The 144,179-nt window shown below is 38.7% G+C and overlaps 1 protein-coding gene across 2 annotated transcripts; it reads right to left on the reverse strand.

Annotated features, from left to right (window-relative positions):
• Window positions 1-1,260: 1,260 nt before the first annotated feature.
• Window positions 1,261-64,816, reverse strand: TNKS2 (tankyrase 2). 2 transcript variants are annotated; one of them, XM_082854953.1, is made up of 27 exons: window positions 64,343-64,816; window positions 51,503-51,727; window positions 49,046-49,141; window positions 46,903-46,939; window positions 46,645-46,720; window positions 46,177-46,271; window positions 44,113-44,179; window positions 41,368-41,554; window positions 40,170-40,291; window positions 37,738-37,829; window positions 37,572-37,650; window positions 34,206-34,377; window positions 31,859-31,938; window positions 27,729-27,874; window positions 26,549-26,714; window positions 25,571-25,790; window positions 22,501-22,610; window positions 21,622-21,810; window positions 19,493-19,745; window positions 18,403-18,485; window positions 17,207-17,327; window positions 14,125-14,222; window positions 13,198-13,272; window positions 10,258-10,363; window positions 8,014-8,200; window positions 4,701-4,857; window positions 1,261-3,880 (listed from the first exon to the last, which is right to left on the reverse strand). In XM_082854953.1, exons 1-27 carry the CDS (start codon window positions 64,539-64,541, stop codon window positions 3,818-3,820), a joined length of 3,501 nt encoding a protein of 1,166 aa, XP_082711079.1. In that variant the 5' UTR covers window positions 64,542-64,816; the 3' UTR covers window positions 1,261-3,817. The 2 variants fall into 2 exon arrangements, with proteins under 2 accessions (XP_082711079.1, XP_082711078.1); XM_082854952.1 differs by lacking the exon at window positions 1,261-3,880 and having other exon boundaries at window positions 3,902-4,857.
• Between the last annotated feature and the right edge of the window lie 79,363 nt (window positions 64,817-144,179).

The following is a 144,179-nucleotide window of genomic DNA, read 5'->3' on the forward strand; positions in this document are numbered from 1 at the left end:
CTTTCAAATTATCTGTGCGGGACTACTGTTTCTGTTTTCCTCTTAATTTCCAATTTGTTACAGACCAATATTTTAGTTAAAGAAATTTAAGAGGACTTCCCTGCCAGGCCGGTGGTTAAAACTCCATGCTCCCAATGCAGGGGGCATGGGTTTGATCCCTGGTTGGGGAACTAAGATCCCACATGCTGCACGGCACGGCCTTAAAAAAAGAAGAAAAAAGAAATTTAAAACATTGCATCAATGTCAAACTGCTATAAAAGTTTCCTCTCAATTTTTGTTTTCATCTCTCCACGGGCTGGTAACAAATAGGTTGCAGACCAGCCCCACCTGCAGGCCACTTTTGCGTAGCACCGCTCCACAGTGTATTGGCAGACCATCTGAGGGGCTTTGTGCAGATTTTTGTGATGATGATGACAACTGTGGGTGAATAACAAAGTGGAGAAGACACTTCTGACAATGGTGGCTTGTATATGGAGAGCAAGAACCTTCTAAGAAGGTATCATTAAGTATTTTATGTCAGTCTTCCTCAGCTAGTAAGCATGAAAAGGAGGAGGCGGATAGAGATTCAGCAGATAGCGAAAAGGCCACATTACAGTCTAACTCTACACAAATCTGGCAGTTCTCCTGGTGAAGAATGTATATGACCACTTGCTTCCTCTGTTACTCTAGTCCTCTGATAGGACAGGACAGTAGGTAAAGGGCCAGTCAGGAATACTAATCACAAAAGCTTAGGGAAATTTATTTGCAAGTTTTCTCTCCTCATCACCCTGCAAACAACTGGATCACATCATACAATGGCATGCATGCTTAGGAACTAGCAAGCGAACACTTTAATATTATACCGAATCAAGCAGTAAGATAAAGCTGCTGAAAAATATTTCAAAGCCAAATGACTTATGGATTATTTGCACCATCATTCTCCTATTATGGTAAGCAGGGACCTGATCACACACACAGACACTTAGCATACTGAAACCTAAAATACATTTATCTTACTATACTTTCTTTTAAGAATACTAAATACTACTAACTTTAAGATTTGTAAAGTTATAAAGAAATTTTCTATGACACGGAATATAAAAATATATTCTTATTCCTCTTTATAAGTTAAGATAGATTTCCCAGGGGAATTCCCTGGCGGTCCAGCGGTCAGGACTCCAAGCTCTCATTGCCGAGGGCCCGGGTTTGATCCCTGGTCGGGGAACTAAAACCCTGCAAACTGTGTGGTGTGGCCAAAAAAAAAAAGATAGATTTCCCAGGAAACAGCTTTAAGGTTTGCCAAAACTTGTGTAGGACAGACTAAATGTCTAAAAGTGTCTGACAGCTACTTTCATCTTAAAGCATCTGAGCAGGTATGGTCACGACATTCAGTATTTCAGATTTTAAACTGCAGTCTTTATCACTATTAGACTCAGAACTACATTATTTTCCTGAAATTGTGGTTTATTGTAATCTTAATCCATTTTCTCAAAGACCATTCAACAACACATTTATGCTATTCCAGTAATTACCATGCTACCCAGAAAAACAAGTGAACAGTTTATTAAGAATTAAATGAGGGTATGGAATGTGATACAAGTAAGACACTCAAGATGGATATAATAGTACTACTCACACAAAAATTTAAATCTCTTAAAAAAAATCACAAGACAAAAGAAAAAGCAATTCCATCATCAATAAAGTAAGGTATTCCATGCAAAAACGTCAAAGAAATCCCCAGTCACCCCCAACCACCCCCCAAGCTCCTAACAAAAAGCTATCTGAAATATTGCCATGCTAACATATTAACCACAATATAATCATTCATAGAAAAGCAACACACTAATTAAGCAATGGATTAGATGAAACAACACAGGCTGCAATATCGTAAACTCATAGACCATGATGATTTTACATGATAAGCAATTCCAGAGTCACTCAAAGGGTGAGCAATATGGGCTAAATGTTGAGAGATAAGGTATGTAAATATAAACTCCATTAACTCATCTCATTATCTTCTAATTATAAAACCTAGCTTCCAGAACCTGAAAAATTACATAAAATTTGGCATACTCCATTTGTGTTCCAAGAATGACGTTAGGATATCTGCCATTATTAGAGAGCTGTATAAAGCACTTCATGGTCAGGAATTGACCTCTTAAATGATCACAATTTACATCATAGAAACACAACTCCAGATATGCAATACATTTACTGTGATTAACTCTTACTCAAGACAAGAAACATGATTTTCTAGCACTTTATGTACAAGTTACTGCAAAAGCCCAGTTAATTTAGAGACCGAATAAAATGTAAAACAAATGTGAACTGGTACAGAGAGTGAAGGGGAACAGCCTCATTAACAAAGATTTAATAGGTAACAATCTTGCCTTGACTTCTGAGAGAACTACAGTCAACAAACAGACTGCCAAGCTGTAACTCATGTCTCTGTACCAAGATGCTTTAGCATATTTCATGGAAAAGATAGTTTTATGTTAAAAAATAGGAATGGCATTTTATGGGATAGCATTCCCCTCCACAGCTGCCCAACGAGCCTGGCCACCAGGTGGTGCATAAACAAAGCGTTATTTCCAAGTGGGTGTACCACGTCATGATGAGGCAACCCAGGAGCGGAAGCACCCATTTCACTGCACCTGCCTATTCAGGAGGCCAGGAGAGAACTGGGACACCTACATTTCATGGTTTTGGGTTGAGCTTACCTATGGTGTACAGACTGGCTATAAGTAAAACAGTAAGGCCAAAGAAAAAGAACAGGAGAAAAATAACTTCAGAGAAAAAACTACCCACTCCCATCTGCTATTTTTTTCCCTTTAGATTTAAGCTAATTAGAACAGGCTGGAAAACTTTCAGGATTACCCTTCCCACATCTGAAAATTCAACTTCCTATTTACATTCCATGAAAAGAACACTATAATTGTTCAGTGGCAGGATTTAGCCTCTCTAAAAAATAGAAGCTCTTGCTCTAATTTTCACAAAATGACATGAGAAAATTTTCCAATGTGAAACCCAGAGTTTGAGGCTAGTAAAGAAGTGTCTTTAATAATCAGGACCATCATAGTTAGAGCTCTTTGGAATGTGTGTTATACATACAAAGTTATCACAAATTAAACTCCCAGAGTATTTATGAAACAAGCTCTTAAATGGGAAAGACTTCTAATGAGACATAAATGCTTCCATCAGCAAATTAAATCTGATGAATCAATCCTTCCCAAGTGACAAGGTCTCTGCTAACGACTCAACATAGCCTCTGGAATCAAAGGTAAAAGATCATTCAATCATGATGATGCAAGATGAAGTACAGATGAGCAGTACATATGAAAAAAATCTGTAAACCGCTGCAGTTCTAAAACAGTAGATTTATATTACAAAGCAATGTAAATAAATATGGGGCTAGTACAAAAGCTCTTATTTACAGTTTTACAAATGAAACTGTATTCAGTGTAAATGCTGTGTTTTAAAGAACACAGTACTATATTAGTAAAATGAGTTCTGTTGAGGGGAATTACAGTTTCTGTTAGAATCAATGTATAACGTATAAAAGATTCAAGTTAACTCTGTTTATAATTTAGTACAGACAAACCCAGTTTAACCTGGAATGGCATCTGTTAAAGTGCTGAAAAACAGGAAATATTTAGAAAACACTGTACATTATTAAAGCTTTATCAAGTCAGAATGTTAAAATCCTTTCACATTTTTAACCTTTTGCCACAGGCTTGTGGACAAGATGATTTTTCTCAGCAAAGGAGTAAAACTTACGAGGCCACCAGCTGCTTAGATGATTTTAGGTTCAGTGTTGCTAGTTTCCTAAAACAACTATTTATCCATCAACCATACCTTCAGGCCTTACAATCTGGTAAGTAATTAAATATTCAGGATAAGCCTAGAAGAGAAAGATTAATTCAAATATTGGTAAACAAATTTTTTGAAAGGAGACTTATTATAAGGATTCCTAGGGAAGAGGTTCTAAATTAGTGCTGTGGATCAGAATCATCAAAGGGCATTTTCCCAAAACAGCCTTACCTTGACTCCAATCCCTTAGACTCTCAATCAGCAGGTCTAGGATGAGTATTAAGCATGCGTTTGTTTTTAATAACTGAGGTGATCCTGATACGTATCCCCAGTACACAACGCTCTAGAGATGCTTTTGACTGGATCTATGTCACTAAGAGCAAGAGGGAATGATACATTTCTTTGCTACAGAGAGGTTATCTATTAAATATAGGATGCTAATTATATTTTACAGAAGCTAAAAAAAAAAGTATGGTTGACAAAATCTGAATAAGGTCTGTAGGTTAGATATATTACATTAATGATATTTTCCTGATTTTGACAATTTTAAGGGAATGTCCTTGTTTTTAGGAAATACACACTGAAGAATTTAAGGGTAAAGAAAGATGCCTATTACCTACTTCCAAGCAGCTCAGAAAAAAAAAAGTATACACACATACAGTAGGGAGAGCATGATAAAGGAGAAAGAGAGAATGCTAAAATGTTAACATTTGGAAGATCTGGGTAAAGGTTATAAGGGAATTCTCTTTATTATTTTTGCAATTTTTCTTTAAGTCTGAAATAATTTCCAAATATGAGTTAAAAAGAAATCCAGCTCTTAGGCAATATGCCTTGTCAATTTAAAGGATTAGTAAGAGGTTAAAGTATGGCTCTAAAGCATTTTTGAAGATGAGCAAATAAAACTGAATTACCTGTTCTCCTCTGTAAATTACATATTCAGCTAATGCTAGTCCATTTACACTGGGTCGACCAGTGACTGAGTGATGTCCTGGAGGAGAATGTGCCATTTTCATTGCACTGAACTGCAGGAAAGACTTTCCCAAGGTTACCCGGCAAAAGAGCAGCTGCCTATAACATGTGAAAAGGAAAAGATCTCCCTGAAGACAAGTCGTACGTGACAATTTTACTTATGTACACTACATAGCTTTTTAATGCATTTATACATGAACACTTATGATTGTTTCTATCATTTTACCCTTTAAAGAACTTTGTAAGAATGTCTTCTACTACTCTCACTAATGAAAGAATCTGTCACTTTAATTAATCCTTATTTTAACTATAAAATGATATCTTATAGCGATTGTAATAATCTTAAAGTGATATAGACTCTGCCATCCTGTTTGTATCCCAGCAAAAGCACAAATCATAGCCCAAGTGGGAAGGAGGAGGAGGTTTTAAGGGGCTTCCATGAAGTGCCTTACAAAGTTGAACATTTACCCAGGTAAGTCCCGTGGATTCCACTTTCAAAATGTATTGAAATCCATTCTCTTTTCTTAACTCTACTGTCACTATTGAGTCCAAATCACCAAAATTTTCACCTGGACTGTAACAATGGCCTTTGAATTTTCACCTGGACTGTAACAATGGCCTTTGAATTTTCACCTGGACTGTAACAATGGCCTTTGAACTAGTCTTTCTGTTTCTACTGTAATTCTTTTTTTTTTTGCGGTTCGCGGGCCTCTCACTGTTGTGGCCTCTCCCATTGCGGAGCACAGGCTCTGGATGCGCAGGCCCAGCGGCCACGGCTCACGGGCCCAGCCACTCTGTGGCACGTGGGATCTTCCCGGACCGGGGAACGAACCCGCGTCCCCTGCATCGGCAGGTGGACTCTCAACCACTGCGCCACCAGGGAAGCCCTCTAATTCTTGTCTAAATTATTTTCCATCCAAGCAATCAGTGATTTAGGGAAAAAAACCCAACAAACAACAAAAACCATAAATCAGATCGCATCGCTTTTCTGCTTAAAACCTTTTAGAGGCTACTCACTGTGCCTAGAAGAAAATCCAAATTCCTTTTAGTGGCTCTAAATTCTTGAATTTTACTCTGTGTTCATTATGCCCAGGAGCATTAGTTTTTCTTCCCACAGGCCAAACTTTCTTGCCCTATGGCCATCAGACATGCTGTCTCCTCTATCATCTAGAATGATATGTATTCTACCACTCTTCTACTGTCTAATATTCATTTTTCAAGTTTCAGCTGAAATGTCACATCTTCAAATAGGTCTTCCCTCACCAGAAGTTTTAAGTATTACTTTCCCACTCCCCACAGGCATATGATTGGCCTTCCTTAGATCCAATGAACTTTTTATTACTTCGTTGTTTCTCTAATTTCCTTTTTTCTATATAGGAGAAGAGGAGATTTGGTGGACTAATTGATGATTCTGTCTCCAAAGAAGACGGGGTATGTACTTTTTATTCTAAATATGCCCTATGGAAACCTTCTTAGCGTTTCTTTCTTTCTTTCTATATATATATTTATGGCTGCTTTGGGTCTTCATTGCTGCACATGGGCTTTATTTTTAGTTGCAGAGAGCGGGGGTTACTCTTTGTTGCGGTGCGCAGGCCTCTCGTTAAGGTGGCTTCTCTTGTTGTGGAGCACAGGCTCTAGGTGCATGGGCTTCGGTAGTTGTGGCTTGTGGGCTCTAGAGAGCAGGCTCAGTAGTTGTGGTGCATGGGCTTAGATGCTCCGTGGCATGTGGGATCTTCCCGGACCAGGGCTCAAACCCGTGTCCTCTGCATTGGCAGGCGGATTCTTAACCACTGTGCCACCAGGGAAGCCCTGCTTAGCGTTTCTAATAGATTTTCTATTATAGTCACAATCAGTCCCATGATAATCCAGCATACAGAAATCTTAAGTTAATAAATAAACTTATTTCCAGACATACAAGCATTCTACTCCAAAGACAGCTGAGAAGAGGTACTCGAACAATGCTTACTACTAATACTAATAATCAGAACTATTTAGCCTCCAGATAATATATGACAAGTAAAAGTAGCAATGTTCAATTTACAGAATCTCAAGAAATTACAAGCCTCCTAACCATTCCAACTTATGATCTAAAATAGAAATGGGTGGGAGGTCATACCCAAGAGGACTGACTGTAGATACCTATGTGAGTCTAAATTTAGGGGGCAAACAACAAGAACAAAACATAAACAGTCTTTGTTTCCCTTCAGGACTACAGTCCTTTACCCTTGGTAACCTTTCAATGTCAGCTGGGAAGGTTTTAAAAATCCCATGCACAGACCAGACCCCAGACCAATTAAGTGAGAATCTCTTGAGGGTGGGACACAGGCGTTAGTTTTTAAAGCCCCTTAGGTAACTCCAATGTGCTGCCAAAGCTGAGAACTACTGCTCCAGGGTTTCTACATCAGTGATCAGAAGCTTCAGCATCAGCTAGGAACTTGGTAGAAACTGGCAGAAATTCAAGTTCTAGGGCTCCACCTACTAAATCAACAACTCAGGACGCATGGCACCGGAATCTTTGTTTTTACTAGCTGTCCAGGTGATGCTGAGCTTGCTCATGTTTGATAGTTACTGTTCTAGGTCTTTATAAGCAGTGTCCTAACTATAGAATAAACCTCAGTAATTAATCTTACTTGATTTTTCAAATGGTGAAAGATAATTTATTTATCTATAAGGATTTTATCAATTAGACCCAAGTCATTTGAATGATTTTAACAACTGAGTTAGACCAGGGTAACTGAAAGTAGGAAAGAAGTACAAAGTAGTTCTTTGATAATGTGCTTTCTAAAGGGGCTGATGTATTTTATTGTAACTTTTTGAGTAGTAACATCACAGATTGAGGATTAAGATCACTATCACACTGGAAGAGAGACTCCCTCACACATTGCCATGAAATGATTAGGTGTAACAAGTAATGCCATTTTAGCCTTTGAATACTAGATTTTTAAATAGTCCACAATAAAATCTCTTTCATGCCCAGTGATATCTTCTATTCCATATTCTAAAAGCACCATATGCTCTAATGATCAAATGAGTTGAATAGGTCAAGTGTGTAGAACTGTGCTTGGCCCATACAGATCATTTAATAAATATTAACCATTACTAGAACTGGTGAGAGGACCAAAAGCAACCTGAAATATGACTAGTTTGGATTCCTAAAGTTGTCCGAGATAATGTTGTGCCCCCCAAATTTCTCAAATTTGAAACTAGTTCTTATCTGATTCTTATCAAAATAAACGAGAACAAGTGATCTCTTACCTGTGGCAAATGTAACAAGATCTGTCTTTGTGTACTGGACACCCAGTACCTCCTCCGATTCCATACACATACTGATTGCTTTTGGAAGAGTTTTCAGCAAAATAGATCCCAGCTCCAAACATGCCACCTATGTAGGCATGCCTTTCGTCAAAGCCTTTATGAATAATTGCATTAACAAAGGGAGACCCTAAAATACATACAAATACATAACATTTTAAAATTATCTTAGAAGAAAAAGAACAAAAGCTAAAGCCTCTTAGAAGTTAAATTCTTAAACATATATACACCACCACCACAATAAAGCAAATTCAAAACACAAGGGTTAACAAGTTAACTGTCAGCTAGCTCACCACTTTAGAATAAATAGTTATTTTAGAAGAATTGCTAATATGAATGAATGTTTCTAATAGGGTGGCGGTTCAGATGCCAAAGTAAGGACACATACAGATTCAACTAGAAAAACAAACAGATCACCTGAAATATCAATGCTAGAGTTATCAAATTCCAGGCCCCAAATTCATACGTATCCAGACCAAGAGTCTCATAATTCACCTCTTACGGCAAGGCTGAATGCAATTAGGTCATGCAATGATGCCCACATCTGTGTACTTTTTCTAGATATCAAAAGTGGCCAAAGTGATCTTTTCATGTTCATTTTCTTCTTTACACCTCTTCTCTCCTATCCTTCCACTTCTCTGCCTTTTATCACTTGCTAGTACCAGATTTCAACTGTAAATGTGGTGTGTTCCTTCTTTCCCTACATATTGACTTCTTTCTCCTCCTTCCTTGCACGTGTGCCAAGAAGGAGCTTAGCCAAAGGAGAGGAGGTACTAAGCATGGGTACCAGGCCAGGGAGTGGAGTGAGGCTGGGGGTTGGGAAAAGCCAGTATAACACAACTAACTGATCCATCAAGATCAGTGTCCCTGTTCATAAAGGGACAGGAAAATACACTGAATTCCACTTTACAGAAATACTGAAGAATACAATAACTTATTTGAATTTGGAAAACCCAAAACCATTTCTATTATAAAACAGAAAAAATTATTCATTACAACCATCAAGTCAATACATAAATAAATATGCTCTGTGCCAAGAAATTATCATGATGATTTTTAGGGTATTGGAATGAGAAGTACCATTTAGATATTATATACCAATTCAGTCTGCTATAGCCATTCTTCCAGGGGACTGTGAAATTTAAATGTTGTGTTTTATAGCACTTTACCAGTCTCTAAAAATTTTCTGCAATCAAAGCCAACTGAAGGAACAGACTGGACTGATCATGGATAATGTGCCTGAAGACTTGATAAACACTACATTAATATCTATATTAATCTTTGCTATAAACACGAAACACCAATCATCAACACCTACCAACTTGCAACATAAACAGGAAATTTCAAGAATGACAAGTAATGGTGCTCGCAATTCAACAAAAGTTCTCAGAAAACTCCATAGGTTCAATGACAGTGGCTCTTTTCGCTGAAGTTACATGTAGCCTTGACACTTAGAATCAGTCAGAACAGGATGCATATATTCTTCTGAGGCAATTTTCAGATCTTATTTTAACTTTAATTCACCCAACCAGTTAAAAGTAAAACACCATTTTTCCGAGTAATCATCACACAAAATCAACTATATTAAAATAAAAGGGAAAATATGAATAGTCAACATTCTCATTTCTACACTTTTTCTGTTATGGTAATCCTATTTATACACGACCCACTGTAAAACATAAAAACTCAAAAAAGACGTTAAAAATACAGGGACTTCCCTGGTGGCCCAGTGGTTAAGAATCCGCCTGCAAATGCAGGGGACACGGGTTAGATCCCTGGTCTGGAAGATCCCACATGCCACAGAGCAACAAAGCCCGTGCGCCACAACTACTGAGGCTGTGCTCTAGAGCCTGTGAGCCACAACTACTGAGCCCATGCGCCACAACTACTGAAGCTCACATGCCTAGAGCCCGTGCTTCTCAACAAGAGAAGCCACTGCAATGAGAAGCCCGCGCACTGCAACGAAGAGTAGACCCTGCTCGCCGCAACTGGAGAAAAGCCCATGCACAGCAACGTAGATCCAACACAGCCAAAAAAAAATCACAAAAAAATATAAATTTAAAGATTTACAGAAATACTATTTATTTTTTAAAAATGACATGAGGAATATACAGATTCATTATTATTTCAAACCTGACAAAAAATGCGGAGGAGGATGGTGGTAGGGTTGGGGGAGAGGAATCTTACCATGAAATAGCATTCTTTCATTTGCATGGTTGTGGTTTTCTTCAGAAACTTCTTTCCTCCTGTGAGTGTATCTTTCCCATAGTTTCTTGTTACAAACTTTCTGAATCTTTAAAAAGAAACCAGAAAAATAAAATCTCTACATCATAATAATTAATCTTATCCAAAAATGGGCCACATAGGGCCAGAAGAAAGGCAAAACTTTTCTCTGAAATATAAATTATGTGTTATTTTTAGTCAACTAAAAAACTTTAACCCAACCATAAAAATGGAAATATAGGTACATTTTGGAAATCAAAAAACTACAAAGGGGAAAAAAGCTATATGTAAAGGTCAAGAGTACTGTTAATTGATTAAAATACTTCCATTCTCATTACTTTAGAATTATTACTAAAACACCTCCAAATCAGACATGCTGAGTTCTGTATGGAAGTATAAGAAAGAGAATACTATCCTTTCCCCCCTGCTTTATCTGGCTCAAAATACCATCTTTATCTGTTTTTAATTAAAAATATTTGAAATACACAAGTCAGAATGGCCATCATCAAAAAATCTACAAACAATAAATGCTGGAGAGGGTGTGGAGAAAAGGGAACCCTCTTGCACTGCTGGTGGGAATGTGAATTGGTACAGCCACTATGGAGAACAGTATGGAGGTCCCTTAAAAAACTAAAAACAGAACTACCATATGACCCAGCAATCCCACTACTGGGCACATACCCTGAGAAAACCATAATGCAGAAAGAGTCATGTACCACAATGTTCACTGCAGCTCTATTTACAATAGTGAGGACGTGGAAGCAACCTAAGTCCATTGACAGAGGAATGGATAAAGAAGATGTGGCACATATATACAATGGAATATTACTCAGCCATAAAAAGAAACGCAATTGAGTTATTTGTAGTGAGGTGGATGGACCTGGAGTCTGTCATACAGAGTGAAGCAAGTCAGAAAGAGAAAAACAAATACCGTATGCTAACACATATATATGGAATTAAAAAAAAAAGGTTATGAAGAACCTAGGGGCAGGACAGGAATAAAGATGCAGACGTAGAGAATGGACTGAGGACACGGGGAGGGGGAAGGGTAAGCTGGGACGAAGTGAGAGAGTGGCATGGATATATATACACTACCAAATGCAAAATAGATAGCTAGTGGGAAGCAGCTGCGTAGCACAGCAAGATCAGCTTGGGGCTTTGTGACCACCTAGAGGGGTGGGATAGGGAGGGTGGGAGGGAGACGCAAGAGGGAGGGGATATGGGGATATTCGTATATGTATAGCTGATTCACTTTGTTATAAAGCAAAAACTAACACACCATTGTAAAGCAATTATACTCCAATAAAGATGTTAAAAAAAAAATTGAAATAGCCACACCAAACACACACACACACACACACACACACACACAAACACATACACCTACCTAGTACTCCCTCTATCCCTCCCTACCCCTCCAATTCCTAAAATTTGTCTGGAGAAGAGTTAAAGATGGATACTGGTTTCATTAGGAGTACTGTCAAAATTTACAATCCTAGTGCTGTTTCTTAGCTGTATTTAAGGGTGCTACAGCCCCCTGCTGGTCCTAGAACACATCTGGGAGCTGGTGGTTTTAGTCTTGGTTCAAATTAACTCAAAATACCATCACAGACATAATCAAGGCACACAACTGGCATAAACAGAGCTCATTAATGTTTAAAAATAAAAGGGAACAAAGTTTTATCAATGAAAAAACTTTTATTAGATATTACATTAAAATACCTTTATAGAGGAAGAAAACAGCATACCTCCCAAATTCAGTAACTTTGGAAATCAAACACATATTCTCTTCCCTGCCTGCACCCTTAACAAACCTCTACACATTCTGTTACTGCTTGCACACAAAAGGGACTTGACTGAAATTTGCCTGTAGTAGGAGTAATTATTTGTCTTATTAAAAATTACTATATATATATCCATGAATAGAAATCTCAAGATGTCACTCAGGTCATACTATGATATGAACTAATAAAATACAGCTCCCAGAAGAATAACCGTTTCACCTGAATAATGTGTTCTTGTTTTATATCATCTTATTTCTAAATAGTATGAACAGAGCAATCTCAATGAATAATTTTAGTATTCACTAATTCTAAAATATGACATCTATTAGTATACTCATAATAGTATATTATTGTGAAACAGTACTACAACACAGCTGAAAGATTTGATACTGTTCACCTTTGAGTTTAAAATTTAGGTATTAGAAAGATACTTGCCACATTTTAATTATAACTCTAACTCTTATAATGATTAAGAATATACCAATGTAGTTAATAGAAAACCACTATGCATCTCAAGTAGAGTATGCAGTTTGGTTGCTATATAGCTTCAACAACAACAATACAAACTAGCAAAGCTGAAAAAGGTCCTGAGAAGAATAACTGATATCAATAACAGTCAGGACTCTCTTTAAAACATTTTTTTAAAGACTATTTTTGGAAATATGGAAGGTATACAAGGAGTACTAATAAAATTACCAAAAATTGGTGTATGTGGGGACTCACAGAAACCTGGAGTAGTCACAGTTAGGACAAACAAACCATGGTGCAATTATAAAGATGGGAGTCCTTCCATGAGTCACAAAAAAATTCAACTTTGTTACAACAGAGTACCTTAATAGTAGTTTACATATTTAAAGTCCTAAACCTGCAGGATTTACCTTTACCCCAAGATAAAGCATAATCCCTAAACTTAAATATGTTCAACAGAGGCTGAACTAGTGTTTAGTACAGAGATTTGGGGATCTTAACCTTCCAAGGACATATTCTTTCCCAAAATATCCCCATATGCCCTGTGAAAGACTTATTGGGCTGGACAGATTACATTCTTGTGAAAGTTAATCATGGCTTCAGGCTTTGAAAACTATGGTCTCAGCAAACTTTATTTCTACTAACTTATTACCTTGAGAATATTGTATCTGTTGAAGATTCCACCTGCATGACCTCCATCTCTGTGCTCTCGGACTGTACTCTGCATCTGATGGAAAAATATTCCAAATATACGTGCATTAGCTTTTGTGTTTTTTTTTTGATTTAGGGAACATGGTTCTTGACTCATATGATTCTATTTTTGAGAATACAAAATGGGTTTTTAACATTTCTGTTGTTTAAGGAATGAATTCTATAAGTTCACACGTACTATTTTTGAGGGATAGCAGATAGGTAATACAATCAATCTAAAAATACATATAGGTGAAAATTATACAATGCAAACTACAGGAAGAAAAAGAAACAAGCAGATGCATAGGTGAGCTAAACATACAAAGCCAACCACTTCACATACCAAAAAAAACCCCAATGATTTATTTGTTCCCATTTGTTTTGCTCTAATAAAGCACAATTTGTATTTCATTGAGAGTTGGAGTTTCCTGAGCTTTAGAACTAAGTCTCACTCAACTTTGTATCTCTGTGCTCAGCTCACACATTTAGGGTATGATGTTCTTCAAAGTGCAAGGCAGTATTCTAAGATTTTGGTGGATCCAAGAGTTTTATGAAGAAAGCTAGAAAAAAATTTCCTAGATAAGTAGCATTCACATGTTCTGGGTCTTGTCTAAGATACTGGGCTTTGCAATTGCCTTCATGAAGGAACAAAGTATTAGCAACCTCTTCTTCAACAGAATTCTGTGTATTAATTGTAGTGCTAAACCAAGTTATTAGAATTAAGGTTTACTGAGATAGTGTACTTTAAATGCTGATTTCAGAAGTTTTCCAGGTGGTAAAGAGTTAGGGACATTAAAAAACCCTGCTACATACATGTTCAAGTAGATCTGGAAACTTCTGGGAAATTTAGCCTACTGAACCAACATTTATTTAAGGTATATGAACATACCTCTTCCTCCACAGACTGAAACTCTTTATCATCAGGAGACAGATCTATGAGAATTGTTCCACTTCCAGAGGTGTTCAGAGTTAAGTATGGGTTAAGACCTATCAAATGAAATTTAAAGGTAAAAAAATATTTGCCAAAAAACCCCCCAATAAACATCAACCCAAAACAACCACCTAATTTATCTGATGCTTACTACCGATTTTAAAAAACTTTTTATTTTAGGATAATTTAGATTTACAGGAAGGCTGAGAGCACTCAGAGTTCCTGTGTGCTCTCACTCCACTTCCTAATATTACCATCAGGAACATTAATGTTTCCTTAATGTTACCATTTTACACAATCATAGTACACCTGTCAAAAATTAAGTTCAGATTTTATTCGGATTTCACCAGTTTTCCCCACTAATGTCCTTTTACTTTACCAGGATCCAAACCAGAATATCACACTGCATTTAGATGACTGTTTTTTTTAATCTTACAAGTCATAAGGGTTTTGTGAGAATAGTTCACAAAATCTTTCTATTCTTTATTTCCTGTTTGTCACATGTTTTCTTCTTCAAATTATTTCCTTTATTAACTAGGCAGCCCTTTCAGCATTTGGTCCCTTTATTTTTTGTAAAATTGAGGAAGAAACTTGCATGGCCTTAGGTAATTTTAAATCATCCAAGAATGAGAAGTCATAAAGTCTACTAACGATGGAATGCTTATTCTAACCCATGATAGATTCTTTAATTCAGCAATGAATTTGTCATATTTTCTGAATGTCAACAGTCAAGATAATCATATATATTTTTGTATCTTTACTCTCACAAAAGCTTTTTAAATGGAATCTTAAAACAGAATTTTCTAATTTCTTTGTTACAACTATAACACAACTCTCCTTTAATCTCTACAAGATCTCCAGAGCTCCACTGTTTTCTGAGTTAGGGCTCAGATGCTTTACTGCTGGGTTAATGCATGACGGTTTGCCTCTGGAGACTAAGAGCACTGTTCTGGTCTGAGTAACAGTACTACCACCAACATGCCAAACTCTAATAAAGATGTATAGATATGGCTGAATTACAATGTCTACAGGAAGTATGGAGACTATACAGAGAAGGTATTTTATAGAAAAAATACTTAATAAAGTCTGTGACAAACACTTGACTAAGCCATCTTCTAATGGCCTCAAGAAGACATTTATCAGTGCTGAAAGATGAGAACAAGTAATCTATTTTTTAAAAAAATAAATTTATTTATTTATTTATTTTTGGCTGCATTGGGTCTTTGTTGCTGCGCGTAGGCTTTTGCTAGTTGCAGCGGGCGGGGGTTGCTCTTTGTTGCGGTGCGTGGGCTTCTCACTGTGGTGGCTTCTCTTGTTGTGGAGCATGGACTCTAGACGCGTGGGCTTCAGCAGTTGCTGCGCACGGGCTCAGTAGCTGTGGGTCACGGGCTCTAGAGTACAGGCTCAGCAGTTGTGGTGCAAGGGTTTAGCTGCTCTGCGGCATGTGGGATCTTCCCGGACCAGGGCTCGAACCTGTGTCCCCTGCATTGGCAGGCGGATTATTAACCACTGCACCACCAGGTAAGTCCCAGAAAAAGTAATCTACTGACTTGATGCACTGAATGCTGGCTAAGGCTGTTAAGTCAGCGAGATGAGAGAGTGTCAGAAGCTTGCCACTGGTTCCATTTTGCAAATTGGGTATAATATAGGTATAGAATCTTGGCTTCAAATGAAAATGAGGAAGGTGGTAACTTTATGTAGGAAAGTGACCCTGATGTGCTAGATCAGACAGAGTCATTCTGTGTCATGATGTTTCTCCTCCATGTAGGAATGAATGTTCCTACTAAATTGTAGCTGGATGTTATCAGAATGACCAGAGGCAGCACGGAGGTACGTACCTGACACTTGAAGGCGGTGTACCTGTTTCCATCGTTTCCTGAGCCTTTCAACAGTCTTAACTGCTATCCTACCAGATCCAGTGTTTTCTAGTAGAGTCATGATGCCAGTCCACAACTGAGGGTTCTAGCTCCTCTTCATACTAACATTCTAGGGAGCCACGAATCTTCCCTCTTCTTTATCTCATAAAATTTTGTCTTCTATACTAGAAATATCCAAGACTATCTCGCATTTTAAATGTTCTGCCCCAGTTCCTATCAGGCAAGTAAAGTGCATCTACCTTTAATCAATTCTATTCCAGAATTCCAGTCTAAAACATTCTTTAGCTTGAATCACCTGATTTTCAAAGCTCTCTTTTTTCTTCTTCAAGAGATGGACCTATCCTGGCTAGCATACATCCTTCCCTAAAAATGCTCTCAGTTTTGCTAATGGGGGTTTGTCTTTAACCACAGTTGTACAGCCAGGTCTTCAATTACAGGATGTTTCTGACCCTGGGGTACATCACTCCCTCAGTTTAACAATGAACTTAAAATGTGGTTCTGACACCTAAAATAATTCATCTTTTATACTCAAGACCTGATATACAGGAAGTGTGAATATCTACTGAACAAATGCAATTTGCATTTTCCTAACATATCAACATTCAAGAGAAATAAAATATTTTTCAACTTTGTTTTGCTAAGTTTCTTTAGTTGCAACATTACTATTCCCCAATATATTTTTTTTTGTTTTTCTTTTGTTCCCCAATATTTTTACTGCAAGTGTTTAGAATTTAACTACAACAAAAGAGATTCACAACATTATTTTATGGGCAGGCCTGAACACCTAGTCATTACCTATTATATTACCATAAGATATTAGATATCCAAGTTTCAGATCTTTTAGAACCATACAATTTTTGAGCTACAATAACTTCAGAAATAAGTGAATGGAAATAACGGAAAAAACTTCAGAGATAAAGCAACACCCACATTTCTCAATGGCCCAGACACTTCACTTAGGTTCACAGAGTTAAAGGTAGCAGCTCAGGAAGCTTAACAGTGGCAGATTTAAGATTCGATCCCAGGTTTCTGGAATCCTACTCAGTACGCTTCTTATTAAGTGGACTCTCTGTTACAGATTTTAAAATTATCATTTACTAAGTTGAGGGCTGCCTTTGTGCAAGCTGTTAAACTGATGATAGCAATGACTTAAAATGAAATACCTTGTTGCCCAGAGATAAGTCTCTCAACTCCTTTAATTAGTTTGTGTCTATGTCCATAAGCATTGATTCCAATCTCCTTCAGCTCCTTGTGCCCCATCTCAACTAATACATCCAAAGTGATCTTACAAAAGAGAATGAAACTGTTTAGAAGACTTGTTTGGAAGACATTCATATATTGGTGTTCTCACAATGTATTAGATTTATCCATTTATTTCAAATTACTCTAAACAGATTAGAAATGAAAGCACACCAGCTGTTAAACTGAAACTGAAAAGATGCAGATAATTAAACAGAAAGTTGAGTCATGAACTACCAAAAATATCATTATTTTCATTTAATATAAGAACCTGAGCAGAACTAAACTGTAAAACAAAAATGCATTTTCAAATTAGCCACATTTAGGCACACTATTTTACCATCACTCTGCATCCAACCTATTTACACAATGTCTTAATGTAATGTTCCTACAGACTCTGGACTATGCTAACTGATAACTTGAGCATCATTGTTCAAACTAAGCCTTTTACCTCAAATATATTATTCCCATTTTGTGAAACTGAAGACATTCTTTAAAATCCTGTATTTTTTTTACAAATCTTCCATGAAGCTTTCCCTGAACAGTCCAGCTTGTAGTAACCCTTTTTTTCTTATAATTTCTATGCCAAAAACTTGACTCTTTATATGTTCTTGGTATAGCTCCCTAACTAGATCGAAAGTTCCTTAGAGGTGCAAGTCTATAATTATATTTTCTGGACTCAAAAAATCAGTGAATGTATTCTGACAGAACACTTTAAATTAGGACTGTTCTAGAAACGCCCAGATATATAGTTTGTGTGTCTATGTGTCTCCCCATAGTGGCTAGCAAAGTGTCAGGCTTAGAGTGGGTAGTGACTGACACAACAGAATTGAACAAACTGAGCTCAAGGATAACTTACTTTTAAGAAATGAATACGCTAAACTTACTCAAGAAAGCTATTTTACTGCTACTACATAAGAAACAATTTTTATGTGCTAATAAACTAAATGGATATTCCAAGAACAAGCCAAATTAGAAGACTGACTGATTTCCAGTCTCTTAAAAAAACATCCTTTTCACCCCTCAACAGGCTGAATGGTTCAGGGCATTTCAAGTATGTTCTATTTTTCCCTTAGGTTCCCCCAAACACCAAACCAAGCAAAACAACTCATGTACTTACCTGTTCTCTCTCAAATATATCCATTAGGTGTTCAAGTCCAAGATTCCTTACAAACTGAGTTATGCTAAAATCTACTCCTGGAACTAGAAAATAAAAAAAATCACAGTACACAAAATTTCATATCAGAATAACGTGTATCAACATTATAACAGCAAAGTTTTGTGACATTATTACATGCATGAAGAATGTAAAGATGAAGCAAAATATTAACAGCTGTTTGGGATATAATATTAAACTTAACATCAAAAATTGCAAGGAGAAAGCTATAAAATTTCAACATTATTAGAAGAGAAGAGTTAACCAATGGGGAACTCTCATGTTACAAAGATATCTTTTATCTTTTCTTTTTAAGAAATTTTATTTTTAATTGTATCTTTCAAATATGTTTCCATACAGCTTAAACTAATAAAATGTTATATGTCAATTATATCTCAATTAAAAAAGCAAAGCCTCCCTATCTTTGAAGAGGTAATAAGCTATTTTACAAAAAAAGTTTACGAAAATAAGTTCCAGTGTTGCATAGGGTGAGATCAATTTTGACAGGTAAAAGGTAAAGAGACTGTAGGTATGTGTCTTTTTTTCTTTTCTTTTTTTTTTTGGCTGTGCCACATGGCTTGTGGGATCTTAGTTACCCAACCAGGGACTGAACCTAGGCCCACAGCAGTGAGAGCGCTGAGTCCTACCCACTGGACCGCCAGGGAATTCCATTTCTTTTCTTTTTAAAAAATGATATTCAAAATTAGGTATTTTGATGTGGGGTTAAAAGTATTTCATAATTCTGTAATAGTACACTGGAAGAGATAAATAAAGGCATAAGTACTCAACCAAAAGGACTTCTATACCTTTCAAAAAGTATGTTTACATCTAAAGAGTAGGTTAGCAGCAGAACACTCATCAAGTCTCATCGCAGAGGGAGAAAGTTTCATTAGGAATTCTAATACTAATGTAAAGAAAACAATAAAAGGCTAAAACTTTTAGGCTATGTTAATCTGATACTAACAGTTGTATCTAAGGTTAAAAAAATGGCTTTTTAGTAATCCAAATGACAATATGTGGCTACAATACCAGTTATTTTGGCTGAATGTCTCACCTTCCTTTTTCTCCAAACTGGAAGCACCCTCTGTTCCACTTGAACTAACTACTGAAGACAGTTCAGAAAAACTGCCGGATAAGTTGTCAAGACTGCTGGCTGCAGAAAGGCTTGATGGGCTGGATGGACCTGAAGACAGAGCATCTGCAGTGGCTCCTGGGCTTCTCACGCCATTGAGCACTTGAGATTTATAACATGAAGGCAGAGCAGAAGGGGGCATGGCTGCTGTCAGGAGAGCACTGACATCATCTGCCTAGGGTATATGTCAGAGAGATGAAATCTGCAATAAGCAAGTTTTAAAATTCTATACTATACCCAACAGAACGCATTAAAAAATATGAAAAAAACCCAGCAGATTTGCACTAGAATTGCTTATTATATAAAAATTATTTTACAAAGTGAACCAAATAAGTAATATTCAGCTAAATAAGTGATATTCAGCTATTGAACATAAAACATTAATACAGAACACATCTTCTGAGACATACAAAATAAAACTGTTAAATGTGGCAAAGCAAGAAAAAAATCCTAAGATACCATGATTGAAAAGCACTGAATTTTAGAAATATAAAATTTAAAAAGATTTAAAATCTTTTAAAGGCATTCTGAAGACGTAATTCAATCTACATAGAACTTTAGCAAACAGAATGAGGTGTGTTTTTTTTTTTTTAAATATCCAGTAATATATTTGTTCCTCAAAACTGAACATTTGGAAGGGTAGGAAAAAAGATAATCATTTTAATCAAATCTGCTAGAATGGAAAAAAAAATCCCAACTTTACTGGTATATTAATTTGTTTAATAAGTAACAAATAACTATTCTTTAACAATGCTCAATTAAGACACTAAGTAATTAACATTCAGCAAGAAGTAAACAGTACCTGTTTTCATGGCTTTTCATTTATACTGCCTTTTCAATCCTCACCCTTTTCTTCCCCTGAATCTGAGGACTCCCATGACACTCATAGTTGGTATCTAACACTTAAAAGTAACATTAGCACAATTTTTGGGGTGCTTTTTATGTACTTGATACCACGCCGAGGACTTTAAATATATCACCTCATTTAATTCTCATATTAACCAGATATATTTTACCTGCATTTGGAGATTAGGTAACTGAGGCTTTGAGGTTAGGCAACTTGCAACACTGTACAACTGTAAATGGTAGAGCTGGAATTCTAAGGCAGGTCTGTTTGACTCTAAAACCCATGCATGTTTAGTGCACCCTGTTTCAATGTCACTTAATTATATCTCGTGGACTAACATGTGCAGACTGAATTAGAAAAGGTCACTTCTAAGGTAGTTTGGAACTGGAAGGATATTTCTCTTAAGAAATAATGTTGCAAATATGGTTGGGTTGTCAGCCTGCTGAGAAAATTCAATTCAACCCCCAATGCAGCTGAACTAAATCAGCTTCTCAATGTAACTTGCAACAGTGGAATCTCAGTAGAAAGCAGTGCGCAGAAGAGACTCCCCTTCCTCTCCACCTCAAGAAGAATTTCTTCCCCGTTTCCCTCCACTGCTCTGGGTCAATGTCTTCAGTGGCAGAGGCAAGAGAAGCACTTGCATCACAGTGGCCAAAGCAGAGGTTGGAGGCCACAATGGAGACACCTACAGGAGTTTCCTTGGGAGAGGAAAGAAAAAAAGACTTCCCATGGAGAACTGGAGGAACAAACTTGTTTCATGAACAGTTTTGGTGGGGTAAGCAATAAAATCTTTGCGATGAGGCAGTGCTGGGAGGGAAGAAAATCTCTATAAAGGCAGGCTTTGCGGCTGCACCCTGAAGGCGATGTTCCCAGCTGGGGAAGTTCATAAAGACCCATGGGCCTGTAGCATCTTGTGCCCTATGCACTGTAACAGCATCCACTGAGGGCCTTGCCTGCTTGTTTCCTAACTAATGTAAGCAGCTATACCTTATACTTCTTTTTCCCATTTCTAAAAGTACTCAGCTTACAGTAACTGATAATTCTATTATTTACTCATTATGTTTTAATACCAAAGAGGTCTAAAATTTAAATTGGGCTAAAAGCCAGATTTTGCCACATTCACCATAAAGACATTTTATATATACCAAGTGAATTTTAAAAAGTCAGGAAAGCACTGAGATTTTTCAAAGAGCCCATCACTTACTGAAACTAAATCTAAAGGTGTTTGTCCTTCCTGATTTTTAAGAGTTGGATCAGCTCCATGGGCCAACAATAAAGCACAAAGCTGTGTTCGTCCCTTTTGGGCTGCTTCGTGCAAAGGTGTGAAAGCCCATTTGTCCGTAGCATTGACACACGCATTATACTTTATTAGTAAAGCTGCTACATCTACATGCTGTAAAAGAAAATACTCCTGTTATAGTCGGAAATATTATTTTATTGTACTTTAGTTCTTAAAAAGAAACCAGCTATATACCTATTTTTCCAGTTTCAAACTTACTCTAGAATGAAAAACTGTGTTTTCCCCCATCATCATAATTTATGGGTAGCTGATTAAAAATTACAGTAGTAGACATTTACCTAACTTGAGAAAATATCTAGAAAATCATTAAGAATTCTACACAGGAACTAAATTAATAGGACTTTAACAGTTTCTAATTTATTTAAGTGTTATAACTGCTAAACATCAATTTATAAACCAGCAGCTTTCCTTAATTAATCAACTGAAGATGGTCAATACTGATTGTTAACATTCAAGGCTATTATAAGTCGGGAACAACGCATCTCATCTCTACAGATTCGTATGAATCCCAATGAAGTTTCTGGGCACCAACAAATAAACAAAATCACCAACATCTCACTGAAAATAAGATGCATGTGCTAAGGAAGGCAATACAACAGAAGACAAAACGTGCTGCACGTCACATGGCAAGCTACAGCAGATTCGGAATTGAAACCTGGAAGTTATTTAACCTCTTTAGTTCTCATATTTACTTCTCTGTAAAATGAATTCCTTTTGAATTGTAATACTGATTTTCACTTTAAAAATTTCAGACATTTTTAAAGGTAACATGAAAGAACTTACCCCATAAGATGCTGCATTGTGTAAAGGAATAAGTCCTCCTTTGTCTTGAGCATTCACATCAGCTCCATGTTGTAGCAGATACTCTGCAACTTCTAAGTTATTATAACCAGCTAATTTAGAAAAAAAGTAAAATTACTTGTTAATATAAAAAATAGCTACATATATGTATATATACAAAGGATAGGATTTTTAAAATAAGAGATTTTTATAGAAATCTGAAATTCTCCAATGGAGTCTATTAAAGATTTATCTTATGAAAAAAAAACTGCCCACCGGCCTCAAGTTGGAAGCTTTCAGTAATGATACCCATTTGTTTTGGAGACTCTAAAGTTCTATTGACTGTTATACTTAAATCTTTCCTTTTAAAACCTTCTTACCAAAGTCCCTGCCTTCATAGTTGTTGTATACACAACTTCCTGAACTCAGGTACATGGTCTCAAGGCTGCAAGCAAAAGACATCCAATCATATAAAAGCCAAGTTAGGAACACAAGTGGCTAGCAGAGCAGAAGACAACACACCAGTGTGGGTCTCAGGGCCCCATTTCCCCATAAGGCCACAAGGACATGCTTTTTGCTAGAGAGAACGTAAGGGTGCATATCTCTACAAGCAGCAGAATCCATTGCTGCTAAAGCCATGAAGTAATAAAACTTAGTATTTTATAAATGTACCATAACCTCCCAGCTGTCATTTTGGGAACTGTCAGCTATCTTAGTAAACGCATGCTCACGGTAAAGTATGTATATTTTATTTGACACATAATCAATAGTTTGAAAGCAAATCTGGAACTTAATTTTGTCAGCATAAAATCAGGTATCACTTGAAACTTTAAAATAGTTCAAAGTATTTAACTCATTCATTTTTACTGTAGTTTTCAGCCTTTTGCTGAAAGAGCTAAAGCAAAACAAACAAAAAAAATTTAGTAAGATCAAGTGAAGAGAAACGAAACTACAAAACTACCATAAGCTAAATACTACACCAAATCCAAAAGTCCTTCCAGATCTCAAGGTATAATACCGCCTAAGTAAGAAACATTTTGTGTATACAATGTATTTGCCACTTACAAAGAACACAGACTTAAATAGTAATATTAAATGTTCTAGGTAAGCTACCATAAAGATACAAAGCTGATATACGCAATTATGCACAGCACAGCATAATTCAAATCAGAGGTCAGGCCACATTTTGTCTTCCACGGACTAGAAACTCCTGATTGCCAGTGGAAGAAGAAAAGCTTTACCTCGCTTTGTTAGCATTTGTGGCTTATCACTTTTAGTGCACTTTTAATGCTCTAAAAGACACATAGATGGAGTAATTCTTTTCCTTTGCCAGTGGGGTTCCAACTTACATGGGGTCATAATTTAAAGGTAAAAACCACATACACTAAAATTATCTCTTAAGGGACTTCCCTGGCAGTACAGTGGTTGCAAGGGGCCCGGGTTCAACACACCTGGTTGGGGAACTAAGATCCTACATGCTGCACAAGGCGTGGCCAAAAAACACAACAAAAAACCCCCCCAAAACAACAAAAACCTAGGAACATAGTTGCTCACACTGTGAGACTGAAAGGAACTGAGAGAAGAGTAAACTTACACCTCCTACATTACACAAAGTGGCAGAAACACCTACATTCTTTTTCTCTTTTCAAACCACGTGTATTTAGATAAAACTTGTATGAGTCAAATGTGCCTATGATGCAACTCCACTAAAGTATTAGTTGTAGCTCAGTGATTTTAATGGCCCATTCCCTAGCATCTTTTTTTTTTAAAGGAATATGCATTTGTAACTACTGTTTTTATTTATTTTTTATTTTTATATTTATTTTTGCGGTACACGGGCCTCTCACTGTTGTGGCCTCTCCCGTTGTGAAGCACAGGCTCCGGATGCGCAGGCTCAGCGGCCATGGCTCACAGACCCAGCTGCTCCGCGGCATGTGGGATATTCCCTGACCAGGGCACGAACCTGTGTCCCCTGCATCGGCAGGCGGACTCTCAACCACTGCGCCACCAGGGAAGCCCTATTGTTTCTATTTAAAAATTTTTTTTTGGCCAAGTGGCATGCAGGGTCTTACTTTCCTGACCAGGGATTGAACCCGTGCCTCCTGCAGTGGAAGCATGGAGTCTTAACCACTGGACCGCCAGGGAAGTGCCCCTAGCATCTTCAATGCAGCTCAAAAAGCTGTGCTGAAATCACAATGCTGCATTACATGCAGTGAAGACAAAGATACACAGCGCCAATTTTATGAGTGAAAACTTCGAACAAATGTTTTGTACTCAACTGTATTCCCCAAATATCCTGTGTTGAAGCCCTAACCACTAGTACTGTAGAATGTGACTGTATTTGGAGATAAGGCCTTTTAAGAGATAATTAAGTTAAAACAAGGCCGTTAGGGTCAACCCTAATTTAATGCGACTGTTGTCCTTTTAAGAGGAGGAGATTAGGACATAGAGACACCAGTGATGCACATACACAGAGAAAAGGCCATGTGAAGCCCCAGAGAGAAGGTGGCCATCTGCAAGCCAAGGAGCGAGGCCTCAGAAGAAACCAATCCTTGCCAACATTTCCAGAACTGAGAAAAAACATTTCTGTTGTTTAAGCCACCTAGTCTGTGGTAATTTGTTAAGGCAGGCCTTACAAACTAATGACAAGTAACAAGAAGTTTATGTAACTTCTGGAAGTCTTTAAAGATTTTTTCCTGCTTATGCTTAACAGCTATCATCAGAAGAATGGAAAGATTTAGCGTTCCATGAGGACGGCCAGCTCAGCAGGCCTACTTTTAAAGTTTCTGTAGCCAAAACACACTCACCAAAGATGATTCAAACAATATGATGACCTGGAATAAAGGTTCCAAAGCACATGGTGACTGGCAGAGCCTCTTTCGATTGTTCTTAATGAATGTAACATGCTAGCGCTAAAGTGAACATGGCCCTGTACAAATACACTAGAGTATAATTGCTGTATTAGAAGATACTTGATTTGAATCTTTCAAATTTACTTACAGGAAATATTTTACTCAGGTAAAACCAATCTTAGATGTCACCAGCCTCAATCTGTGACACTTCATTCACTTACCTGCTAAATGTAAAGGGGTCGAATGTCGGCCTTGGGTATCACGGCAATTCACATTATCTGGTGAAGACAACTTCTTTACTCTGGCTAAACAACCCTTCTTGGCAGCATCCAACAAAGCTGCATCTCCCCTAAGTAGATCTTGAATATCTGTATCTCCATCTTTAACAAGATCCAAGGGAGTATTTCCATCTCTATTTTTCTTTGTAGGGTCTGCACCATGCTGGGCATGTGAAAAACAGAAAAGGAGGAATTACCTTAAGTTTGCCCTTGGTCAATGAGAAAATATTCAATGTAACGATACCAAAGAAAACTTTTTTTTTTAAACATCTTTATTGGAGTATAATTGCTTTACAATGGTGTGTTAGTTTCTGCTTTATAACAAAGTAAATCAGCTGTACATATATCCCCATATCTCCTCCCTCTTGCATCTCCCTCCCACCCTCCCTATCCCACCCCTCTAGGTGGTCACAAAGCACTGAGCTAAAGAAAACTATTTTATACAGAGACTATACCTTAAAGGTTAACATGACTGTTAATAATGCTTAATTTAATAAATAAAAAATTACAATAAAAAATACAGAGGCACTTAAATATTACTGGACTTTAACAATGCAATAATATAGTCAAAATTTTAAACTACATTCAAAACAAGGTAGTATTTCACTAAAAATTACCTTTCACATATGCTATTTTTAGTTTTCACAAACATATTTCAATGTTTGTATAAATTTAACTATACTCTTGTTTTTACTGTAAAATATCTACACTGGTACCAGTATAGATAAACAAGTACTATCAATTTCATTAGTACTAGATAAACCTGGCTTATACTGTTCATGACATTTATTCTGAAATCTAGGCACAGAATTAGATTTTTGCTTCATACCCCCTAACTAGTTTAAGTTTACATTAGAATTATTAGAAATATCATAAACATATTCTACATAATATACCCTGTCCATAAGTACTTAAATATACCTGGAGCAGAAGTTTGCAAATTTCATATTTTCCTTTTGCTGCAGCTTCATGTAAAGGTGTAAATTTCCATAAGTCTGCTACATTAACTACTGCTCCATGCTTAACAAGAAGTTCTGCAACTTCATAATGTCCATAAGAACATGCATTGTGCAAAGGTACAAGGCCTCTGAAAAGTTAAATAAGCAACACAACACAAAGATATATTTAATTTAAATAATTACATACAGCTGATAAATTTCTTGACCTGCATAAGAAATTTTACTGATTTAAATTTATAGAACCTAAATTTATTGAAAGCAGAAATGGAATTACTTTGGGGCGGGGGGGTGGGCAGAGAGGACATTTTAAAAATATTTAAAATTGCAGAGAACACAACAAACATCTATTTTGCAACATCTAGAATTAAGAATATTCTATTCTATTCTATAGCCATGCAGCGCAGCTTATGGGATTTTAGTTCCCTGACCAGGGGTCAAACCTGGGGCCACGGCAGTGAGAGCACTGAGTCCTAACCACTCAACTGCCAGGGAATTCCCAAGAATTATATATATATACTTATTTTTCCTTGTCTTTTTTATTTTACATCTTTATTGGAGTATAATTGCTTCACAATGGTGTGTTAGTTTCTGCTTTATAACAAAGTGAATCAGTAATACATATATATATATCCCCATATCTCTTCCCTCTTGCGTCTCCTTCCCTCCCACCCTCCCTATCCCACCCTTCTAGGTGGTCACAAAGCACGGAGCTGATCTCCCTGTGCTATGCGGCTGCTTCCCACTAGCTATCAGTTTTACATTTGGTAGTGTACATATGTCCATGCCACTCTCTCACTTTGTCCCAAGAATTACATATTTTTAAAGAAAAATAATTTTAAGATAAACTGGAAGAATTCAAGTATCCTCAATGCAAACTGAAAAATTTACCACATTGAAAATCAGCATCACACTATTTTTGTAGTCTCCTTGGCCATTATAAAAGGCATTATGCAACTAAGTCTTTATATAAATGCTACTCATCATAAAATCTCAACTGAAATTAAGAAGTTTTATTTAAGCCAGTTAGGAAGCAGACTTCTCTGAAAATAAAAGAACTACCATCTATCATAAAAATGTTTTCAGATTTTCCTAAAAAGGTCAGATAAAGGAACAGAGAGGCCATGGCAATTGTTGGTACTTGCCCTTTATCTTTAGCGTGCACATCAGCTCCGTGTTGCAGCAGATATTCCACCACAGACACCCGATTATAGCCAGCTGCAAAATGGAGTGGCGTAGACTGACGCCCTTCAATGTCTCTGCAGTTGACACTCTGAACAGTACACAATTTCTATAGGACGCAACACAGTATACACATGATGTTACATATTCCGACTTCTTTTCATTCATTTAGTAGAAATTTCAAATGTCTGATTTATTTTCTTGTCTCATCTTATCAGTATTCTCATACACATGATGCTACATATTCTGACTTGTTTTCATTCATTTAGTAGAAATTTCAAATGTCTGATTTATTTTCTTGTTTCATCATATCAGTATTTTCAGAAACTCTTTGCTATTTATTCTTATTTCATCTTGTCATTTATTGAGAATCCCTCTGGTCCTCTTATCTAAAATCATCTACCTTTGCTAAAGCTAGTAGGTAAATTTTATTATTACCATTACTGCTATATACATAAAGGTAATGCAAGTACCTGAAAGCAATCATAGCTTTCATTTTGTGAAAAATGTATGTAGAGATACACTGGATCATAGAAGCATGATGGCATCACCTGGGAACTTGTTAAAAACTCAGATTCTCAGACTCCCACCTACTGAATCAGAATCTGCACTCTGACACGATCTCTAGGTGATCTGTAAGCACATTAACGTTTGAGAAGTACTGTTCTAGAACAGTAGTTCTTAAATTTTCATGTGCAGTGGGTGCAACCTCCATATTTCCTAATCCAGTATGTCTGAGATGGTGCCTGAGAAGTTGCATTTCTAACAAGCTCACAGGTGATGCTGATGCTGGCAGTTGAGGAATTACACTTAGAGAATTATACTGTACTATATGGAATGAATTAACTAATAGAATGATATTGGTTAGGTACCATCCTTGGGAGAATTAAAAAAAAGTCACTCAAAGAATTTTTTTGTGTTTTGTTGGTTCAGATGAGGACGTCTAGCTGAGAAAGGCTGTCAGAGTAACACTTAAAATACTCAACAGTATTTTGCATGAAAAGTATGAACATTTGGGGAAGGAAAGCAACATAGATAATAAATCATGGTGTTCAAAAAAAGTCAAGAGTATTTTAGTAAAGAATATTAGGAAAAACCCTTCCCTCCCCCCCTTTTTAAAACTACCCTACCCTAAAAGCAGGGATAACTTTAAGCCTAATAAACCAAAGGAGCCAGCTATCAGTGGATTTATCTCAACAGGTTTAGTAACAGGTCTGATAAAGCTCTTCAGTGCTTCCCAAACAAGATGTCCCAAGAAACACTGAGAAACAGTGTTTCATGGGTCTGAAGCCAGGCTCTAGGAATGAGTATTTTTAACACGTGTCAAGTGCTGCTAGGTTTGGTAGTTACCACTGGCCACTCTAACTTCCTAGCTTTCAAGTTTAATTTTGTCCACTCAGACAAGTTTTCTAATAGTAAGCTGTCCAAAAAGTATGTAGCCTGATAGCTCACCAGTAAACAAACACAACCAAGCACATAATTAAGTGTTCATTGGGTAATATGTCCCAGTGATTCATACCAAGCCACCTGTCTAGAGATATACAAGGAACAGAAAGGTTGTTGGAGATAAATTTCCTCTAAGTGACTTTATTATTTTTTAAATTAATTAATTAATTAAATTTATTTATTTGGCTGTGTTGGGTTTTCATTGCTGCGCATGGGCCTTCTCTAGTTGTGGTGAGCAGGGGCTACTCTTCATTGCAGTGCACGGACTTCTTATTGCGGTGGATTCTCTTGCTGCAGAGCATGGGGTCTCGGCACGTGGGCTTCAGTAGTTGTGGTACGCAGGCTTCACTGCTCCGCGGCATGTGGGATCTTCCTGGACCAGGGCTCGAACTTGTGTCCCCTGCATTGGCAGGTGGATTCTTAACCACTGCGCCAGCAGGGAAGTCCCTCCTCTAAGTGACTTTAAAAGCAGAGATAAGGGAAGACAGCCTAATGACTATCACAGGGATAGAGAAAGGTCTTCCTCAATTCAATGGCATTCTGTTATTCTCTAAGTCCAATTCCTGCCCCCAATCTCATCCTCTCTTCATCTATTTCTTCCTCTAGGCTTCTTCTATCTCTATGAGAACAAAGCCTGGTCTTTAATATTAGATGGACTGAATGTAGTTTTATGCTCTTTAACATATGTAAGTAGATGAGCATTACAATTTTTTATCACCACCTCCACCCCACACACAAAAAAATCAGCTAGTTGACTCTAACTCCACCTGCCCAACTTATCACTCCTCCAGGAAAAAACTCAGCTCACTACCCTTAACTCAAGTGATTTGTTTTTCCACAAGTCATTAGTCAGAGAAACAAAATCCCCCATTCAATATCATGTTAACCTTCTAATTATGGGCATGAGAACGTAACTATGAAACAAGTCAAACAATAAAATTGCATAATAGCATTTTTCTTTCAAAAAATGAAATTATTAAAAAAAAACCCTTAAATTATTTGGAGATGACTGTACTACCTACACACATAAAGCAATACGAAAAGATCACATGGACTTTTAAATCAACTTCCAGAAATCTTTTTATTTAAAAGGACAGTGAATAAATGTCCTCAGAGCTCAAGTTCTGATGAGGCCAACGTTCACATTTTGTTCTCAGGAAATGTAAAACTGACTTTGTGGGGTGGGTCTGTTCAGGATTAGCAACACCATATAGAAATATAGTGAAATTGGTTGAAATAGAGACTTCTGCCATGAATCAAATCAATAATTTTAGCTTTTTATAAAATTTCTTATTACCTATCAATGCCCCCTCAAATAGGACCTAGCAGTGTTTTGAAAGTCTGTGGGGGAGGTGTTGGTGGGGAGGGAGGGCACAACCGGGCTTCTCCACCCCCCCCCCCCAGCTTTGGAAATTAAAATTAACATTATTGCATTACTAAAGAATTATCTGGGCTTCCCTGGTGGTGCAGTGATTAAGAATTTGCCTGCCAATGCAGGGGACACGGGTTCGATCCCTGGTCTGGGAAGATCCCACATGCCGCGGAGCAACTAAGCCCGTGTGCCACAACTACCGAGCCTGCGCTCTAGAGCCCGCGAGCCACAACTACTGAGCCTGCGTGCCACAACTACTGAAGCCCGAGCGCCTAGAGCCCGTGCTCTGCAACAAGAGAAGCCAACACGCAATGAGAAGCCCGCGCACCGCAACAAAGAGTAGCCCCCGCTCGCTGCAACTAGAGAAAGTCTGCGCACAGCAATGAAGACCCAATGCAGCCAAAAATAAAAAATAAAATAAAAGATTGTTAAAAAAAAGAAAAAGGAATTATTTAATCATGAAACATGCCGAGTTAATTTTAATTTATATTAGTTGACCTGAAAAGCAGTCTTGCTCTTTCAAAATGTTAATGTTCTGAGTTAGTTAGCTGGATATACAGTTTCTGTAGGTAACAGAAATATCTGGTATAGGCATTGAGACGTTACATGTGATTCTACAGTAAAAGCAAAATTTGAGAAAAGGTTATTCTAGGGAAGACTGTTATAGGAGATGGGGGCCATAGACGGGCTCAAGTTGGCTCTTCTGAGAAAGAAAAAAAATATTTCAGTCCAGATAAATTGAAGATTATTAGGAGACAGTGTCTCTGAAAGGTGGTGACACTATATTATTACTATATTTAAACACTGGGTCCTCACAGAGGTAGAGAGGGCAAAGAAATGAAGAAACCAGAAAAAACATATAGACAGAGGGATACATTTAGTTTTCTTCCTTTCCTGTTTTATGTGTCATATGTAAATAATAATGGACAATAATTTCATATACCTTATTCTTTGAAAGGGACAAATGAATAGGTTCTTTAAACAAAATGCATTCCCATAAACACAGTCACAAATTTAAATTTGTGACTATTTAATTTAAAATAGTCAAATTTAAATTTGTGACTATGATGTATTTATTGAGATGCATGTGAAACTAAAAAGTTTCTTTCATTACCCAATGATCCTCATTTGCAGAGCAGAACTAGATTAGCATTATTTACCTTTTAAAACAATGCACATATAAATAACTAGATTTTTCATTCTTATAGTATAGATTCATTAAACACTGTCAAAATAAAAACACAAAGTTAACAAAACTATAAGATTATGTCTTACTTTTACAGTTTCTACATCTCCAGCCTTTGCAGCCTCCAGCAATTGTCTGTCTGCCTCTGAATTACCTAATGGGATACCCTCTAAAAAGAAAGAGAAGTAAAGAGTGATTAACTCCCATTTGGAAGGTGGGACCAAGTTTTAAGGAAGGCATCTTATCTGAGAGTAAAATTCTTTTTATAGTTTGGTGATAATTATGTAGGGAATCTCCATGGTAGTAGGCGAAAAGCAGTAAAAACTTTTGAAACATTACATATGTCAAATGTATGTAGATGTGAATAATAATTATAAAATGAGATTTAAGCAATATAAAGGAACATAATGTAATGAAAGATGGCTTGCTCCATAACCAAGTCAGTTGACTGGGGGTAAAGTATTAAATTAGGAGAGCAGGGCTTCCCTGGTGGCGCAGTGGTCGAGAGTCCGCCTGCCGATGCAGGGGACACGGGTTCGTGCCCCGGTCCGGGAAGATCTCACATGCCACAGAGTGGCTGAGCCTGTGAGCCATGGCCGCTGAGCCTGCGCGTCCGGAGCCTGTGCTCCACAACGGGAGAGGCCACAACAGTGAGAGGCCCGCGTACCGCAAAAAAAAAAAAAAAAAAAAAAAAAAAATTAGAGGAGAGCAGCAGCTAGATATCTAACCATGGTTCTGCCATCGACTAGCTACCTGAATTGGAGCAAGTCACTTGAACTTTCTGGGCCTCTGATTTTTCCAGTTCTAAAAAGAGAGAAGTTGGACTAGAAACATCTGAAGTTATGTTCAGGTCTGAAACTCTATGATTTATAGCTCATTTAAAATCTCATAGGAAAGGAAGAAAACATGTACCTTGTTCTCAGAGCAAATAAACTTCAGATGGATTAAAGATGCTAAGTATAAAAAAATTAAACCTTAAAAATACTAAAAGAAAATATAGGTGAATATTTTTTGTCTTGGAGCAGAAAAGCATCTTAAAGCAGTATATCAAAGGCAGAAACAAAACTAATTTGGAAAAATATCTGTCAGGCAATAACACAGCATTAAACAAAATCATAGGCAAAGAACAAAATGGAAAAAGTACTGCAACATAAATCTAAGAAATGCAAATTAAAATAATGAAATACTGGGCTTTTTTTTTTCATCCATTAGTGGGCAAAGAGCAAATGGGGAGTTACACTGTCAATATTTCTATAATTTGCATTTTAAAAAGAGTCTATTACTTCTGTAATTTACATACACGCACATAGACACACATTCACCCAAGGAAATGATTAAGAATCATAATACCTGGGGCTGACAAGGAAAACAGGTCCTGTCACATACTACTGGTAGGAATGTAAAATGGTACATAACAGTTTTTCTAGAAATGATTTAACAATTATGTTAACCTTGACTTGGAAATTCCACTTTGATAATTGACTCTAAGAAACTGGTTGGAAAGGTAAGTAATAGCACTTAGTATAAAACTAGGAAGACTGTAAATGTCCATCACTAGGTAACTAAATAGGACTAATGTTATTACCCCCAAAACTGACACTGAAACAAATGCATGGTATACGGGGAAGTAAAGGTAATTTTGAGAGCAGTCTTGTAGTTAGTTCACAATTTTAGAAGTTCACAGGAGATCTTATTGATCTGCCTTCATCTATTCAAGCAGTGTTTTTCTCAAAATGTAGTTTCCAGCAAGGATCATCAAAGGTGACTACAAAAGGTACAAAAGGCTTGATCTGTTACATTTCTTCTCATCTGAGCTTTGAGATGTCAAAGACACTCCATTAAATTCTAGTAAAATACAGAGATATAGGCAAAGACACTAAAATTTATGGGACCAGATTTCTAGGCTGAAATGTTTAACCTATGCCAAATGTGTAGATATCTGATCTAAATTGATTTGATTTTAAAATGTAATAAGCATCAGTCCATTCAACAGTTACATGTAAGTCAAATAGTTGGTTACCTTGTACAAATTCTATATGCTTTATATGAAGGATCTAAAAAAGAGTGAAGAGGCAGGGCCAGTCTTTAGAATACTATTTATCACTATGGTTGCTCTTCTAAGAGACTTCATCTACCCTTTTCAGTTTTCCTTTCTTTAAAAAGAAATAGCAACTGTCGTGTCTCAATTTTAAAAACTTTCTAGATAAAAACTTAAGAGACAGCTATATACTCACAGAAGCTGGGCAGCAAATGCTACTGGAACAAACTCATAAAAGAATTGCAACATTTGGGCATTGAGTACAATGAGTTGATTAAGAAGAAATAACAGCCAACAATTCTGAAAATTTTTCTTTTCACTACCAACTCCTACATGATATGTGAAAAAAACTTCAAGGTTAATTTAAACAATAATAATTTCATGGAAGTATTCAATACCTTGAAGAAGTTGCTGCACGTTTTCATTTCCCATCTGTAAGGCAGTAAAGCCCTGAAGGGATATAATGTTAGGATCACACCCATAGCTGAGGAGCAGGCGACAGGTTTGTAGATGACCACAATGCGCAGCTCTGTGCAGAGAAGTCTGACCGAGATTATCCAGAGCATTAACCTTAACAATCAGAAAAAGGGGAAATTAGCCTGCGGTACAAAATTTAAAATGATCTACTCATGTATCCAGCACTTGTTACTAATTAAAAAATCTCAATTAATCTCTTATGAAGCCCATTATCCAGTGCCAAAGAAAGTATTTTTGCTCAAATCTAGAGTATAAATTCACCAATTCATGAAGGTCCAATTTTTGATTAAAAATATTGAACAACAGTTGTTTAGCATTGAAGTACTCAATAGATTCACCACATTTAGAGTGAGACACTGCCTAAGAAAGTCTAATGCATGTACTTTTATGGATCTCTGAGGTGCAGAAACGTCGAGAGACTAACCCCAAGATAACAGTCGGTAACAAAGCCAGAGACTAAATTAGCATTAAAATACTTATTTCTATTGTCTTAATCTTCTATCTTATTTATCGTGTAAAATATAATCTGTATGGATAAGGACACTATGGTATATTCACACAATGGAATACTTCTCAGCAATAAAAAGAACAAGCTATTGATACATGGTTCAATCTCCAAAACATTATCCTAAGTGGAAAAAGTCTTACATAAAAGAGTATATATTGTACGATCCCATGAAGGCCCAGAACAGGCAAATCTAATCTATGTTAGAAAAAATCAAAATGATTGTTGCCTCTAGGCATGGAGACTGCCTTGGATGGGACACTGCCTCTGCCATGAGATAATGTTCTCTATCTTCAAGACTTTTGGTTACACAGGTGTATGCATTAGGCAAAATTCAGTAAATGTACATTTAAGATTTGTACATTTCATTGCATGTAAATTTCACATCCAAACAGAGACTATAAACAAATATTGACCTCTAGCTGATGCCTATTAAAAGAATTTAGGGAGAAGTGTGTAGTAACTTGTGAATTACTCTGAAGTGTGTCAAAAAATAAGACATTGATGGATAGAGAGAGAAATTGATGGATATGTAAGAAAATAATACGGTGAAATGCTAGCGGTAGAAGTTAGGTGGTAAGTATATGGTTATACTCTGTAAAATTCTTTCAGCTTGGTTGTATTTTTGAAATTTTTCATAATTAAAAAAAAAAAATCACCTGTAAGACCCCTCCTATCTCATCCCCACCCCCCCGCCCAGGAAAATAATTCTTCGAAACCTAACTGAGAAATCAAATTCCTCAGTAATCAATCATGTGACCACTAGTGTTTTGAGACACTGTCCAATTCATATTCATGGAATCGGAGAAGACCTGCAACAGGATTACATAGTAAGACTTTCGCAATGAATCTAAAAGTATCCTATAAAGAGCTAGTCTCCATGCTTACAGAATCAGAAAAATCAACTTAAAATGCCCAGAGCAATTAATCTGTTTATTCATGTACCAAAACTCACTGCAATGTGAACTATATATCCACTTGAAAACTTTATTTGGGTGCCACTCTGTGTTAGGGTTTGGGTGACGAACTCGTCCTGGTTTGCCTGGGACTTTTCCAGTTTTAGCACTAAAAGTCCTGTGTTAAATCCCTTAGTCTTGGGACAAACCTGGATGGTTGGTCACCCTAGACAAGATTGTTTCACTGAGCTTCACAACTCAAATTTAATATGCAACCAGATATTCCTCAAGTAACGCACCACATGTAAAAAAAAGTGCAATCAACGAAAAGTTATAGGACAGACAGACAAATGAGATATGCCAAGCAGTCAAGCAGAAATAAACTTTATTTTTTCAATACTTTACAATAGGAAAGATTGAGATTATACATTATCAAGAATTCCCCCAAATAAAAGAGAAATTAGGACACTGAGAGTCAACATAAAAAGAAACTGTAGAATTCTAAGTGGTTCCTTGAGTGGAAACCCAAGGAAGGACAGATTAGAAAATCATTCTGCAAAGTTCATTTAGAGAAGAGCCTCAGGGGTCCCCAAGGGGTAAAGGGATCTCTATTTCTTTCTTCTCCCTTCATCACAGCAGCTCAATTCTATTATATAATGAATTTCTACCACAGATTTTGTTTGAAGAAAGCAACAATCGATGGCTATAAACTGAAAACTGTTGAATTAGGCGACTGTTATCTCTTCCAATCTGAGATGCTATGTGTATTGCTTACTGAGTAATTTTTTTTAAGTTCCTGGGTAAGAAATAATGACTTTTAGCCTTGATGAAAACCTGATTATTCCATGAATAAAATGCTTTGTTTTCTTTAAATCCACTTGACTTTTTTTTTTTTTTTTTTTTTTGTGGTACGCGGGCCTCTCACTGTTGTGGCCTCTCCCGTTGCGGAGCACAGGCTCCGGACGTGCAGGCTCAGCGGCCATGGCTCACGGGCCCAGCCGCTTCGCGGCATGTGGGATCTTCCCGGACCGGGGCACGAACCCGTGTCCCCTGCATCGGCAGGCGGACTCTCAACCACTGCGCCACCAGGGAAGCCCCACTTGACTTTTTTTTTGAGGTATAGTTGACATATATTATATAAGCTTCAGATGTCCAACATAGTGAAATCACCTTTTAAATCACTTTTTACTTTTAAACTTAAGTATACCGTTTCTACAAATAGGAAACCAATATTCTCCTAATAAAAATTATAACTCTTATAAAAATGTTCATTTGGGATATTCCCTAAAACCATCTTACATGCCACATTTTAGAATACATTTCTCTACTGAATGCTCTGGAATGAAGGACTTTTGTGATTGATTTTAAAAAAATGCTTTGTGTACAAATGCCAACTACAGAACTTCGCAATATGAGGAGCTATGTTTTTATTCAAGTTACTTAATTTATTTCCTTCTGTTCCATGATCTCTGGCTTAGTTATGAAATAACAGAGGGTAAGAGAGACTGTGGTTGGGGTAAATAACAGGAGTTATCATGGTAACCAAGCAACAGAAGATAACAGAAGAGAATCCCAGAAAAGATGATAGGTCATAATAAATATGCCTGGCTGGGGATATTCTTAAGAGTGTATTGTTAGAAAAAGAAGGATAACTTGACCAGTGGGGTGTGGTTAAAAGGAAGGGAGAAGGAAGGATATATAGGAATAATGTTTCTTGAGTAAATCCACAGACTTTCTAGCAGAAAGATATAGAAAAAGTATCTGTAGAACTAATCTGAGGGAAAAATACCTATGAAAGAGTAAATAGCTTGGGAAGTCAGGCATTTCACCTGCTAAATAGAAGACAACTCACTGGATTACCAAAGATTACCAAAAATGAAGTATACCTTTGCTTCATGTTTCACCACTACTTCGACAACATCGTTATGAGCTTTCTCAGATGCAACGTGTAGAGGAGTCAAGAATCTTAAAGAGAAAAAGTCAGCCGGACAATGAATGTATTTTCCAAAAATAAAAGTGTCAATAATTTTTAATTATTAAAAGCAAACTTACTCTTTAGTCTTTTCATTGATGTTTGCTCCTTTTCTTAGCAACAGTTCACATATTTGCTTTCTTTTGGGATATGGAGATGCGGCAGCACAATGCTAGATAATTTAAATTGCAGCATTAATCAAGGACTATACATAACTGATTTTTAAGAACTTTCGTGTTTCCAGTCAAGAACAATTAAGAAGTTATTTCATGTCTTTGTTTCATTTTTGACTTAACTTTGCTCTTCAAAGACTTTCCTTTGGATAGAATGTGCAATGATTACCAAATTCTGACAGGGCCTGAAACCCCTATTTAGCAAGTGATACGTTATTAAATATTTTGATTAAGCTTCACAGTTGTCCTATATCTCTGAAAAAGCTACTACTGCTGTAATGAAAAACTTAAATTGTGACCAACAGTCCTTTCAAAACTGTTCCCAAAGAGCATGGTGTTTATGTTATTTTTTAAAGGTTAATAAAACACCCCAAAGGTTGGGATTTCTTTACATGAAGAAATAACACAGCACTTGTCAGCTCTGGATTCTGCTTAGAAAAACATTGATGGAATAGCCAGCAAACTGGGTGGTATTTATATCTTCCTCAATGAGTTGCTCCAGCAGGATAAGGACTTTGAATTACTTGTTTGGTAAAATCAGTGGTAGAAAATTATATACTCTGAGTTGGAGGCTGCAGGATCTATGTCTATGATGTATCAAGGAGAAAAGGAGATAGGAGATAGGGATTTGCCAGTTATAAACCCAATAAGTATCTCATGGTCATGTCCCAGATCTTCATCTCTCCACCATCCAGGATTATACCCATACACAACAGGTGTTCAATAAATGTCAGAATGAGTGAACGACTAAATTAATGCATGAAAGTTAAGTTAAAACTGAAACCTGAGATTTCATGGAATAAAAGTTCTGGATAACTGTCAAGCTAACTTGCGCACACATCTAAACATAGTACATATGAAATGTGTCTGATTTTAACCTATTGCTAATTATAAAGCTTATCTGATCTTCATGACTTTGCTTCAGATTCATTCTTTGATGTTGTTGCTGTCACCAAAATCATTCCTTTGCCCTCAATAAAATCATTTCTAATTGGTGAACACAGCTCTTTTGGTATGTTTTGAATAATCATCCCAGGACATCTATCAGGATGGCACAAAGAATGGAAAATAGTTTATAACCAAGAATTCTTGAGTTCATTCATTTCAAACTGCACCCTTACTCTTCTGCCCCATCCTGTTACAGACAGGGCCTGTAATCTCTGGAAACCTGGAAGACAATGCCTCTGCAACACAACTATCTACCAACAGTTAATTCCCTGTATTTTAAGGTTAATAAAAAAAATGAGTCGTTTAATGGTAGAATACTCAGAGGAAAATAACATGTAGAATTAACTTTTCAGACTGGAAGATTTTCCAAGTCAGGTTTTCCAAGTTTCCCTGTACCATCTTGATACTGTTATGATTTAAATTTTGCAGTGGTATTTCTTATTAGTCTGCAACTTTGCTATTTTTTTTTAACATGGATTTTTTTTTTAAAGTAGCAAAAAGTTCTACAATGTTTTATAGATAGGTTTCTACATAAAACTTCAGAGTTTATATCATGGCATAAGGAAGAAAATTAACCATAAAAAATATTAGGTAAGTAAGGCTATTACAAGTTAAATCTTCCCCTAAAGACATTAATTTACTTAGTGTCATCTTCCCTCACCGAAAGCACATTCTGCAACTCATACAACTTTGTTCCTTTAAATTTCTACTTCTAAGGTAGCCTCTGATCACAACATTCCCTTTCCTATCTTCCACCACTTACCTCTACTAGCTTCCATTCTTTTCTTACTGCTTTTCAATAGACTGCCCAATTCTCATCTACTTTGTTACAGTACCACAGAGCTGACATTACCTCTATCAGGGAAGCTGCCTCTACTCACACAGATACTTTACTCACACAGTATAAAGGGGATATATACAGACTTTAGATCTAATTCTGAAAAAATAACAATACCAAAAGGAAAATCAAGTGGCTTTTATCTTGATGGCAAGATTATTTTCTTTTTCAGTGGGTTCCAAATTTTCAATCATAAACATTTATGCTCTTTATAATTAAAAAAAGCAAATGATATATACGATTTATGATAATAGAAAAGTCACATATAATACATGCCAGTATGTGAATAAAATTTTTGTCTGGAAGGATGTGCAAATGAACAACAGTACTGCATTCTGAGCAGATGTGGTTGTCTATTTCTCTGTATTGTTTGAAATTTTTTCTTTATATACCTACAGGCATTAATTCTTAAAAAGCACATATTTTTAAAACAATACTATTATTAAAAGTAGGACATTATGTTAGTCATCCGCCATCACCAAAAGAAGACATTATGATTAACTTAGCATGTTTTTGGTTATTTCATTTTAAAAACTTAAATCTGAAACATTACCAATGCTGTTTCATGTGTTTGAGGATGCTTAAAATTCACCATTTCCAGAGAAAGATGTTTTTTGATTCGTGTAACATCAGCTTCCCGTGCAGCTTGAAGCAACGAGTGACCTTTAAATTCATCTAGATAAAGAAAAAGCATTTAAATCTGCATGAGAATTATCAAATTTATGGGGCTTGCCAGACGTGGTATTTTTCTTGAACTTATTTTCAAAATTATCTACCAAGTAGCCAGAATGAAGCTCTAAAGATAGTCTCCAAATATAACCCTTGGAAAGGGAGACAGTGGTATGCCAGCTCCCCTCAGTTATGACCCAATTCATTCCCATGTGTATACAACATGGCCTATTCAAGGTCTATTTTGGTCTGATATAAGGATTATTGCTATATATTCCCAGACCAGAGAGTTCTGAGAATTTTCCAAAGCACAGAACTTTTCTCAGTGAAGAAATAAAAGAAAAGGTGATCATAGTCCCCATATTAACATTACAGCAGCAGCAGATGGTTCTGCTCACACATCAGAGAATTGGGGACTAGACTAGTGGGATATTTCTAAGAGCCACCTACTGATCAACAAATGAAAGAGGGCATTTTCTCAAGATTCCTCGCTATTATTCATCAGACTTGTGAAACCACCCATTATATTTTACTATTCCAGAATAATACAAGCTTAACACAAGTTTCCTATTTATGTATAGTAATACTATATCTGAAATACGTGGCTATTTCTCACCACTACATCTATTTCAGTTATAGACAGAAAAGCACAGAATTGCCCAGATACCAAAGAATATTAGATGGTAAGATCTGGGGACTATGTTTACAAGACAGCAATCCTACAAATAACACTTCAAAACTTCACAGCAGCTAATAAGAAAGTCACATCAAAGATAGGAATAAAACTCAAATTCTTTCTTTCCAAAAGCATACCATCCATAAGAGTAACACACACAAAAAGCATTTAACTTGACTTGAAAAAAGCAAATACAAATATACTTTCTTTTCATAGCATCTTAAAAGCAAAATGAGTAGAAAACATTCAAATGATTAAATATGTTAGTGTGGACAATAATAGATACCCATGGCTAAGGAAAATACCTTATTATTCAAAAATTTCCAAAAAACAAACAAGAAAGAAAAACTGTTAGTTTACTGATATAACAGCTTAGCTGAATGAACATTCATCATTTTATACTTACATGCTAATCTTTCTTTTAACTGTGGCGTTGGAGCCAAGTCTATAGCACTTTTATTGTGACAATTCAGCAGTGTTGGATCTGCGCCGTAACTTAGGAGAAGAGAACACACTTCAACTCTGTTCTTGGAAGCTGCCTCATGAAGAGGAGTGAACTGCCACAAGTCCATTGCATTTACGCAGGCACCATGCTGGGGGTGGGGTAGGGTGGGTAAAGCATATACTTAGCGCTCAATTTTTAAGAGAATTTAGAATTATCAGTGGTGTGTAATTTAACAGCATGCAAGCTTAAAAAGGTTATGTTCCCAAAGGTCACTTTTCAAACCAATTACTTCAGAAAGAGTAATTTTTTTCCCCGCAGAAAAATAGTCAGTGGTTGCCAGGCCTACCCACAAGTGCCTATTGAATTTTATTGTTAAAAATAGTTAAAAATGAAGCTTTACATTTAACCTGCATCTTTTCCAAGAACTATTTTTTCCTTTCGTGAGATACAATGTACATATGGTAAAATGCACAGTTCTTAAGTATACAGTTTGATGAGTTTTGACAAATGTATATACCTGTGAGACCATCACCCAATTCAAGATAGAGGATGCTTTCATCACCCCAGAATGTTCCCTCATGCTCCTTTTATAGACAATTCCTGCCCCCATTCTGACTGTTAGCACTATATATTAGAATTACCTGTTCCTGAATTTCATAAAAGTAGAATAGCACAGCATGTACTTTTGTGTCTAGCTTCTTTCACACAATGTTTCTGAGATTCATTCATTTTGTTGTATCAAGTTTGTTTTTATTGGGGACTTCCCTGGTGGTGCAGCAGTTAAGAATCCGCCTGCTGGGGCTTCCCTGGTGGTGCAGTGGTTAAGAATCCGCCTGCCAATGCAGGGGACACGGGTTTGAGCCCTGGTCCGGGAAGATCCCACATGCTGCGGAGCAACTGAGCCTGTGTGCCACAACTACTGAGCCTGTGCTCTAGAGCCCATGAGCCACAACTACTGAGCCCATGTGCCACAACTACTGAAGCCCGCGCACCTAGAGCCCGTGCTCCGTAACAAGACAAGCCTCCGCAATGAGCAGCCCGCACACCACAATGAAGAGTAGCCCCCGCTGGCCACAACTGGAGAAAGCCCCGCGCAGTAACGAAGACCCAACACAGCCAAAAATAAATAAAAGTAAAAAAAAAAAAAAAAGTTTGTTTTTATTGCTGAGTAGCATTCCACTGTATAGATATACCACAATTCACTTATCCATCATCCTGTTGATGGGCATTTGGACTGTTTCTAGTTTTTGACTATTATGAATAAGTTGTTATGAACATTCACAACAACTATGAATGTTGGATACATGCTGTGATTTCTCTTGGATAAATGCCTAGGGGTGGAATTGTTGGGTCCTGTGGAAGATGTATGTTTACTTTTAGTAGAACTGCCGAACAGTTTTCTAAAGTGGTTGTATTATTTTTGTATTGCCATCAGCAACGTTTTGAGTTCTAGGGCTCCACATCCTTGCTAATATTTGGTACTGTTAGTCTTTTTAATTTTAGACGTTTCCAAGTATTGGATATGGATAAACCACAGAGGTCATTCTAGCTCAACCTCTCATCAAACACAAAATCCCTTCCATAGCATTTCTGCAGAAGGCAAACCAGCTACTTACTCTTTTAATACTTTCAATGATGGGAAACTAATTCTCAACGAACACAGTGTTTTATAACTATTAGATAACTCCTGACTCTCCTGAGCTTGACTGCTCTGGCAACTGCACCCTCATCTCACTTAGCGTCCTCTCTATATATGACCTCCTCCCACTCTTATTTAGTGAACACTAGGTCTTAGGAAAACACCATTCAGTTGCCTGTAAGTCCCAATGCAATCTATCTCATATTTCACTCTCATCCACAATTAACATTCCAAATATTCTGTTAAATTCAAGATTCAGTTTTACGATAAGCAAAAGCATTACTGTTAAATGTGTAATATTATAGTCACCTTATACATTTTAAAAGGCTTATGGGCTACTCAGAGTATCTAATCATTATAGTAAAGTTATTTCTGTGGGAAAATATATTCGGTGGTAGCACATGCCCAAAAGGAAGCAGAGAGGCATTGGAAACAAATGCTCTCTTTCCCTTCTCATGACAGCTGCTGACAGAATGAGGAAGAGTTTCAAGGGCAGAATGGAAGCGGAGTGAGAGAAGTGTAAAGAATGTCAAATACATATGTAGAGACTGGGGGACAAAAAGAAATGGGTGTGGGTAACATCCTTGAATCCACTCTCAAGGAGAATATATAGCTTCTATTCTCATCCAACAGGGAGCAAAACAAGAAGTTTCTTGCCAGTCCCTGGAACCTGCTTGTTAAACAAGAGCTGCCCAGCATAACGGAAGAAGTGAAGCTTACCAAGTAAGCCTGTTCCAACCCAAAGTACAACTGGGCAGGTCTTGAAAATCTAACTGGTGGTTTTAATAACATATGGTCCACTAAAAATTACTTCTGATATTTTCACGAGTTTTGAAACTTCAAAACTTTATTCTGATATTCACAAAATGGGACAGGTACTTTATATAAAAACTCTTACTGTATCTCAAAAATCTCAAAGCAGTCAGATGCTGATCTATCGATCATCCACATTTTTGTAATGATTATAAATACTCTTTCTATATCTACCAAGCACTCAAAACACAAAGAAGACATATATACTATGTATTTCAAGTAATATTTTATAAGAAAAGTATACAAGAACTAACCTTGACCAGAAGTTCAGTTACTTCATAATGACCATAGGAACAGGCATTGTGCAGGGGCACCAGGTCACTACAATACGAGAAGGGGGAAAACCCTGTGTTATTAAAGATTCCCTAGGCTTTAATTTAATTTTAATTAAATTTACACAAATTTAACTAGCAAATAGCTTACGTGACCTTCTAACAAAAGTGTATAAAACTTGATAATATGTATTTGAACCCTAAGTCCTAACAAGTCTAATGCCCAAGTCTCTTTGAAATCAACCCCCCACCCCTGCCCCCACTGTTACTGCCAGCCCCTTAGTTTGGGCCTTGTTTATTTCTCCCTGTACTACTGAAATGGGCCCCGCTTCAATTTATACTCCAAGCTATAGCCAGTTTTCCTAAAAGGTAAATCTGATATGGTTAGTCCTCATTTTCACGTCCTTCACTGCTACTTCCTTGCTTTCAAATGGTGGCTCCAACTGTTTAGCCTGGCATACAATGATCTGACTCTCTAGCCTTACTTACCCTTCCAGAACAGTATGCTAAACCATTTAAAGTTCCCGGAACTCCATAGTATCCCCTGGGTGTAATGGGATAGATTTCCCTTCCTTCTGATTTCTACACATCTTTTACAAACTCAGAGCTCAAACACTGGCTCTTCTTTGAAACTTTTTTTTTTAAAGATTCTGTAAGGTAAACTGCTATATTCCACAATATAAAACCCAACTCCTTCATGACGGCAATGGAGGAAGAACTTTCTATACAGGAAGGTACAGCAGAACCTTAAAATCCTGAATTATATCTATAAGTTGCTCCTCCTTGGGAATCACTCACTAATCACCACAGACATCATCATGATGGCCGCTGCTGAGGGATGGCCACTGCTGAGTGATGGCTACCCATGGCTTAGTCTTTAGTTCTATCAGTCCTCTCTGTAGAGGCTCATGGCTTTCCTCACCATTTTGATTATGATTTCTTACTTACCTGAGCACCAATTTCATTCCCAACTATCTACTAGCTACCTCCACCCAAGTTTCCATCATCATCTCATAAAACCAAGCCTTCTAAAAGTGAACGCAAGGTTTCTCCCCTCCAGGATAATTAATTTTCTCTACTGGATTTCAGTATGTGTATCATTGGGTCTCACTCATTCAGCTTCAGAATATGAAATGGAATAATCTCTACTATTCTCCCTCATCACATCCAGGTATTCGACAAACCTTAACCATTCTTACACTGTAATATCTCTTGCATCTGTGCCTTCTTTTTATTTCCATTTCCTCTGCCACTACTACTGCAGATCTTACTACGCCTGAACCCCTACAATGCTCACTCTCCTAACTGCTCTTTTTTCCTCTAGTCTCCTTCTTCAATCTACCCTACACATTGCTGCCAGATTGTGTTTCCTAAAACTCCTCTTTGCATAAAACTCCTCTTTTAGAAGAAGCATTCCCCTTGCTTAAGATCCTTCAACAGCTATTGTGGCTCACAGAATCAAGCTTGAATTCCTTAGGCTAGAATACCAAGTTCTTTAAAAGCTGGTTCTTACCTACTTCTCCAACCCTAACCTTTACTTCTCCCCTATATTAATCATAGGCTTCAGCCACGTTGGTCTAGTCATTGTTTCTTAAGATATGCTGCAGTATCTGTTTTAGCACCTTCTCTCACATCAGTTCTCTTGCACGGAGTGATGTTTCCTAAACTCTCTGCTTTCTTGAATTAAGTCCAGGTCAAGTATCATCTCCTCCTGAAGGATTTCTCAACTACTACAGCCAACACTAAGCATTCCCTCCTAGGAACTCCTATAAGTGCTATCCCTTTCTATTTATCACCTCACACTTAGTAGAGAACTTATACTGTTAGGTATCTTTTCATGCCTCCTAGAGTACAGTGTAAGACCTATGGGTGGTGGCCTTAAGGTTTTATAATTCCCTGTGCTCTCAGAGCAATCTGCATATTATAAAAGCTCAATAAATGTTTTATGCTGTTTAGTAAAAAATATGATTTTTACAAGATTACAGAGATTATCACAAGTACAGTAACATTTAAGAAATCCTCATTTTTGTTTAAATGCTTATTTACCCTTTATCTTTAGCATGAACATCAGCTCCATGTTGCAACAACAGCTGTACAATCTTTACTCTGTTGTAACCCGCTGCCAAATGCAATGGAGTTGACTGAAATGTTAAACAGACAAATTAATAAAATTCAATAGCTAAGAAATATGCATGAAAAGGTAAAAATCCAAATATAAAACCAGAAATCCAGAAAAACCTTTATAACTTCAGTCTAAATAATAGTAATAATCTGGTTTTATAAAATCCAACATATATACTGAAGGCATAGTATAATAGTTTACAAGTTCACTATTGCAAATAGGAAGCTACCTAAATGTTCATTATTAAAAAAGTTTTACTAAGGTTAAGAATTAATCCAAATTATTGCTTAAAAGAAAATATCAGCATTTTTGTCAAATGTTTTAAGTTAAGAGATAAACACAATTTCATGTTACCAGGAAATGCACACAAACTTAGTTGCAAAAGGAAGTACCTTTCTGCCATCACTTGCATGGCAGTTGACATTTAATGGTGTAAGCAGAGCCATCATTTTTTCCTCATTGCCACTCCTAGCATACAAAAAAATGTATTAGCAATTTTTATTCTTTATCAGATCCTATCTGGAGACATGTATGTGACCATTAAAAAAAATGCATTCTCTTTTAGAGAGTTTGTTTATTGTAAAAAAAAATAAAATTAAAAATTAAATGGTGAAATATTTATGATACATATTTATAACACTAGTACACACCTGGCACTCTCCAAGAGTTCATCTTTCTTATATTCACCTGTGAATTAGGGAAAAAAAAAAAAAAGCAGAAATTAAAACAAAATTAATTACAGAAGTAATGTCAGTTTTATGCATAAAGATGCTCAGTGAACTATATTTAAAGTAGAAAAAATTGGAAATAAATGTCCAATGAATGGAAAATAGTTAATCAACAGAATACTGTGCAGTTTAAAAATATATATATGAAGACAGACAGAATACCTCTGTTATGAAAGTGAAAAAAAGATTCAATGTTATATAATGAAACATTACCGCAACTATATGAAAACAATATGCACAGAAAGAGGAAAGCCGAGAAGGAAATAAATCAAAATTTTAACAAAGTTTGTCTTAGGGGGTAGGTTATGGGTAACCTTTTCCATTTCTTTTTTACGCCTCAAATTTCATAAAACCAATGTTATTTGTTTAACAGACAAAATGCATTCACGACTTCATTCAAAATCAGAACAAAACAAAATCCAATATAAAAATATAACAATATCACAGAAATTACAAAAGATACTCTATAGCATCACCAATGGAACATAATCATTAACATTTTTATGAATCCAGAAGATTTTTCTACACTAAAATTGTTTTATTACAATGCTGCTTTAAATATATACAAATAGGGCTTCCCTGGTAGCGCAGTGCTTAAGAATCTGCCTGCCAATGCAGGGGACACGGGTTCGAGCCCTGGTCCGGGAAGATCCCACATGCCACGGAGCAACTAAGCCTGTGCGTCACAACTACTGAGCTTGCTCTCTAGAGCCTGTGAGCCACAACTACTGAAGCCTGCACGCTTAGAGCCCATGCTCCGCTACAAGAGAAGCCACCGCAATGAGAAGCCCACGTACAGCAACGAAGAGTAGCCACTGCTAGCTGTAACCAAAGAAAAGCCCACGCGCAGCAGTGAAGACCCAACACAGCCAAAAATGAATAAATAAATTTAAAAAAATATATATATACACACACAAAAACAGGACTAAATAAACTTCTTATGCCTATAGCCTTTATATTTACAAATGAATACAAGCAAAAACTTTAAAATCGATACAATTTAAATTAACATAATAAAGTGTTTATTTATTTGCTTCAACGAAATCCTAACTGGTGTCCACAATATGAATTGTATATTGATTGCTGTGCAAGGCTTCTTTTGAGCCCCAAGATTTTTAACAAAGGTGAAAGTAGGGAATAGCATGGAATAGGGAAGGAGGAAATGAACACTGAATTGTTGGTTACAATAGCTCACTTTTCTAGAACTCTTTTAGGGGGCTAGTCTAAATTTGCTCAGTAATACCAGAAGAAATATCACAAAGCCCAAGCACAAAAGCTCACAGCAGAGCCCCTCAAACTCTTGACTATTAGACATAATTCTAATGGTGATCACACAGTAGATAAGAATACAAAAAATAATATGGCAGAGAGTTGCTTCAGAGGAAATACTCTGGTAAGGGAGAAAATATGTGAAGTAGATACTACCACTCAAAAAAGCCTGACAGTCTGAAATAAACCTAAACCTAGGGAACACAGCCTTATATATCTTAATATGTTCCAAGCACATGAATATGTTCTAGTAGAACACAGTAATTCTTACTCTTCATGGTACTGAAATTGATGTGCCCAGAATCCTGTTTAGAAAAGCAAGAGAATGATTACTAACACACAATTATCTACCACGCCTGCCCCCAATAAGGCAGGAATCACAAATTTAAAAGCTAATTAAAAAAAAAAAACACAGGAAACTTTACCTTCCTTGGACAAGAATCAAATGTCAACTGTTCAGATGCAAAAAAGAATAGCAACTGAGGGCTTCCCTGGTGGCGCAGTGGTTGAGAGTCTGCCTGCCGATGCAGGGGACACGGGTTCGTGCCCCGGTCCGGGAAGATCCCACATGCCGCAGAGCGGCTAGGCCCGTGAGCCATGGCCGCTGAGCCTGTGCTCCGCAACAGGAGAGGCCACAACAGTGAGAGGCCCACGTACCGAAAAAAAAAAAAAAATGAATAGCAACTGAACTGATACTATTAAAAAAATCTCATTGAGGTCATTAACTGACTGTCTACCTAGCAAGTTCATTCTTTATATTCTTCCCAGAATACCCAAAGAGAGTATGTAGACTTACCAGTCAGCACTGCTTTGGCAGACGGGTCTGCTAAATCCAATGCTGTCCTTCCATCTGTATTTCGAATGGTTGGCTCAGCTCCATGCTGTAAGAGCACTGCAAAACAGCAACACTACCTTTCAAAATGGTAATTGTGACAATTTGATTTTAATAAATCATTTTCTCAAAAATTCTGGTCCAGGGGCTTCCCTGGTGGCGCAGTGGTTGACAGTCCGCCTGCCGATGCAGGGGACATGGGTTCGTGCCCCGGTCTGGGAAGATCCCACATGCCGCGGAGCGGCTGGGCCCATGAGCCATGGCCGCTGAGCCTGCGCACCCGGAGCCTGTGCTCCACAACGGGAGAGGCCACAACAGTGAGAAGTCTCAAAGTAATTTAAAGACTTTTTATATCCTGATAGTATGGTAAATGTTATATTTTAAAGATAAGAATATATAAAATATTCCATTATTTAATGTATTAGCCACATTTAATTTATCTCCCCTAAGCTCAATGTCAGATTTTCCTTTGCTAAACAAGTGAGTAAGGACAGATAAAGAACTAAAAGGCAAGTTTACTTGAAAGCTTGTTTTCTCACACCAAATGAACACTGTCTAGAAAGATTACTCTATAATAGGAAAAATGAAATTTCTAAAGCTGTGAATAGCCCAGGAATAGGGATCTGCGGGATTAAAAAAAAAAAAAGAAAGAAAGAAAAAGAAAAAAGCACTCTGTAGAGTTAACAAACCCCCAATCAAAACTGCTACATTACAACCCAAAAAGCGTAAAAAGACTTGTGCTATACTCTGTACATATTGCTATTTGGTTATATAAAGATATTCCATCACAATGTATAAATAAGGAGCTGGGGAAAGACAGGCAAATACATGCAAAAAGGGAAGCTCAGCTCCTGTTCCTTTATAGGGTTAATGTTCATTCCACTGTACTCCTATCTCTAACAGTGATGTCCAATAGAAATAAAATGTGAGCCACATATGTAATTTAAAATTTTCTAGCAGCCAGATTATAAAAGTAAAAAGAAACAGGTTAATTTTAACATATTTTATTTAATCCAATATACCCCAAATATTGTCATTTCAATATTTACATTTATATTGTAAGCAATATAAAATTGAGATATTTTGCATTCCTTTTCTTTGTACTAATCTTTGAAATCTGGTATGTATTTTCCCCTTACAGTACATCTCAATTTGAACTAGCCAGATTACAAGTGTTCAACTACCATACTGGACAGTGCAGATCTATAACTATATTTGGAAAACCCTACATTATTAAAGCTAATTATTTATATGCCTGAAACTCAGGTACCAGAAAAGGATTCTGAGCAGAGGGCAGATAACACAAAGGACAAAAACAACCAAAAAAAGATAACACACAGGAAAGGAGAACTGGACAGAGGTTACTAGGTAATCCTTTTCTTATCTTTATAAATTACCTAACCTAATTTAAACTAAGCTCATGACTTCAGTATAAGGTGATTTGGGTTGGTGGAGGGCTGGGAGAGAGAGAAAGAACAATTTAAGTCTAGCATAGAGCCCCTAGACTTTTCCTAGTGCACAGAACTGGTTTTCTATCTGTCTCAAGGATTTCAAGTGTCCCTGTTTTGCATCAGGAAATAGAGGTAAGGTAGCAGTCCAAAATCTCTGACTCTGTTAAGCTCAGAAAAGTCAATACCGGGTTAATGACAATTCTCAAATAAGCAGCCTTCTCGCGTATAATTTTCTGTCAGTGACCAAACTGTTAAGCAAATCCTATTTCATTCATTAAAGTATCCTAAATGACTGACAGTTTTTCCTTCAAATGCTTCTTGACTTATCCTGCCATTTCTACTCTCCTACAACCACCCTAGTTCATGCCTTCATCATTTCTCATCTGCATTATTCTATAGCTTCCTAGCTAGTCTCCCTAATGCCATCCTTTCTACTCAGCCCTCTACCACATCACTCTTTCTAAAATATACTGCTCTCACCACACTGTCCCCTCCTTAAAAGTTATCAACGATTCCAAACTATTTACGTAACAATATCAAGCTCCTTACCCTGGAATCCGAAGCTCCTTATAAAGAAGTCACTACCTACCTTTTTGACCTTTCTCCCCAGTACTTCCTGGGAAGACTCAGGAAGGAGTGACTCAACTCCAGCCCAGTCACTGCACTCATTATCCTCTAACACTCTGTTCACTTCCACCACGCCTTCATCTGGTTCTTTGTGTGTTATTCCCAAGAGAATCCATATTTCTAGAGAAGAGAAATTCTGTACTACTCTATTCTCTAAAATACTTAAGCTCAGTACCACATACAAAAAGACACTTAGTAAACAGTGGTTGGATTAATCACGAAATGTTCTTAAATACTTAAATTCAGCCTGGCAGAATTTGATCACATTAACAAATGAATTCAATTAAGATCGAGAATAGTTACAAACTATTTCAGAAAAATTCTGGAATGTAAACAGTCTTACCAATGCAAACATCAATCTTTCCTTTAATTGCAGCTTCATGGAGAGGAGTATAATTCCAATTATCACGAGCATTTGGGTCTGCACCATGTCGCAAGAGGAGATTGACTACTTCAGCATGACCAAAAGAGCATGCGTTATGAAGAGGAATAAGCCCCCCATCATCACGTGCTTGGACATTTGCACCATTCTGAAGCAAATATTCAACTACATCTTTCCGTCCAAAACCTAGAAGAAAACAAATGATCCACATTTAAATTCTCCAAAGAAAACATATCAAATTAGAATCAATAAGTACAAGCCATGCTAAAATGTTTTTGGATGCAAAACAGTAACAGATTCAAGAATTCATTGATGAAATATATCATGAACTAATCTTAATTAGAAAGTCAAAGGGTCTCTCCAATACATTAGGTAGTACTACTACTAACTTCAGAGGAAGGTTATGAAATTAGTGACTGAAAGCCCAAAGTTCAAACATTTCCCACTCTACAATAGCATTCCTAATTGCAAATGATGAGTTCTGCATATTTTGTGTGCAGACATTTTCAGGTATTCAAAGTATATACTAACCAACTCTTGCTAGAATCCCTTTCCCACATGTATCTCATGAAATGTTTCTATTGAACTGGGGGACTATGAGACAGCAACAAAAATGTTTGTATTTGTCTATGTAGTGAAGATAGAGAGAGGTGATACTAGGCAGAAGTGTGATATGAGGTGTCTTCAAAGGAGCCCTTACTTTGCCACCTGCACAACACAAGCAACTTCTGCCTAGGTAGGAGGCCTTCTTTAGAAACCCATGTCCCACAGTTCTGCTGCAATTGCCCCCGTAAGGAAAAAAACCAAAAAAGACAACTCATTTATACTGGTTAATAGATTTAGTACCAATGAGTTTCAATCTTTTACCATTCCTACGTAACAGCACCTGAAATCTTTTTACACTTGATAGTAAAAAGAAAAGGATTTCAGGCATATGTTAAAGTAGTTGGGGAGACATACCTGTGTATTGGGAGAGAGACAAAAGACCTTTACATTCATCTGAAATTTTATCAGAACATTCTTAAAACCACCAAGCCTGAATATAGTCCTTCTAAGAAGACCAGAGTGGAGTTGAATGAGAAAGCAACAACATACAATGTTTCCAAGGTGTATGTCTGAGGCTGGCCTGGCTGCAACTGAGGGAAGAGTTACATGACTGAAGAGATTAACTGTCTTGTTTTGTTTTGTTTTGTCTAAACATTCTAAGCTCTATGTCACAGAGGTGGGTGTCTTTGATACTCCCTATTCTTGATCTTTGATTCTCCCTACTCTCAAAGAGTTTACAATTTAGGATGTGGAGAAACAGTAATCTCAATATACTATAACTGTCATAAAAGAGGTATATAGAAAATGCTACTAGAACTCAAAGAAGAGAATACCTAATTGGGGGAAAACAGAGAACAGGAAGGACTATCCCAAAGGAGAGTCCAGTGATGACATGTCAGCTGAAGGCTTACAGAAAAATGAAGGGATCATTAGGAAAATGAGAGGAGAGAAGTGAGGTGAGGAGAAAAGAGACAGGGAGTGGGAAAAAGCTAAGCAAGGAAAGAGCACTGCAGTTGAAGCAGAAGAAATAAGATGTACACAGGCATTGAAGTGTGAAAGAGCTAATCATTCATAGTAGCCAGGACACAGAATGCCCAAGTAGGCAGAAGCCAGATGAGGAAGAACCTTACAAGCCACACTAAGGAGGTGCATGGATTTTGTCCTATAGACTAGTGTTTTTCAAGCTGCTTTCAGGCAATAGATTTAATGTAATTTTTTTGCCTTAAAAAAACTGAGATATAATTGACATATAAGGTTATATTAGTTTCAGGTGCACAACATAATGATTTGATACTTGTATATAGTGCAAAATGGACACCACAATAGTCTAGTTAACATTTATCACTAGGCATAGTTAAAAATTTTTTCTTGTGATGAGAACTTTTAAGATCTACTCTCTTAGCAACTTTCAAATATATAATACAGTATTATTAACTATAGTCATCATGCTGTACATTTCATCCCCAGGACTTAATTTCACATAACATAATGCCCTCAAAGTCCATTCATGTTGTTGCAAATGGAAGATTTCATTCTTTTTTTACAGCTGAATTATATTCCATTGTGTATATACACCTCAGTTTCTTTATCCATTCATCCTTGATAGACACTTAAGTTTTTTCCTATGTCTTGGCTATTGTAAATAATGCTGCAGTGGCTCTATTTACAATAGCCAAGACATGGAAGCAACCTAAATGTCCATGGACAGATGAATGGATAAGACAAATATCATATGATATCGCTTATAGGTGGAATCTAAAATATGATACAAATGAACTTATTTATAAAACAGAAATAAACTCACAGACATAGAAAACAAGCTTATGGTTACCAAAGGGGAAACGGAGTGTGTGTGTGTGTGTGTGTGTGTGTGTGTGTGTGAGACAAATTAGGAGTTTGTGATTAGCAGATACAAACTACTACATATAAAACTTAAATAACAAGGTTCTACTGTATAGCACAGAGAACTTTATTCAATATGTTGTAATAAACTATAATGGAAAAGAATATGAAAGAGAATATATATACATATATACACACACACATATATAAAACTGAATCACTTTGCAGTAACCAGAAACTAACACATTATAAATTAACTATACTTCAATTTAAAAAAAAGAAAGAAAAATAATGCTGCAGTGAACATGGGGGCGCACAAGCTTTTTTGAGTTAGCATTTTCTAATGAAATCCTATATAAAATTCCAATATGTGTCTCGTTCACTGCAAAAATACCCAATGCCTGGTACATAGCTGGCACTCATAAGTTGCAAATTAGCTGAATTCAATTTAAAACAATACTATTCAGGTTGAATCTGCTGCCTTCTCCTTCACAAAGACCCAAAGGAAATTACCCCCCTATTCCAGAGGCATCCTGTAGAAACAGTAATGAAAAATACTGCTACATAACACATCAATGGTCACTGAAGGACAAGCAAATACTTACTAATATATTGTATATTTTAAACCCCTGTTTTGCATCTTCCTTAAAAAAAAAAAAACAAAAAACTAATAACATGCTAGAAATCAACTCCTATCAGCACACATTTTATTGACTGCAAGTACCAAAATTTAACAAGTTCCTTTCTCATGAATAGTTAGGTTGTGTCTAATCTTTTGCTACTGCACACAATGTTGCCAGGAGTAACTAAAGACAGAAGAGAAAACTGACAGTATCTGACAACTTCTTTAATTTTGGGAAAAGAGATGACTATCAGATATCTGAGCCACAAAGTAAAACAGGATATTTTGTGAGATAAGATTATTTGTTTCTGGAAATGCTTAGCTTGAGGAACAAATGCCCAGTAAGTAGAAGGTTCTGTGGATTTTGATCTAAGGAAATTAGTATGAGCTAGCAACTGACATTTTGAAGTCCTGACCATAAAGATGGTGTTTGAAGCCATGCAAGAAAATGAATGAAGTTGACTAGAGAGCACTACTAGTTTTCTGTTTTGTTGAAAGAAGTGTATTTTCTATCAAGGATCAATCCCTTCTACACTGTAGCCCTTGCTCACCTTCTCAAGGTCTGCCCACTCACATGAGTCTCTCCCTCTCCACCAGATCATTCCCGGAAGTATGTAAACATGTTCTATATCTTCCATCTTATTAAAAACATTCTCCCTGAATTTACTTTTCCATTTCTCTGCTCCCCTGCATATTCAAACCTCTAAGGATTGTCACCAGTTCTCTCATTTACTCTTCTCCCAAATCCAGTCTGGCCTCTTCCTTACAACTGCTTTCATCAAGGCCACTTACAATCTCCATGTTGCCAAACCCAAAAGACACATGTCTGTCCTCATCTGACTGACCTCTCAGCAACATTCGACAACTGACTACTTCCTTCCTTGTGAAACATCTCTCCGAGTTTCCATGACATCACACACTCCTGGGTTTTCCTTGTTTCATCTGTTCATTTAACAAATGATCAGGCAATATCAACCATGTAATGGACACTTTTCTGGGTGCCTGGGACATACTAGTGTACAAAACAGCCCAAATCTCTGCCTTTGAGGAACTTCTACGGAGGTGGGGCAGATGAACAACAAATGCACAAAATGAGTACGTTAGAAGGTAATTAGAGGGAGACTTCCCTGGTGGTCCAGTGGTTAAGACGTACGCTCTCAATGCAGGGGGCCCAGGTTCGACCCCTGGTCAGGGAACTAGATCCCACATGCATGCTGCAACTAAGAGCCCGCATGCTGCAACCAAAGATACCGTGTGCTGCAATGAAGATCTGGCGTAGCCAAATACATAAATAAATATTTTTTTAAAAAGGTAATTAGACAAAGAGTAGAATAAGAAGTAATCAGGATGTGTGTATGGAGTGGGTCATAAAATGGAACAGGGAGGTCATCATAGGCCTTACTGAGATGGTGACATTTGATGAAAGACCTGAAAGAGAGAGTGTTAGCCCTACTGACCAACTGTTAGAAGGTCAGAGTAAATGGAGCCAAGTAAGAAAGGGGTAGCATAGCAGGAGATGAGGTTAGAAGTAACGAGGACCAGCTAGAGAGGCTTGAGGATCACTGTAAGAACTTTGGCTTTTTTACTCTGAGGAAAAAGGGAGTGTCACTGCAGGGTTTTGAGCTGGTAAATTACATGATATGACTTATATTTGAAAAGTACCCTCTGGCTGTTGTGTTGAGACTAGATTTAAGGGGGTTTAGGATAGAAGTAGATGAGAGATTATGGTGGTTTGGACCATAATGTGGTGGAACTTGTCAGAATATTAAGTAACAGATTCTGGGTACTCTGAAGGCAGAGCCTGCACAGTTTGCTCACATATTGGACGTGGGGTGAGGGTAAGAGTGAGGAGGTTAAGAGAGGTTGGGGCCGAGAGAGGAGTCATGGATGACTCCAAGGTTTTTGGACTAAGAAATGGAGTGGTGGAGTTGGCATCAACTCAGATGGGGAAGGCTACAGCCAAAACAGGTTCATGGCAAAAGATGAGGAATTCAGGTTTTGGACATGTCCGACTTCCCTGGGGGCTTCTTGCTTATTCCACCCCATTTTTAATGCCAGGATTCCTCAAGACTCAGTTCTCTACCCTCTTTTCCCCTCTTAGATGATCTCATGTTCTCCTATGGCTTTAAGCACCACATAGATACACAATCTGCAAATTTACATCTCCAGTCTAGACTTTTCACCTGAATTCCAGGCTGTTTACTGGACATATCTCCACCTGGGTATTTCAAAGGCATCTCAGACTCAACATGCCCTAACTTCTCTTCATTCCACCGACACTGCCCCAACCCACTGTCTCCAGCCTAAACTACTGCAAAAGTCTCCTTAATTGGGCCTCTCATTTCTACTCTGTCCCCAGAGATCTTTTAAAGACAATGATCATACCATACCCCTGTTTAAAATAATTCACTGGCTTCCCACTGCTGCTTAGAATAAAATTCAATCACGCTCCCATGGCCTACAAGGTCTGCTGCATGAACTGGCCATTACCACCTTCTCAAACTTCATTTCATACCACTCTTCCCTTTCTGAGCTGTGATCCAGCTTTCTTTCAGTTCATCAAGTATGCCAACCTTACTTCAGTGGTACATGCTGCCTGTCTGCTTGGACTCCTCCCTTGCTCTTTGCATCCCTCATTTCTAATCACTGTCTAACCTGTTTAAATGTCTCCACCTTAAGAAGGCCATTCCTGAGCATTCTATTTACAGCAGACCATTCGGCACACCCACACATTCAATTCAGTTGGTTTTCCCCTCTCCTTCACTAGAATACAAACTTCAGAAAAAAAACACAGGAGTTTTTGTCTTTGTTGTTCACAGCAGTATCTTCTGGCACTTATTAAAACTTGTAATTACTGTTTAGTACTTATCTCCTGGACTCTCAAGTTCCATAAAAGGGGATCAATGTCTATCTTAGTTCATCATTACTTCCCCAGTGTCCTTCACACTGCATGGCACATAACAATTTGTTGATATTTGCTGAATTAATATATCACGGTATGAGAAAAGGAGACTGAGAAATAAAACTAAGAAAGAATGGTGGGCTTCCCTGGTGGCGCAGTGGTTGAGAATCTGCCTGCCAATGCAGGGGACATAGGTTTGAGCCCTGGTGCGGGAAGATCCCACATGCCGCAGAGCAACTAGGCCCATGAGCCGCAACTACTGAGCCTGCGCGTCTGGAGCCTGTGCTCCGCAACGAGAGGCTGCGATAGTGAGAGGCCCGCGCTTCGCGATGAAGAGTGGCCCCCCGCTTGCCGCAACTAGAGAAAGCCCTCGCACAGAAACGAAGACCCAACACAGCCAAAAATAAATAAAAAAGCAGTTTAAAAAAAAAAAGAAAGAAAGAAAGAAAGAAAGAATGGCAAAGCAGAAGCCACGAGGGAAAATTTCAAGGAGGGAAAGGCCAAATCTGCTGCCACTATGCTCTGACCTGAATCTTCCTTACCACAGCCTGGGTACTGTTGATCACACTGTCCTCCCAAGTGAGCCACCCACAGCTGCCCCAGTCAATGGCTCTGCTATCCCAGCCACGCAGCACCTACCTGGAAGAAAAGCTTTTAAAAAAGACTTAGGTTGGAGAGTAAGAGAAAAGGAATCAAAATAAAGAAAAATTAGTAAAGGTACCTCTTTCTTTGGAAAGTTACTTGATGTGCCCAAGCACTTTGAGAAGGATCACTATTTCTTTGGTGGTGATCGACACATGTGGAGTAGTCAAAATGGTGACTCACAGAGTAACTTCCCAAAAAAGGAGTGTGAGGTGGGCATAGAAATAGGTGTAGTAGAACATCTAGTTGTTACAACAGATAGTGTCAATTAGGAAGATATCTGTTCCAAAGGATCAGTGATCAAGCTGAAGAAAGGTCAAGTGTAGCCTTTTGTTAAAATACCATTGAGAAGAGAAGATGGCTGCCTCAAACCAGAGCCGAAGAGAGAGAATCGATACTGATGTGTCTGACTAAACACTGAAATTGAAGTTTTAGCTAGGGAGGAGACAGGGGGAGAAAGGGTTACGGTGATTTTATCTACATAGTTACCAAAAGTCCAAGACACAGATGACTTCTACTTCAATAACTGTATCAACATGATTTCCTAGCCATTAAGAGGTCTGACACCCATCTGGAGACTGACTGACAGACCAGCATGTTTTCCAAGTCACAGTGTAAGGACTATATATGTGTGCAGAGGTCATGCTGCTATCCTGAGACAGTAGATAAGAGTCTGAGATTTTCAATGTTTGAAGCCACTTCTTGACATGAAAGGAATTATTTAGAGGGGGTCAGCAGGTAGCTAGTTCAAATTTTAAAATCTACTTTTGGAAGTTTGGTGAAACCTTAGCTTTAAATGGCTTCCCAAACTCTGAGGGTTAATTCCTGATAAAATCCCCATTCTTACAGTGTCAAGAATAGTTCAAAGCACTTCTGTTAAGTACTCATTTCTTGAAGAAAAAATAGTTTTGCAAGGTATATTCTGTTCATGCTCTCACTGGCCAGGTAAAACATGAATAGGCATATCCTCAGAGTCAATGCCAATCTTCATATCCTAAGGATCTCTTTATAAAGGAATCAGAAGCCTACAGTTAGCAGTCATGGCTGCTCAGGATACACTGTGGTTTATTTTATAACTATGGAATAGCACTCATCTTCAAACATGAAAATCCTGATGAAATCATATACTGAGTTTGAATCCACTATAAAGCACTGACAAGGAAACAAAACAGGCTTATTTGGAAAGTAAATCTGCTGATCAATAAACTGTGTTACTTAATGGCAGGCATTGTCCCCTGTTCATTTCTGTTTACTGGACAAGGCTAGTATCTGGTATATAGGAGGACTTGACAAACATTTGTTTGGTGCATAGCTAATACTTTGTTGGAACAGTAAGCAAACGACCTCCACAGAAAATATGAAGTTAATGATTTGTGATGACTAAGAAAAGTAGTCTATACAATTTCTCCTTTGTCAAGTTTCGTTACAATCTAGATGCCATCAGTTTCAGCAGTCCCAGGAACTGTCTTGCCAACCATGACTATTGTTAACAGTATCATATTTTGCTGCTCTACTGGAAACATGCTTTCATCTGCATGGCTTCCAGAAAGCTGTGAAGCACTGGAAGTCACTATAGAGAAACCAACTTAGACTCTTAGGAAGTTTCATTGAGAGCCACCACCTCCCCCTTTTTACAGTCCAAAGGTGGAATGGGCCATTGATGATGCAGCTGGTCCAATATGAAATGACAGTGATGTCTTGCCAACCTAAAGGTAGGCTGGTGTCATGTAGGGCTTTGTCAGAAGGAAACATTCAGAAACAGAAAATGTCAACCAATGCCATGAAACAGAGAAGGCTCCTGTGGCCTAGGAGATGGGAATGTATAATCAAGCAGCCTTCAGCTTGACTTACACAGCCAGGACTCGTGTCAGATTTTTTTTAAGGGATATCATTTTATGCTTCTCATTTACTATTAACTTTAGTTTACTAAGATCTAGAAAAAGTACTTCCCACGTATATTTCTTGAGAATGAGGAACACAAGGGACAAGGTTTTGCCTAGCTCAACTTGGGACAAATAATCTGGTCAGAGTGGAAGAAACTTGGAAAAGGATGCCATGGCCTCTGGGGTGATGAAATTCTGACAACCTGAATGCGGAAATACTGTAACAAGTACTCCAGACTGGTTGTTACTGAAGTCAACTGCCTACCTCTAAATCCATCAAGAGCTGAAGAAACAGGTATAACTCAAGTCTTGATAATATACTGGGAGATCTGATAAGTCAAAAAAAATTCTGAATTATTAAATAGACTGGTTTTTATTTGATACTGGGGTTTTCTACTGATGCAGAACTTAATTATTCCCCACAGCAAAAACCAATCCTGGAAACAAAAGTCTATAATTCTAGCCCTAGGTAAGAAATGTGGGTACATTTTGTGCATCTCCCGTAATTATGACAGTGACCTACAGCCAAAAGAAGGAAATGCTTTTGAAACATTACTGGAGGTCTTCAATAGCACCATTTTGGGAAAGGATATCAGTGGCAATCACAAGAGCTATTATATCTTTGGTAGCTGAGTTGTTAAAATCTTCAATTGGAGGAATCATTCCACTTATACCAGTCAGAATCTGACTTACTGGTCCAATTGCCTACCCTATACAGAAATCCTTTCTACAGCATCTCTGAAAGATGCCAATCCAACCACTGTTTGGAGACTTCCAGCCAATCCCACAGTTGAACAGACTGTTAGAGGCAGTCTGACTCCTTGTAACCTTTCACCTACTAGCCCCTAGTTTTGACTGCCAAGGCCAGAGGAGTCATATCCTCTCACTTTTCTACTTGACTATCTTACACATATGTGTAGATAGAAACATTGTTTAACCTTAGCCTTCTTTTATCTCTAGAATAAGTAACTCTAGTTTTCATATCAGTTGCTTGTATAATAAGTTCCAGATGCCCTAGTTCCATTTCCCTCTTCCAGGGGAAAAAAACAAACAAACAAAAAAACCCCTCTTATATGCAATTCACTTAATTGAATATAATAAAGTTAAGTCTGACTAGTTCAATGTATATGGCTGAGTAGCATACTACAAATACAGAACAGTAACAACATGCTACAAATACAAAACAAATGTTACCTTGTTTAACTAGAACTCTAACAATGCAAGTTCTTTTTAAACCTGTCATTCTCTAGCTACATACATATGTGTCACCTCCTTTCCACCATCTCTGTACCTGAATTCCCTGAACCTAATAAATTATTTTACATATTTTCCTACTGAATGATACCTCTCTGCACACTCCAAAGAATGTTTAAGATTCTCAAGCCAGGGAATTCTATTCCTCACAGCCCAGTCCCCCAAGTTCTAAGATTCTTGAGAATACTGTGTACTTCTTTCTTTGGCTATGATGGACAACAGGATGACTTTCTCCCAAAGATTCTGTCCCTCTTCATTTTTCAGAAATGAGCTCAGAGAAGCAATCTCCTTTACTGAGATCTGCTGTTTTCTAGGGGATTATACTGTCAAGAATTTCAGATGCGATTGCTTTTAGCAAAATTAGAGCTGTAGCCTTCCTACCACCAACCTGCCTCTACAAGTTTCATTCATATCCTGTGTGTGTGTGGGGGGGGTGTAGGTAGGGGGCTGGTGGCAGAGCGACTGAAGAGGGAACAATTTTTCTCGTTAAGAAGTGACTTCTTAAAGCATGTTTATCTAAGAAATGTAATCTAGACCAATAATAGGAGAAAAGTTCCTATTTACATTGATTACTCTTTTCATTTGATAGAAGAACTTAACTCCTTTAGGACTGGCAATTGATTATTCCTTTAATCGAACTAAATATTTTAGATGAAAAGACAGACCAAATTTTTTCTAATCTGTTCTATCGTGATTCACTTTATTTTTCGTTCCTGTTCCTTGGAAATCCAAACAAAAGACAAAATCATGTCTACCCTACCCCCCAATAAAACCTTCAAGCTTTGATCGGCTTAAAAAAAATTTTTCCCTCCCATAGCTTACCCTATAATGTACAAACACAAGAAACTGCTTGGTCAGGCAGTTACATAGTCCCACCTACACTGAGCTTCCAATAACCTGCTTACATGCATATTAACATAACGAATAACTCACCACCTACAAAGCGTTTATAAAATATATTCTCCACATATTAAGAAAAATGCAGCTGGATGCACTTATTTAAAAATTAAAAAAAAAATTAAGAAAACAGGTTCTCTCTCATTAATCTAATAATAATTTAGATTGAATTTACTGAGCTAATTAAAAAAAGTTTCTAATATACCTGAGTTTAAATGCAGGGCTTTAAAGCTCTGATTTAATGTAGACTATTAGTAATTTTTATTTTATTAGTTTCTTTTATACCTTGACTTCTTAAGCTTATAACCTGTACCTGAGAATTTGGATAAACTGTGAGAGGTAAGTTGGTTCCTAAAATAAGTTTTCCATTTCAGTCTAAACAAACCACATGAAATCTATGTAAAAAGTACTTTGCAATATTGGGACAGAACTCAGGGTGGGATGGTTGGGAGGAATAAGGTCAATAAGAAGCTAATCCATAATCTTAAGCCTCTAAATATTACTATTTTCAGATATGAACTCACTAATACAACAAATTCTTGAAAGGTAGCAACTAAGATCTTCTTTGGTTATTTTTATCCCACAGATCAAGTGAACAGAATATAAGTAACACTACCCCTTGGATTACATATCGTTGGTTATGACGGTTTGCCAAATCAGTTATTTAAATGCTTACTACACGGACAACCAGGACAATCCAAATTAGCTGAGGACAGGCAGCACTGATCACCAAAATTTTAGGCAAAATGGCCAAACAGAAGATTAGACTTCGGTATTCTTCATCCTTCCCCCCTTTCTGCTGCCCACAGGCTGTTTATAGTTCTCCCACCGACGGTCCCCCAAACCTTCTCCCTTAAAAGGCTCAATGGGGGGCTTCCCTGGTGGCGCAGTGGTTGAGAGTCCGCCTGCCGATGCAGGGGACACGGGTTCGTGCCCCGGTCCGGGAAGATCCCACATGCTGTGGAGCGGCTGTGCCCGTGAGCCATGGCCGCTGAGCCTGCGCGTCCGGAGCCTGTGCTCCGCAACGGGAGAGGCCACAACAGTGAGAGGCCCGCGTACCGCAAAAAAAAAAAAAAAAAAAAAAAAAAAAGGCTCAATGGGAACCCAACAACTTTGTAATTGATGGAGAAAGCATACCTCCCAGTAGTAGTTACATTTTCAAACAGGTACAGGTTAAAACAAACAAATCTCCCATTGGTAGAAAGTGTAAAAGCAATGCCTGTGAACAAGGAAATCTTTCTTATGCTCCTCTGCTCATCATTTCTACTCCAAAAAAAACAGAGCGCTTTAAAACATACTCTTCTGCTTTTTCAAAAAATTATTTTAAACAATCATGTAACGCACCAAGTGAAAAACCAGCATTATCGGAAGTATGAGACTCTATTCCCGCTTTCAACTGTGCATGGCTCACTTGAGGATACAGGTAATCACGATCCTTCCTCAAAGTGAAAAGTATAAATGCTTTATAGAAATAAGATGTAAATCTTAAAAAACGTAATTCAAACGATCTAAATCTCAGAATGAGGCGAGATTAGTCCCAATTTAAATTGTAGATCCAAGCTAGAGTACCTGCACCATCTTTCCTCGCATTCTACTACTTTCCACCCCAACTTGTACGTGTCTGGCAAAGATTACCCGCCCGCACACAACCTAAGTCAGATATCAATTCTCCCAAACTTGACTCTTTCCAGTTCTAGTCTCCAGAAACTTGCTAATGACGGCTACCGAGGTAAACCTATTAACGCTAATGTGTCAATGATCAATTAAGCTGCTGCCCCTAAATCACATCCCTGCATTTTACAAAAGCATTAAGAACGTAACCCAAAGGCTTTTTAAGAGTTATAGTGGAACGTGCAAGAACGATAGATTTTGGAGATAACTGGCCTTTAAATCACAAGGTCTACTACGTCCCAACTCTTTCTAGTATGTAGAGGCCTTTTAGGGTAGTAAGACCGGAAGTTGGTACAGGTATTGTCGACACAAAACAAAGCAAAAAAGCCCAAACAAACAAACGAACAAAAAAACCCACAGCTTCCAGTGAGTGCGGCACACTCGCCCCCTAGTCCCCACTCCACGACATCGAGATGACCAGGACCGGAGCCCCAGGGGGGTAGGGCGGGGGCAGAGGTGCACTGTGTCTGGTTTCGGGCCTGCGAGCCGGGGTGCGCAGGTGGAGTCTGGGGGCGAGGCGAGGCGGCGCTGGCCCCGGTTACCTGCGGCGAAGTGGAGCGGGGTGGACTTCCTCCCCGCCGTGTCGCGGCTGTTCACCTTCTCTGGTGTCACCAGCCTCTTGACTCGCTCCACGTCCCCGTTGCGGCACGCCTCGAACAGCTCCCGGGCGGCCGGTTCCACGGCCTCGGCCGCCGCGCCCGCGCAGGCCGCGCCCCCGCCAGCGCAGCGGCGGCCCGACATGATCCTGGCCGCCGCCGCCGCCGCCAGCAGCAGCGCCAGCAACGGCAGCAGGAGCCCCGGCCCCGCGAGCAGGAGGGCGAGGCCCCCCGGAGGAGACGCGCTCAGGGCCCGGGCCGCTCGGATCCCTGCTGTCACCGGGCTCGGCGCAGTCCCATGGCCGCGCCGCCGCGCGCCCCTCGCTCGGCCTCGCGACCCCGGCTGCCCCGCGGCGGCGGCAGAAGCACCGCGAACCCGCCGTTCGACCTCCGAAGCGACGCGGAGGCGGAAGCTGGCAAGGCCCCTCCTGCCAGCTCCTCAGAGCCCTGGGAGCGCACGTGACGTCGCGCTGCGCGTGCGCACTGGTCGTAGACGGCCGGGCAGGTTTCGGCGAGCTGGGCGGTGCGGAGGGGTTTGTGGGAAATGTGAGGCGAGAGCCTCCGGCTTTGGGAGGAGAGGGGGCTTCGTCCCACCGCCATCTTTGTGGTGGGTTTTGCTGAAGTCGAGCGACTCTGCTTATCGTCTTTTTTAAAGAATGGATTTCGTGATCTGAATTTCATTATTACACTGAAAAGAACTCTTGAAAGTTTTTCCCCGATCTTGCCTATTATTTTGGGCTTCTTTTGTGAAAAATTTCCATTTTTTCAGCTTCCACAATCCCTTTTTCCTGGGGGTTTCTCTTCTGTTTCGCTTGTTTGTTTGTACACGCCCTCCCCCATCCTCACTGTCTCTTCCCTTCCCCCGCAACTGCTAATTTGCTGTTTCTTGTGGGCCACTTCTCGGAAATGAATGAGTTGCTTGATGGGAAGTTTGGATGAGCTGCCCCAAGGTCATTTGAAGAAAATTAGGAAAGCAATGAAAGTTTGTTCCAATTCTAAATTAATAATTGAGAGGCATGGCTTAGATTAATTAGTGTGTCCATAGTTATTAGTTTAGGACTAAATGAGTGACCACTTGTAACTCCATATTATGCTGCTTTGGCTGAGGTGTGGATATACTGGTGACAAAGTTCAATGAGTTGCGATTTATTTATTTTTTTGCTATGAAAACAAGAAAAGCACATAATTCTCACGCTTAAGGTAGTGATCAGCTGGGTTTCTTTAAATAAAGATTTTTTTGGTGTGGACCATTTTTAAAGTCTTTTATTGAACTTGTTACAATATTGCTTCTGTTTTATGTTTTGGGGGTTTTTTGGCCAGAAGGCATGTGGGATCTTAGCTCCCCAACCTGGGATCGAACCCACACCCCCTGCATTGGAAGGTGAAGTCTTTTTTTTAATTAATTAATTTATTTATGTATTTATTTTTGGCTGAGTTGGGTCTTTGTTGTTTCGCCCGGGCTTTCTCTAGTTGCAGAGAGCGGGAGCTACTCTTCATTGCAGTGTGCAGCCTTCTCCTTGTGGAGCATGGGCTTCAGGCGCCTGGGCTTCAGTAGTTGTGCTTGCGGGCTCTAGAGTGCAGGCTCAGTAGTCGTGGCACACGGTCTTAGTTGCTCCACGGCATGTGGGATCTTCTCGGATCAGGGCTCGAACCAGTGTCGCCTGCATTGGCAGGCGGATTCTTAACCACTGCGCCACCAGGGAAGCCCTGGAAGGTGAAGTCTTAACCACTGGACTGCAAGGGAAGTCACTCTAGACAGTCTAATCATCTGTGAATGTGAACGTTGGAAAAAGTTTCTCCTTTTCCCATCCTAGGCCTTAGGCCTTACTGGGTTGGCTAAGACCGCTAATGTAATATTGAGTAAAAGTATTAATATTGGATATGCTTGCCTTGTTCTGATTTTTAAAAGGACATCTAACCTTTTACTGTTAAGAATGATGTTTGGGGGATTTCCCTGGTAGCCCAGTGTTAAGAATCCGCCTTCCAATGCAGGGGACGCTGGTTTGATTCCTGGTTGGGGAACTAAGATCCCACATGCCGTTGGGCAACTAAGCCCACGCACCACAACTACTGAGTTCTCGCGCCTCAACGAAAGAGCCTGTGTGCCGCAAACTACAGAACCCATGCGCTCTGGACCCTGTGCACCACAACTACAGAGCCCACGCGCCCTGGAGTCTGCGTGCTGCAACTAGAGAGAGAAAACCCACACGCCACAACTAGAGAGAAGCCTGCGTGCTGCAACAAAAGATCCTGCACACCTCAACAAAGAACCCACGTGCTGCAACTAAGACCTGATGCAGCCAAAAAATAATAATAAAAAAAAAAGCCACCACTAAAAAAAAAAAAAAATTTTTTTTCACCTAGAAGAGAACATAGGCAAGACATTCTCTGACATAAACCGTAGCAATATTTTCTTAGTCTCCCAAGGCAAAGGAAATAAAAGCAAAAATAAACAAATGGAATCTAATCAAAGTTATAAGCTTTTGCATAGCAAAGGAAACAATAAACAAAATGAAAAGACAACCTACAGACTGGGAGAAAATAATTGTGAATGATACGACTGAAAAGGGCTTAATTTCCAAAATATACAAACAGCTCAGACAATTCAATATCAAAAAAACAACCCAATTAAAAAATGGGCAGAACTAAATAGACATTTCTCCAAAGAAGACATACAGATGGCCAACAGGCACATGAAAAGATGCTCAACTTTGCTAATTATTAGAAAAATGCAAATCAAAACTACAATGAGATGTCATCTCACACCGGTCAGAATGGCCATCATCAAAAAGTCTATAAATAATAAATGTTGGAGAGGATGTGGAGAAAAGGGAACCCTCCCACACTGTTGGTGGGAATAGAAATTGGTGGAGCTACTATGGAAAATAGTACGGAGTTTCCTCAAAAAATGAAAATAGAGTTACAATATGATCCTGCAGTCCCACTTCTGGGCATATATCTGGAAAAGATGAAAACTCTAATTTGAAAAGATACATGCACCTCAATATTCATAGCAGCACTATTTACAACAGCCAAGACATGGAAGCAACCTATGTATCTCTCTACAGATGAATGGATAAAGAGGATGTGGTGTATATATACACACACACACACACACACACACACACACACACACACACACACAAAATGGAATATTACTTAGCCATAAAAAGACTGAAATTTTGCCATTTGCAGCAACATGGATGGACCTAGAGATTATCATACTAAGTGAAGTAAGCCAGACAAAGACAAATATTATATGATATCACTTATATATATGGAATCTAAAAAATAATAAAAATGAACTTATTTACAAAACAGAAACAGACTCACAGACATAGAAAACAAAATTATGGTTACCAAAAGGGAAAGGAGAGGCGGTGACAAATAAGGAGTTTGTGATTAGCAGATACAAACTACTATATATAAAACAGATAAACAAAAAGGATTTACTGTAGTACAAGGAACTATATTCAATATCTTGTAATAACCTATAATGGAAAAGAGTTATAGATATCTGAATCAATGCTGTACACCCGAAAATAATATTGTAAATCAACTATACTTCGATTAAAAAAAAAAGAATGATGTTTTTAAGATGTTGTTTTCCATAGTATTTTGGTAGTTACACTTTTTTCAGGTGAAAGAGGTTTCCTTCTGTTTGCACTTTGCTAATGATTGTTGTCATGAATGGATGTTGAATCTTTATAAAATGCTTCCTTTTTTGTTAAGTTTTTATCATAATTGGATGTTGAATTTTATCAAATGATTTTTTTCCTACACCTATTGAGGTATATTTTCTTCTTTTATCTGTCCATGTAGTTAATCTTATTTATGGATTTTCTAATGTCAAACCAATCAATAATTTAAAATTTTCCCACAAAGTAAACATCAAGTCCAGAGAGTTGTTTAGGCAAATTCTACCGAACTTTCACAGAATAATTCCAGTCTTGTTCAAACTCTTTCCAGATACTAGAGGAAGACAAAATACTCACTAACTCATTCTATGACACTGTTATAACCTTGAAACCAAAACAGGTAAGGACAAGAAAGGAAAATTACAGACCACTTTCAATCATGAACATAGATATAAAACTTCTAAATAGACGATAAGCTAACAGAATCCAAAAAGGTGATGTAGAACCAGCTGGTGCTTGAAAAAAAAATACTCAAAACAAATACAACACACAAAAAATAACTCCAGAGGTGTTTATATGTATAACTAAAGCAACTGTGGGACTGAATCTGACAGTCATTTTCTTAATTGGAGACAAGATACTTTCCCTTACCTATCTTTATTTTTCCCTTCATTAAAAGGGAAGTGATGGACTTCCCTGGTGGCGCAGTGGTTAAGAATCTGCCTGTCAGTGCAGGGAACACGGGTTCGATCCCTGGTCTGGGAAGATCCCACATGCCACAGAGCAACTAAGCCCGTGTGCCATGACTACTGAGCCTCCGCTCTAGAGCCCGCAAGCCACAACTACTGAGCCCACATGCCACAACTACTGAAGCCTGTGCGCCTAGAGCCCGTGCTCCACAACAAGAGAAGCCACCGCAACCAGAAGCCCACGCACCACAACGAAGAGTAGCCCCCGCTCACCGCAACTAGAAAAAGCCCTCATGCAGCAGCAAAGACCCAACACAGCCAAAAATAAATAAATAAATTAGTTAATTTAAAAAAGGGAAGTGAACAGCTTGGACTTAGAGATAGTGAGTTAAAACAGAAATAAGGAGGTACAGAAAAAGACTATACCAGGTTGAATTGTGTCCCCCCCCAAATTCATATCCACCCAGAATCTCAGAAAGTGACCGTGTGAGGATGGAGGCAGAGATTGGTTTGATGCATACACAAGCCAAGGAATGCCAGGGAATTGCAGGCAACCATCAGAAGCTAGAAAAGGCAAGAAAGGATCTTACCCTAGAGAGCCTTCAGAGACAGCACAGCCCTGCTAATTCCTTAATTTCAGACAGCTAGCCTCCAGAATTGTGAGAGAATAAATTTCTATTATTACAAGACACCCAGTTTGAGGTACTTTGTTATCATAGTCCTAGGGAACTAATAACAGATTATGATGCTATAAAGTGGGGTGCTGCTGTGACAAATACCTAAAAATATGGAAGTGGCTTTGGAATTGGATAGTGGGTAGAGGCTGGAAGAATTTTTAAGTGCATAATAGAAAAAAGCCTAGATTGCCTTGAAGAGATGGTTGGTAGAAAAAGAAGTTAAACATAATTCTGGTGAGGGTCTAGAAGGAAGAGAAAACTGTAGAGAAAGCTTCTGTAGTCTGAGGGCATACAAATATCACTAACAGAATGTTACCAGAAATATGAATGATAAAATGCTTCTGACGAGGTGCCAGATAGAAATGAGGAACATATTAATGAACACTATAGGAAAGGTAATCCTTGTTACAAAGCAGCAGCAAACTTGGCTGAATTATGTTCTACTGTTGGGTGAAAATAGAATTTATAAGAGATGAACTTGGATAGATTTCCAAGCAACATGTGGAAGGTGGAGACTGGTTTCTCCTTGTCACTTACAGTAAAATAAGAGAAGAGATAAATTGGGAAATAAACGGTTAAGGAAAATGGAACCTGCAAATGAACTGGAAAATTCTTAGCCTACCCAGATAGCATACTCTGGAAACAGGGCCAAGGGTGTGAGTGGACAACTCTTTGCTATAGAGATCAGGTGTGTGTCATTTATGGCTCCAGTCAACCATCTCAGCAGCAGCCAGCAATAGACAAGTTTACCCAGGAACGCTTGTGTCTGACGGTGTGGTTTCTCTTGACATCCACAGAAGATTGACAAGGTTTTGGAGAATTTTACACCAACAGAAACGCTGCCAGCCCGGATGGAAGGGGACAGAGACAGGATGAAATGAATACCCTTGAGGGCAGAGCCATGAAGGCAGAGGCCAGAGAGGGTGGGGCTTCCACCTAGGAGGGCTGAGAGGATGGAGCATCCAGCCACAAAGGATTAACTCTTAAGCCTTGAAGCCTAATAGAATTTGTCTTTCTGGGTGGTGAACTGTTTTAGAAAGGTAATCTCTTTACTCCTTTTTTTTTTTTTCAGTTTAGGAATGGCAATGTCTATCCCATGGCTGTCCCATCATTGTATTTTGGAAGCAGACAGTTTGTTTTCTAGTTTCACAGGTCTGTGGACAGAGAAGAATTTTGCCCCATGATGAAACATACCCAGAGTTTCACCCATACCTGATTTAGATGACAAGATTTGGAATTTTTTTTAAGTTGACAATACTTTGGAATTAGATTTAATGCTGCAATGGGTTAAGACTTCAGGGGACTTTGGGATGGGGTGAATGTATTTTGCACATGGGATGGATGCGAGTTTTGGGGGAGGCGGATGGCAGACTGTACTGAGTTGATAGTGTCCCCTCTAAAATCATGTCCAGTTTGAACCTCAGAATGTGACCTTATTTGGAAATAGGGTCTTTTCTAATGTAATTAAGTTGAGGTCCTATTGGATTAGGATGGGCTCTAAATACAATCACTGGAGTCCTTACGAGAAAAGACAAAGACACACAGACACAGAAACATATGGAAAAAGGTAATTTGAGGATTACTGGCAACCACTAGTAGCTAGAGGAGGCAAGAAGTATCCTCCAGAGAGTGTTTCAGAGAAAGCATGGCCCTGCCAACACCTTGATTTCAGACTTTCAGCTTGCAACTTTTGAGGGAATAAATTTCTGTTATTATAGGCCACTCAGTTTGCAGTACTCAGTTCAGCAGCCATAGGAAATGAATACACAGGGCCACTGATACTTGTGAGAAATGCTTGTCAAATATAAGTGCTCAAAGAACTGAAAGCTCACAAGAGCATGGCAAAGTGGGCAAATGGACTAAATGTACAACTTGTGAGGGAATGAAAAGGGTTACCAACTGACCTCTGCTCAAGGGTTATGTTGTAGGAGCTTGGGAAGGAGACAGAAACTGCAAAATGATTTAGTGGAAAAGCTTTGCCTTGGTGTTTAACTTGCTGCCTAATGGAAACAGATTATATGCCTATTTACTCTTCACCTTTCATAGCCCTTTGAATTTCCCTAGATAAATAGTGAAAGTATTTTGGCTGTTCAGTTTCTATGGTATTTTCAGCTATTTTATGTTCATGACAGAAAATTTGGCATGTTTTGTTATGACTAAAGCTGACAGAAATGCATTCTCATTTTTTTAAAAAAATTTACTTGTTTTTTCTTTTCACAAAATGTTTGTTGTTGAAAGTTTGAAAAATAGAGGTCAGCAAAAGGAAAAATATGCTAACAAAAGTCAACACACACACACACACACACACATTAACGTTCGTGTCACAGCTTGCGTTCTTTGGGAAGCTGACTCTGAGATGGAGACTAGTGTGCAGGATGTTTATTAAGGAATGGTCTTGGGATCAATACTTGTGGAAGGGAGGAGAAGGAAGCAGGATTGGGTAGAGGGAGAAGTTGAACTGAGATACAGTTCCAATCAACTAACCTGATGACAAACTCTGGATCTCAGATGGCCCTTAAAATTGTCCCAAATTTGGGCATGAGGAACAGACACTTACACCTCCTCCATTGATCAGTCATTGAATAGGAACTACCCTTCCAGGGAGGTATGACCTTGGGCCAGTTTTATTTAGGCAAAGTAATCCCCAAAGAGGGCTGAGAACAGAGGGCTGTCTTCCTGAAGTACTTCCAGTGGCTGGGGGAATGAGTCCACCCATTTCTGGGTGGCACATTGCAGCATCTGCCACATATAGGTATAGAAAACTGAGTTAATCATATTCTGTAATTCATGGCTGCTATGGACTGAATGTTCGTGTTCCCCCTAAATTCGCAGGTTGAAACCCTAATCTCCAGTCTGTTGGAATTTTGGATGTGGGGGCCTTTGGGAGGTAATTAGTTCTTGAGAGTGGAGTCCTCATGATGGGATTAGTGCCCTTAGAAGAGACATAAGAGAGATGATCTCTCTCTCTACCACGTGAGGATACAGCAGCAGGTTCTCCAGAACTGTGAGAAATAAAGTTTGCTGTTAAAGCCACACCTTCTATGGTGTTACAGTAGGTCCAGGCTGACTAAGATGGTGGCACGTTCTCACCATCTGTTTTGGCAGCCATCTCTTTTATTTTATTTTTTTCCCTTTCAACTGATCCCTAGATCCATTCTTCTACCCTGATATGTTTGGTGTATATTCCTTGATTATGAACTATTATTGAAAAATATATAATACTGTTTTGTGTATTTATGTGTTTTAAATTTATATCAGTGGTACTAAGCTGTAGTTCTTTTCAGTTTTCCATCAGTTACATTGATGATACTGTGCTATTGCTGTCTATAGTTGTGCTCCTTGCTGTTTTTCCCAATATTATGTTCTTCAGATTTATATATCTTACTGTATGTTCATCTAGTACATTGCTTCCAGATGCTTCATTTTACCTCCCCATCTTTTTTAGTGATGAAAACCCAAGTTAATTCCAACTCTCACTACCATAAGCAATTTTTGTACGTATTCCCTTTAGGTAAAAAATTTTTTAAAAAAGGTATTTATGGGTTAAGGTGGATTCATATATCAATTAAAATAAAGCTAACTGCTGTCATAGATAAGCCTTAAAATCTCAGTGGCTTTACATAATGGAAATTTCTCAAACATATGAAGTCCAGCTGGTGGTGGGGCATGCCCCATAGAATTATTCAGCGCCTAGACTGGTGGAGGCTCTGCCATCTTTTGCCGTGGTTCTAAATGTTGATAGCCAACCCACATATGCGGAAAGAAAGAGAGAGAGTAGAGGACTCATGGGAGATTTTTACAGGCCAAGCCTGGAAATGGCATATATCACTCTACTCACATTCCACAGGCTTAAGTTCGCACAGTTGTTCCCAACCAAAAGGGAGGCTGGAAAATATGGTATAGTTGAGGGTCCAGGAGAAAAAGGAATTAGGTCTGTTGAGTGGGTGGCCAGTCTCTGCCATAGTTCACTCTTCTGGCAACCGATATCTGCTTCATGCTTCGTCCCACATAGTTTACACCACATCTTAAGAGAGACTACCCAAACTCTCATTCAGTCACTGCATGCAACTCAAGTTCCAGAATTTCCTGGTGATATGCAATTCTTTCCATCATAGGTGGTCAAGGCACCTATGAACTAAAGAGATAAGTTATTTGTACCTCTTCTCATCCCTACTCCCACACACCCAATATATTAATGGGATGGGGCTAGAATAGCTACAATTAAAAATTCTTATTTGGAAAAGGAAAAGATGGGAGACAGCAGTCAGGGGTTCATAGTAATTATGAAATCCTCTGGGACTTGCATTGTGAATACTTCCTGCCCTCAGGTGTGGGGTAATTTTTGATTAGATACTGATCCTGTTCCTGTTGAGGAGTTCCCTTGTCCATTGTTTCTCATGGTCCTTGAGTTAATCCTCCTGGATATTCTTCCTTGTCCATTTTCCTTCCTGGCCACAGCTGAAGAGGTAGTTGAGGAGTAAACCCTTCTTGGGGACTGCAGAGTTTTCTCAGTCTGCTTGCAGCTATGCAGATTTGAAGACCTGAATTTGGAAGACCAGAAGAGTCAATGCTTCTTTAGTAGACTCTGTTTTTGACTGTGTTTTTGGTTTTGGCCAGATAATTCCTTCAAAAACTTATTAGGTTTCTGATCAGTTTGCATCTAGTCAATTCCTGGTGCCTGTAACCACAGTTAAGTTCTTTCACAGACACTATCCTCAATCCTAATTTAATTTTTGCTTCCTTGATGCCATGCTTCTTTCTCTTACTATAATGATAGCTACATTAAGTCCATAAGGCTTGAGAAGGAGGGCCAACCTCTTAATTTATTCTTTGCTACCTGGCTAAGTCTTAATGGTCCTTCATTGCACAAGAGTTTTCTCAATGCTATTTCCTTCTGTTCAGCTTTTGTGACCCTCCTAGGCCCCACATTCTGGATTCTCTTTATTCCCTTTCATTTCTGCTTGAAATTAGCTAATTCTTACCTGAGATTATCTTGTTTTCTAATATCTTGCTAAATACAATCAGTAACAACCATAACACACAGTTAACTTTTTGTTTTCCCAATGTCTTCCCCTAAGCTATGGACCTGGTAAATACCTGGTCTGTCTTTCAAGTTATCTCTGATAACAGTTTACCATATATTTTGCCATTGCATATATGGGTCTCTATATCCATTTCCAACACTATCCCCCCAAATCATAATATTTTCCTCACTGCCTATCCACCATTAAGCCAATGCCACACGATTTAGATTTTCTTTTACAACACTCAACTTCAAGGTTCTAATTTCTGTATTAATTAAGGTAATACAAAACTACCAAAATTTCGGTGGCTTAATACAATAGAAATTTATTTCTTACACCATAAAGTCTATGTGATTGGGCTGTGGGGAGGGAAGGTTTTTTTCCACATGGTCATTCAGGGATCCAGGGTAACAGAAGTTCTGACTTTCCAATGAGTTTCTTCTAAGGTTGCCCTAGCTAGTTCTGTGCCATGAGCCTAAAATACACATACATAAATATATCTCATTAGTATTACGTGTTAAAATGAAAATATTTTGGATATATTAGGTTAAATAACATGTATTATTAAAATTAATTCCCCCTGTTCCTTTTAACTTTTTAAATGTGGTTACTAGAAAATTTAAAACAACAAAGACTTATCACTTTATATCCATCAGAATGACAAAAATAGGAAGTCAGATGTGGGGATGATATGGAGAAATCAGAACCCTCTTGCACTGTTGATAACATATGGGACTTGTTCAGTTTTTACTGGGGCACAGTCATGCCCACTCATTTACGTCTTGTCCATGGTTGCTTTTGTGCTATAACAGCAGAATTGAGTAGTTGCAACAGACAGTCTGGTTCCCAAAGCCTAAAATATTGAGTATCTGGATTTTCACAGGAAAGGCTTGCTGACCACTGGCCTAGTTGATTAAAACCTGTTGTTGTCGACATTACAAATATCTTCTGCAAATGCAATCCCTGGCTGTTTAACTTTCTCTATGGTTTTTTTTTGTTGAAAAAAAAATCCTTTAATTTAACGTAGTCAGATCCTTTAATTTTTACCTTAAGATTTGTGCTTTTTGGGTCTTTTTAAACAAAGTTTTCCATTCTCAAAGATCATAGAGATATACTCCTTCATTCTCTTAGCATTTCACACTTAGGCCTTTGATCCATATCAAATTTACCTTTTTAAAAATTGACGTGGGGGTTTCCCTGGTGGCACAGTGGTTAAGAGTCCGCCTGCCAATGCAGGAGACATGGGTTCGAGCTCTGGTCCGGGAAGATCCCACATGCCACGGAGCAACTAAACCCGTCCACCACAACTACTGAGCCTGTGCTCTAGAGCCCACAAGCCACAGCTACTGAGCCCGCAGGCCACAACTACTGAAGCCCGCATGTCCTGGAGCCTGCGTGCCGCAACAAGAGAAGCCACCACAATGAGAAGCCCACGCGCCTAGAGCCCATGCTCCACAACAAGAGAAGCCACCGCAATGAGAAGTCTGTGCACCGCAATGAAGAGTAGCCCCCACTCGTTGCAACTAGAGAAAGCCTGGACGCAGCAACGAAGACCCAATGCAGCCAAAAAACACCCCCCAAAAATGATGTGAAATTATTATCAAAATTAGTAGGATAAACTATTTTCCTTACAGCATCCATTAAATAATCCATTTTCCCCATTGTATTATGGTATTACCTAGAATTCCTATTTCATTCTATAATCTTGTGCAAGTTCTATGTTTCAGTTGCCTCATCTGTAAAATGATGATAATTACATTACTTACCCCATGAGGTGACTGGGCAGATTAATTGTGTTATTACAATTAAAGTACTTAGGATAGTACCTGGGATAAAAAGTCTACAGTAAGTATTGGCTATTGCTATTTGTATTACCTCTTTCGGTGATATGTGTATCGTGTGTGTGTGTGTGTGTGTGTGTGTGTGTGTGTTGTGTGTGTGTGTGTTTCATGGCAGGTGGCAGATATGCAAGAGAAGACAAGCCACGAAACACATGTAAAGCCTCTGCTCATGTCACATTCACTCACATTCCATTGACCAAAGCAAGTCCTATGGCCAAGCCCCAAAACAGTGGGGTAAGGATATCTGTCCATAGTGAAACTATGGCAGGCGCCAAAAAGAAAGGAAGAATTGTGACAATATTGTCTTCCACATTATTATTGTTGCTGTTCTTATTATTTAAAAAATTCCCATATATCCATGTTCTGTTTTTGAATTTCAATTCTGTTTCAATGGTCTATTTGCCTGTTCCTGCAATAGAAGCATATGTTTTTATTATTATAACTCTGTAATATACTTTCATATCTTGTAGGTTAGCTTTCCTCCTCTTTGCTCTTCTTTTATAAAATTGACTTTTCTATTTGTGGAATTTATTTTTCTACATAAATATTAGAAAAAGTTTGAGTACCTCAAAAATTCTGGAATTCTAATTAGAATTGCTTTTATTGATTAATTGGGGGAAAGACTGACATATTTCCAATGTGAATTAAGATGAGAGACTACCTTATACTCATTAGATCATTAGATAATATTAGGAGAGGGTGGGGAAACTGGGAAACCATTTATGGTTGAATGATATAGTGCTGCCATTCTGGAGAGCAGTCTCTCAATGTTTAATAAAATTTATGTGTACATGCTATGATGTAGCAATTCCTCTCAAGAGTTTTTACCTGATGCACAAGTAGACATGCACAGGATGTTCATTGCAGTTGCTTATGGTAGTCAAGAGTTGGAGACAACTTACATGTCCTTAATAAAGGAATGGATAAGGAAAATATATAAGCATATGATTGAATATGATGCAATGATCAGAAGAAATGAACTGGATTTTCATATACAGCAACATAAATAAGACCTCATAAACAAGATTGTACAAAAATTGAAAAAGAATGCAATTGATAGAATAGTTTCATGTATGTAAATTAAGAAATACACAAAATAATACCACATATTTTCAAGGACAAATACATGTACTGAAAGATAGATTGGAAGGACATACATTATATAATACATAATAAAGAGACCTTATGATGGGATGTAGAAAGAACATGGAATTGGAGACTGGGGACAGAAATAAAGAAAAAAGACAATAAATACTACATTTTTAAAAATGTTAATGGGTCTTAACTTGAATGGATAATGATAGCTTGCCATGAAATTAATATTATCAATTCAATTCTATACACCTGAGGTAAAAAAGAAGGCTCTGCTAATAGTTTACTAAGGTATAACACTTTTTGAAAGGATTCTATTTTTATTTTGTAAATATTTTAGTTTATCTATACCAATATGAAATAAATGAAATAAAGTTAACATTTTGCTTCCATCTTTTAAAATTGCAAATTACTTTATTAGGTTAGTGCAGCATATATTTACTTAATAAGAGCATTTCTATTCCTATGAAAACCTTACCACATTCTCTTTTTGCTTCAATCTTGAACAAAATTTATTTTCAATGTCCTTTATTAATTGCATGTTTGTTTTTATTGTGTATATTTATTTTTCTCATTTGTTTCTTGACAAAATAGTCAAATGGCAAGTTCTCTTAATTAATTTAAATTCACATTTTGTCAAAAGATGCACTAATTACTATACAGTTAGTATTTAGAGATCATCATATACTTGATTAAAAAAAAGAGAGAGAAATTCTCTTATTCAGCAATCTAACTTCCTTAAGCAAAATCAATAGCTTCACTGAAGGGGAAGCTCTAAAACTCTGTGGTTGGGACTTCTACTTTTAGCATGGTAGAGTAACTTATGTCAGAAAAATGCATCCTTTCAGAATAACTAGAGAGAAGTTGGATAAAACAAAAACAAAAACAAATAAAATTTCTTTATGGGTATTGGAAAGCTGATAAACAACTTAGAACTTGAGAGGTCAAGATTCTGGAGAGGAGAAAACCACGGAGAGCTGAACTAACATTCTGCAGACGTTTTTCCAAAGGGTATTTCACAATTCTGGGCTCAAGGAATGTGGCTGAACATGCAATAAAAGTCTTGGGCAAAGGACAGCTGCTGGAAGGCAGAAAAACCATCAGAGCATCTGGTAATCCTGTGGGTCTAAAGCAACACAAATTAGAGCCTGGAGGGGTAGAAAAATGAACTCAACTGGTCAGGTTTTTTTTTTTAAAAGCATTTTGCTGAATTCTGAAGCTGTATAATATAGGAGGCAGAAAGTTTATGAAAAGCAGAGTGGGGTTTCTGGCTGTCCCAGGCTACTTAGCAGTCAAAGATTAGAGTTCAAGACAAGCCATGGGAGAAAGGCTCTGGGGAACTAGTCAGGCTTTTAGTTGGAACTTTGCAGGCTATGCTCTAGGGTGGGAGTGATGAAGAGGTAGAAAAAGCTTTAGTAAAACTGCAGCATAACCTTGAGTTAGCTCAGTCTGTGATTGGATTAAGGTGACCAGCCCTAACTCTACCTACCTAGCAGATGAAATGGTGAATCCTCTCTAGAGATTCCCTCCTCATCCAGAATTTCTACAACTTTTCAACACAATATCTGACTGTCAACTAAAGAGTACTAGGCATGCCAAGAAATAGGACACAATAACCAAAAACATAAGGGAAAAACCAGACAGGTGATTCAGAATTATAGACATCCATAAAATTTTTAATATAATCATGGTAAATAAAGAAAATAGAGAAAATAGAGGAAAAAGAAGAAAGAACTAGATTAAGAAAAAGAGAAGAACTAGATTAAGAAAATAGAGGAAAAAGAAGAAAGAACTAGATTAAGAAAATAGAGAAAAAGAAGGAAGAACTAGATTAAGAAAAAGAGAATTTCACCACTGACAGATAGGACATAGCAAACAGGTCTAACATATACGTAACTGGAGTCCCAGCAGACTAGGAGAAAAAGAGAAAGCAAATGCTCCAAGATAGAAAAAGAAAATGTGGAAAAAAAGTGAAGGGTAGTGAAAAAGCTAAATATATGAATAAATATATAGATAAACATGAATGGATTCTGAGTGTATAAAACAACAGTAATGTTCTTTGCAATTTTAAAATATGTGGAATTAAATCCACGATAACAATAACACAGCAGGCAGGAAATGGTAAATGGAATTAAAGTGTTCTAAAGTCTTAGCGTTGTCAGGGAAGTAATAAAAGTAATAATTAATTTTAGACTGTGTGGTGGGTTAAATTGTGTTCCTCCAAAAAGATATGTGAAATGCTGACCCCAGATACTCAGAATGATCTTACTTGAAAATAGGGTCACTGGAGAATTATTAGTGAAGTAGAGATAAGGTCATACTCCAGTATGGTGTTCTTATAAGAAAACAGCCACGTGACGACACAGAGACATAGGAAGAATGTCATACGAAGATGTAGGCAGAGATTGGAACGATGCATCTACAAACCAAGGAATGCCAAGGATTGCTGGCTATCACCAGAATCTAGAAGAGAGGCATGGAATAGTTCTCCCTCAGAGCCGTCAGAAAGAACCAACGCTTCTCACCTTGAGTTTTGGACTTCTAGCCTCCAGAACTATGACAGAATACATTTCTGTTGTTTTAAGCCATCTAGCTTGTAGTACTTAGTATGGCAGCCTTAGGAAATTAGTACATGTGGTAATAAATTATAGTATTTAGGCTAACCACTAAAAGAATAGCTTAAAAAGTATAAATAAACAATAGATGGAAAATATAGCATTATTTAATAATAATAATGTAGCATTATTTAACTAAACCAAAAGAAGATAAGAAATGAAAGATAAAAACCATCTGGGTGAGCTGTAAAACAAGTAATAAGATAGTAAACATATTATAATATTATGCATTAATCATTACATTACATTAAGTGTACATTTAGTTACATTAAATGTAAATGAACTAAATAGTTCAATGAAAAGATTGTCATATTGGTTAGAAAACAATTCTATTATATGCTGCTTACAAGAAACATACCTTGATATAAGAACACAGAAAATGTGAATCTAAAAGAATTAAAAAGAATTAATGAAATAAAAACGGATGTAGCTATATCAATATTAGACAAGAACACATTACAGCAAGAAATATTACTAGGAGTAAAGAGAAACATTTAATAATTTTAAAGACATGAATCCTTCAGGAAGATATAACAATTTTAGATTTATATACACTCAATAAGACAGCTTCAAAGTACATGAAGCAAAAATTTGACAGAACTAAAAGACGAAATAGGGAAATCCACAGTCACAGTGAAACACTTTAACGTGGATCTCTCAACACCTGTTAGAACAAGCAGACAAAATATCAGTAAGTATAAAGATTTGAACAACATGATTAACAAAACAACTGACCTACATAGAACACTACACACAACAACATAATACACATTCATTTCAAATGCATGTGGAACATTTATCAAAATTGACCATATGCTGGATCATAAAGCATGTGTCATAAAAATTTCAAAGGTTTGCAATAATACAGAATGTGTTCTTTGGCCATAGTGAATTCAGTTAGAAATCAAAAATTGGTAACTAGAAAACCCTCAACTTTAAAGAAATTAAGCAATATAATTTTAAATAAGTCATGGCTCAAAAAATCATGATGGAAACTAGAAAGTATTTTGAATTGACTGATAATGAAAATATAACATATTAATACCCATAGCTGCTACTAATGCTGTGTTTATAGGGAAATATATAGCTTTAAATGCATAATCAGAAAAGAAGGAAGACTGAAAATAAAGAATCTAAATATTTACCTTGATAAATTAGAAAACAGCAGCAAAATATCAATAAATCTACAAAAGTAGAAAGTAAATAAAGATAAGAGCAGAAATAATTAAATATATAACAAATGCACAATAGAGAAAACAAACAGAACAAAAAATTGCATCTTTGAACAGACTAATAAATTTGGCAGACTTATCAAGATAAGTCAAGGAAAAAAGAGAGAAAGCACAAAATTCCAATATCAGGAACAAAAAGAAACTCCTACAGATCTTACAGACATTAAAAATATAATAACTGATATATACAACCCATGTTGTATAGTCTCGTATCTAAATAAGTTGATTCTGTAATTTAAAAAGTTTCCAATAAAGAAATCTTCAGGCCCACATGGCCTTATGGGTGATTCTTCCAAATATTTAAGGAAGAAATATTAATTTTATACATCCCCTCCAGAGAAGGGAAAAAGATGGAACACTTCTAACTTATGTTAAGAGGCTAGCATAACTTTTGGTACTGAAGCTTGAAAAGGACATTTAAGAAATGAAAATCAGAGTCCAATCTCTTTCAAGAACAGATATATAAATATCCTAAACAAAATACTAGCACATCGAACCCATCGATATATAAAAAGGATGATATATCATGACCAAATTGGCTTTGAATGAAAATTAATCAGTGTAAGTCACCATATTAACAGAAAAAAGAGGAAACTCACATGATGGTGTCAGTAGATACAGAAAAAGCATTTGATCATGCAATAATCATTCGTGATTAAAAACTCTTAGCAAATAGTTTCTTTGCTGTGCACCTGAAACTATCACAACATTGTTAATCAGCTATACTCCAATATAAAATAAAAAGTTAAAAAAAAACTCTTAGCAAATAGAATAGAAGAAATTTATTTTATCTGATAAAGAATATCTAAGGGGCTTCCCTGGTGGTCTAGTGGTTAAAACTCCACGCTCCCAATACAGGGGGCCTGGGTTTGATCCCTGGACAGGGAACAAGATCCCACATGCCACAACTAAAGATCCCACATGCAGCAATGAAGATCCTGCATGCTGCAACTAAGACACAGCACAGCCAAATAAGTAAATATTAGAAGAAAAAAAAGAATATCTACAAAAATACCTAGAGAAAACATAATCCTTAAGAGTAAGTATTTAAAAACACCCCCTTGATATGGGCAATGAGACAAGCTTACCTTTTATCACTCAACATTGTACTGGAGGTCTGAGCCAGTCCAAAAGAGTCAAGAAAAGGAAGAAGGAAACACATTAATCTCCGATGATATGGTTATGTGTGTAGAAAATCTAAAAGAGTTCATGAACTATTAAAACAAATAACTGAATTTAAGCAAGGTTGCAGGATGCATGATCAAAATGTAAAAGTCAATTTGTGTTTTTATATACCAGTCACAAACTATAGCAAATAAAATTTTAAGATAAAATCTATAATTGCATAAAAAAACACATCAGATATCTGACAATAAATATAATGAAATATGGGCAAGACCACCATATCAAAAAACTACAAATCATTACTGAAAGAAATTTAAAATGATCAAATTAATAGAAGTCTATATCATGTTCATGAATTGGAAGACCCAATTTGTAAAAATGCTGTATCAATCAGGGATCAACCAGAAAAGCAGAATCACTAAGACAGGATAAATAAATAAATATACACATATTATATATACATATAATATATATACATACCTGTATATATATGTATAATATATATATATATATATATGAGATTTGTGATAAGAATTTGACCTTACACAGTGTGGGAGTTGGTCAAAGAGTCTCTGTAAAGCTGTTGTCTTTGTGTCTCATGCTGGAGCTTGAAATCTGTATGGCAGGCAGCTGAGAAAGGAGGATGGATATAAAGTGGGTAGAGCAAAGAAAAGCTGGAACACATGAGGACACATGAGTGAGCTCAGCTCTCACTGCCTCCAGTCTTGGTGATGTGGGTGTCCTGCAGGAGATACTGGTGCCCACTGTCAAGGAGTCAGAGAAGCTGTAAGAGGATTCAGAGGAAGCTGGAGCAATTATAGGCCTGACTGCTGTTCCTATACCAGCAAAGTGAGCCAAAAGATAAGTGGCACTGTTCATGAGCTCTAACGATGCCTGCTCTGGAATTCTGAACATGAAAATCATGACTGCTGCTTCACTTCTGTCCTCCAAATCTCAGGCAAAAAAAAATCTCCCATGGCTCACTCTAACCAAAAAGCAATCAGGGAAGGGAATTCTGGGACATGTAGTTTTGCTTACCTAAATTTACACATTATAAAGCCACCACAGACATCAATTTTCCGCCAAACTGACTTAATCCAATTCCAATAACAATCCCAGCTGTTGTTTTTATTCTCCCTGTAGAAATTGACAAGTTGATTCTAAGATTTATGTGGAAACGCAAAAGACCAAGAGGAGTTAATAGAACCTTGAAGAACAAGGCTTAGGGACTTACACTACCAGATATCAAGACTTGTTATATTGTTACAGTAATGAACATAATGGGCCCAAGGAGAGAAAAATAGAAAAAGGAAAGAGAATAGAAAGTCCAGAAACAAACATATATATATATATATATATATATTTATATATATATTTATATATATATATTTATATACATATTTACCTCATTTGTGACAAAGATGAAACTATAGTACAGTAGTGAAATGATGTCATCTAAATAAATAGTGCTGGGACAACTTGATATCTGTATGAAAAAATGAGTTTTTGTCCTTGCCTCACACCATACACAAAAAGCAATTGCAGGTGGATTATATCTAAATATAAAGGGTTAAATAATAAATCTCCAAGAAGAAATCATAGAGTAATATATTTATGAATTTGGAACTGGCAAAGAGTTTTAAAAACAAGACTCGGGCTTCCCTGGTGGCGCAGTGGTTAAGAATCTGCCTGCCAATGCAGGGGACACGGGTTCAATCCCTGGGCCGGGAAGATCCCACATGCTGCTGAGCAACAAAGCCTGTGCGCCACAACTACTAAGCCTGTGCTCTAGAGCCCGCGAGCCACAACTACTAAGACTGTGTGCTGCAACTACTGAAGCCCATGTGCCTACAGCCCGTGCTCTGCAACAAGGGAAGCCACCACAATGAGAAGCCCGCACGTCACAACAAATACCCAACGCAGCCAAAGATAAATAAATAAATAAATAAATAAATAAATAAAAATCTTTAAAAAAATGATAAATTGGTTTTCATCAAAGATACCACTATAGAGTAAAAAGTCAAGCCCCAGAGTGGGAAGAGATGGTTACAATATATTTATATCTGACCACCGATTTGACAAACCTCAGATATATAAACAACTCCTACACATTAATTTTAAAAAGGATATAAAAAACTACAGAAAAATGAACAAAAGATTATAATGTTCTTAACCTGTAAGCATATAAACAATTTCAGTAGGAAATGCAATTTAAAACCACAATGAGATATCACGCTTACTTATCAGAATGGCTACAATATAAAAGGACTGACTACCAAATACTGGGGAAGAACTAGAGCATTGGAACTCTTATACCCTGCTGGTGAGAGTGTAGATGGTTACAACCATTTCAGAAAACTGGCAATGTCTACCAAAGCTGAACATATGCAAATCCCATGACCCAGCAATCTCACTTCTAGGTATATCCCCACCCCAAGAAATGCATATGCATTTCGGTTCCAGAACTTCATAGAAGCACTATTCATGATAGTTCCAAACTAGAAAACACATGTGTCCATTAATAATAGAATGAATAAAAAGTTGTATTCCACAGCAGTGAAAACAACACGGATGAGACCCACAAACACAATGGAAAGAAAAAGAATTGAGAAGATTCATATAAGTTTCAAAAACAGGCAAAAGTCTAATAGCATTAGAAGCCACGGTTATGGTCACCATCTTGGGCAAGTAACCAGGGGGGAGAATAATGGGCTTCTGGGTGGCTGTAGTACTCTTAGTACTCTAAGTCTTGATCTAGGCGCTGATTACTTGGGTGTAACCAAACAAATAGAAAATAGAATCTAAAAGGATAAAATCTACAATCGCACAAAAACATTTATATTCATTTCACTTTGTGAAAATTTATCGAGCTGTACGCTTACAATTTGTGCACTTTTCTTTAGTTATGTTATACTTCAATAAGAAGTTTTCTAGGTGCTCAATTTTTCTACTAATCAAATTATCAAATACTAATAAATAACAAAGCATGTGAGGGGGAAGAAACAATCTCATTGATGATCAGAGTAGAAATTGCAGCATATGATAAATTCTACTCAATGGATTATGTTTTAACTTAAAAGTATCTTTATCACCTGGGGAAAAATGCAACACTAATGTCAACTATAAATATCAGTAGCCAATCTTTTCTCCCAAATATCAAACACTTAATTTTTATAATCAACAAGTACTTTTATTTATTTTTTATTTTTTTTTACATCTTTATTGGAGTATAATTGCTTTACAATGGTGTGTTAGCTTCTGCTTTATAACAAAGTGAATCAGTTATACGTATATATATGTTCCCATATCTCTTCCCTCTTGCGTCTCCCTCCCTCCCACCCTCCCAACAAGTACTTTTTGATCTGAGAATATGAACAACAATTACAAAGAGATAATTTTTATATATGTCTTTCAGTCTTTCTTTTGGGTAAAATTCCTTATTTCTTTAAGAAAATTTTCAGATGTTGTTTAACGCGACAAACTTGCAATGAGTAGTAAATAAGTCCTAGAAATTTGTGCATTAGCATAGTCTAGTGAATATAGACAACAATATTGTATTATAATCAACAAACTTGATAAGAGACTAGAACATAATTGATCCAACCACGAAAAAGAAATGATAATTATGTAATGTGATAGAGGTGTTAATTATTGCTACAATGTCAATCATATTACAATATATAAATATAACAAATTAACATGTTGTACACCTTAAATTTATACAATATTATGAGTTCAATTAAAAGGAGAAAAAATTTAACCAGAAACAAAAATAATTTCTCTATTTTTTAAAAGCACATTACGTTTTTAACATTTATTGACTTTTTTCAAAGTGGTGCCTAAAAAAAATGGAATCATAGATAAAATCTTTGTATTAGTAAGTCTACTAAATGGCTGCATATATATATATTTCTCTGTAAAAGGTAGGCTTTAAAATTTGCAAATTGCTACAAGCTGGCATAGCTCTTACAGTTCTTGGTAAAGACAGCCATCTAGTGGAAATGGCTTTACTCATTTTTAGAGACTGGCAAATAGCATGTAGTCAACCCAACTACAAAGTGCAATGTTGGTTTAAGGCTTAAAAAGAAATATAAAAAAAGCGTTCAGTTGCTTCCTTATGTCCAGGTCTGAAAGTGAAGTGGGGGAGGGGAGGCAAGTTGTGGGGTAGGGAGAGAAATTGGTGCTTTGCACATAGTCTGGGGAATAGTGTGCCATTAGAGTAGAGAGAGCTCTGGACTCAAACATGCACTGCTTTGAGCTGCATCGAATGCTCTTTCAAGGAAGTAGGAAGAAGAAAATTTTGCAGGATAGCAGGAAGTTTCGTAATGAAAGCTGAACAACTAGCACCTAGTTGTGATGTCAGAAGTTCGGTTAGTTAGTAGTCATCAACCGAATTAGAGCTCCAGGTGAGTATTCCTTTAAGTTGATGGTTTAAATAACGAAAGCATTGTACTATACCAAATGCACCCTAAAGGCTCCAATTCTGAGAAGGAATGGTGTAAAGCAAAGTCTGAATTAGGGGTGAGGAAACCTGAGTTAGGTCTGCTTCTCGTGTGTACAATCTATATGACTCTGCTCATTTTACTTACCCAAATTACAGTTTTCTTGTTTAAAAAAATAGACAGTACAGTATAGTAATAATACCCATTTCCATGACTCATACCTAGGGAGAGAAAGAGTCTCTCCTTTTGATTCCTGTCTGAAACCTTGGATGCTAGTTGTAAATCAGTGCTACCCAGAGGCACAGGGTAAAACACTCTCTCATCATAGCTTACCATGAAACTGTGTTTTTCTAACTTTTGATGTCCACAGACCATTTAATGGATTTTTAGAGCATATGCAAATCACCAAATTTAGCCTTAAAATCTATTAGCATTAAAAAATAAAGCATAGGGACTTCCCTGGTGGTGCAGTGGTTAAGAATCCGCCTGCCAATGGAGGAGACACGGGTTTGCTCCCTGGTCCGGGAAGATCCCACATGCCATGGAGCAACTAAGCCCGTGTACCACAACTACTGAGCCTGCGCTCTAGAACCCGCTAGCCACAACTACTGAAGCCCATGTGCTTAGAGCCCACGCTCCACAGCAAGAGAACCCACAGCAATGAGAAGTCCGCGCACCGCAAGAGTAGCCCCCGCTCGCCGCCAACTAGAGAAAGCCAGCATGCAGCAATGAAGGCCCAGCGCAACCAAAAATAAATAAATACAATAAATTAATTTAAAAAATAAAGCATATTAAAATTATTAATAATAATCTCTGACCGGTTTGATCATGGATAACTTGAACTGACTACTGAGCCCGTGCTCTAGAGCCCGCGAGCCACAGCTACTGAGTCCTCGTGCCACAACTACTGAAGCCTGTGCACCTAGAGCCTGTGCTTCGCAACAAGAGAAGCCACTGCAATGAGACGCCTGCACACCACAACGAAGAGTAACCAACGAAGACCCAACGCAGCCAAAAAAAAAAAAAAAAAAGGTCATGAGAAACCTAGGGGCAGGACGGGAATAAAGATGCAGACTTACTAGAGAGTGGACTTGAGGATACGGGGAGGGGGAGGGGTAAGCTGGGACAAAGTGAGAGAGTGGCATTGACATATATACACTACCAAATGTAAAATCGATAGCTAGTGGGAAGCAGCCACATAGCACAGGGAAAACAGCTCGGTGCTTTGTGACCACCTAGAGGGCTGGGGCAGGGAGGGTGGGAGGGAGGGAGACGCAAGACGGAAGAGATATGGGGATATATGTATATGTATAGTTGATTCACTTTGTTATAAAGCAGAAATTAACACACCATTGTAAAGCAATTATATTCCAATAAAGATGTTAAAAATAAATAAATGAAATATTTCTTCTCATTGCAAACTTAAAGTATTTATTAGCTGTCCTTAATCATTGGCACAATTCACTATTTTCTTCAATGCTGAGTGAAGACCCAGAGGTATATGTAGATTACCCGCTGAGCTATGGATCTGTGTTTAGACACTGGTTCTTTTATTTGCAAAGCAGCACATCCCTTGCTCTAATATAGCTGGTACTCCATCATTACTAAATCCACCACACCTTTTCCATTTCACATCACAGGTTCACAAAATAATTGTCAATCATAAACTCTCCCCCTGTAGCATGAGGTTTCAGTGTTAAATACATAAAGCCATCATGTGCGTATCTACTGCCTGTATAAAACATATAGAGTTACGAGGTGACTCATAATTTCAGTGCTTTTAAGCAACTGTGAGTGAAGTAGCTTCTAAACTGGGTATGTGATAGTAATTGCCTTCCACAGCTATATTCCAGATATTCAGAATTCAATAGTGTTATTTGATAAATAAATTTTGCTAAATGCTTTCTAAGAGGAAAGTATCAATTTTACTGATATGGCTCTTAGTACAATCATCGTATTAATACCATCACTTATAGCTGTTTTTACTATGAGGAATGAAATTTTGAATGATGTTTCTTTAATTTTGTCCTCTTTTTTGCCTTTAGCAACCCAAATTCCTCAATTTAAAGCTGGGAAGCATTATTTTGTGCATATTTGGCTTACTAGAGGGATCATGGTATTTTAATTAAAAATGACCCTTATGTTTCCATGGCATGAACCGTTTGACAAGTTTCCATAACAGATAATGCTCTGGAGACTAGGACAACAATTCTAATAAGAAAATGTGCAAAGGATATGAACATGAATTTGCCTAACTTACGATGCAGGGAACTCCAATGAGCAAATTAAGAAATGCTTAAATGCATCAATAATCAGAGAAATTCAAATTAAAACGATGAGATATCAGTTTCTATTTCTTAGAAAGCTATATCATGCCAAATTTGGAGTTACAGGAACTCTCAGGGACAGCTGGTACCAGTAGACAGGTGTAATCTAGCAGTACTTGATAAAATTAAAGTTTTATCAAGTATGATATATAAAATTATATATTATATACATTAATATATAACTCTGCTCCCAGATATGTGTGCCAAGGAAATTTCACATAGGTAAATGTGGGAACTCATTTAAGAATTTTAATTTCAGCATTATTTGTAGTGGTAGGTGGTGGGATGTTCCCTTGAGTGTCCATTACTGGGACAGGGGCTAGGTGTGGTGGTTCCACACCATAGAACAAGGCAATAATCAGAAAAAGCTAAGCAGATTTACACATGGCAGTATAGATGAACTTAAAAGCATAGTGTAGAGTGAAAAAAAGAATAAAATATATAGCAAAATACTATTTAAGTAAATTATAATTATCTTTACGCAAAACAATATATTTTGTAAGTACACTGAACAGCCAAAAAGATATCTATTCAACTCATTGGCATGGTTGCCTATGAGGGATGAAGGAGAAAGGCATGAGGAATAGGGGTGAAAGGAAATAAATAAAATAAGGGCGAGGCCGTGCACAGACCAATGATGATAATGGGCCATGAAGTGGAGAATATGATTAAATCAACCCTGTGCACCTGGGGCATCCACCCCACCTTCCCACCTCCACAAAAAAACCCAAAAAAGAGCTATGATTAAAAAAAGTCTGCACCCTTACAATCATGTCTTTGTCTTGCATGTATATCTCATCTCTTCAGATAAAGTTGTTCCAAGCAAGTTTGGGCATACCTGACTTAGAAAATCTTGCTTTTGAATTTGCCTTTGAAAAGGAGCTGTGAAGGCCTAATATTTAACAGATTTTATGCTTTTCCCAAACCACAATAACAAGAATTAAAGAGCTCCTCCAAGCGGAAGCCAAAATAGAAATAGAATAAAACTAGAATGAGATATATAATACTATTTATAGAAATGAAAATTACCTTCACACAAAACAATATATTTTGCAAGAACACTTATAAACAGAAAGATACTCATTCAACTCATTGCTGTTAAGGAATGGAAGGGATGCTCCCATATACATCCCTACTGGCTTGCAATAGTAAGAATGTTTAGAGATGGGGAGAGGTTCGAAGGAAATCACTAGATTCTAGGCACTGAAATAGATATTTCATATAGATTCTCTCATTTAATTCCTACAACAGCCCTGTGAAGTAGGTTATTATCTCTATTTTATAGGAAATAGGAAAACTGAGACTGAAAAGCATTCTAAATATCATGTAGCTCTTGAGTGGTAGAACTGGGACTCAAATCTTGATTAATTCTGAGGAAGAGCATAATAAAAATCATGGATACGCTTGAATCTGTTTGGTTTTGTCCTCACACTAGACAATCATGGTTTAAATGATATAGATACTGGGCTTCCCTGGTGGCGCAGTGGTTGAGAGTCCGCCTGCCGATGCAGGGGACACGGGTTCGTGCCCCAGTCCGGGAAGATCCCACATGCCGCGGAGCGGCTGGGCCCTTGAGCCATGGCCGCTGAGCCTGCGCGTCCGGAGCCTGTGCTCTGCAAAGGGAGAGGCCACAACAGTGAGAGGCCCGCGTACCGCAAAAAAAAAAAAAAAAAATCTATCTATCTATATCTATCTATATAGATAGATACAGATAGATAGATAACTGGTAGAGAGATCCTAAGGAAAAATCAGGCCCAGACCCTTGAGAGTAACTTGACCTGTAATTAGAAGCATTTAGTTTTTCAATTCTCCTAGCTATGTGGTATTTTTCCATGGACTTTTAAAACATGTTTGTTACTCTTTAACTGTGTTAAACGTAGAAAATGCAGTGGTCTGTATTGTACATATCATGCTGCATCAAGCTGACATCTTACCCTCTAGCTAGTTACTCATGAAGTAGAACACATGATAATCAGACATTTGATACTGGAATTGATTGAAGTCGGAGCTCTGGAGTTCCTGTTAGACTCATGTCAATGAATCCAGTAGAAAAGAGTTTATAGTAGTTCATATCTATTGTCATATCATAATGTGATATTGGCATAAAATGAGTATGCAGCCTTCCAAAATAAGTTTCCTGAGAAAAAATTTTACATTTCTCCTTAAAACACTTTATAATGAATACTAAATACATCTGTATTCAGATTTATAAAGAAATAAATGATCTATTGGATCTATTCATATCCAGTTTTAATATACTGACCTTAAAACTTCAACGATAGATTACCCACAGTTCACTTTTTAAAATTTCTGTTGTTCAGGAAGAGGACAGGAAAAACGAGCCAGAGGACAGAAAAGGGAAAGTGGGCAATGTAGTAATGACTGGTGACAAAAAAAAGTTGTTTTTGTTTTGTTTTTGTAAATTGAGAAGAGAAAGAAAATAGGCCAAAAGGAGAAGTAGAAATCTAAATGACTTGCTATTGGTAACGGGACAGAAGGGAGTATGAATTTGACTTGCTTGGTTAAAAAAATATTTGAAAAAATGAAGTGTGTTGGTGGATGTGTGGGTACAAACAGAAACAATTAGAAGTTGGACTTTTTGTTTTGGAAGATTTATTTCCAAGTCTACAGGCTCATCCTGGAAAAGCTTACTTGGTATGTTCACTGCCAACGACATCAGCTAATGACTACAATAAAGGAAATAGGCAGGGTCCACATTCGGAAGAGAATATATAGTCTTCCCTTTACATCATGGACTGGCACCCTTTTATTTATTTATTTTATTTTTGGGCCCTGCAGAGCCGCATGTGGGATCTTAGTTCTCCCACCAGGGATCGAACCCCTGCCACCTGTAGTGGAAGCGTGGAGTACTAACCACTGGACTGCCAGGGAATTCCCACTCCTTCCTTTCTAATTTGGATTCCTTTTATTTCTTTTTCTTGCCTGATTACTCTGAGTAGGACTTCCAGTACTATGTTGAACATGAGTGGTGAGACTGGTGAGTGGGCACCCTTGTCTTGTTCCTGATCTTAGAGGAGAAGCTTTCAATCTGTCACCACTGAGTATGATGTTAGCTGTGGGCTTGTCATATATGGCATTTATTATGTTAATGGATGACCCACATCCATTAAATCAGAATTATTTTAGATTGGGATCAGCCACTGGCTCGGCTCTGCAGATGGGCAGAACTGCTCTGGCACTGCTGCAAGCAGGAACACGGTCTGCCAAGATTGGAGACTGGTTGCTGGAAGCCCTGCTCCCCTTCTCCATCTCTATCTGATCCCCAGTGGTTGAGCCCTGAAGATCCCCCCAGTGGTCCCTGCGAGATGAGAAGTGAGTGAACCTCCTGGGAAGAATCCTGCAGTGCTGGGGGAGCTGGATATCCACCTTGGGCTCTCTTTTCCCACTGGAAAAATTGTAGTCCTAGGGGAGTCCTCTTGGTGCAGTGTTATGCTGGCCTAGGGGAGGGGTGACGTGGTCAGAGTGCCCCCTGACACTTCGAAAGGGGTCCTTCTCAGTCTCTGTGGTCCAGGAGTATGCTTTAGCCTCAACCCCATTTTCTGGGATTTTCACAGTGGTGCCACGTCTATGGATGGTTGCTGATGGTGTTTTGTGAGAAGGACTGAAGTTGGGAATGATTATGTTGCCATCTGGATGGCATCACTTTTAGCCAGGCTTCTGATATAAGAGAAGGTGCATTTAGGTATCAGAGAAGTACATCCTCTGGCATGAACTTAAAAAGCAAATCTTTTATGTTGGTTCTTTGAAGGGAGAGTCGTATTCTTGTATACAACATGCAAGACTCACAGTTGACAAGTTAGGAGCCTGGTCTGAGAGCCTCTTTACTCTGTACTTAGATCAGCTACTGATGAATGATGAAATTTGGGGAAGTATGATTCTTCAAAGGACCTTTTATTTTCATTATTTAAAGAGCAGAGGCTAGAAAATAAGATCTACCAGTGAAGTGACAGGGAGTTGGATCTCACTGGTCAGGTGATCTAAGGCAGAGCCGGAGGTCCTGAGTCAGTTGGTTGCAACCCTGACTGCTCACTTAAATTATCTGGGAAGATTTAAGAAAGTGAGTAAGGGAGAGTGTGCGTGTGTGTGTGTGTGTGTGTATGTGTATGTGTGTGTGTGTGTGTGTGTGTGTGTGTGATCCCACCACCCTAAAATAGTTCTGATTTAATTGCTTTGGGGTAATGCAGACTGGCACCCTTTTAAAAGTAGGGTGTCAAAGTTCCTACTCCCTTCCCTTTGACATTTTGGAGGCGGCTGGCCATGATTTCCAAACAGGGAGGAAGCAGGAGAGCTCACTGACACTGAAGTGGAGGAAGAAGCATGCTGGCTGCCAATTTTTGTCACTGAGGCAGGTAGCAGACTGTCGTAGGCAGCGGGGAGGTAGGCACGTGATGGTAATCAATTTTGGCATAAGTGCTATTCGTTGCCGTTCTATATTCTGATTTAAAGCATATGCATTTTTGATTTGGCGATGGGGATAGCAGTGATGCTGGGTGAAAGGGGAGGAGTGGGACTGGGTGGCGATGGTTAATGTCTGACCTAGTAAGTTCTCGTGTTAGGAAGAAGGAGTTCTTGTGTTATCTTCCCTTGCCTGTTAGGAAAGACTTTGCAAGGAGCGTATGGTTAAAATTGATAGAGTCCTGCAGAACTTCTCAAAGGAGGATTTGGGTCTTCATTTATTGATGCTGATTATAGTATCCTACTTTCTAGTTTAATCCAGGATTTATCTTTGACCCAATAAATTGCTGATAACTCTTGAAACATAAAGAATTTATATTCAAACAGTCATCTGCACCTCGGTCACATAAACTGGTAGGTGAAGGGTCTGTACTCTTCCCATTCAACAAGTATTCATTGCATTCTTGCTGTTCTAGCTGTGATGTGGGAGACTGAAAAAAAGTACAGTGTATTCTAAGGATTTACTTGTGAGTAGGAAACTCTGAGTATAATAAGAGAGGTAAGCTATAACTTAGATCAGTTTGCAGTATAAACAAATATATATTTAAGAGAAAACTTGGATCTAAATACTGCAAAAATTCATCAAAAAAAAGGAGCCAACTGTGGTCTGGAAAGGTTACTTGGAGAAGGTTAGATTTTGACTTGGTTTGAAGGGATGGAGCCAGATTTAGATGGGAGGAGAGAAGATGTGTTCTAAATGGTCAGGGCCTGATTTAACTTTTAGAAGAAAATTTATGATGTGTGTATACCATATGCAATTCAAAATAAAACAATTCTAAAACTGTAAGCACAAAACATGCATGCATGATGAAATTAAACAGTTTATTTTAGTTTTCTGGTTGCAAAATTCTGGATAAATGCATTATAGTTGAATCTCTCTTTCTCTCTCTGCCCTCTGCTTTGCTAGTGTTTTAAATACCTACTTACTTTCTCTATTAGATTATCCAGCAACTTGGAATGGGGAGATCAAGGCTTAGATATAATAAAGAATAAGAGAACAGTAAGGACAGTTTGTTCTTATTTATTTGTTTTTATTTGAGTGGGAAGATTTAGATTAGGAAAGAGTAGGAGATAAATTCAATGGATTGGTGTGCCTGGTTTTAGAATCTTTGAATGCTAACTAGATGAACATTACCTGGTAGATTATGAGAAGTCATTAAAGGTTTTACAGTGTGATGGTATGAAATCACTGTAACAGATTTATCAAAGAAGTGGCTTACTTTATGATCTTTATGTACTAGTGGAAGGTTCAGATAAAGATAGATTGGAGGAAGTTGAGACTAGGTAAGATATTGGAAAAAAAGTATATTTGCTTCTTTATCCTTCCTGTAATTTACTCCACTTCCAGGATTATTTCATCCATAAGTTAGCTGAGTTTGTTTCTCCCTTCCTTCTCTCCCTCTTTCCTTCTCTTTTCTTATCCAGAATGTTCTTCTACATAAAATAAAAACATATTTGTCATCACAAACACATTCATAAATAAAATAATTGAAAGAGCTATGATTTCATTTGGCTGTTAATAAAGGAAAACCTAACTAACAATAGCCTAAACCATAAGAATATCTACTGTTTACTTAATAAGAGCATCGGAAGTGGGCAGTTCCAGGCTTATTCACTGGCTCAATGATGTCATCAGGATAACTAATAAGAACCTACTGTACAGCACAGGGAACTCTACTCAATGTTCTGTAATAACCTATATGGGAAAAGAATCTGAAAAAGAATGGATATATGTATATGCATAACTGAATCACTTAACTGTACACCTGAAACTAACATAACATTATAAATCAACTATACTCCAATATAAAATAAAAATTAAAAAAAGAATATATGTATGTATAATGGAATCACTTCGCTGTACACCTAAAACTAACACAACATTGTAAATCAACTCTTTCAATAAAAAATGCACCGTTTATGATTTTGCATGTATTTCTAATGAAACATTAGTTTGTTAGAGATTCTTTTATATTTGAGCAACTCTTTCTCTGTCATAATATATTACATTTTTCTCCCCACAATTTGCCTTTTCTTTTTTGTTTGTGTTGTTTTCTCTCGTTAGAAAGAAATTTAAGGTTGTGTGGGGTTTTTGCCAGTTTTTATATTTTGACTTCTTTTGATTTGTGCTTAGAATACCGTTTGATTTGATTTGAGACGTTACTGCTATATTTGGGTCTTTTTGGGATTTTATATTCTGTTCCACTGACCTGTCTATGATTGCCCAAATTTCAGCCTAACGTTTATGTTATTGTGGCTTCTTAGCACATTTTGTTAGCTTGTTGGACGGGTTTCCCTGCACTGATATTCTTTCTATATTGTTCTGTGTTTTTTTCTTGCATGCTTATTCTTGCAGATGAAATTTTGAATCATGTCAAATTGGAGGAAAATCCTGTTGGCATTTTTATTTTCATTGTGTTGCCTTGGATTAATTTCTACAGAATTGACATCTTACCACTGAGCCTTCCTAGTCCAGAAACACCTCTTACAGTTTTCCAAGACTACTTCACGCCCCTCAGTAAAGACTTGTAGTTTTCTTTACATTCGATCTGCACATTTGTTTTAAATGTATTTTGAAATACTTTGTGTTGTTTTTATTAAAATATATAAAAACCATTATTTTGGTATGTTTTACAACCAACCACCGACTTATTGGAATTTCTTCCACTAGTCTTTCATTTGATTTATTTTTGTAAATTCTGTTGGAAAACCAGTTCATCTACAAATAATGACATTTCTATCACCTCCTTTTCAATATTTATATTTCTTATTCATTTTACTTATTTAATTCTACTAGCTAGAAATGTCAGATTAATTAAAGAAACAATGAAGGTAGTAATAGTGGGCATTCTTGGCTTTATGGGAACCCATCTAGTATTTTATCATTAATAGCATTTTGGATATCAGCTTGAGAGACTTTTTAAAAATCATTTTATGAAATATTTATGAAATTCTCTTAGAATGAAAAATATCAGGCTTTAAAAATGTTAGCTGAAAATTTAAATTTTAACTAATTAATATAATTTGTCATGTTAATACTTTTTCAATATTATGTAATCTTTGCATTCATTGCATGAAGCTTACATGATTAAAATATTCTAAAATATACTGCTGGGTTAAAATTTTCAATATTTTCTTTAGGATTTTAGAAACAGCTTTTTAAAGGTACAATTGAAATATACTAAACTGCACCTATTTAAAGTTTAAAATCTGATAGGTTTTGACATATGCACACGACTGTGAAACTATCATCACAATCAAGCCCCGAAGTTTCCTCATTCCCATGTGTAATCCTCCCCTCTCTCCCCATCCCCACCCCTTTCCACACTCCTCCCCACACCCTATCCCCAGGCAATTCTGTTCTGCTTTCTGTCACCATAGATTATTTCCATCCTCTAGAATTTTACATAAATTAAATCATACAGTAGGAATTTTATCGGCAGGGGTTGACTTCTTTCACATAGCAAAATTATTTTGAGTTGCACATATTGATACTGTATTCCTTTTTACTGCTTAATAGTAGTCTATTGTGTGGATATACCACCTTTTGTTTATCCATTTACCTTAGTGGACATTTGGGTTGTTTCCAGTTTTTTGTCATTACAAATAAAGTTGCTTTGAATATTTGCGTGTGGGTCTTTGTGTGGACACATACTTTCATTTCTCTTGGGTTGATACCTAGGAGTGGAGTAGGATAGCTGGCTCCTATAGTAGATTTATGTTTTATCTTTTGCTCAGTTTTAGCATTTTGGTTTGAAATATTTTAAACACACAGTGAAGTTGAAAAGACTTTTAAGTGACCACCTTTATACACGCTATAAAATTGTATCATTAACATTTTATGCTCTTTCTTTATCAGATATCTATCAATGCAATGAATTCTCTGTCCACCCATCAATCTACCTTTTTTTGATGCATCACAAAGTAAATTGCAGACATCAGAACAATTCACCCTAAATATTTCAGTAAGCATTCATTAGCTATTCAAATCATTAGTATTCAATACTTGTTTACAGCTTTTTCTTATGAAGTTTACATACAATGAAATGTATACAAAATTGTTCCTTTGCTGAGTTTTTGACAAATAAATGCATGTGTGGAACCCAAACCCATGTAAAGATATAGAACGTTTCTAGCACCCCAGAAAGTTGCTCACGACTGTGCATAGTCAGTCCCCAGCTCTGCTTCACCCAAAACTAGAACGTCTATACAATGCTGGTGAGAATCTAAAATAGTACAAGCACTTTGGGAAAATTTCTGGCCATACCTTATGAAAGGAAACATATGCCTACTTTATGAGCCAGATATTGAATTCCTAGGTATTTACCCAAGAGAAATGAAAGCGTGGTTCACAGAAAGACTTGCATGAGAGCATTCATAGCTTTACTCATAATAGCCCCAAGCTAGAAACAGCTCAGGTGCTCATCCGTAAGAGGCTGGATAAACAAACTATGGATTATTCATACAACTGAGTACTGCTCAGCTCTATAAAAAGGAAAAAACTACTCATATATACAATAATACAGATAAATTTCAAAGGCATTGTGATGAGTGAAAGATTTACACAAAATGGTAAATACTGTGTGATTCCATTTAGTTGAAGTTCAAGGACAAAGCAATCCATGGTGGAAAAACTGAGAACTGAATTTTTTTTTTTTTCAAGAAGCAGCCAATTTTCCAAAATGGTGGTACCACTTAACATTTCCTTCAGCGTTATATGAGAGTTCCAGTTCCTTCACATCGTTGCCAACACTTGGTACAGTCAGACTTTAAAATTTTAGTTATTCTAACAGGTATATAGTGGTTTTAATTTACATTTCCATAATGACTAGTGATATTGAGCATCTTTTTATGTGTTTATTTGCCATCCATGTATCTTTTTTGGTGATATATCTGTTTAAATATTTTTGCCCATTAAAAAAAAATTGGGTTCTTTGTTTTTGTACTCCTGAATTTTGAGAGTTCTTTTTATATTCTGGATATAAATCTTTTATCAGGTACATGCTTTACAAATATTTTCTCCCTGTCTTGGCTTGTCTTTTTCATTTCTTAACAGTGTATTTTGAAGAATAAAAGTTTTTAATTTTGATGAAGTCCAATTTATTAATTTTTTTCTTTTGTGTATTGTGCTTTTATGGCATATTTAAGAAATCTTTGCCCAAACTAAGGTCACAAAGATATTCTCCTATGTTTTCTTCTAAAAGATTTATACTTTTAGGTTTTACATTTAGGTCTATGATTCATTTTGAATTAATCTTTGTATATGGTGCAAGGTATGGATCAGTTGTTTTCACTGTTTTTTACATATAGGTATTCAAGTTTTCCAGCACCATTTGTTGAAAAGACAATTCTTTGAAGATTTTTTTTTCACCCCTTTGTACCTTTGGCAAAAACAGGTTGTTCATGTATTTATTTTTCCCTGGATTCTCTGTTCTGTTCCATAGATCAATTTATCTCTTTTTAAGATAATACCATGCTGTCCACACTGTACCACAATAATAAAGTAGTGCTTTAATAAATCGTAAAGTCAGTTAGTGTTAGTCCTTCAACTTTTTTCTTTTTCAGAGTTGTTTTGCCTTTCTAGGTCCTTTGCATTTCCATGTGAATTTTAGAATTAGCTTGTGAAGTTCTTAAAAAACTGCTGAGATTTTGACTGGGATCGCATTGAATCTATAGATCAATCTCTCCATGTATTTAGTTCTTTGTTAATTTTTTTTCTCATTATTTTTGAACTTTCAATTTTAATTGTTCACTGCTAGTATGTATAAAAATACAATTGCTTTTTATGTATTAATCTTAAGTCTGCAATATTGCTAGGCTTATTTATTATTTCTAACGGCTTTATTTTTTGCAGATTTCATCATATTTTTACATAGACAAACATGCCATCTCTGAATAATACAGTTTTACTTCTTCCTTTCCAATCTGGATGCTTTTTATTTCTTTTTCTTGGCTATTGCACTGGCTAGAATCTCCAGAACAATGGTGACTAGAAGTGGTGAGAGCGGATATTCTCATTTTGTTCCTGATCTTAGGTGGCAAACATTTAGACTTTCACCACTGAGTTTGATATTATTTGCAGATTTTTCATAGACATTTTTTATTATGTTGAGAAAATTTCCTTCTATTCCTAGTTTGCTGAGATTTAGATGTCAAATGCTTTTTCTGTGTGTGTTGAGATGATCACACAGCTTTTACATTTTTAGTTTGTTAACAGGTGAACTACATTAACTGAATTATAAATTAAGATATTCTAAAAATATACTTCTGGATTATAATTTTCAGTATTTTATTTAGGATTTTAAATCTCTATATGTTAGATAACTATTTTTTTGCATATTTTTCAGGTTTAAATATCAAGGTTATATCATCTGGTAAAATGAAATGGGAAACATTCCTTTTTTTTTCTATATTCTTTAGCATATAAATTATGGATTCCTCTTTGTGATTTGTAAGAACTAATCTGTGAAACCACATGGGACTATAACCTGGTATCTTTTGGGGGGATATTTTTAGACATGTTGCAAAGTCTTCCCCTTTGGTTATTATCCTACTAGGTTTATCACCTTTTCATCAAAGATTTTGTCATATATATACATAATATGTATTCAGAAAATAGAGATTAAATAAATTTATTTGTGTTTGTGCCTCCTTTCTCATTCCTTATGGTGTACATTGGTGTTTTTTCTCCTTAACCTTGATAATGATTGCCAGAGCTAAGTTTTCTTAGTCTGTAAAAGTGAACCATTTCTTAAAAATAATTGATACTTTGAACTGATTATGCTGTGAGCTGCTGCATTCTGTCTTTCCTCATATTTTCCTTAAATTTATTTTTTGGTGCTTTTTACAGCTTCTTGACTGAGCTATATTTAAGTTATTTTGATTTTTTTGTTTGTTTAATATAAATGCTTGAGGCTTCATGTTTTCCTCTGAGTACTTTTCTCCACAAGTTTAGATATGTAGTGTTTTCTAAAAACACTAGACTTTCGTCTTTTAGACTTTTCTAAAAAGTCTGTAATTGCAATTTAATATTCTTTTGTGGCCCAAACTATTTAATATAGTGTTTAATAATTCCTAATGGTCTACTTTTTTGTTTGTTTTCCCTTTTATTAATTGCATTGTGGTTAGGAAATGTAGCCTGTACAACTTTTTAGTTTTTGGAATGTATGGAGATTTTCTTGTTGGCTAGGATGTGAAACAATTTAAAACTTATGGGATACAAAGTATGATATATATTAGTAACTCAAGCTGCCATTATATTTCTATACATTAACTGTGTTCGCTTTTAATTAGATCTATTAAGAAGAGAGAGTATGTTAAAGTCTCCTATTATGGTTACAACTTTGGACTTTTCCCTGTGCTTCTAGCAGCTTTGGTTTTATCTATTTTGATGCTATCTTATTTGGTGCATAATCATTCATGACTGTATTCTTGGTTGAATTTTCCCTTTTATACATCTAACATTACCCCTTTTCCTGTTTTAAAAAAATATTTTCCATTGAATTCTATTTTGTCTAAATTTAGTGTGTGAGCTTCAAATTTGTTTCAGACATTTTTTAAAAAAATAAATTTATTCATTTATTTATTTTTGGCTGTGTTGGGTCTTAATTGCTGTGCACCGGCTTTCTCTAGCTGCGGTGAGCGGGGGGCTACTCTTCCTTGCGGTGTGCGGGATTCTCATTGTGGTGGCTTCTCTTATTGTGGAGCATGGGCTCTAGGTGCGTGGGCTTCAGTAGATGCAGCACGCCAGCTTAGTAGTTGTGGCTCATGGGCTCTAGAGCACAGGCTCATTAGTTGTGGCGCACAGGCTTAGTTGCTCTGCGGCATGTGGGATCTTCCCATACCAGGGCTCGAACCCATGTCTCATGGACTGGCAGGCGGATTCTTAACCACTGTGCCACTGGGGAAGCACCTGTTTCAGACGTTTTTAGATGAGTCTACCAGTCAGTGAGATCAAGCATCTCTTCTGCCACAATGCCTTCTGATATGTGGATGGCATCCTTCTCTGATTCCCAACAGTAATACAAAGTATTTTCTTTGGTACTTGCTTCATTATTCCAATGGAAATTGGTAAGTGAGTGGTGTTCTGATTACCACCTTGAACTTGAAGGCTCTGCCTCCAGGTTTGACTTCTTTTTGTACACTCCATCCTCCACGTGGATCCTCAGACATCTTTCTAAAATGCAAATCTGATTCTGGTTCTCCCCAAAGACTTTAATCATTTGATGTCCTTATTTGTGTACAGTATACTACTCCTGACCACCACACCTCATTGGCACTCCAGCCATCGTAAAAAAAGAGCCCTTTTTTGATGCTTCACTTTTGCACAGGTTCTTCTCTCCCTCTGGAGTGCCTTTTGACATTTTCTTCACCTTAAAAAAGTCCTCCTAACTCTCATTCAGTTTTGATCCAGCTTAAATGTATTTCTGGGATGAAGCCTCCTCACTTCCTTCAGACACAGTAAGCTTCTTCTTTTCTGTGTTCTCATAGTATGTAGTTTATGTCTCTGTAGTAGTGGTTAGGACAGAGTTCTCAGGAATTAGACTCTTTTTAAACTAGCCATATGACCTTTAGGGAGTTAATCTTGCTAAAACCTCACTGCCTAGAGTTGTTGTGAGAATTAAATAACTCATGTAAAGAGTTATACAGTGTTTGGCACATAGGAGACACCCGGTAAATGTTAGCTTCACTATTACTCTGAACTTTAATCTATCTGCTTAAATTTCTATGTCCTTCACTGTCCTGTGAGTCCCTCCAAGGTAGAGGCTCTGTCTTTTTCACCTTTCTATCCTCCAATGCTTAGCACAGTTCCTTAACAATCATTAGTTAAATGAATGATTACTTCCTTACATACTACAATTCTGTGTGCGGGGAAGCAGTCTTTAATAATGTAAAACTCCCACTTTCCCCCACTTACATATCAGTGAATGTTAAAGTTTTGAATAAGAAAGAGTTGACATCGGTTTTTAAAAATTATAGCTTACTTAAAAGATCTGTAGTTCTTCCAGAATTCAGCAGTTTGAATTTAGATTTGCTGTCCTCAAAACAGCTGGAACTGTTTATTTTCCATTTTAAACATGTAATTTATGGTAAAATTCACAATTAAATGCTTGGAAAAATGCAACATGGCTTATTTAATTATAGGCATGAATAGATCTGGTACTTCATAATAATATAGCAACAGTATGGAAGACAGCGTTTGGATGAAAGGCAGTATTTTGATAAAAACTATAAATAAATATACGGCTCTTCCCATACAAAGATGATATACTGAGTATTTGGTTTGACAAATTGTTTTTTTTTACATCTTTATTGGAGTATAATTGCTTTACAATGGTGTGTTAGTTTCTACTTTATAACAAAGTGAATCATTTATACATATACATATGTTGCCATATCTCTTCCCTCTTGCGTCTCCCTCCCTTCCACCCTCCCTATTCCACCCCTCTAGGTGGTCACAAAGCACCGAGCTGATATCCCTGTGCTATGCGGCTGCTTCCCACTAGGTATCTACCTTACGTTTGGTAGTGTATATATGTCCATGCCACTCTCTCGCTTTGTCACAGCTTACCCTTCCCCCTCCCCATATCCTCAAGTCCATTCTCTAGTAGGTCTGTGTCTTTATTCCTGGGTTTGACTAATTTTTAAAACAGCAGTGTCGGGTTTAGGATAAGCTGCCTATACTCTTTTACTCATATTAAAAAATAATGAAGATAATTATAATAGAAACAACAGCTGCTATGTACTGTATACCTACTGTATGCCAGAGATGGAGGTAGTATTTTGCATTTGTTAATTTTTGTTATCAAAACAGCCTAGCAAGGTATATATTATTTCTGTTTAATAGATGAAGAAACTGAGGCTTAGCGAGTATATTAGTTTTTCACGGCTGCTGTAACAAATTACCACAAAGTATGTTGCTTGAAACAACAGAGATTTATTCTCTCACAGTTCTGGAGGCTAGAGGCCTGCAGTCAAGATGTTAGCAGGGCTGGTTCCTTTTGGAAGCTCCAGGGGAGCATCTGTTCCTTGTCTCTTCCAGCTTCTAACTGCCGTTGCATCCTTTGGCTTGTGGCCACATCACTCCAATCTCCACCGCCACCTTCACATCATTTTTTTGTCTGTGTGTGGCATCTACTCTCCCTCTATCTTTCTCTTTAAGGACACTTGTGATGACATTTGGGGCCTACTTGGATAGTCAGGGTAATCTCCTCATTTCAAGATCCTTAGTTAATCACACCTGCAAAAACTTGACCATATAAGGTAACATTCACAGGTTCCAGGTATCAGGATGCAGACATATCTTAGGAGCCATTTTCAGCCCAGCACAGCAGGGTTAAGTAACCTGATCAAAATCCATACCTAGTAAGTGGCAGTTATGAGAGCTGAACTCTGATATACTTGACTTCAGAGTTTATACTCTGCACTATTTCAAAAAGGAGGCATTTGTAAGATAGCTGCCTTGTCAGGAAATGGTGGTGATGGGACAGAAACAGAAGAGTTCTGAACCGGGGATTCATCCCAGTAGGAGGGAAGGGTGTAGGTAGGCATCTAACTTCTCTCAGAGTCAGTTTCTTCATTTAAAATGGTGACTCTCTAGAACAAGGTGGGTGACTGTGGGCGCTTAGTGCAGGTGACTGCAGCACAGGAGAGGGCCAGGTCCTCTGGGGGGATCCACTGGGTCTTACACCAGGGGTCTCCATAAAAGAGCCAAGTGGCGAGAAGGCTGGGGGGGATCCTCAGTTTTGGGAGGCAGGCAGTGTGTGCACCCAGGAGGTCTGGGCTCCTCAGAAGCTCTTGGGATTGTGGTGGCTGAAATGATCCTATGACAGAGACTGTTTTCTTCCCTGCTCCCATTTTTTGTCTTCTATGGAGAATGGTTGTCTCTAAGGCCAGAATTGCTTTATAGGCCTAAAGAAAAATTCTGTCAGGGAAAAAGACACTATGATTGCCTCCTAACGCTGGTTTGGATTATGAATTAAGCCAGTGACTATGACGCAGAATTTTTTCTGCTTCAATTCAAGAAGGCTACACAGGGAACTTCCCCGGCGGCACAGTGGTTAAGAATCCGCCTGCCAATGCAGGGGACACGGGTTCGAGCCCTGGTCTGGGAAGATCCCACATGCCGCGGAGCAACTAGGCTCGTGAGCCACAACTACTGAGCCTGTGCGTCTGGAGCCTGTGCTCTGCAACAAAAGAGGCCGCGATAGTGAGAGGCCCGCGCATCGCGATGAAGAGTGGCCCCCGCTTGCCACAACTAGAGAAAGCCCTCGCATAGAAACGAAGACCCAACACGGCCAAAAATAAATAATAAATAAATAATTAAAAAAAAGAATCCGCCTGCCAGTGCAGGGGACACGGGTTCGAGCTCTGGTCCGGGAAGATCCCACATGCTACAGAACAACTAAGCCCGTGCGCCAGAACTACTGAGCCCACACACCACAACTACTGAAGCCCGCGTGCCTAGAGCCCGTGCTCTGCAACAAGAGAAGCCACTGCAATGAGAAGCCCGCGCACCGCAACGAAGAGTAGCACCCGCTCACTGCAACTAGAGAAAAACCCACCCACAGCAACAAAGACCCAACACAGCCCAAAATAAATAAATAAATTAAAAAAAAAAAGGCTACATAGATCCTAAAGGGTGTCTTATGGCCTGACTGTCATCTTGTTCTGTCTAGCAGAGCTAATACTATAAACACCTCAAATTTAGACTCCATTTAATGTTTTAACTAACCAGTGTCACAACTGCCAGGAAAAGTAGTTTAAAAAACCCACATTGTGAAGAAAATGAAAATATGTCAGATTATATTAAGTACCATGTAGATGGAAATATTCAAAGGGAAATAATATAATGTGAAAAGTCACTGCTGTCAACTTTAGATAATGCCAACTTTAAATAATAGAACGTCTTTAAAAGGTTGGAAAAAGGCATATACACTGTATACAAAATTATAGTGCCACAAAAACATCCACCTCCCCTTCCCTGACAGGAAAGGAAAGGTCACAATTAAGTGGAAAGCCATTGCTACACAGTAAGTCACTGGGGGGGGGGGGGGGGGGAGAAAAGCAGGGAGGCAATTTTTCTTCTTCTTATTACCAAGGACCAATCATTTTGGATCAATCATTCCTGTTCAGGATGATTTTAATGCCCAAATCTAAGGATATTTCAGAAAATTTGATATTAAATTGTTTACCATCTGAAGGCTGTATCAAAGAACATATATAAAAACAAAAACATGGGGACAATATATAAGCTTTTAATATTTAAACATTTGCATAGTAGTTAAAACCTTTGGATAATTCATAGACATATTTTCCCCCCAACATTTTATTATAAAATCTTTAAAAGATACAGAAAAGTTGAAAGAATTATATGGTGAATATCCATATATGCATCATTTTGATCAGGGGTTGGCAAACTACAGTCCATGGGTCAAATCCAGTTGCTTGCCTGTTTTTGTAAATAAAGTTTTATCAGAACACAGCTATGCCTATTAGTTCATGTGTTGTTTCTGGCTGCTTTTGTATTATAACAGCAGAGTTGAGTCGTTGCAATGGGGATTGCAAAGCCTAAATACTATCTGACCCTTTACAGAAAAAGTTTATCAAGCTCTGATTTAAATAAGATAGTTGTTAACATGTTGCTGTACTTGCGTATCATCTATCTATCTATCCATACATCCATCTATCTATCCATCCACTATAAGCTTATTGTTAACAGGAAAAAAAAGTACGAAATGGTCATTTGGTGGTCAGGTTCATTTCTCAAATAGTTAAAGATGATTACTAAAATTTCAAAAGAAAAAAGTATTCAAAAAGGAAAAAAAAATCACTTAACTTTGCTATTTGTATTATAATTAGGCTTATTCTCAGCCATCATGTAGCTAAAATTAGTTACAATGTTAGACGCAAAAAATCATATTAACTGAACTTTTTTAACTGAATTTTTGAATGTTACATTATTTTTGCTTGAATCATACTGATTTATTTAAGTTTTGATGTCTCCAAATCAATTACTAGGTAGTTTTTATCAAGGTGGTATTTATATTCTGAGAGGAAAACTTCCTCAAAATAGTTGAGTAAAAACTAATTTTTCACTCTTTAATAGTAGAACTATATATTGTTGCTAAGTTGTTAATGAAATTGTATATAGTTAGGATTATTACCATTTGTGCATTAAAATCTATAAGCATTATTTATTGACTTTTTCCTATGCCTTAGACAGAGTTAGAGTTCTAGGTACTTTGGGGGATGTGAAGATTAATCAAAGATTCTGTCCTCCAAATACCATATGGTATCACTTATATGTGGAATCTAAAATATGACACAAATGAACATATCTATGAAACAGAAACAGACTCACAGACATAGAGAACAGACTTGTAGTTGCCAAGGGGGAGGAGGGTGGGGGGTGGATTGGGAGTTTGGGATTAGCAAATGCAAACTATTATATATAGGATGGATAAACAACAAGGTCCTACTGTATAGCACAGAGAACTATACTCAATATCCTGATAAACATAATGGAACAGAATATGAAAAAGAATGTATTGGGTGGGCCAAAAAGTGCCTTCAGTTTTTTAAGTAAAAATAAAAGACACATTTTTCATTTTCACCAAGAACTTTATTGAAAAACATATTCACCCTTTTGTTCCACTACCTTCTGCCATTTTTCAGGCAATTTCATAATTCCATCTTCCCAAAACTTTTTATCTTTTTGAGCAAAGAACAAATCTAGGTACCTTTTACAGTCTTCCAGAGACTTGACATTTTTTCTATTGGGAGAATTTTGTAAAGACTGAAATAAACGGAATTCTGAAGGTGCAGTGTCTGGTGAATATGGCGGATGAATCAGAACTTCCCAGCCAAGCTGTAACAGTTTTGCCTGGTCATCAAAGAAACATGCGGTCTTGTGTTATCCCGATGGAAGATTATGCGTTTTCTGTTGACTAATTCTGGATGCTTTTCGTCGAGTGCCGCTTTCAGTTGGTCTAATTGGGAGCAGTACTTGTTGGAATTAATTGTTTGCTTTTCCGGAAGGAGCTCATAATAGAGGACTCCCTTCCAATCCCACCATATACACAACATCAACTTCTTCGGTGAAGACCGGCCTTTGGTGTGGTTGGTGGTGGTTCATTTCACTTGCCCCATGATCTCTTCTGTTCAATATTGTTGCACAGTATCCCCTTTTCATCGCCTGTCAAAATTTGTTTTAAAAATGGAAAGTTTTTGTTACATTTAAGTTGAGAATCACAAACAGAAATATGGTCAAGAAGGTTTTTATCACTTAACTTATGTGGAACCCAAACATCAAAGCAATTCACATAACCAAGCTGGTGCAAATGATTTTCAGTGCTTGATTTGGATATTTTGAGTATGTCAGCTATCTCCCAAGTGGTATAACATTGATTGTTCTCAATTATTGTTTTAATTTGATCGCTATCAACCTCAACTGGTCTACCCAACAGTAGAGCATCGTCCTGTGAGAAATCTCCAGCACGAAACTTGGCAAACCACTTTTGACATGTTTGATCAGTCACAGCAACATTTTCCATACACTGCACAAATCTTTTTGTGTGTTTCAGTTGTGTTTTTACCTTTCTTGAAATAATAAAACATAATATGTCAAAAATGTTGCTTTTTTATTCCATCGTCAATATTAAAATGGCTACACAAAAATTCACCAATTTTGATGTCTTTTTTAAAATGCACGCTGATATGACAGCTGTCACATACAATCTAACAAAATTGTTTTGAATGAAGTCAGAGACAACTAAGTGCTACTAGAGCTATCTTACGGAAAAAACCGAACGAACATTTTGGCCCACCAAATATATATACATATAACTGAATCACTTTGCTGTACAGTAGAAATTAACACAATATTGTAAATCAACTATACTTCAATAAAATAAATTATAAAAAAGATTCTGTCCTCAACGAAAACACTAACTCAAAAAGACAACTGCACCCCCATGCTCATAGCAGCATTATTTAAAATAGCCAAGACATGGAAACATTTCGTGTCCATTGATTGGTAGAGTGGATAAAGAAGTTGTGAGTGGAATAGTGGAATATTATTTATCCATAAAAAACGAGGAAATCCTACCATTTGCAACAACATGGATGGACCTTGAAGGCATTATACTAAGTGAAATAAGTCAGACAGAGAAAGACAAATACTGTATGATCTCACTTACATGTGAAATCTAAACAAAACAAAACAAAACAAAACAAAAGTTACCAAACTCATAGAAAATGAGGTCAGATTTGTGATTATCAGAGGTGGGGTGGGGGAGAGGGGGGATTGGAGGAGGGTGGTCAAAAAGTACAAACTTACAGTTACAAGATAAATAAGTCCTTGTGATGTCATGTACAACATGATGACTATAGTTTACACTGCTGTATGATATATAGGAAAGTTGTTAAAAGAGTAGATCCTAAGGGTTCTCATTACAAGGAGAATTTTTTTTCCTTTCTTTTTATTGTATCTCTATGGGATGATGGATATTAACTAAACCTTTTGTGGCAATCATTTCACAATACATGTAAATCATATCATCATGCTGTATACCTTAAACTTATACACTGATATATGTCAATTTTTTTTCAATAAAACGGGGAAAAAGAGATCCTGTTCTTAAGGCATATATAGCTGAGTATGGGAGATGGGCACAACGACTGTAAGACAGAGTGGACAGTGTTTGATGTTGTGAGAACATAGTAAGTGCTGGGGGAGAGCAGAGGAGGGTGATATTAGGCATCTTTTTCTCCTGATAAGGTGGAATCGTGAAGGAAATGGCATTCCATTTGGATCCTTATAGACGGATGATATTTGGAAACGTGGAGCAGGAAATGAAGGGCTGTCTTTGAAAAGCAAGTTGGGAGATTGCATGAAAGCAGCAAACTGAATTTGGCTTTCTGGTGGTATAGGCAAAGCTTGTGAAATTTAAACACACTTGTGAAACCCATCTAGGGTTTTCTTTATCATTGGTTCCGAACGACTTGCAACCAAGAGACAACTTTTCGTAAAACAAACAATAATCTTATGAAATTGCGGTTTACTGGAGGGTAGTTGCTAATCATTCTCTTCCTGCTGGCACATTAGCCAGTTCGGTTCTTGGCAGTGATACAATTTAAACAATCATTTCCCATGTAGTACACTACACAGGCTTGAATGAGTTAATGCAACTCCCCAGTAAAGACATTTCTATGAATATATCTTAAGGAAATAATAAAAAAATGTGAACAAATATTTAAATATGATGATAATCATCATAGTATCATTTATATAAAACATTGGAAAATATGTCCAAGTTCAATATAGAGTAATTGTTAAACAAATTATGATATGCAGTGAAATAATTCACAGGTCCTAAAAACCAGGGTTTTTTGAATGAATTTTTAATGATACAGGAAATGGTAATTATCTAATGTTTTAAGATAAAAACAATACATCAAGAAGGCAGTTTATAAAATTTTATATACAACATATGGCCAATTTTGGCTCCACTACTTACTTTCAAAAAAGAAATTTCAGCTGGGGAAATGAACCAAAGTTATTTGGGAAATGGAAACAACATTTTCTGATAAGAATTTTGCCAAGATAATGTATGCTTTCCATTTAATAGAAAACTTTATAAAAATATTTTTTCTGGGTTCTGGGGATATGGCTTACTGAGATATCCCATATTATCTTCTTTCCTCATTCCAAGCACATGTAAATGCAGGACAAAATATTGAAACAAAAAATTTAAATGCAATACCCGAGCTCAAAATGAAGAAAGAGAATTCCCTGGGAGCCAAAACCAAGGAGGAAATGTGAAGCCAGATGTGTGACTTTGAGATCTGGTGCTACAATGGCTCAGAAAGATATTAGTCTGGAAATAGACCAAAGGGACTAGTCACTGGGGGCTTAATATTTATGTTCATTTGAGGACAGAGGTGTGGCCTTGGGCTTTCGTAAGAGATGAAACTAAATCTGAGAGCTCTCCTTAGAGACAGAACGCTTCCAGGGCTGCACCTTTAGTAAAATAGGACTAGAAACAGTTTGCTCACTTAGGGAAGTGATCTAAAGCATTTCTATGTCTTTGAGAAATCAGAGACCCAGGCATGTGAGTTGTGTAGGTGGCGTTCAAATTTATATTTACCCAAGTAGTCCCAGAATCTTCGATCCAAGAGAGAACATTAAAAAGGTAACTCAGGGCTTCCCTGGTGGCGCAGTGGTTGAGAGTCCGCCTGCCGATGCAGGGGACACGGGTTCATGCCCCGGTCCGGGAAGATCCCACATGCCGCGGAGCGGCTGGACCCGAGAGCCATGGCCGCTGAGCCTGCGCGTCCAGAGCTTGTGCTCCGCAACGGAAAGGTAACTCAGTGTAATTTGTAGAAGAAAACACCAAATTTCCCTGTAGCAACACTTCTGTAACAGGATACATGGGATTTCCATAGGCATCTCTCCACCCCCGCAAAAAAATCCCTGCTGAAAATGTGCTCACAGGAGAAAACACAAACACATAAGGAAGAAATACGCCATGAGGGAGAGTCGACAGGCCAAACAAGAGAATTGGTGTTATATTTGAGATCGACAAGCTGAAAGATACTATAAAAAGTATGTTTAAAATTATAAAATAGGCAATAGAGGAATTAAAACCATAATGAAAGCATAGGACAATATGAAAAAATATTTTTAGATCTGAAAATGGTTCATTGGAGCAGTTTAAATATTTTAAAACTTTATGATCTTTAGGGTAACAACTTAGATGACTTCAGGATAATCAAAGATCATACTCCGGGTTGGCTCTCCAGGAATTAGGATGGATTTATGTTGCACCAGCTATGTGTGTGTGTGTGTGTGTGTGTGTGTGTGTGTGTGTGTGTCTATATATATATATATATATATATTTTTTTTTTTTTTCCCCCTTTCTTGGCTTGATGTAACCAATGCCATGAGTAGGTGGGAGGACTGGTCAAGACTGAGAGTGAAATGTGTTATTATAAAAATAGGATGGTTGCTCTTTTGTCCTTAATCTCTTCAACACTATTTTAAAACCAATTGAACTAAATAGCCACAAAAGTGGTGTGATGCCTTCAAGTTACTTATTTAGTACAGCAGCAACTTCAATCAAAATAGTCTATGAACTTATTGGCAACTCTGCAGAAAACTTGAGTTACAAAGTCCAGAGATGTGAACCAAGGGCTGGGGGCCAAATTCAGCCTGCAAGTGTGTTTCATTTGGCCATAAAATGTTAATAAAACAATTTTTGAATTATTTGTTTTTAATTAAAAACTGGGAGATTTCACATAAACGTATGGAACTCCGGCTTCATTTGAAAAGCTGCATGATCTGGCCATGCTGAGAATGGGTACTTTTGGTTGGCAACAATGACCTGGAACTAAGCAGCATTGGCCCCTTCTCCAGTTCTATCTGGACCCTTCTATTCCCTATTGAGTGTTTAGCACTGTGGACCAGTATCAGTGCTGTTTATTATCACCCTTGAAGTGTATGGGTTGTACAGTTCAGATCACCGGCCTTTATTTGTCTTGTCTATAGGGATGATGCTGGGAATCAGGACAAGTTACATGATTAGAAGCTGGGGTCAAGCAGCTGCTGGGCTCAGGGCAGCAGCACTGGTGTTGCCATCTGACAGTCTGACCCTCGCTCAGTCCTCAAAGACTAGATCCATCGTCCCTCCCTTTCCTCCTAGCTTCCTTCCTTCCTGACACACTCATTAAACAGCTATGCTGTGCTAGGCACAAGGACCAAAGCACGCAGGGCCCACTTCAAGCAACTCAAAATTTAGTAGGGAAGTTAACTCCATGATGGAGGGGTGTGAGGTCAGTGCTTATCTCTGTGCTCTGGGTAGGTTGCCAGATTTGGCAAATAAAAATATAGGATGCCTATTAAATTTGAGTTTCAGATAGTGATGTAATATTTGGGACATACTTGTACTGAAAATTGTTTATCTGAAATTCAGATTTAATTGGGCATTCTTATTTTATCTGGAAACTCTAATTCTAGGGCACCTGGGCCTTTGTCTAGTCAGTGACTTGGTTGGTAAACTGAACTGTTCACATTTCCCCTGGAAAGAGAAAGCAAGAGGTAGTAGTCTTTTCCTTTTAGAAATTTCTGGTCAAGTCAAACTTCTGAGTAATGTTCGGCCAGCCTGATGAAATCCAAACCTAGATGTTGGTCACTTTAAAATCTAACCACTACCCAGAGAATACTAGTCAATAGATAGAGATCTGTTAATCATCCTAAAGTATAAAATTTTAGTGAGCACAGCATGAGAACTAGCAGCAAAGCATATGGGACTATAACACATGTTTTTCCAACAAAACACAAGCCTACCACTACAGGGCAAAATTTTTGTGTGTGTGTCAAAGGTAAGGGTATATCTTCTCTTCTGGAAGAGTCATGTAATTAAAGCTTAAACATGTGTATTTAAAGGGTTATAAGGACTGGCAATTGTAAGGAATGTATTGGTAAGGTGGTGGGTATGAAATCGAATTTAGAATCCAACATTTTATTTTATTTTATTTTTTTGTGGTACGCGGGCCTCTCACTGTCGTGGCCTCTCCCGTTGCGGAGCACAGGCTGCGGACGCGCAGGCTCAGCGGCCATGGCTCACGCGCCCAGCCGCTCCGCGGCATGTGGGATCTTCCCTGACCGGCGCACGAACCCGTGTCCCCTGCATCGGCAGGCGGACTCTCAACCACTGCGCCACCAGGGAAGCCCTATTTGTTTTTTGAGAGACATGTCCTAACTTCACAAATGACTGTAGCTACCCCCAAAATGATAACAATCATAAAAATACCCGCTTCTTATTGACACTTACTATGCTGTACGCACTGTGGCAAGCATTTTACGCCCCTTACCCCATCTAACCCTTACAACGCTGTGAAGTAGGTTCCATTACACCTGCCACAGAGATGAGGAGCTTGGGGCCAGTCCTCAGAGCAGGGAGATCTTTCCACGGTTACACCACAGTAAGTGGTGAGCTTGGTCTTGAACCCAGACCGGGGTCTCTAACTCTGCATTCTGAATCGTATCTACTCGACTGTGCCAGTGATTCAGTCGAATCAGTGAGAGGACTCAGCAGCAAACTTGCAGGTGAAGTCCTTCGAGGGACTGAAGAGAGGGGGTGTTTTTGCTGTTAATACCTGTGGATTCCTTTGTGAGGAACTACTTGTCTTTTCAGAAGAAACTGGGTAAGAGTACACTGGTTACAGTGAATTTAACGTCCTCAAAATGTGTAGTTTTTAGACTCTCTAAAAGACCTGTACTTTAACAAGATTGTCTAACCTTTCATTCTTTAGCTTTTTAGATTTATTTATTTGTTTAAAAAATTTATTTTTATTCATTTATTTTTGGCTGCGTTGGGTCTTCATTGCTACACGTGGGCTTCCCATTGCGGTGGCTTCTCTTGCTGCGGAGAATGGGCTCTAGGCTTCAGTAGTTGTGGCGTGCGGGCTTAGTTGCTCTGCGGCATGTGAGATCTTCCCGGACCAGGGTTCAAACCCGCATTCCCTGCATTGGCAGGTGGATTATTAACCCCTGCGCCACCAGGGAAGACCTAGATTTAAATAACTGAAAAATTTTAGAAAACAAACGAAACCCACCACCCATTAAGACAGCATGTTCTTTTGGTTATATTCTTTCTTAATGGAGTTTGCCCTCATTTCAAAGGTTCTTTTCTTGGGTAGCACCCTGGGGAATCTTCATCTTCATGGGTAAGGAAGTGTTCTGCCAGCGAATCTCCTTTACTTTTTCCCAATGATGTCAGTTCCCTGTTCTTGGACCACCCTGTTGCTTCGTTAGGTTGAACTCAGAGGAACTTTTGAAGGACAAGCGTACAAAAGAGTAACCCACTTGGAAAATTTCAGGCATAGTTAATCCTCCAAGAACTATCTCAATGTGAAACATAACAAAGTAAAAACAAACAGGCAAAAAAAAAAGTGAGGATTTTTCTAAAAGACTTATTGGTCATTAACTTTTTTTCATGTAGTCACACACATGCAGACACACACACACACTATTTGTTCATATAGTCAATCAACAGTACCAGCCACTGTTCTAGGTGATGGTATTTATCAGTGAACAAAACAAGGCCTCTGCTCTTAGGAAGATTACATTGTAATTGGGGCAGACAGAAAAGAAGCAAAATGAATAAGAAAATTATATAGAATGTTCAATGGTGATAAGTGGTATGGAAAGAAAACACAGAATGGGGAGATGGACGTCACTATTTTCAATAGTGTGCTCAGGGAAAGCCCGAAGGAACTGAGGGAGCCAACCATGTGGATATCTGGGGGAAGAGTATTCCAGCAAGTGCAAAATCTGAGTACAGAAACTATTATGGTTAAAAAAAAATCAAAGAATACAGAAGTATTTATAATGAAAAGCAAAACCCTTGTTTTACACCTTCCTCTACAGTCCCACTGCCCAAAGTCGACCATCCTATTTCTTTTTTAGTTGTTTGTGTTTTAAATTATGTTGGTTACTTCCAGCTGTCTAATTTATATGCTCATATAATTCCATCTCCATTTATCACCTTTAAATGTTACATATTAACCTCCTGCATCAGATGAAGATTTAGCTCACCCTGTCCCATATTCCCTCCTTGCTCCTCCAATATTTGATAGATCCAGATGATTTTTTACTCATGACATTAGTTACCATTATGATTTTAATATACTTGGACCTCTATTTATGGCTCCATTGATTTTGGGAAAGAACAACTGGAATTGGGAAGTGCAGACAGATCCATGGGATTGGACAAAGGTCACGAGTCCGGATATTGGCTCAAAGTCCACAGCCTTTGCAGAGGCACACGGAGTTCAAAGCTGGTCAGGGTCTAGATCAACCTCTATGGACAAAGATGATGAAATGTGACATCGGTCAAGGTGCAAACAGAGATTAAGAGTGGGAAGTACAAGTGGGTCTGGGGCTGGTGTGGGGGACCTATTCATGGGGAAGCTAGAGTTGAAAGAGCAATAAATGTGAATATCTGGAGAGACTGAGGCTGGGCAGTCTTTCATGAGCAGAGAAGTAACCTCTTCATGGCAAAATACTAGCTCATTGCTGGTGCCCTGGGCCACTCACTGCTTATTTGATCTGAGATCTCATATCTATTTCCTCTGCTCTGCTCTAAATCCCAGCACGGCTGCCCTTGTAGATTGCATTTCCCCAAGCTTCCTTGCCAATTGGTTTCTGTCTGCATTTCACAGATGGTGAGTCCAGGAGGGAGACTGTAGAAAAAAGAAAAGGAGAAGCGAGGGTATTTCATCAGGGGGTGTCTTGAGTTTCCAGTTTCTGCTTTGTAGCTCTGGCTTCTGGGTTTTGATAATATGGTATAACAACTCCCTGCTGTTGTGAATTGCTGGGTTATCTCATTGTCCTTTGTTTAGCTGCTCAATTTTTCCAATACCTTTATAACTGGTTCCCTGTATTAACTTATCTCTATTGAACCATCTGGCAGGAGCTCCATTCTCCTGAGAGAAGTCTGATTAATATATGCTCTAAGCATTGAAGAGACTTTCCTATTACTGAATTAAATCCATTGATTCCAGATTAGTAAATGAAGACAGTATTGGATTTTAGGAAGGTTCTGTATTATGATTACTAATTTTTTTAACCTTAAATTTGACTTCCATTCCCTTTGGTGGCATTTTTTTCCACACGTGATTTTGTCTAGTGTCTCTGAGGCACTCCAGCAATGGCATCTCGGACAAGATGCTGGACACTTAATTCCGGTAGCTGCCGAGCCAAGCCAGATGGTGCATGTGAAATGACGATGCACGCACAAAATGTTCTAGAACAAAATGATAATTCAGATGTAAATAAATCACTTGAGCATATGGCATCCACCCAGGTGTTTCTCAAGGTAAAACTGTGGGACCATTGGCTAAAATATAAACCTTAACATTACTAAAGGTTACCAGCTAGCTGGTGGATTGGTGACATAACACATCTATTAGGAAGTTCCAGAGGTTACCATAGGAATTATGGGCTAGTAAGTTATTCTCACCGTAATTCTCAGCAATATGGTAGAATCACAGATAAAGTATAGGGTCAGTAGCATAAAATAAATATAACCTACTGTGAAAAGGTACTTAGTAAAGAGCTTTGCATGTAATAGACACTAAACAGACAAGTATAGAACATTGGAGAAATATGCTTTTTGTTTTGTTTTGTTTTTTTTGTGGTACGCGGGCCTCTCACTGCCGTGGCCCCTCCCGTTGCGGAGCACAGGCTCCGGACGCGCAGGCTCAGCGGCCATGGCTCACGGGCCAAGCCGCTCCGCGGCATGTGGGATCTTCCCGGACCGGGGCACGAACCTGTGTTCCCTGCATCGGCAGGCGGACTCTCAACCACTGCACCACTAGGGCAGCCCTAACATCTATTTTTTTAAATTTAAATTTTTTAACCATTAAAAAAAATTGAAGTATAGTTAATTTACAATGTTGTGTTAGTTTCAGGTATACAGCAAAGCGATTCAGTTGCTTTTATCAGATTCTTTTCCACTATAGGTTATTACAAGATATTGAATATAGTTCCCTGTGCTATACAGTAGGTCCTTGTTGCTTATCTATTTTATATATAATAGTGTGTATATGTTAATCCCAAACTCCTAATTTGTCTCCAGCCCCTGTGCTATCCCCTTTCGTAACCATAATTTTGTTTTCTATCTGATACCTATTTTCAATTCTCTTCATTGAAGAACTGAGTAGAGAAGCGATGAAAAACGTTTTTTCTTGCTAAGTGGACTTCTGTGCAATGCTCAGTGCATCTGTAACCACTAGTGCACTGTCTCTAATTCCTGCTATGTCCTCTGTGAGGACAGGAATAGGTCATCTCATTCCCACTGTACCCCAGTGCCTGGTGCAGGTCCCAGCATGTACTGGTGCTTCATCAGTGTTGTAAATTGAATGCCATTTTCCCAAGACTGACTGATGGGTTCATTCTTCTCCAGAGGAGCTGCTCTTTTAGGACCTTGGTCTGAGCCAATGGAAGTGTTCTAGAATTTCACACAGAGATGTCAGGGCTGGAATCTGGGCTCTGTAAGGTTCGCCTTGAACCATCCACACTACCCACTTGGGCGAGCCTGCCTCTGTCTGCTCCAGGTAAATCTCTAAGTTGATGGCCTGTCTCCTTGGATTCCTTTTTTAGTCATCTTATTTCTCAGGCCTGGCCATTTGCAAATTTTCTCCTTGGGCAGCCCTACTGGTTTCAGCCCCGTGCCCAGGTCTTGACGTGCTGCCTTCTCTCTGGCCTTGAGGTGATTGGGCCCAGGGGTTCCAAAGTATCTAGGAGAGGAGAATGAGCAGTCAGTCCCTCCTCTTTGCCTGAAGAAGGAGTTGTCTTGAGGACAGATGACACTTGATAGGGCAGTGGGGGGCTTCGAGGAGAACTGACCCTTGTCCTGTATCATGCGCTGCCCTTCCCACAGCATAGCCACAGCCAAGAGCACAGCCTTCACCACCCATACAGTCCCCAGCCCAGTGTGTCTAGATCCCAGCAAGAGCTAGCAATGTTGAAGGCCTTTGGGTCACCACTGTCCTGGGGAGACTGGAAGCAAACCTTCTTAGTGCTCTCATCAACAGAGCCAAGAGGCTGCCAATTGTTCAGTCCTACAGGGAGCCACACATGTGAAAGCTGTGATGGGCTCCTGGCCCACATGTCCCCCTGAAAGCCTGTCCTTGGTAAAGAGTGTAGGAGGAGGTACAGACTGGGGCAGGGCCTCTCCCTGATCCGACTGCTTCATGGAAGCTGGGCCTGGCCCATGGCCTATGACTTGGCCTGGAGCAAGGCTGCTCCTTGCTTGGTTCCATAAAGGCCTGGCAGAGCCTCTCTGGGATGAGCTGGCCTGGGCCCCGGGGCTTTGGTTGGGAAAGGAGGTTGGCCACTGTCTGTACTTCCTCATTGGTTCTCACACCAGTGCTGCTCCCACTAGAGCCCTGAGCAGCCCTGTCTTAGTCGGTTTGGGCTGCTATACCACTGACTGGGTGGCTTAAACAACAGACATTTATTTCTCACAGCTCTGGAGGCTGGGAGGTCCAAGATCAAGGTGCTGGCAAGGTGGTCCTCTTCCTGGTTTGCAGATGGCCACCTTCTTATGTCCTCACATGGTGAAGAGCAGAGGGAGGAGCAGACTCTCGGGTCTCTTCTTCTCAGGGCACTAATCTCATTCACAGAGGACTCCACCTTCATGACCTAATTACCTCTCAAAGTCCCCACTTCCTAATACCATCACATGGAGGGTGGGTCAGGATTTCAACACAGGAATTTTGGGAGGGGAGATACAAACATTCACTCCCTAATAAGCTCGCAGGAACACGAGTGTGGGTGTGTAGAGGGTGGGGTAGGGGCTTGCTGTCTTTTCTCCCATCTCCATGGGAACTGCCTTATGGCCTCCTTCCACTGGTTCCCTTCTGCTGGTTTAGGCAGGGCTACTTGTCAGCCTTTGGATTCAGTATTAGGTAAAATCATAGTGAGTGAGGCCTCAGCTCAAGGAAAGTACCATTATGAAAAGAAGAATTAGATCGAAAAGGAGAAATTTCAAACCCATGACATTTTGCAAAAGAAGAATGGAAATTGTGCTTTCAACACAAGCAGGCTAGCGCGGTATTTCTCTAACAATGGCGGTTTCCACTAATGACTATAATGACTTTGTATATGGTAACTAAAAAAAATGCAGCGGGTCAGTCCAGCCCTTCTGGGGTTTCTGGACCAGCCCTATGGTTGACAGACGTTCGAGGCTGAAGCAGTGAGGCAAGAATCAGTTGACTGGCTCCAGTTACCACCCTGGGAAGTCAGTAGGTCTGTCCTGACTTACCAGCAGAGAGCAGGTCACAATGACCTCTGTCCCAAATTAAATCTCCAGAGCTCTATAAAAAAAAAAATTCTTATTTTCGGAGCACAAGCACTATATATAGTACAGTAACAGGAGAGTTTCTTCCCACCTGGCTCTGGTAAGAACACCCGTTTGTCTGAAGCTTTTGATCTCTTAGTCCTCTGCCATCTTAAAGGACCCTTCCCTCTGCGCTTGCCTACACAACCGTCTGTAAACCACCAGACCACCCAGAGCATAGTCCTTAAACCACAACATGGCACATTTTCGAGGATAATCTATTATTTTAGATGAATTTCTAAGTATCAATACTTGAACAACTGCAAGCACGGCCGAAGTTCAAGTGAGATTTTGAAGGAACTAGCTACATCGTAAATATGATGTAGTATAGACACAAATCAAAAAAAAAAAACAAAGAAGAAAAAGAAAAACTAGTGTAACCAGTGGCAATGCTTTTCTTAAGAGAGGGAATAGAAATATGGAAATATCTGAGGGGCAACTTTTCTATTTCTTATCAGAAGGCTGGATACCGCCAAGGTTTTCTGGGCCTTTGCTTGGCTCTGTCCATTTTATGGATGCAGCCGTTGAAGTCCAGAGATAGCCCAGCTAATGTCCAGGGTTAGCAATGGAGATTCACTGGGTGTCTGGGTTTCTATTGTGTCATCTGAACAGAAAAAACAAAGATGATTGAGGCCCCTAAGATGGGAAAATATATTTGATAGGTTGGATTGTTCTTCTTCCAATACTTCCTTCGCAGTTCCCAATTGGCTTCTTATAGAATTATACCTCCATACACTTTGCCATGTGGTTTTCTTGGTACCATGGCAGACAGAGTGGCACCATGGCACTCTGTTAATGTTGGTTTTGGCCCTATGACTTGTTTTGGCCAACAGAATATTAGCAGATGTGATGTGAGCAGAGTCTGTAAGCATGCTTGCATGTTTTTTCTAGACCTCTTGCGCTTATGTGATCCACCATGAGAAGAGCATGTCTTGCAGGGCTCTGGGTCCCAGAATGAGAAAATGTGTACAGCAAGCCTGAACCCAACTTGCAGCCTGTGGCCCAGCTCAGCCAAATCTCTGCCTGAAGCAGAGGTGCCCTAGCTGTGTGAGAAAAACAGCTGTTGTTGGAGACTGTGTGTATGTGTCTGTTATGCAGCATTATTACACAGATAGCTGATTAATACAGTAAACATCTGTGGAGCAGGCTAGATATCAGCTAGGGCAATTGTAGCCTGGAACTCACTTATTTATCACATAGGCACTAAACTGCTCCTTTTAGCAAGTGTTGTGCTGGGCTTTGAGCATCAAATAGGAATAACACGTGGTCATGGCTGGAGGGGCAGTCAAGTAACATAACAGGCACCTAAAAGACAATGTGCAAGGGCGATAGTAGGGCCATGTACAGTGTGCTGAAGCCACACCATATATCCACAGGAGCTCACAGAAAGTGACACAGAGGCTGACAATTGAATCAGGTCTTCAAGGATGAGCAGGAGTTTGTTAGCAAAACTGAGAAAGGCATTCCAGGCAGAGGGAACCGTGCAAAGGCAGCGAGCGCCATGGAATGTTCACAAAATAGAGAGTAGCTCAGTGAGGCTAGAGAATGAGGGGAGTGGCAGGAAACAAGGCCAGAAAGTTGGACTGGGGTTAAGCTGGAAGGGCCCAAGCCTGGAGAGTGTGGACCTTATTTAGTAGCTTTAGTTTGTGGACTTTTAAAGGGAACTCTCTGAGATTTTTTAAAGCAGTGGGTGATGCCATCAAATCCACGGTTTAGAATAATGTTTCTTAAGGTGTGGTCCCAGGACCAGCACATCAGCATCACTTAGAAGTTGTTAGAAATGCAAATGTCAACCTAGAAACCACTAAACTGTTAGAAATGCAAATTTCTAACCAGACCTACTGAAGCAGAAATTCTGGGGTGGGCCCAGCAAAGCACTCCAGTGATTCTGATACACGCTACAACTTGATATGCAGCTGCTTAGGACAATCGCCTTTCAGTCATCAGAGGCTGGAGTGAGGCACTCATGCTGGGAAGAGCTTCTGAAGACCCCAGTAGATTCAAGGTAAGGAAAGATGAGAGATCCTAACCACTCAACTGGCCCCAGAACAACCAGATCGTGGTGGCCAGAGCATAGGCAGAGTAGGCACGCATGCATGCATGCATGCATTCCTTCACTCACTTGCCCAACAAGCCTTTCTTGGCAATGACTATGAACAGGGACTGAACTGGGTGGGTCCTAGAGGCAGAAATCTGGAAACAAGGGTGTTGCTGTCCTGTAAGGGACGCACCCCTAGTGGCAACAGCCTTGTTCTGGCTGGAGCAAGATTCCAAATGTTTACTAACCTCTTTCTCTTTAGAGGTTAATGAGCAAAACTTTGATTAATTTCAAGGTCTCTGATGAGTAAGTTGATGACATTGGCCCTCATTGACTGAACATTTGCTATGTACCAGACTCTGTTCTAAGCTCTATGCGGCTATTGAGAGAATAAACATCCTGCCTATTTTTTTTTCTTAATTAATTTAGTTTTGGTTGTGTTGCGTCCTTGTTGCCGCGCACGGGCTTTCTCTAGTTGCAGAGAGTGGGGGCTACTCTTCATTGCGGTGCATGGGCCTCTCATTGCGATGGCTTCTCTTGTTGCAGAGCATGGGCTCTAGGTGTGCAGGCTTCAGTAGTTGTGGCACACGGGCTCTACAGCGCAGGCTCAGTAGCTGTGGCATCTGGGCTTAGTTGCTCCACTACATGTGGGATCTTCCCGAACCAGGGCTTGAACCAGTGTCCCCTGCACTGGCAGGCAGATTCTTAACCACTGCGCCACCAGGGAAGCCCGATCCTGCCTAATTTTATGCAAACCTGTAAGTGTAGAAATGGGATTTGAACCCAGCCAGCCATTGTGTTGATGACAACTTTCAACCTGCTGGGCTAGCAGAATATTGAGAATTCCTGGTGAAAGTAGGTAAATATCACATTTTAAGAACAGAACTTTGGAGAGTACAGAGAGAAACCAACTTAATTCTTTCCCACCACTTGCTTGAACCTGTTCAGTGAAGCTAGTTCCCTTCTGCTCTTGGGTATGTATACGGCAGGTCCCCTGACTTTTCTGGTCATCTGTAGATAATGAAAGGTTTTCCAGTTACTTGTTGTCACAAATGTGATAACACTTCAAGAATAAAAGTTTCCATAAAAATAGAGTTGCCATATGATCCAGCAATCCCACTCCTGGGATTATGTCCAGACAAAACTCTAATTCAAAAAGATACATGTACCCCTATGTTCATAGCAGCACTATTCGCAGTAGCCAAGACATGGAGACTTAAATGTCCATCGACAGATGAATGGATAAAGAAGACGTGGTACATATATACAATGGAATACTACTCAGCCATAAAAAAGAATGAAATAGTGCCATTCGCAGCAACATGGATGGACCTAGAGATTATCATATTAAGTGAAGGGAGTCAGAAAGACAAATACCATATGATATCACTTACATGTGGAATCTAAAATATGACACAAGTGAACTTACCTATGAAACAGAAACAGGCTCACAGACATAGAAAACAGACTTGTGGTTGCCAAGGGGGAGGGATGGATTGGGAGTTTGGGATGAGCAGATGCAAACTATTATATATGGAATGGATAAACAACAATGTCCTACTGTATAGCACAGGGAACCATATTCAATATCCTGTGATAAACCATAATGGAAAAGAATATGAAAAAGAATGTATATATACACATAAATGAATCAGTTTGCTGTACAGCTGAAATTAACACAATATTATAAATCAACTATACTTAATAAAATAACTATAAAAAAAGAATAAAAGTATCCAGCCAAAGGTGTTAGTTAAAACTCTAAATTTCATTCAAAGTTCTTTCTGGCAGCTCTAGCCTGTGCCAGGCCTGGAAGCTTAGTGTGGGGTAGGGCACGGTTGGCTGCTTCTTGGAAGCAGATTTTTTTCTACAGTAATTGAGGGAATAAAGGGATAGAGAACTAAGAGTCAGCTCAGCCCCAGAAATCCCTACAGAAGGCATGACAGCCTCACTGTGCTTGTTCATGCAGACCTCTGTCTCTGATTACAGCCACCCTGATGGGGGACAGGCATGTCTCAAGGCCCTGCTGGGAGTATGATCTGTTACTAACAGTCCCCGAGAAAGGATGTCAACCCATCAGATATAATCTAAGAAGTCAGAGTAAGAAGGGAATCAAGCGTGAAGGTGAAAATGCTCTAAACCCCTCCACAGTCTCCATCCTCACAAGAAGCTGTGTGTGTGGTGTGTGTGTGTGTGTGTGTGTATGCATGTGCACTTGTGCAATTCTGCACTTGTTCTATGGTTCCTGCTGACTTTAGTTTCTGAAGATAAACATGCATCAGAGTTAGTTCAGAAACACCTAGTTCTTTTTCAAACATTGATTAAGAATTCCAGGTAGTGCCCCCAAATTTTCAAGCATTAGGAGTCCCACTGCAGGAGCTCAGCAAATATTCATTAAATCGACTAATTAACAGGAAGTTTGCTCAAAGGCAGGAAGGTGATAACGGGTTGGATGGCACTTAGGGGCCCTGCCTTTACTCCTGTGTCCCTGCTGCCTCCCTTCGTCCTTCACTTAGCTTTCTCTGCTTGGCTAAGTCAACACCTGGTCATCCTTAGAGGCTGCCTGAGAATGTCAGCTCCTGTAATGGAGCCTTCCACAGATTTCCTCTGCAGAATGAAAACTGCCCTCTTCTGGGTTTGCCCAGCGTGAGTACACGCCGTGGTCTGCTTCATGAACCACACTGTAGTAGCGATTTGTTTGTGTGTTCATGGCCCCCGTTCCAGGGTCTCGTGTCTCATTCATCTCCATTCCTACAGTGCCCAGCACAGGGCCCTCCCAGGGAGGGCTAGTAATGGGTTTGAGTGAATAAATCCTAATGTCCATTCATCAAATACTAATTGTACACAGTGGTCCCCTCCAGCAGACTCGGGACTCTGTTGCTGAGAGATTTCCCAATTCAACTGCCACCTTTTCATTTTGTAGGTCAGTTAGAGCTCACATTGGGCAATGCCTCCCAGCACCTTGGCTGGGTGCCTGGCACGGCCCCCTGATGCTGCCACTCCATCGGGGAGACTGGAACAGAACTGGAGCTCTCAAGGGGCCTTGGCATCACCAGTTATTAGGTACAGAGAAGCTCTCCTGATCCCTAATTTGAGAGCGTTGAGTTGAAGAACTGACATGACCACATAAATGCGATTCTGTAGCATAGAGAAAGGCCCACTCACAGGGCCTTCAACATCCTCATCCAGAACTTGTGTCACTTTTCTCTCAAGTACGAGCAATCCTCATGAAGAAGACAGGCTGTTGCTGGCCTGACCTGAGGCCTTTTAGAGAGTCTGGGGTGCTTCCATTTTTAGAGACTCTTGGGATACTAAAAAATGGTGAAATGCCAAGTATTTCCATGCTAAGAGGTAGGTGCTTTTAACCCACAGAATGGCAATGTGATTGTGCTACTACCAAGGATTTATTTTTAAAAACAATTACATTGGGCTTCCCTGGTGGCGCAGTGGTTAGGAATCCGCCTGCCAATGCCGGGGACACGAGTTCGAGCCCTGGTCCGGGAGGATCCCACATGCCGCGGAGCAACTAAGCCCGCGAGCCACAACTACTGAGCCCACGTACCACAACTACTGAAGCCCATGCGCCTAGAGCCTGTGCTCCATAACAAGAGAAGCCACCACAATGAGAAGCCTGCCCACCACAACCAGGAGTGGCCCCCGCTTGCCGCAACTAGAGAGAGCCCGCGTGCAGCAGGGAAGACCCAACACAGCAATAAATAAAATTAAATAAATATTAAAAAAATAAAAACAATTACATCATAGTATAGTAGTGAAGCATAGGGACCCTGGAGCTCAGATAGCCTGAGTTCAAATCCTGGCACTTATTAGCCAGGTTACCTCATCAGCTGTGTGACTTTGGGCATGTTATTTGGTCTTCCTATACCTCAGTTTCTAGTCTATAAAAGGGACGTAGTATTAACTCCTTTTCGGGTTTTTGTGAGGATTAAATGTAAGTTTTATACAAATACCTAGACTCTTTGTATGCTTTCTATACATGTCAGTCATTATTATTATTATTATTATTACCTTATTGCACTCCATGCAGTGTCATCTAGTAAGAGGATGCTAATTTAAAGTTTCATCTTGAATATTATTTTCTTTCACTCTTGTCAGGGGATCTCACTGACTGTATATATAATTTCTCTTGCAGGTCATTTCAAAATTCTAAGTTTGGGGACCTTTGTGAACACAGGCCTGGGCTAGCTGGTCTCTTGATGCCCCTTGTGAAATGGGATGCCTGCCCCTACTTCTGAGAGTGGTACCCCACTTAAAACCTTCCCTCCCCGTCCCCAGTGGCACACACCCAGTCTCAGGACTCGGGCTGTCGCTGGGCTTCCGCAATGACAATACAGTGACAGAGGGTGGGGTGGTGGAGCAACTTCCAAAAAAAGACACAGACGCATAGGTCTTCGGGTTCAATTCACCAATTGAGTGTCAGACCACAAGGGTGTGGTTCTTCAAACAGCAGATGCTGTTCTCTCCCTGGCTCAAGTTAAAGTGATCGTTTTCCCAGTTGGCACGGAACAAGTTCTACACTACCAATAAGCTGGCTGGCACAATGCAAAGAGCCCCGGTGCCAGTACTGGCAGTACCCACGGAAGGCTGTGCTGATCCCCTTCCCTAATTATAGCTGCCACTGTCACGATCCAACCTGCGGGTGATGTGCAGTCACTACCTGCATGCCATATAGGATTGAATGTCACCTAACACCTTCTTGTTGCTACCCTAGCAAGAGGCTGGTATGTAGGAGGAGTGGCATCCACGTAGCGTGGAAGCTTAGTGAGTGGGGGCCTGGACACAGGCAGGGTACCCTGAGCTCTGAGATCACACTGAGCTATGTGGTGACCTTGGCCCCTAACCCACCTCTGTCAGGGCTCAAATGCTGGCACCAAAGCCCTGTGTTTAGATGCCTGCTCTGCATCCTTCTGAATCCTGGCCATGTTTCAGCACCACCAATGATCTCTTGCCTAGCAGCAGTGAGGTGGCAGTCACCACGCGGAGGTGAGGGGCGGCTGCTCTGTGCTCCCAGGCCGGTACTGCCAGGGAGAGTGACTACAGAATCCCTGCCACTCTCCCGGCAGCAGCAGGGGAAGTGGCACCTTGGGAGCCTGAAGGCACGAAGTGCAAATGAGGGGAAGGAGTTTATCTTCAGCTAAACATTCCAAATCATTCTGATGGCTGTGAGCAGACTTTTTACCAAAGCCTTCTGGGATGCTGGCTTGCAGCATTAGCTGCTAGGAGGAGTGGGCACCTGGTGGGGTTTGGGCGAGGGATGCCCATGGACTGAATTATTTCTAGGGCAATTATTTTCCTGGTTTCTCTTCCCACAGGAAAGATTACCCACATCAGTAGCACGTTTGCAGGCCCTGTATTTCTAATGTGCTTTGCCTGGAGCCGGCACTGGGCACTAGCCACCACCTGGGGAGGAGTGAAGGGTGGATGGAGGGGTGAATGCATTCAACTCCCTGGGCCTGCAGGAGGGGTGCTTGGCCTTGAAATTTTAAAATTCCTACCTCTGAAGTACAACATTTAAAATATTTATTCTGAATATTGAGAAAGACTTCAGTAAAAAAAAAGAATATTTTTTTCCTCTAGCACTTTCACTCTGTCCCCAATGAAGAGAAATTCTCTAAAGAAACAGTTTCCAAAAGAAATAGAAACCGATTCACAGATACAGAGAACTAGTGGTTACCAGTGGGGAGAGGGAAGTGGGGAGGGGCAAGATAGGGGTATGGGATTAAGACAGTGGTCCTCAATCTTTTTGGCACCAGGGACTGGTTTCGTGGAAGAAAATTTTTCCACGGATGGTTGAGGGGGGATGGTTTCGGGATGATTCATGGGCATTACGTTTATTGTGCACTTTATTTCTATTATTATTACATTGTAATATATAATGAAATAATTATACAACTCTCCGTCATGCAGAGTCAGTGGGAGCCCTGAGCTTGTTTTCCTGCAACTAGATGGTCCCATCTGGGGGTGATGGGAGACAGTGACACCTGAAGTGTGTGGCTTATGTCCAGTCTGCTCCGTAAGATGCGGCTTAATTGGCACTTGCCACTCACTGATAGGGTTTTGATCTGAGTCTGAAAGCAATTGATTTATTATGGTCTCTGTGCAGTCAAACCTCTCTGCTAATGATAATCTGTATTTGCAGCTGCTCCCCAGCACTAGCTTCACCTCAGATCGTCAGGCATTAGATTCTCATAAGGAGTGCACAGCCTAGATCCCTCACATGTGCAGTTCACAGTAGGGTTCGTGCTCCTATGAGAATCTAATGCGGCTGCTGATCTGACAGGAGGCGGAGCTCAGGCAGTAATGTGAGTGATGGGGAGCGGCTGTAAATACAGATGACGCTTCGCTCGCTCACCCGCCACTCACCTCCTGCTGTGCGGCCCAGTTCCTAACAGGCCACGGACCGCTGCTGGTCTGTGGTCCAGGGGTTGGGGAACCCTGGATTAAGAGATACAAACACTATGTACACAATAATAAGCAACAAGGATATACTGAACAGCACAGGGAAATATAGCCATTATTTTGTAATAACTTTAAATGGAGTATAATCTATAAAAATATTGAATCACTATGTTGTGTACGTGAAACTAATATAATACTATAAACCAACTATACTTAAAAAAATGGTTCTAAACTATGCTTTTTTTTAAATCAAAGGAATTTTTTTCTTTCATGTGAAATCTTATGGTACACTCAGTACATAAAACTGGAACAACAACCCTCCCTGCTGATACCTAGAGGTGGTACCAACTCTTTTTTCCCCAGGAACCTTGGGAGCAGCCCCACAGACTTCCAGCATCCTTGGTGCTACTAAACCTCTTGGTTTGATTTTACAGTCATCTGCCTCACGCTCAAAGTGCCCAATTTGACCTCTTATATTTGCAAGGGGGGGCCTTTGGGAGTCTTTAGGGACAACTGGGTATTGTCAGTGAGCCTTTGATGTGGAAGCCTCAGGGCCTGGGTATTTCATCCTACATGATTCAGGTGCATAGATATGAGTGCACAGAAATCTGAGGTTCCTTTTCTCATATGATTTGTATTGGTCAGTGCTTGGCAAAGATTTGTAATTTGTGGAATCACTTGTCATTCGATAAGTACGAATCGCACTCTTCTGTGTGGACAGTGTCCCTCATCTATCTCATGGATTTTACAGTCTCAAGTGGGAAGATGACAGTAGGACACAAGCAAACAAATGATTATTTATGCTAGTGATAAGTGTTATGAAGAAAACAAAGCTCATGGGAAAATAAAGTTTCATGGGATAGAGAGAGAATGACTGGACAGATGGAGGGGGGGTGGGGGCTGGCGGTAGTTCTTTAGACTGGGAGCTCCAGAAAGGCCTCAACAAGGAGTGACCTGGATGCCAGAAGCTACCCAGCCAGGAGAAAACCTGGGGGAGAGTATGTGCGGCAGTGAGAATAGCAGATGCTTCGTCCGTGAGGAGGGCAGAAAGCTGGCCCACGTGACAGAGACCTCAGTGACCAGGGAAACAAGATTTGGGGCCTGATCAGAGAGGTCAGGGCTGGCTGGGCATTTGGGTCTTATTTTAAGAGTCATGGGATTGCGGTGGAGGATTTTAAGGTTTTCTCCCACTTGAGTCTTTTTCGCTTCTTCCAGTGTTTGAATTGCAATTCATAACCAGAAGATGAGCAGGTTTATCTGTTAATAATGCTACCTTAACAACAACCCAAACCTACGAGTGCCCCAAATTGAAAAAATGAATGGGGTCTCAAAGGAACCAGAAATACTAATTCATTTAACAAATACTATTTTCTTTCTATTGCTACAGAATCTATACTTACAGCTGTGTGATCTTAGCCAAGTCACTTAACCTCCCCGTGCCTAATTTTTCTCATCTGTAAAAAGGGGTTAATAGTATATCCCTTATAATGTCTCAAAGATTAAATACTTGTAAATGCTTAGAACACATGGTTAACAATAGGTTTGCTATTATTATATATGCAAAAGCACAATTAACTGACATTTGTTTATTTCACACATATTTCTTGAGAACCTACCATGTGCTGAGTGAGTGCTATACTAGGTGCTGAGGATACAGTTGTGAACAAAGCAGGTTCAGTCCCTGCCTGGCACCTGGCTTCCTGCTCTTTACTCAGTAAAAGGAGGCATGGGATTCCTGAGGAGGGACCCACCACCTTTGGCCAATGCATGTGGAAGTGGTGAGGGAAGGTGTCCTCACCTTCCCTCACCCAGGTTAGGGTTTATTAGCCCAGGAGCCACTGGGGGTCCAACCCCGTTTCCATGCCCTGGAAACCCCCTGAACTCTGCAGATAATGTTCAAATATGAAGAGAGTTCCCTCAGAGGGATCTGATGTGGTGAGTGTAGCACTTGCTGGGTTCTCGGTCCCTGCAGCCATCTAGCTGATAACATGCTATCACTGAGCCCTAATCCCCAATCCTGAGACTTCATCTCTTCTCAGCTCCAGTCCTCGCACCTGCTTGAATCGGTACCCCCAAAGGATTCGCCTGCATCTCTTTTCCCAACTTAAGAATGTCCACCAGGCACGTCCCAAGAGGACAGAATCAGGCACGCATGTTCAGTGAGCCAAGTTAGCTTCCCAAATGAGGGCACGTGTTACTTGCAGGTTCCTATCAGTCTAGATTCAGACAAGTTATTGCGATTTAAAAAAAAAATCACACCAGTTATTTGAAGCATAGTGTTAGAGCAGGAAGGGTCAGAGAGCTCACGCATGGAACGGCATTTTAGAGATCTTTCTAAACTACAACCATTCACATGGTATTCCCCAGCTAAAACACTTCCACACTTTGCGGAGCTTTCCAGGCGATCCGCACATCGTGGTGCCAGGCCTTCGTGATGTGGCTCCCGTATGCTGCGGTGGCCTTGTCTCCTCCCTGTGTTTCCACCACAGTGTGCTGCTTCAAGTTCTCCCAGCATGCCCTGGCCCCTCTCCCTGCACCCTCTGCCAACCCCTACCCAGATTTACCCATGGATACCTCTCAGCTTTTAGGACTCACTTGGGCGTCACCTCCCCCAGGAAGCCTCCCACTCTCCCTCAACACTGAATTGTAAGCCTTGGACTCCGCTGGGCTTCAGCACTCCCACACTGGCCCACCTGGGCCGTTTCCTTGTATGCCTCTCTCGGTAGACCCGGGCCTCCTGGAGGGTAGGGCCCACCTTTTTATCTGTATAGCTTCCCTGAACTTAATAAATGGCTTTTAAATGAATAAATGAATGAAATAACTTTTCCCTACGGTCCTATTGAAAATCTCTAAGCACATTCATGTTTATCATTTCGTAGGGGTCAGTTTTTGGGTCAGGTAAAAATACAGTCATTATACCTATAAAAGTCCTTGGAACACTGGGATTTTTTTCCCTGTGATATAGCTTTTGTATTGTCAGATAGCTATTGATTTTTTTTTTTTTAAATGCACACTGGGAAGAGTACATTATGATTACAGCTGTTTAGAATGTCTGCTAGGGTGTTTGGATTCGGGCTTGAAGAACCACAAGTGGTATCAGAAATCCCTTGTAATTGGGTAAATGTAACAGCTATAATTAATTTCAGCTACATATAACCGAAGGCACCTTACACAGATATTTATTCCTTAAACTGCCCTAGAGGTATTTGTTTATTCCTCTCTCATATAAAAGAGGCCTGGAAGTTGGCTGGCATCTTCCAACTCCTAGGAGTGAAACCATGGGTAATTAATACCTTCTAAACCCAATATTATTTTTAATTTACAGAGATTAAATTAAAAATAATATTAAATTAAAAATCTGTAAATTAAAAATAATACTATCGGACTTCCCTGGTGGCACAGTGGCTAAGAATCTGCCTGCCAGTGCAGGGCACACGAGTTTGAGTGCTGGTCCAGGAAGATCCCACATGCCACGAAGCCACTGAGCCTGAGAGCCACAACTACTGAAGCCCGCGCGCCTAGAGCCCGTGCTCCACAACAAGAGAAGCCACCGCAATGAGAAGCCCACACACCGCGATGAAGAGTAGCCCTCGCTCGCTGCAACTAGAGAAAGCCCACGCGCAGCAATGAAGACCCAATGCAGCCAAAAATAAATAGATAAAATAAATAAATAAATTAAAAATAATATTATCTGTAAATTAAAATTAATATTATCATAGGGCTTTTGTGAAGATCTCGTGTGATGAACCCTGGCCCAGCACAAAGTAAATATTCAATAAATGTTAGGAAAAAAGAAATCTATTATTTCTGCTAGCTGTTTGCTCTATCAGTGCCTCTTCAGATTTGCTGCTTTTTAGAATTGATAAACTTCCAGAGCTATGTATAATTTCAGACATTAGCTGCAAGCATCCCTGTGCCACCACTTACTGTAAACGTTTTAAACATTGCGGTGAGCGCTGACACAGCAATATTCTCTTGTCCTCAGAGACTGCTGTAGAGGGAGTGCTTCTTGTGGAGAAATAAGTCTATTGCAGGAGCCAGAATGCCGCCCAGCTGCCTTCAGGCCAAACTCCCAGAAATATGCTTCTTATAAATTTAGGTAGTAAAGAAAAAAATTGAAAGTGAATCATGCAGAAGAAGAAAATCATGCTTTCTGACTTTAACCTACCTGGAGTTCAGAAAGTTAACTAACAATTTGCACGCAATGAATATAGTCCCCTAAATACAATAGCTGATGAATTATTTTATACACACGTTTTAAATACAACGTATTATTTAGTTATGATTGGGAAGCAGTCTTAAACTTTTTTGTAAGCAGCTGAAATATACACAACAGTTACAAGTGGAAATACTATTGCAAAGGGCCCTGCATTTTTAGCCCAGAACTGAACCACAGAAGTCTCAGGTTACTTAGAAAAATACAAAACAACAGCTTCCAAGTTAAGAATTATGTGTTTTCAGGAGGGAAGAAGGGAATAACAGCTTTGGCTTAAAATGCTCAACCGTTCAAAGTCATCACACTTACAATTAGAAGAGAGCAGCTCCTAAGGTGGTCTGTATCCGAAGAGGGAAATCCAGCCTGGAAGCAAATTATCGCTGATTCCTCACTAGACATCTTCACAACGCTCAGCTGAAGACACTCCCATTAGAAGCTGTTGAGGCCGCTTCTATCATTTCAGAAGGGCAAACATTTGGTAATACGAAAGATGTTTTCATCTTCTTAACTGGAATGAATGGTAACTAATGAAATGTTTTTCCCTTTTTATACGTAAGCGTCTCTGTATCCCAACCCAAAGCAGACATGTTTGTGTATCATCTGCAGCCCACCAGTCCAGAGCCCTGGAAGCAGGAAGGGTGGAGGGTGTAGAGTAACCTTTCCACCACGACTACAATCACCGATGTGCCCTTTTTCCTGGTATCCTAGTCTCACTCGAGGCTTTTCATTAACACATCATCCCTCTGAACACATGGGGCACAACATACTGGAAAACTGCAGGCAGGGGGCAAGAAGGAGGCGCTCACTCTCCCTGGTTTCTCAGGAACCCAGGCTTATCCAGCATGAAATTACAAGTGTACCCTGTCATCTGTGTCTGCAGGGAGACTTCTCCCGTGGACCACACCCCACCGGACACCCTAAGTCTCTTGTGGCGATTCTGTTGCCTCCATCATCCTGGCCTTGGCTGCAGTTCTGGTCCAGGAGGCCAGCATAGCCTTGGGGCTGAAGTTGTTACTACAACGGTATTAGCTCCCTCAGTGAGAGCGGGAGATTCTTCTAGTGCAGGCTCCCCTCCTCAGGCCAGAGGATCAGTCCCCTCAGAGCACATCTTTTTCTTAGACCTTTCTAGATACGTTTCCCCTTAGTCCACCTTTGATCTTCTTTATGAATGTCTGGATCTTGGCCTCCTTTGCTGTGATAGGAATATTCTTTTGATTTGGGGAAGCGCATTCGGAGAGTTGCTTATAATGCGTCCGACCTCTGCTCAGCTGTCACTGATGCCAGGCCCACACCAGGTGTCGGGGAAGCAGGCTGACTGGTGGCAGTTTAGAGGGTAATGGAGGACGAGGTATCCTCTTCGGAGGTTTTAGGCTCTCGTTGCATGTAGCATTCTATTGTGCACAGCAGCCTTGTCATCCTTCACAGATGATTCTCATTTGGTCCCCTTCGAGGAGGGAGGAGGTGCTTGGTGAACCTGAGGCACTGGCTTGCTTGAAGCTAGGTGTTTCTCTCCAGCTTTTGCTGACAACAGGTTTGAATTTGAGAGTCACGTATTCTTCCCCCAACTTCTCTATGGAGTTTCACTCCTTGCCTTTTGCGTTCTCCATCGTCTGAAAAAGAGTTGAGGTTGATAAAAAGAAAATTCTTCTGACTTCTGGCTCAAGGTTGTTTTTCCAAAAGTCTCCTTCCACTCCCTGCCACCCAAAGGCATTCCCAAACCCACCATTCTTAAAAATGTTTATTTAACATGGACTTGTTAGAAATGCAGTAAATCAGACGTTTTACTCTAGGTAGATCCATTTTTTAATCCTTAGAGTGCTAAAGTGATGACGAAAAGAACAGCTGGACAGGTGCGAGAACCCCAAAGGGAGTTGAATTTTGGGGGAAATCGGCTTAAATGGATGTTCCTCTTTCACCTGAAGTGCTTTACAAAGTGCTAAGAACAGCTGACTCACATTCTTACTGATTGAATCTTGCTGGGATAAGGGTATGAATTCAAGTTTGAATTTAGTACTTCTGTTATTTTGAAAAACTGGACTTATGTCCCATTCTCTCTCCTGTTTTGTGGCTCAGACTCTACCAATGAGGATACATCTAGCAAAGAACATGGTTTATGAAGCCATCCAGACCTGGATTCAGATCCTGGCTTCACCATTTCCTAGCAGTGTGATCCTGGACAAGTCACTTAACATCTTTCAGATTTCCTTATTTATACATGGGGATTGTAGTAAGCATTAAAAGGAATAAAAACATAAGGTCTGTTAAAGTAAGCACTCAGTTTATTAGTTTTATTTTGTGCTAAAAATGCACACTGCATCTGTGAGTTCCTCTTTCCCAGGGATCTCCACCTGGGACATGTTTACAAGCCAGGGATGAATGGGTGGGCACGTGAGTTAGGTATGACGAGTTAAGTTCAGCTGTAAAAATTGGATAAACAATATTGTCTTAAACGTGGTAGAAGTTCATTTCTCTCTCACTTTAAAGTCAGAACATAGGCTCTGCTCTACGAAATCCCCAGGAAATGGGCTCCTAGACTATGGTGTAGCCTCCATTTCCAAGGTCACCTCATGGTATGAGGTCGTGGCAGTAATACCAGACATCTGGTTTTCATTCCAGCCGCTAGGAAGAAGGAGGTTGAGATGGGAAAAGGGTGATGCCAGCTCTTTCTTCAAGAAGGTTCCTGGGGACTTCCCTGGTGGCGCAGTGGATAAGACTCCATGCTCCCAATGCAGGAGGCCCGGGTTTGATCCCTGGTCAGGGAACTAGATCCCACATGCACACCGCAACTAAGAGTTCACATGCCGCAACTAAGGAGCCAGCAAGCTGCAACTAAGGAGCCCACCTGCTGCAACTAAGACTCAGCACAACTGAATAAATAAATAAATATATATATTAAAAAAAAAAAGAAGGTTCCTGGAAGGTGCTGCATGAATTTATGTTTACATTTCATTGACTAAAAAGTAGTTTCACGGCTTCACCTAGCTGCAAGGGAAAATGCAGTGTTTATTCTGGGTAGCCACATGTCCAGCTAAACTTGCCATCTCTATGGAAGTGTGGGGGAATGGACATGGTACCAGTTATTCTCTGGACAGAGAGCCACTCTCAGGGGCAGCCAGAGCGGGGAGAGTCTTGGGAGTCTGTTGGAGCTTGATGGTGCAAGGGAAAATAATTATTAAAAGTAGTTGGTGCTACTAAGATCAAAGGCAAATCCAATTCATCAAGAAAAGATCATCTGGAACTGCTCTGTCCAACGAGGTAGCCACTAGCCATATGTGACTATTGAACATTTGAGATGCGGTTAATCCAAATTGAGATGTGCTATAATATACACCCTGAACTTCTAAAATAGTGTAAGAAAAGAATGTAAAAATATCTCGTTTTTTTTTTTAACAGGGCCTACATGTTGAGGTGATATTTGTGTATTAGATTAAATATATTATTAAAATTACCTTCATCTGCTTAGTTTTACTTTTAAAATTTAAAGCTATATACATGGCTTGCGTTATTTTTCGATTGGGAGCGAGGATCTGGAATGTCCCAAATCTTAGAGTCTGTCTCCTCAGGAAGGAGATTCTATGTAGTACTGAGAGGGATTGTTTCCTGAATGAGGAATTCTCTAACATGGGCTTGAGAGAGCGAGGTTTCGGTAACATACCAGGAAGTATCGTCCAAGCGAGGGGGTTCTGTGTTCCTTGCCCTTGACAGGCCTGTCCCCACAGGGGATAGATCTTAATGTCACCAGCCCCTAAGAGCATTCAAGTGACCTCCACCTCATGCTGTGATTCTAGTTCAGTGAGCCACTATGATTCTATTTTCAGGTGACCCTTAGAGTTTCTATGACTATTTCTACAAAGTGAGTAACTAGTTAGCTAAGTGATGTGCTTGGGGGGTTGACATTTCTGAACTTCCACTTAAAGATTGGAAGGCAAATAATGATGAGGGAATGCATTTGCCAGCAGAGATGCTTTGTGTTTTTATTTCTCTCCCTGTCAAAGATCCCCAGTTAGCTGGGGCCATAGCTCTCAAAGTATGGTCTTCGGACCTGCAGCCTCGGCATCACCTATGAACTTGTTAGGGATGTAAATTCTCAGGCCTCACCCCAGACCTAATGAATCAGAAACTGGGGGTATGGCCTAGCACTCGGTGCTTTAACAAGCCCTCCAGGTGATTCTGACGTTAGCTAAAGTTTGAGAACGATTAATTTAAAGCGATAGTTTTCTTGACAAACAGATCTTCATCCCCCTAAGATGCACCCAGTAGTTTTTTTTTTCTTTTTTTAAGGCTCATCCTGTTGAATGTAATATGTCATGAAAGGGAAAGTATGTAGGAATTGTTACCTTTAGGTTTGTAAATAAATGTGATACCACATTTCTTGCTGGTTTCTAAGTGAGTAAGATTTGGTAGGAGAAAGAGAGCTTTGAAAAAAATCTGAAAAATAGAATCATCTGGAGGCTGCTCTTTGGGGCTATGAGTCTCCGTAACTTACCTCTTCCAAACCTCACTGCTGAGCCCAGCTCCTTGGTTCTCTAGAATTCCTCTCCGGACGTGGTCACGGCTGGAAGCAGCTGATCGGTCCACGCTCCACTTACTAGCGCTGGTGCTCGCCTGGTCTTCCTGTCTGCTCACCGTCTTTGCTCACCATCTCTTGCCCCCTGCATCCCGACTTCCATCTCTGAGTGGCGTTCTTTATCTTCCCAGACAGCTGTCCTCACTTCCCCACTCTTAATCATTGTGAGCAGTTTTACCTCGTCAGGCTTTTCCCCACTCCGAGTCCCGTAATAAGTCTGTGCTGGACTCTACAGGTATCCGACCCCGTTCTTCTTCCCAGGCACAGATTCTGTGGTTCCACTCTTGAAATCCGAGGTGTAATGACAGTTTCAGCCAGCGGCACTGAGAACGTGTGGCCCCTTCTGTCACTGAACTCTTGGGAACCTGCAAAGAGGCCAGGCACACGGGTCAACCTGTTCCTTTGCTGAGCAGCAGCCCCTCAACTCCACCCCAGGGGACTGACCTCTGCCCCAGGAACTCTGAGTACCCTTGGTGTCCCTTGAACCGCTGATGGAAAATCGTGACTCAGATGCAGGCCCTCCCGTCAGCAGACCTTCTTGCCCCGCAGGGCAGGGATTAGGTGGGGTAGGGCTGGGATATTACTGGATCTGACAACGGATGCTTTGTCCTTTCCAGCTCCTGCACAGGCAGGCATCAGACAAAGTGTATGGAGTTTTAGAGTTTATAAGACACCTCCAGACGTCATCATTTACAAAGCATTGCACGTCTTTGAGAGGGGAGCAAAGAGTTAATCATCCTCACGTTTTACAGTTGAGATAACAGTACTGGAAGATTGCCATCTTTCCCTGAGTGGCTCAAACAAGGAAAGGCAAAGTTGAGTTTGTAGCCAGGTTTTATTTCAGCTTGACGTTTTGTTTACGGACTCCTCCTTGCTATGGGTATAAAATCCCACACTAAAACCCACAAGGAACAATTTTTTTTTAACATCTTTATTGGAGTATAATTGCTTTACAGTGGTGTGTTATTTTCTGCTTTATAACGAAGTGAATCAGCTATACATATACATATATCCCCATATCTCCTCCCCTCTTGCGTCTCCCTCCCATCCTCCCTATCCCACCCCTCTAGGTGGTCACAAAGCACCGAGCTGATCTCCCTGTGCTATGCGGCTGCTTCCCACTAGCTATCTATTTTACATTTGGTAGTGTATATATGTCCACACCACTCTCTCACTTTGTCCCAGCTTACCCTTCCCCCTCCCCGTGTCCTCAGGTCCATTCTCTATGTCTGCGTCTTTATTCCTGTCCTGTCCCTAGGTTCGTCAGAACCAGTTTTTTTTTTTTTTTTTTTTTTTTAGATTTCAAGGAACAATCTTAATGGCTTGGTTCAGTGAAGATTTAACACAATGCATGCATTTATGGAAATCACACTTGCGTTCGGTTTACAAGTGGCTGTCACATCCATTACTTTATCTGGTCTCTATAATGACTTATGTAGAGGATTTCATTATTTTTGTTTTACAGATGAGAAAAAAACTCAGACTCAAGGAGGATGGGTAAATTGCTCAAGGTTACATGGTGACTGAGTGTCGTCCAGTTCTTTTCACAGCAGATCCTTTGTTCACTATGTTCAGTTAACTCCTCTTTGGTATAAATTCTAAACTGCAAAGAAAGATGAATGCAGTAAGGCAGGGGTTCCCAAACCATTTCTGTCTAGAAATATAGATGCTTGGCGTCCTTCCACCCCTTCCATGAACTCTCTGAGGTGCTAAGAGTGGGAGCAAATGCCCCAGGTGATGTTCCTGATTGGCTGTGGCTGGAAAACACTGCATCATGGAAAGATGCATGCAGAGTACTGCAGTTTATTTCCTCTAAAGGCCTCAATTTTTGTTGTTGTTATTTCCTTTTGATGGATGTTTTGGGTGGGCCTTTGAGAAGGAGGTCATTGAGAAAATTTGACCACTACATCTTTTCTTTATGTACACTTTTCTATTCATCGGAGGTTTGGCTTCCCTGGACAGCAACAGGGACTGTAATTAAATTTCATCTGGTGAAACATTGACCTGGTTGGCATAAGTTTAGATTCCAGTTTCATCCTCTAAGGCATAGCTTTCTCTTCTATCTTGCAAATTCTGTGTAATTCTAAGAGTCACAATTCTTTTGAAAATAGATGTCAGTTGTTAAATTGGTTCTTAAATATTTCCCATCAGGGATTCCCATTGTTGGAAGACTCTAGAACCTTCAACCAGCCTCAGCATCATCTGGGAGCTTGTTACAAATGCAGACCCTCACGCTCTGCCTCAGGTGTACTGAATCAGAATCTGTATTCAACAAGATGCCCTGTGATTCATAGGGACATTAACATTTGAGAAGCACCAGTTTGGGACACCTTCCCTTTTAGTAATAGTTACAACTTATTGGATACCCACTATCTCTCAAGGGAGGTGCTTTAAATTTTAAAAATCTAGTCCTCACAGCAACTTTGCCGGAAAACAATTATTCTCCTCAATCTGCAAAAGAGGAAACTGGTTCTGAGAGATTTACACTTGTCCAGTTATACTGAGATGGAATTAAGACCAGGTCTGTCTACTCCTTCTTGAAATACTTGACTTAATACTTTTTCCCCTTCTCTTCCTCAGGCCTCTCCAGTCAACTTAGGGATTTTTTTTTTTTTTCCTCACAATCTCCCCAGGCCTCTTTTAAAGGAATCATGGTACAGAAACAAACAGTAGAAAAAAATGCAAAAAATTGTATATCAAACTTTTGTGGGTAAAAATTTTATTAACAAAATTAAAAATCTGGAGCAAATATATGTTTTAGGAAATATATTTGTAACATATGACAAAAATGTTAATAACCCTAATATATAAAAAGCTTTTATAAATCAATGAAGTACTTTGGTAGAAAAGATAGAAGAAAAAATAATAGAAAAAGGATTAATTAACATGAAAAAGTTCAACTTCACTAGTAAAGTGTAAAAATGGAAATATCTTTTCATCCTCCAAATTAGCAAAGGGTTAAATGAAAAGATAAAAGCCAATGTAGGTGAGAATGGGAGATAAAAATCCTCAAATATTTCTATTATTAAAAATGATGTTTTAGAAGAATATTTAATGAAAAGGAATCATGAGTACCATACATTAGTAAGTAAGAAAGACATGTGGAAAATGTATATGATAATCCTAATATTTTAAGTTAAAAAAATTTCTACACTATGTACAGGAAAAAAAAAACCCTCAGAATAATGAACACCAAAATGTTAACAAGGTTTAGCTTTGAATAGAAAATAGCCCCTACACTCTTTAAAATGAAAGTTTCTCATCTTCAAAGAGGGAAAAAGATCAGACTAGTGTAACTTAAGCCTTAATTTCTCTGTCAAAAACTTAGTAAAAGAGGGGAAAATTGAGTGGTGGCGGCTGAGTTTTCTCTTAGGGCCAATTTACTTCCAGTTAAAATTTTAATTACTGGCTCATTATTATCAATAAACAATCATGCCTGAAAGGACAGGGCTCCTCTATTAATAAAATATGTCAATTTATTCTTAGTTCAAAATAAATAAATAAAATTAATCATCAGAAAAATGTGTCTGAAAAGTATCAAACGATCTGCAGCTCAATCCTGAAAATTAACCGTATAATGATTTCTTTTACTGTCAGGCCAAGTTCTATGGAATTCTGCTATTCTCCCTAAGAGAATGCTCTGTCTATGGCATGCTCTTCCCCCTCCCCATTTTCATTCAGCTGTCTTCAACCATCACCTCCTCAGAGAGGCCTTCACTAACCACTTATAAAATGAACAAAGAGAAACTTTCTTCCAAATTCTTTAAATCTCCTTATTCTACTTCACTTTTCTTCATAGCACTCATCTTCAGCTTTGCCTAATTGTTATAATTGAAAACAAATTTTTTTTTTGGCCCTCACGGTGCAGCTTGTGGGATTTTAGTTCCCTGACCAGGGATCGAACCTGGGCCCTTCACAGTGAGAGCACCAAGTCCTAACCACTGGACCACCAGGGAATTCCCTGAAAAATTATATTTAACTGCTTGTCCTTCCTCCTCCCCACTAGAATGCAAGCTCCTTGAGGACAGGGACATTGTACACTTTATTCTCCACTCTACCTCCAGAACCTAGCATGGTGACCCGCACCATAGATACTCGTTAAATACGTGTTGAATGAATGAATATGAAAAGAGCTGAGCCAGATGTGAATGTCACTCAATCCAAGAAGAATTCCATAACTGTGGGTATGCTGGGGTGGCTTTGGAAACCCAGCACTGAAGACAATGAGGTGCTTTATTTATTTTATTTTATTATTTTTTTATTGTGATTATTGGGGTTTTTTTTTACATCTTTATTGGAGTATAATTGCTTTACAATGGTGTGTTACTTTCTGCTTTATAACAAAGTGAATCGGTTATACATATACATATGTTCCCATATCTCTTCCCTCTTGCGTCTCCCTCCCTCCCTCCCTCCCTATCCCACCCCTCTAAGTGGTCACAAAGCTCTGAGCTGATCTCCCTGTGCTATGCGGCTGCTTCCCACTAGCTATCTATTTTACGTTTGGTAGTGCATATATGTCCATGCCACTCTCCCTCTTTGTCACAGCTTACCCTTCCCCCTCCCCATATCCTCAAGTCCATTCTCTAGTAGGTCTGTGTCTTTATTCCTGTCTTACCCCTAGGTTCTTCATGACTTTTTTTTTTTTTAAATTCCATATATATGTGTTAGCATACAGTATTTGTCTTTCTCTTTCTGACTTACTTCGCTCTGTATGACAGACTCTAGGTCCATCCACCTCATTACAAATAGCTCAATTTCGTTTCTTTTTATGGCTGAGTAATATTCCATTGTACATATGTGCCACATCTTCTTTATCCATTCATCCGATGATGGACACTTAGGTTGCTTCCATGTCCTGGCTATTGTAAATAGAGCTGCAATGAACATTTTGGTACATGACTCTTTTTGAATTATGGTTTTCTCAGGGTATTTGCCCAGTAGTGGGATTGCTGGGTCGTATGGTAGTTCTATTTTTAGTTTTTTAAGGATCCTCCATACTGTTTTCCATGGTGGCTGTACCAATTCACATTCCCAGCAGCAGTGCAAGAATGTTCCCCTTTCTCCACACGCTCTCCAGCATTTATTGTTTCTAGATTTTTTGATGATAGCCATTCTGACTGGTGTGAGATGATATCTCATTGTAGTTTTGATTTGCATTTCTCTAATGATTAATGATGTTGAGCATTCTTTCATGTGTTTGTTGGCAGTCTGTATATCGTCTTCGGAGAAATGTAAGACAATGAGGTGCTTTATTTAGACAACTCACCTCTACCTGGAAGACAGCCCCAAACTTCATTGCCAAGCAACCACTAATTGCTTGTAATCAGCAAATATAAAAGCACATATAATAAAAAAAAAATTGGTAACCCGGAGGTTTTTCTATATATGACCAGGCATTTTATTGTTATAGTTCAGTAGACTTGGGGCCAAAAGGGAGATGCAGCTGAAGATTTCTTGCCATAAAAGGATAAAAGGCCATTAGTTGTTTGCTGCCAGGAATAGTAATGCAATTGCAATTTAGTATTTGGAAAGTGTTCACTTAAGCAAACCAGAGCTTTCATTAGTTTTTCTTTTTCTTTTCTTCTCTTTTTTAGAGATTTTTTGTTTTTAACTAACAGACTTTATTTTTGGGGGCAGTTTTAGGTTTACAGAAAAATTGTGCAGAAAGTATGGTGTTCCCATATTCTCCCCTTCTCAGTTTCCTTTATTGTTAACATCTTGCATTGATGTTGTACATTTGCAAAAATTGATGAACCAATATTGATGTATTATTAGTAACTAAAATCTACAGTTTACATTACAGTTCACTCTTTGTGTGGTACATTCTATAGGTTTTGCCAAATGATAATATAATTCACTGCCCTAAAAACCCTCTGTGCTCCAGCAGTTCATCCCCCTCCTCTTTCCTTATATCCCTGGCAACCATTATATTTTTATTGTCTTTATAGTTTGGTTTTTCTTCTGTAATTAAAAAGTGATTATTGTACATGGGAGAGAAGATGGAAAGAAGTAAATCACAAAAAATTGAGAGCAGTATTTTGTTCATCTAATTCTTCATTGTCTCTCCAGTATCTAGAATAGTGACTGGGGGATAACTAGGGAAACCTCTTTACATTTTGATATATATCCATCCATATATGTAAATATATGTGTATAAATGATTACATATATACTTATATATACAGCCTCCTGTATATGAAAGGATAATCCATTTATGCTAAGATTTATTAAATGTTTAATATGCTTCAGACATCTTGCTAGGGACTTCATATCTACCCTCTCTTAATCTTCAACCCCCCCAAAACTGAGAAATTACAGATAAGCTCAAAGTGCTTCTTAGCTTAATGTCGGGATTTATAATCTAATAACAATAATACGTACTTAATAATGGACATTTGTAGTTTGCAAAACAAATTTCGTGTGAATGATCTTACCCTCAAAACAATCTTTTAGATTATTATTAGCTTTATTTTGCTGTGAGTTTGAGTGACTTTCCCTACCTTAAGATCTAGTCTTAAGTTTTCTGATGCCAAATCTGCACCATCACACTATTGATTTATACTGAACTCGTGACAAACCAAAATTTGTATTTTCCACTTGTCTCAATGTTTAACCATGTCATCTTCAGTCTAAACTTGTGCAGTTGTCGAAGATCAGTAATGTATATATTTTTCTTCCAATAAATGTTAAAAAATATTTACTAAGCAGCTACAATTCTGCTGGGAGCTCTGTTTACATGGATGAATAAAACACATTTGGCCTTTGCTCTTGTGGGGCCTATAATCTGTTCAGCTGACACTTGTTTGATTGACTGGGTTGCAGTGGGGAAGGTTTTCTGAGTTTTTTTTTAAATATTAATTTAATTAATTTATTTTTATTTTTGGCTGTGTTTGGTCTTAGTTGCAGCATGCGGGATCTTTGTTGTGGCGCATGGGCTTCTCTCTAGTTGTGGCACGGGCTCAGAAGTTGCAGCGTGCAGGCTTAGTTGCCCTGCGGCATGTGGGATCTTAGTTCCCCGACCAGGGATTGAACCTGAGTCCCCTGCATTGGAAGGCAGATTCTTAACCACTGGACCACCAGGAAAGTCCCTTGAGTTCTGTTTTTCCATTAAGTTATCAGATGTACTTTGCATCATTTGCAAGTTCAGGAATTACATTTTATGTTCTCATCCATGTCTTTGGATCTCTATGTTAAGCCCTTTATTATTTTCTTTCTTGATGGGTTTAAAGAAGAGAGCTAACGATGGACTTTCTTTGGGTAATGTTGGTCAGCAGTTTTGTAGCTCAGGTTTCTTTATCTTGTTCACAAGGATATCATGAAAGACTTTATCAAATTATTTCCTGAATTTAAAGGTCACTATGTATCAGTATTTCCTGATATCTAGTGGTTGATGCAGGGACTCTGGAGCCTGACATCTTAGGTTCAAATCCTGGCTCTGCTATAATTAGCTGTCT

This window comes from Leucopleurus acutus (genome assembly GCF_964270905.1).
Source record: "Leucopleurus acutus genome assembly, chromosome: 14".
NCBI lineage: Eukaryota > Metazoa > Chordata > Mammalia > Artiodactyla > Delphinidae > Leucopleurus > Leucopleurus acutus.

Excerpts from the sequence above, each read along its gene's own strand:
- TNKS2 (XM_082854952.1), bottom strand. The coding sequence starts at position 64,541 with ATGTCGGGCCGCCGCTGCGCTGGCGGGGGCGCGGCCTGCGCGGGCGCG. Across the intron at positions 51,728-64,342 it reads CCCGCTCCACTTCGCCGCAG|GTTTTGGACGGAAAGATGTA; the intron begins GTAACCGGGGCC and ends GTTTTCTTCTAG. Across the intron at positions 18,486-19,492 it reads CAGTTTGGAGAAAAAGGAAG|TTCCAGGAGTAGATTTTAGC; the intron begins GTGAGACATTCA and ends TTTATTTTCTAG.